Source organism: Oryctolagus cuniculus, chromosome X (genome assembly GCF_964237555.1).
Source record: "Oryctolagus cuniculus chromosome X, mOryCun1.1, whole genome shotgun sequence".
In the NCBI taxonomy this organism is placed as follows: domain Eukaryota; kingdom Metazoa; phylum Chordata; class Mammalia; order Lagomorpha; family Leporidae; genus Oryctolagus; species Oryctolagus cuniculus.
In genome coordinates this window covers 114,804,775-114,943,125 of record NC_091453.1, presented here as the reverse complement: position 1 = coordinate 114,943,125, position 138,351 = coordinate 114,804,775, and the positions used below count along the sequence as shown (strand labels likewise).

Genomic DNA, 138,351 nt, shown 5'->3' with positions numbered 1-138,351 from the left:
AGGGAGGAGGAAGAAAGGCAGGAGTATGGATGGGAGGGAGGTGGGAGGGAGAAGCATCATGTTCCCAAATCCGTACATATTAAATTCATGAAGTTGTATTCCTTAAACAAATTTTTTTATTTTTTTAACTTTTATTTAATAAATATAAATTTCCAAAGTACAACTTTTTGATTATAGTGTCTTTTTCTTCCATAACCACCCTACCACCCACAACCATCCCATCTCCTGCTCCCTCTCCCATCCCATTCACATCAAGATTCATTTTCATTTATCTTTATATACAGAAGATCAATTTAGTGTATACTAAGTAAAGATTACAACAGATTGCACCCACACATACACACAAAGTATAAAGTACTGTTTGAGTACTAGTTATACCATTAATTCACATAGTACAACACATTAAGGACAGAGATCCTACATGGGGAGTAAGTGCACAGTGACTCCTGTTGTTGATTTAACAATTGACACTCTTATTTATGGCGTCAGTAATCACCTGAGGCTCTTGTCATGAGTTGCCAAGGCTATGGAAGCCTTTGGAGTTTGCCAACTCCAATCTTATTTAGACCAGGTCATAGTCAAAGCGGAAGTTCTCTCCTCCCTTCAGAGAAAGGTACCTCCTTCCTTGATGGCCTGTTCTTTCTGCTGGGATCTCACAAACAGAGATCTTTCATTTAGGTCTCTTTTTTTTTTCAAGAATGTGGTGGCTTTCCATGCCTGAACTACTCTCATGGGCTTTTTAGCCAAATTCGAATGCCTTAAGGGCTGATTCTGAGGCCAGAGTGCTGTCCTTAAACAGAATTTTAAAAATTAAAAAAGCTAAATTTAAAAAATTGTTGGTGAATGTATTTCAATAAAATCTCTTTCTTTTATTTTTTTTTTAAAAACCACTATGCTGTAGTAGAGTATGTAAGAGTATTCTACTTAGGAAAGTATAAGTGGTGTAAAATTAGTCACAATGAATCCAGCTAGAGAACATAACTTCAAAAATAAAAATAGCCTGATATGCTAAAAAGAAAAAAAGACATCATAGGGATGCAATCAGGAAGATACAAACTGTGGGAAACTATGGAACCAATGGAGAGAAAGAGAAGAAAGTGAGTGAGTGAGTGAGAAAGAGAGAGAGAAATGGGAGAAAGTAAATCTGTAGATAAAAAGGGTAAAATACATATCAATAAATTACAACTTGTAGGCCTTATTTAGATGCTGATTCTGGCAAACTATAAAATTAAAAAATTTCTATGGCATTTAGGAAATAACTTACAATCTTAGCATTCGTTAGATTCTTTATGATATTGAAGATTTATTGTGAATAACTTCACATTATGATGATGTTATATTTATCTTTTTTAAAGGTTACTGTGTTTAATATAGAGATACTCACTGAAATAGATACATATGCAATGTTATCATATCCAAGATTTGCTTCAGAATGTTCTAGGACCGAATATTTATAACAACAACATCATTCACAATAGTCAAAAAGTAGAAACAACCCACGTGTCCATCAACTAGCTAAATAAAATGTGATGTCTCCATACAATGGAACATTATTCAACAAAAAAGGTATATAAGGAAACTTTTGGAGATGACAAATATGCTCCAAAATTGGAGCTGTCACTGTGGCATAATGGGTTAAGCCACTGTCTACAACACTAACATCCTATATGGGAGCGAGTTTGAGTTTAGGCTGCTCCACTTCAGATTAAGCTCCCTGCTAATGTCCCTGGGAAAGCAGCAGAAGATTGGCAAAGTTCTTGGGCCCCTGCACTCACATGGGAGGCATGGATGAAGTTCCTGGCTCTTGGCTTCAACCTGACACAGTCCCAGCTGTTGAGGCTATTTGGGGAATGAGCCAGCAGAGATAGAAGCTCGCTCTCTCTCTCTCTCTCTCTGCCTCTCAGATAAAATAAATCTTTCTAAAAAGTTCTAGGGGCCGGCGCTGTGGCGCAGCAGGTTAAAGTCCTGGCCTGAAGCGCCAGCATCCCATATGGGCACAGGTTCTAGTCCCGGTTGCTCCTCTTCCGATCCAGCTTTCTGCTATGGCCTGGGATAGCAGTAGAGGATGGCCCAAGTCCTTAGACCCCTGCACCCGCGTGGGAGACCCAGAAGAAGCTCTTGGCTCCTGGCTTCCGATTGGCACAGCTCTGGCCGTTGCGGCCATTTGGGGAGTGAACCAGCGGATGGAAGACCTCTCTCTCTCTCTCTCTGTCTCTACCTTTCTTTGTAACTCTTTCAAATAAATAAAATAAATCTTTTTTAAAATTAAAAAAATAAAAAGTTCTAAAACTCGACACAGTGATATTTATAAAATTCAACACAGTGATATTTGTAAAACTGTAAATTTACTAAAAAGCCATTAATTTTCACATAGAATGGGTGAATTTTATAGTATGGAAATTTTGCTTCAGTAAGGCTGTTTTGCTTTTAGTGCTCCAGAGGATGGGAGTAGAAGTGGGAATTAAATGAAACAAGATTGGCCATGAGTTAGTAATTACTTGAGCTAGGTGATGGATATATGGGGTTTGTTAAGCTAATGTCTTTAATTTTGCATGTGTCTGAAAATTTCCACAATAAAAATAAAAATGACAAAATGAAGGAAGAGGCTTGAAAGTTGAAAGTCATCAAGAATTAATGTTTCTCTCTCTCTCTCTCTCTCTCTCTCTCTCTCTAATGATGTATCCCATGTCATTTCTGCATATCTTGCTCAGTCTCCACCTCCACCATGACCAACTGATCAAGCCTCTTGGTATGTTTTTTAAGATTGATCAATTGATTGACTGATTTGAAAGACAGATTGAGAGAGAGACTGAAACAGAGATAGAGAGACCTTCCATCTGATGAATCACTCCCCAAATGCTGTAACAGCCAAGTCTGCACCAGGATGAAGCCAGGAACTCCAACCTGGTCTCCCATATGAGTGGTAGAGGGCAAGTACTTAGGCCACCTTCTGCTACCTTCCTAGGTACATTAGCAGGAAGCTGTATTGGAAGCAGTAATCCCAACACAACAATATGAGATGCCAGCATCCCAAGTGGCAATTTAACTCACTGCACCACGATGCTGGGCCCTGCCTTTTAGTATTCTCTAGTCCAAATCCCAGAGAAGGTAGTCTGGATGGCCTGCCCAGGGCAACCTTTAAACAATACCCTTGCTGGCAGCGTAGGGACAGTTCTTGGGTCTGGTCCATATACTCCACACTGAAAGCAAACAGAACTCACATATACAATACTGCGACTCCAGTACCATTAGTATTTAGTTATGAAATAGGCAGTTTGAACTGAAAATGAAACTTGTACAGAGCAGAAACTAACATGTCCAATACAGCCCCGATTCTTACCACCCAAAGAACATAAAGTGAGCTGTTTCATTTCTAATATTATCTCTACTGGACATGGCTGCAGCAGATGAATCTGGATTTCAGTGCATGACTCACGAAATGAGAACAAGCAAAAGTGATAGAGAGCACTCTTGTTAAAGAGGAAGTCAAACTTTTCTGAAGGGCCTGTGCACAGGAAATCAAGGACCTACCGACAGTTTCCTTGAGTTCACTAATTCAGCAGGTCTTCTAGCCCTCCTTAGTGCCTTCACCCTGGCAACCAAATCTCAAATTTCTCTCCCAAAAGTCTTTGACCATAAGGACACTGAGAGAGGTCTAAGAAGAAATAAAGAATGAGAAAACACTTCTGGGGAACAAAATCTGTCTCCCTACTTGTGATAGGGTAAGAAAGAAATAGTGAGTGGTTTGTTAGCAGTAGTTCACCTAACCAACCTCTGAAGCAGATGATTATAAATAGTTCCTGGGTTATTACCCCATAAATGCATCCACTACCACCCACAGAAATGGCATGTTGCCTTAGGCAGGAAAAGTGCTACATTTGAACAAAAAAAAAGCCATTCTGCCTCCAAGCCCCATTGGCTTGTCCCACTTGAATACACCACAGGAAAAGTAGGACTCTTCTCCAGTCACGGTGACACTATAGCTGCCACTCTGGCTCTATGGATGCATCAATAACAAGAATAAATTCATGGCACCAAGCAGATTTTCAAGGCTGATACAATTAACTGCAGTTAGTTGACCCCTTTTTTGTCTGCCTGTTGGTTCCAAAGGATGTTTTCTCTAATGGTACCAGACTGGTCAAAGCAATTTCACAACTGCTATATCTTATGATATTTACTCTCCAAGAGTGTTCACCATGGTGGTGTGTAGAGTCAGCATTCAACCCATTTCAGCCTTTGGAAAGGATTCTGCTTCAAAATTAACCAAGTTTGATTATATGCATGATGGATCTGCCCACACCCTACAACACCTCAGTGCCCTTTGCCCAGCTCTTTTGAATCTTTACTCTCTGGATCTCAGTATCCCTCCCACATTCTCCCACACCTTCATGATATGAACAAACAAGCTCTTCTACATGAAATCACGACATCTGCACCAAGAAATAAGACATCAGAGTGAGAGAAGCTGTCTCCAAGAACATTCGTTCTCCTCTACCATTTGCTTTTTCTTAGGCTCACTTCTTTTCTAGGCCATTGGCTTTCTAAGTCTATTCATTTCACCCACAAGTTCTTTATACTCACTAAAATAACTGCTTTGCATCTCAGCATACTTCCTCCTCAATTGAGCATTTTCCTTTATCTTTATATGTTTTTTCATAAACTTTGGCTGGTATAAAAGAAAGCAATGGAATTTTCTTCCCATTTGCTACCCTTAGAAGCAATTCCCAGCCATTCCACATCTACCAGCACCCCTCCCACCAAAGAAAGCTCCCTGACCTGAGATGCTATGAGAATGCATTCATTTGGACCTATTTCTTCCTGTTTTATTGTTGTTAAGGCCTAGCACAACTTTTCAGTTATAGAATTCTTGTCCAAGAGACAGTGGCTCCTTCCAGAAACATTTAAGGCTCTGATCAATTCTGTCAGTTTGTTAATCCCCCACTAGACTAGAATCCATGAGTCTAGAGCATAATCAAGCTGTAGAAGAAGACAGTGAGTTCATTGCAGCTCAGAAGACATCTTTTAGGGCAGGGGTTACCAATCAGGGGTCTCTAGATCCCATGCTCTTTGGATTGCTTTCATAGATCTTTGGAACACCTGCAATAGGTTCAGATTTGTGTGTGTGTGTGTGTGAATGTACATGCATACCAAGTACTTTTCCATAGCCAGGGTCCCTACCTTTTATCAAAATATCAAAGCAGTTCCTAATCCAAAAAGAAACAAAAAACTTAAAAATCACTGTTCTCAAAAAACCCTAAGCCTGGTCAACAGTACTCCCAAGCCCACTGTGGAAACTGTTAGAGAACCAGAGTACAGGAATGAACCAAGATTGGCCATGAGTTAGCAATTACTTAAGCTGGGTGATGGGTATATGGGTTTTGTTAAGCTATTGTGCATGTGATGGTGGAACTGGGGATGCTATTTCAGGATCATTTTCTCTAAGCCACACATCCCAGTCCCAGCCACCAACCCAAATCTGAATCCAGAGTCCAAGCATTAACTATTAGAGGGATACAATAATTTTCCCAAGACTAAGCCAATCTGAATCCAGCTCCTTATTTATGGATAATAATGCACATTGAAAAGGTGATGATTGAGAGCCAGCACCGTGGCTCACTAGGCTAATCCTCCGCCTTGCGGCGCCAGCACACCAGGTTCTAGTCCCGGTCGGGGCGCCGGATTCTGTCCCGGTTGCCCCTCTTCCAGGCCAGCTCTCTGCTGTGGCCAGGGAAGTGCAGTGGAGGATGGCCCAAGTCCTTGGGCCCTGCACCCCATGGGAGACCAGGATAAGCACCTGGCTCCTGCCATTGGATCGGCACAGCACGCTGGCCGCAGCGGCCATTGGAAGGTGAACCAACGGCAAAGGAAGACCTTTCTCTCTCTCTCTCTCTCTCTCTCTCTCTCTCTGTCTCTCTCTCTCACTGTCCACTCTTCCTGTCAAAAAAAAAAGAAAGAAAAGGTAATGATTGAAACTGAACAATTGGGACCACATTTGTACATCCTTGTCCTTCATGTAGGCCTGTTCCATCATTAAAATGAGGAAATTAAGTTGAGATAGGGGAAATTGCCTTATTCTTATAACACATGTTGGATGTTTGTGTTCCTCTATAATTCAGATGGTGAAATCCTAGCTTCCAACATGATGGTATTAGGAGGTGGGGCATTTGAGAGATAATTATGTCACAAGGGTAGAGCCCTCACGAATAGCATTAGGTTGCTTATAAAAGGGAGCTCAGAGAGCTCCCAATCTCTCTTTCCACCATCTGATGTTATAATGAGAAGACAGCAGTATGCAATTCAGAAGAAGCTCCTCATCAGAGCCCAGTCATGATGACATACCAATTTCACACTTCAACCTCCAAACCTGTAAGAAATACAAAGTGCCATTCAGTCTATGGCACTTTGTTATAACAGCCCAAACTAAGACAATGTCTGAGACAACCTAGAAACCAGAATCTCTGATACCACAGATGATCATGTAGCACCCATTGGCTTCTTTTAATCTTCTTCATATACCATGGATCCTATGGAAGATGGAGGTCTATTCAGTTACTTATTTACTAGATAATTGTGAATGAAACCCTCAAAAATACTGATACCACCATAACCAAGGCCAGTGGGAAAGAGAAACTCCAAGAAATTCACCACATGCATATTTACTTCATTTGAGCAAAAGGAACCCAAGCAAATGCAAATATTAGTCAAAAATAAATTGAAAGGTCTAAATAAGTCAATAACCACAAGAGACTTGTAGACAGTTTAAAACAATTTTTTTGCAAATCCAGGGTGTGCCAAGAAAATCTAAAATAACAGAAACCTTGAAATAACCATCTTTGAGCAGCTAAGTAGCTGAGTGAGAGAAGCAAGAATTGTGGTAAAGTCTCTTTCTCTGAATGGAAATGTGTCTCAAAGGGAACAAAGGCGGTCCCCATAGTAGAAGGATAGAGGCAAACTGACTATCAAGAGACACAAAGGGTCTGTGTGGGTGCAGTCTGTTGAAATCTTTACTTAGTAAACACTAAGTTGATCTTCTGCCTTAATCCAAAAGTTGAAGTTTGGAAATTTATATGTATTAAATAAAAGTTAAAAATATAAAACTACATAAGGTCAAAAAAAAAAAAAGAGACACAAAGGCAACTGCAGAGCAACTAGATGAAGCATCTGAAAGCCAAGGCCAAGAGGCTGCTGAGATATAGTCTAGAGAGCTGCCAGTAAGGCAATCAGTGGGGAAAAAATTTATCCCAGATAATCATCTAAGATAAAAGACATACTTGAGAGGACAGGGAGTGAATATACCAAACTGAATATCATTGAGTTGCCTATTCCCCAGCCCTATGGGAAGTATGGTACCACTAGACCAGATAGTGTCAAATGTCTTAGATGTCCAAGGCCTAAGGAATAGACTAAATGAGGACCCTTTACTGGGACTCAGGAGAAAATGTCCCCACAAAACTAGGCCAGAAAGTACTGCCTATCCTTACCAACAGCCCCCATGACAAAGGCTGGAATATCACCAATATGAGTCCTATTCATAAAGTAGGGTCCTACAAGACTCTAGGGAAGAGGCTAAGAAACATGATTTTTTTAATTTTTTTTTTATTTTTTGACAGGCAGAGTAGACAGTGAGAGAGAGAGACAAAGAGAAAGGTCTTCCTTTTGTCGTTGATTCACCCTCCAATGGCCGCCGCGGCCAGCGCACTGCGGCCAGCGCACTGTGCTGATCCGAAGCCAGGAGCCAGGTACTTATCCTGGTCTCCCATGGGGTGCAGGGCCCAAGGACTTGGGCCATCCTCCACTGCACTCCCTGGCCACAGCAGAGAGCTGGCCTGGAAGAGGGGCAACCGGGACAGAATCCGGCGCCCCGACCGGGACTAGAACCCGGTGTGCCGGCGCCGCAAGACAGAGGATTAGCCTAGTGAGCCGCGGCGCCAGCCAAAACATGATTTTGATAACAAAGTATGGACTTGATGACTAATTGGCCAAGAATTTGCACAAAAGGACTCTATACATAATCAATCTATTAGCAAACAAGCAATTAACTTTGGGAAGGTAAATAGAAAGCTAATCCTGACATAATTTGGGGAGACAAGTGTAGACAGTATGGCCTCCCCACAGACTGGTGGAGGAATCTGTCTTATTAGACTTATGCAAAATTTATGTGAAAAGAGACTCAGCCTAGTAAAAACTTCAGGTTTCCAGGCAACACCCAAACCTTCTTGGTAGTAATATGTTAAGTTCTTTAGATTAAACTGCAGAAAGATGCTGAGAGGCTGTGTGAGTGGGCTGAAAAGTAGCAGGTGAGCATCAGTGTAGGCAAGTGTAACATAATGCACTGAGAAAAAGAAACCGATTAACCACTCAAAATAACACACTGAGCAATCAAGCCTCCTTTGTACAAATCCTTAGGATTTCTGCATCCAGAATGAAAGGTCCAAATCTGCTATTAGACCAATGTAATACTTTAGGTCATCCAACTCACACTTCTTCTTTGAGAGATGAGGACATGTAGGCCCAAAGATGGAGCAAAGACAAGAAAACTTTATTAAGGACCACAGCCACTGGAAAAAAAAATATTAGCCTTTAAACATCATCTGCTAGATCAAAAGTCTTAAAAACAGTGTGATGTGGAGCCATTGTTGTGGCACAGTGGGTTAGGCCATCCCATGCAGCACCAGCATCCCATATCAGAGTGTCGGTTCAAGCCTCAGCTGCTCCACTTCCAATCCAGCTCCTTGATAATGCATATGGGAAGGTAGAAAAGATTATCCAGGTACTTGGGCCCCTGACACTATGTGGGAAACCAGAATGGAGTTCATGGCACCTGGCTGTTGTGGCCATTTGGGGAGTAAATCAACAGATGGAAGTGCTCTCTCTTGTTCTCTCCCTCTCTCTCTCTCTCTTTCTCTCTCTGCCTTTTAAATAAATATTTTTTAAATGTGGGATAATGAAGTGTGCATGGATTTTTGAAGCCAGACACATGCAAATCCCAATTCCATTTCTATCCAGGTACAAGTTAAGCACTAATCTTAATCTTTTTGAGTCTCAGTTGCTTCAGCTGTTAAGAGAGGAATCATGACATACACTTTACTTTGTAATGTTCTTATGAGGATTAAAGATATACACCAAGTGTTCAGTGCACTGACCTAAGTAGACATTTCTCCAAGGAAGACGTATAAAAAGCAATAAGCATATAAAAAGATGCTTAACATCATTAGTCAGTAGGGAAACATAAATAAAAATCATAATAAGATACCACTTCGCACCCACTAAGATGGCTATAATTTTAAAAAAAATGAAAGCTAACAAGGATTGGTGAGGATGTGGAGAAATCAGATCCCTCATACTTTGCAGATGGACAACTAAAATGGTACAGGTGTTGTGGAATACAATTTGGCAGATCCTCAATAAGTTAAATGGAAACACTGTATGACCCAGCAATTCTACTCTTAGGCATATATCCAAAAGAATTGGAAACAGGTGTTCAAACAAAAATTATGCAAAAGTACTCAAAAAGTTTGTGGAAAATGCAATTAAAAGTTAGGTTTATTTTGGTGCAAAATTTTTTGAAATCCATACTTTGTTTTTTTGTTTTTTGTTTTTTTTTTTGACAGGCAGAGTGGACAGTGAGAGAGAGAGACAGAGAGAAAGGTCTTCCTTTGCCGTTGGTTCACCCTCCAATGGCCGCCGCGGCCAGTGCGCTGCGGCCGGCACACCACGCTGATCCGAAGCCAGGAGCCAGGAGCCAGGTGCTTCTCCTGGTCTCCCATGGGGTGCAGGGCCCAAGCACCTGGGCCATCCTCCACTGCACTCCTGGGCCACAGCAGAGAGCTGGCCTGGAAGAGGGGCAACCGGGACAGAATCCGGCGCCCCAACCGGGACTAGAACCCGGTGTACTGGCGCCGCTAGGTAGAGGATTAGCCTAGTGAGCCACGGCGCCGGCCCACATAGTTTTTTCTTAATAGGCATTTTTCATGGGTTGTTTGAAGACCCTCTCATATATGAATGCTTATAGCAGCACTATCAACAATATCCAAAAAGTCAAACCAGATCAAATTTCAACATGTGGTGAATGGATAAGCAAAAGGAAGTATAGCCATCCAATTAAATATCATTCAATCATAAAAGGGAGTAAAGGAATGGTACATGGTCACAACATGGATAGACTTTCAGAACCCTACACTCCACAAAAGAAGCCATCCACAAAAGATCACGTGACTGTATGATTCCATTTCTGTAAAATTCCCAGAATAAGTAGATCCATAGAGATAGAAAGTAGAATAGCAATTTCCATGGGTAGGGGACATGGGGATAAAGGTAGGTATTAACTAAATGGTACCAGGTTTCTTTTTGAGGTCATAAAATCTTTTTTTTTTTTTGACAGGCAGAGTGGACAGTGAGAGAGAGAGACAGAGAGAATGAGGTCATAAAATCTTCTAAAACTGACTGTGGTGATGGTTGTGCATATCTATAAGTATATTAAAAATCAAATCAATCATACACCTTAAATAGCCAAGATGTATGCCATCGGGATTATATCTCAATAAAATGCTATCAAAAATAATGTTCTGCAGACAGTGGTGTGTTAGTAAGTGTTTTAATACCTGGATCTCAAAAACCACAAAGTCTCCAATTTGTGGTGTTTGGTGCTTTCCATGGTGAAAAGACTCACTTGACTGTTTTCAAGCAATCAGTGAGCTGCCAGTGAAGCTGAGATTAAAAAGAACTGTGTTACAGCTCACAATTGTGGAGTATTTGCACCAAACACATACAGTGGATGGAAATGACTCCAGGGTTAAGGGTAGTAATCAAATGTAAGGAAATAATTTGGAAGTGATGTGTTTTGAGCATTTATCATCTTTTTAAGGTAATTCATTGAACTATAATTTTACATAATTTAATTTTAACTGTTACTTGAAAAATTCCTGAATATTCCACAGCTCTCAAACTGGGACTGTCTGAAGAACACTCCTCTTGAAAAATTTCCCATGTGCTGATTCAAAAAAGTACTACCCTTTTTATTTTGGTGAGTAAAAAATCAGGAACACATATGATCATTGCTGTTTGTCCTAAAAAAAGTTGGTCCCCCCCCCCCAATGCTGATATCCAAGCATGGCAGAAATATTTTCTATTTCCTGTAGAATATAATTTGAGGCATTTTGGCAGCATCTCTGCAGCCAACAAGCAACACCAAAAGTTCAAGCAAAGCACCTGAACACACTTGATGAATCACTTTCTTTGGTTAAGCCCCTGGCTCCAGGGCTCTTTTCTCATTCTTAGCCATCATCAGTCATAGGGCTTATACTATTTCATGAAGTCAAACTTCCAAACATCTCAATTCAATGACGAAAATATAAATTAACCTTCAAAAACTCTGTACACCATGATATTTAAGGCAGGGATAGGGAAGGTTTAAAGTGTTTGATAATTTGAGCATTCAATATAATTAGCAATATGTCAGTTTTAACCACCCAGGCCTTCCACTCAATGAATGCATGTTCTGGAATGATGTAAGAAGTTCCAATGTTCCTGGCAGCTGATACTGCACCAAAGTCATGATCTGAACCTCTGGAGTCTTGGGGCAAGTTGACTCAAGATTAAGTGGGGTTTCAAGATGAGAGAATTTGAGACTTTCCTGCCCTGGGAGTTGACAGTAAATGAAATAGCTGTAGAGAGTGGACTCAGAAGTTATCTACATGCAATTTTGTGACCTTGCACAAATTATTCAGCTTATTTGTGCTCAATTTTCTCATATATAAAATAAATATTAACAATATCCACCTCAAAAAATGTTGAATAATTGGATGAAGCAAGTTGTATAAAGTTCCTTGCATATCAGTGACACATTTAAAGAAATTCTGAGGCTACAGAAGCAAAATAGTGTGACATTAAGCATTTAGGTTAAAGTCAATCAATCTTAAATTCAAATTTTAACCCTGCCCACTGCAAAATGACTCTAAATCATTGCTCCTTTCTGAGCTTTTGGTTCCCCATTCATAAAACAAGGCTAATGAATGCATCTATCTCACAGCAGTCATTAAATGAGCTAGGGGAGGTCAAGTGCTAAGCCATGTATAATTTCTCAGTAACTGAGGCTCTTTGCCTGCTGTAAGGTGATGGACATAATTCTACAAGCATTTGGGAAGAGCCTACATTGTGGTCCAACCACAGAGGGAACACAGAGGTAGGAGCCTGATTACTAGAATACATGGGTGGACTGATGAGTTCCAAGACAAGTTGCTGGGAGGCTTGCAGATCCCAGTAGGGAAAAGCTATTGTTGTAATACTAAGAATGGGGTGCTTGCTTCAGCAGCACACATACTAAAATTGTAACGATACTGGGAATGGGATCCTGGACATGCAAAATCTGGGGTTTTCTATTCCATGTTTACTTTTCTATATTTTTATTTAGGTAAAATATATGTCAATTAAACTGAAGAATACCATGTGATGAAATTTAATGTAGGTATTTACTCAAGAAATCATAATCACAATCAAGGTAATGGATACTTGTATCACCTTCAAATAATTCTTCATGACCCATTGCAATTCATTCCCTTCACTTCATTTCTTCCCTCATTCCAAAGCAACCTTTGATCTACTTTATGTCACTTTAGATAAGTGAATTTCTGGAATTTTTCATCAGTGGAATTATGTGACATGTACTATTTTTGTTTGATTTCTTTCATTGAGCATAACTATTTTGAGATTCATCCATGTTGTGTATATTAATAATTTATTCTTGGCCGGCGCCGTAGCTCAATAGGCTAATCCTCCGCCTGCAGCGCCGGCACACCGGGTTCTAGTCCTGGTCGGGGCGCCGGATTCTTTCCCGGTTGCCCCTCTTCCAGGCCAGCTCTCTGCTGTGGCCAGGGAGTGCAGTGGAGGATGGCCCAAGTCCTTGGGCCCTGCACCCCATGGGAGACCAGGATAAGCACCTGGCTCCTGCCATCGGATTGGCGCAGCGTGCCGGCCGCGGCGGCCATTGGAGGGTGAATCAACGACAAAAGGAAGACCTTTCTCTCTGTCTCTCTCTCTCACTGTCCACTCTGCCTGTCAAAAAATAATAATAATTTGTTCTCCTTTCCAGCTGAATAGTACTCCGGTGTGTGGATATATTATTTACCTGTTGTTAGGCATTAAGTTTGTTAAGAGTTTTTTTTAAAGATTTATTTATTTCAAATTGAGAAGCTTCTGCACTGCAAAAGAAACAATCACAAAAATGAAGAAGCAACCAATAGAATGGGAGAAAATATGTATTTGAAACGCAGAGCAACAGAGAAGTAGACACAAACACACACACACACAAGAGAGAGAGAGAGAGAGAGAGGGATCTTCCATCATCTGGTTCACTCTCCAATGACCACAGCAGCCAGGGCTGGGACAGGCTGAAGCTAGGACCAGGAACTACTTCCCAGTCTCTCAGGTGGATAGCACCGGCTCAAGTACTTGTGCTATCATAAGCTGCCTCCCAGGGTGCATCGGCAGGGAACTGAATTGGAAGAAGAGCAACCATCAGTTACGGAATGCCAGCTTCACAGGCCTTAACTTGCTGTGCCACAATGCCAGTCCCAAATTTTTCATCTATTTCAAATAAAGATGTTCTAAACATTCACCTAATCTTTATATGGGCAAATGTTTTTATTTCTCAAGGGAGTAAGACACTTGGGTGATACATAGGTGGGTGTTTACCAATTTTGAAACTGCCCAAAATGTTGTTGAATGTGCTTGTACTGTTTTCCATTCCAAAAGCAGTATATGACAGTTGTGGTTTGTGCAAACATATACCAAATATATCATGCTGATTTATGGGGAAACTATAGGTACTATGAAAGTGCATTGGATGGGGCCAGCACTGTGGCACAGTGGGTTACCACCCTGGCCTGAAGAGCCAGCATCCAATATGGGCGCCGGTTCTAGTCACGGCTGCTCCTCTTCCGATCCAGCTCTCTGCTGTGGCCTGCAATAGCAGTAGAGCATGACCCAAGTCCTTAGGCCCCTGTACCCACATGGGAGACCTGGAAGAAGTTCCTGGCTCTTGGCTTCGGATTGGCACAGCTCTGGCCATTGCAGACATCTGGGGAGTGAACCAGCAGATGAAAGACCTCTCCCTCTCTCTCTCTCTCTCTCTGCCTCTACTCTCTCTGTGTAACTCTGATTTTCAAAAAAATAAATAAATCTTTTTTAAAAAGTGCATTGGATGGTTTTTGTATTTTTTTCTTTTTTAACTTTTATTTAATAAATATAAATTTCCAAAGTACAACTTTTGGATTACCGTGGCTTCTCCCCCCCCCATAACTTCCCTCCCACCCGCAACCATCCCATCTCCCACTCCCTCTCCCATTCCATTCATATCAAGTTCATTTTCAATTATCTTTATATACAGAAGATCAATTTAGTATATATTTAGAAAAGATTTCAACAGTTTGCACCTACACACAAGCACAAAGTACAAAATACTATTTCAGTACTTGCTATAGCATTAATTTACATTGTACAACACATTAAGAACAAAGATCCTACATGGGGAGTAAGTGCACAGTGACTCCTGTTGTTGACTTAACAATTGACACTCTTGTTTATGGCATCAGTAATCACCATAGGCTCTTGTCATCAGCTGCCAAGGCTATGGAAACCTTATGAGTTCGCCGACTCCGATCTTATTTAGACCAGGTCATAGTCAAAGTGGAAGTTCTCTCCTCCCTTCAGAGAAAGGTACCTCCTTCTTTGATGGCCCGTTCTTTCTGCTGGGATCTCACTTGCAGAGATCTTTCATTTAGGTTTGTTGTTGATTTATTTTTGTTTTATTTTTGTTTTTGTTTTGCTTTGTTTTGCCAGAGTGTCTTGGCTTTCCATGCCTAAAATACTCTCATGGGCTCTTCAGTCAGATCCAAATGCCTTAAGGGCTGATTCTAAGGCCAGAGTGCTGTTTAGGACATCTACCATTCTATGAGTCTGCTGTGTATCCCGCTTCCCATGTTGGATTGTTCTCTCATTTTTAATTAATTCAGTTACTATTAGCAGACACTAGTCTTATTTATGTGATCACTTTGACTCTTAGACCTATCATTATGGTCAGATGTGGACTAAAACTGATCACTTGGACTAGTGAGATGGCATTGGTACATGCCAACACGATGGGATTGTATTGGAATCCCCTGGCACATTTCGAACTCTACCATTTGGGGAAAGTCAGATTGAGCATGTGCCAAATTGTACAACTCCTCCCTCTCTTATTCCTACTCTTATATTTAACAGGGATCATTTTTCAGTTAAATTCAAACACCTAAGAATAATTGTACCAATAGTATTAAGTAGAACAAAAAAAGCTAAAAGGCATAAAGTATTAAGTTGTTCATCGACAGTCAGGACAAGGGCTGATCAAGTCATTGTTTCTCAAAGTTTTCATTTCACTTCACCATGTTTCCTTTTTGGTGCCTGGTTAATTGTCACCGATCAGGGAGAACATATGATATTTGTCCCTTTGGACTGGCTTATTTCACTCAACGTGATGCTTTCTAGACTCCTCCATTTTATTGCAAATGACTGAATTTCATTCTACTACTACTAGAATTACATTCTACTACATTTTACTACTGTATAGTATTCTATAGAGTACATGTCCTATAATTTCTTTATTCAGTCTACTGTTGATGGGCATTTAGGTTGTGAATTGAGCTGCAATAAACATTAAGGTGCAGACAGTTTTTTGTTTGCCAATTTAATTTCCTTTGGGTAAATTCCAAGGAGAAGGATGGCTGGGTTGTATGGTATGATTATATTCAGGTTTCTGAGGAATTTCCAAACTGTCTTCCATAGTGGCTTGACCAGTTTTCATTCCCACCAGCAGTGGATTAGGATATCTTTTTCCCCACATCCTCGCCAGCATTTGTTGTTTGTTGATTTCTGTAGGTAAGCCATTCTAACCAGGGTGAGGTGAAACCTCATTGTGGTTTTGATTTGCATTTCCCTGATGGCTAGTGATCCTGAACATATTTTCATGTATCTGTTGGCCATTTGGATTTCCTCTTTTGAAAAATGTCTATTGAGGTCCTTGGCCCATCTCTTAAGTGGGTTGTTTGTTTTGATGTTGTGGAGTTTCTTGATCTCTTTGTAGATTCTGGTTATTAATCCTTTATCGGTTGCATAGTTTGCAAATATTTTTCAGTCTTTCGGTTGCCCCTTCACTTTCCTAACTGTTTCTTTTGCAGGACAGAAATTTCTCAATTTGATGCAATCCCAATTGTTAATTTTGGTTTTGACTGCCTGTACCTCCAGGGTATTTTCCAAGAAGTCTTTGCCTGTGACTATATCTTGCAGGGTTTCTCTGATGTTCTCTAATAATTTGATGGTGTCAGGTCTTAGATTTAGATCTTTAATCCATGTTGAGTGGATTTTTGTGTAAGGTGTAAGGTAGGGGTCTTGCTTCATGCTTCTGCATGTGGAAATCCAGTTTTCCCAGCACCATTTGTTGAATAGACTGTCCTTGCTCCAGGAATTGGTTTTAGGTCCTTGATCAAATATGAGTTGGCTGTAGATGTCTGGATTGATTTCTGGTGTTTCTATTCTGTTCCATTGGTCTGTCCATCTGTATCTGTACCAGTACCATGCTGTCTGCAGTCTGTCCTGAAATCTGGTATCGTAATGCCTCTGGTTTTGTTTTTCTTGTACAAGATTGCTTAAGCTATTCGAGGTCTCCTGTATCTCCATATGAATTTCAGCATCATTTTTTCCATATCTGAGAAGAATGTCTTTGGTATTTTGATTGGTATGTATGGCATTTAATCTATAAATTGTTTTTCGGGAATGGACTTTTTTATTTATTTTTTTGACAGGCAGAGTGGACAGTGAGAGAGAGAGACAGACAGAGAGAAAGGTCTTCCTTTTGCCGTTGGTTCACCCTCCAATGGCCGCCGAGGCCAGTGCGCTGCGGCCGGCGCACCGCGCTGATCCAAAGCCAGGAGCCAGGTACTTATCCTGGTCTCCCGTGGGGTGCAGGGCCCAAGTACTTGGGCCATCCTCCACTGCACTCCCTGGCCACAGCAGAGAGCTGGCCTGGAAGAGGGGCAACCGGGAAAGAATCCGGCGCCCCGACCAGGACTAGAACCTGGTGTGCCGGCGCTGCTAGGCAGAGGATTAGCCTAGTTAACCTCGGCGCCTGCAGGAATGGACATTTTGATTATACTGATTTTTCCAATCCAAGAGCATGGAAGATTTTTCCATTTTTTTTTTTTTTTGGTATCCTCTTCTATTTCTTTCGTTAAGATTTTGTAATTCTCATCGTAGAGTTCTTTAACGTTTTTGGTTAAGTTTATTCCAAGGTATTTGATTGTTTTTGTAGCTACTGTGAATGGGATTGATCTTAGAAGTTGCTTCTCAGCCGTGGCATTGGCTGTGTATACAAAGGCTGTTGATTTTTGTGAAATAGAACCCCAATAAACATGATCAAAAGAGATCCTCACAACGACATGTTGTATTCCAATGCACCACAGTGAAACAGAAAGAAAAGATCCTAAAATGTGCAAGAGAGAAACGTCAGATTACTCTCAGAGGATCTCCAATCAGACTCACAGCAGACTTCTCATCAGTAACCCTAAAGGCTAGGACGGAATGGAGGGACATAGCCCAAGTACTAAGAGAAAAAAACTGCCAGCCCAGAATGTTATATCCTGCAAAGCTCTCATTTGTGAATGAAAGTGAAATAAAGAACTTTCATAGCAAACAGAAATTGAAAGAATTTGTCACCAATTGTCCAGCCCTGCAAAAGATGCTTAAAGATGTGTTGCACACAGAAACACAGAAACACGGCCATCAATATGAAAGAAGGTAAAGAAGAAATCCTCCCAGTAAAAGATCACAGGAAGTTCAAAGCATATATTAGAAATATCTTTGGGAAAATGGCAGGGCAAAGTTACTACTTATCAATAGTCACATTGAATGTTAATGGCCTCAACTCTCCAGTTCAAAGACACAGACTGGCTGAAGGGATTAAGGTACAAAACCCATCTATTTGTTGCTTACAAAAAACACATCTTTCCAACAAAGAAGCATGCAGTCTGAAAGTGAAAGGTTAGAAAAAGATATTCCATGCCAACAGAAACCAAAAAAGAGCTGGTGTAGCCATCTTAATATCAGACAAAATAAACTTTAAAACAAAAACTATTAAGACAGACAAAGAGGGGCACTATATAATGATTAAGGGATCAATTCAACATGAAGATGTAACTATTATAAATATATATGCTCCTAATTACAGGGCACCAGTTTATGTAAAAAATATGTTAAGGGACTTAAAGGGAGACTTAGACTCCAATACAATAGTATTGGGGGACTTCAATACTCCACTCTCAGAAATACACAGATCAACCAGACAGAAGATCAGCAAGAAAACAGAAGATTTAATCGACACTACAGCCCAAATGGATCTAACAGATATCTACAGAACTTTTCATCCTGCACTTAGAGAATACACATTCTTCTCAGCAGTGCATGGAACCTTCTCTAGGATTGACCACATACTAGGCCATAAAGCAAGTCTCAGCAAATTCAAAAGAGTTAGAATCACACCATGCAGCTTCTCAGACCACAGTGGAGTGAAGCTGGAAATTAGCAATTCAGGAATCCCTAGAGCATATGCAAACACATGGAGTCTGAACAACATGCTACTGAATGAACACTGGGTCATAGAAGAAATCAAAAGAGAAATCGAAAACTTTCTGGAAGTAAATGAGGATAACAACACAACATATCAAAACTTACAGGATACAGCAAAAACATTAAGAGGAAAGTTTATAGCAATAGGTGCCTACATCAAGAAATTGGAAAGGCACCAGATAAATGAGCTTTCAATGCATCTCAAGGAACTAGAAAAACTGCAACAAACCAGACCCAAAACTCGTAGGAGAAGAGAAATAATTAAAATTAGAGAAGCAATCAACAGGATTGAATCCAAAAAGCATTACAGAAGATCAGCCAAATAAAGAGCTGTTGTTTTGAAAAAAATAAAGAAAAATTGACACACCATTGGCCCAAATAACTAAAAAAAGAAGAGAAAAGACCCAAATCAATAAAATCAGAGATGAAAAAGGAAACGTAACAACAGACACTACAGAAATAAAAAGAATCATCAGAAATTACTACAAGGACTTGTATGCCAGCAAACAGGGAAACCTATCAGAAATGGATAGATTCCTGGACACTTACAACCTACCTAAATTGAACCATGAAGACATAAAAAACATAAACAGACCCACAACTGAGACAGAAATTGAATTAGTAATAAAGGCCCTCCCAACAAAGAAAAGCCCAGGACCAGATGGATTCGCTGCTGAATTCTATCAGACATTAAAAGAACTAACTCCAATTCTTCTCAAACTACTCAGAACAATCAAAAAAGAGGGAATCCTCCCAAATTCTTTCTGTGAAGCCAGCATCACCTTGATCCCTAAGCCTGAAAAAGATGCAACATTGAAAAAAAATTACAAACCAATATTCCTAATGAACATAGACACAAAAATCCTCAATAAAATCCTGGCTAATAGAATGCAACAACATATCAGAAAGATCATCCACCCAGACCAAGTGGAATTTATCCCTGGTATGCAGGGATGGTTCAGCGTTCACAAATCACTCAATGTGATACACCACATTAACAAACTGCAGAAGAAAAACCATATGATTTTCTCAATAGATGCATGGAAAGCATTCTATAAAATTCAACATTCTTTCATGATAAAAACTCTAAGCAAATTGGGTATAGAAGGAACATTCCTCAATACAATCAAAGCAATTTGTGAAAAACCCACGGCCAGCATCCTATTGAATGGGGAAATGTTGGAAGCATCTCCACTGAGATCTGGTACCAGACAGTGATGCCCACTCTCACCACTGCTATTCAATATAGTACTGGAAGTTTTAGCCAGAGCCATTAGGCAAGAAAAATAAATTAAAGGGATACAAATTGGGAAGGAAGAAGTCAAACTATTCCTCTTTGCAGATGATATGATTCTTTATTTAGGGGATCCAAAGAACTCTACTAAGAGACTATTGGAACTCATAGAAGAGTTTGGCAAAGTAGCAGGGTATGAAATCAATGCACAAAAATCAACAGCCTTTGTATACACAGGTTTTTTGTATTTTTATGCTTGCATCTTATTGAGGTTCTTTGTTTTGTGGGTTTATAGTTTTTACTACATTTGGAAAAATTTCAACCATTATTTCTTCAGATCTTGGTTCTGAGTCCCTACTTCTTTCTGGGATGTCCATTATGCATATTTAGGCCATTAGGCATTGCCCCCGCAGCTATTACTCTACTCATTTAGTCTACCATTTTCCTGTTTCAATTTGTACATTTCCTGGTGCAGTATCTTTAAGTTCACTGATATTTTCTTCTGTAGTGTCTGGCATACTAATAATGACATCAAGTGTACTTTTTATATCTGACACTATGTTTTTTGATCTCTAAAAATAAGACTTGAGTCTTCTTTATATCTTCCATTAATTTCTTCAACATGTCTATAGTTTTGTCTACCTTCTTGAATATTGTGAAGTATGCTTTTGAAAAAGTCATTTTGATGTCCATATCTACCAATCCTATCATCTGTGTGTTTCTATTTAAGAATTTTTCTCATTACAGGTTTTATTTACCTGCTTTGCATGTCTTATAATATTTTATTGGATTTCAGACTTTGCAAACTTTATCTTATCGGATACTAGATATTTCTGGACTCATTTAAATATTGTTGAACCTCAGTGTAATTTGTAGTACAGTCACTTCAAAATAATTTGATTCTTTCAAAGCTGTCTTTCAAGCTTTGCTATATGGGACCAGAGCAAACTGACTATTGAGAAACAGGTATTCCCAACCTTGTGTAAGCTCTAGAAACCACTCCGCCTACTCCTTTTGAGTGGTTCTTTCCACCAGCTTGTATAGTTTCCTCATGTGCATACACTAATATTCATCAAAAGACTTGAATGTACTGCTTGTTTTCCAACATCTGACAAACATTATTTTATATATTTTCCCACTTTTTTGGTTGTTCAAGGTAGAAGAGTAAATCTAATCTCAGTTACTCTTTCATTGGCAGAAGCAGATTTCATATTTTGGTTTTTTAATATTTGGATCAGATTAGCTTTGGGAGTTTTAATAACACCCCAGCTAGAAAGTAGATTGAATCATCGAATCATTATATTCTTAGACTTGTATCTATGAACTACACTGAATCTGTTCATTGTATTAATATCACATTAACATAAGAATTGATGAGAATCATGTTGTAGTAATTATCATACATTTGCTATGATCCTGAGAATCTAACGTATTAATAAATTCCTTTAAAAATGTTCTCTCAAAGAATTTTTAAATGATTTTTTAATCTTTAAAAGAAAATAGATAGAATCAAAGGTAATAAACTGAGAAGATCCTTAGAAATTACCAAACACCTCACCACTACCATCCATTCATTTGGTGGATTACAGAAGTGAGATCACAAGAGAGGAAGTTACATGGTAAATTAGCCACTGAATTAAGACTAGAAATCTATACTTTATGTGTCTGTATGGGTGCAAACCATTGAAATCTTTACTTAGTAAATACTAAGTAGATCTTCTGTAAAAAAAAAAAAGACTAGAAATCAAGTCTCTGCTCTTCATTTTTAATAAATTTAATTATCTTCCATTGATTTTTCTCTTACAAATAAATTTATTTGAGTAGACATAGCTTTGAAATCCAGACCTTCTGTACTGCCCAAGCTCACAAATGAGCAATATTAGCTCACACCCAGGTCGTTCTTGGTTTAATTTGAGTTTTGCAAACACAACCCCTAAAGGTTAATCTAAAGTGAATACTACCAGAGTAACAACACTGAGAAATTTAAAACACTCCATGGGTAGGTACTCCAGAACAAAAGCACATATTTTTCCCCACTGACTTAGTATGAACTTGCTAATCAGAAAGGGGTGTGACTTAGAATTTAGAGTGGCTGATTTAGTCATTTCAGCATCTTTGAGAACTATCAGCCCTACAAAAAGAAACCATTACCATTGCAACTGTATTTGTCTTCACACAATTCAAGCAATTCCTGGGCCCTTTCATCTGAATTCAAATTTTTTTTCTGGATTGAGTATCCAAGTTCTCTTCCTTGAAGCAGCCTAGGAAATGTTCCTGTTTTGGAGCCAGTTAGAACAGGTTTAGGTTCTAACTCTCAGCTCCAACACTTACTTGCTGTATAACTACGGATAGGTTACTAACCTCTCTTTAAGGACAGGGATGGTACTGTCTTGCATCAATGGTAAAGCACATTTTTTTCTCTTATTTTAGCACATTTGAAATCAAAATGTGCATTGCTAGCAGCGATATAATGGGTAAATTTTTAGTTTTTTTTAAATGGTATATATGTTGTTTTAGATTCAAAAAGTTCGGTATTAATCTCCAGCTTTCAGAGTTTTGTCAAGGATGAACGCAATAAAATAAGCATAGTTCTTGACACATGGTAGGCACTCAAAGACTACAACCAATACCTGAATGAACATTGGGCCCTCCAACTTCCCTCATTTGGCTGTTGATGCATCAATTGGGGTAGTTGGTATGACAAGGTAAGTCAGGTTGGCACACTGTTGACTGATGTTGCAACCTGTCATTAGGTCCTAGGACACTTTCTTAACCTCGTGCCCTGGGCCGTTAATATTAGCATCACATTCTTCCTCTGCTGCTACTGAATTATGAAGGTATGGAAATGGTTTAGGGGCCTGGCACTGTGGCGTAGCAGGTAAAGTCACCACCTGCAGTGCCAGCATCCCATATGGGCACCAGTTCAAGTCCTGGCTGATCCATTTCCTATCCAGCTCTCTGCTATACTCTGGGAAAGCAATAGAAGATGGTTCAATTCTTGGGAGACCCAGAAGAGGCTCCTGGCTACTTGTTTCAGATCGACGCAGCTGTGGCCGTTACAGCCATATGGGGAGTGAACCAGCACATGGAAGACCTCTCTCTCTCTCTCTCTCTCTCCCCGCCATCCCTCCCTCCCTCCCTCCATCTGCCTCTATGTAAATCTTCATTTCAAATAAATTAATTAGTTTTTTTTAAAGTGAACTAGGTGATCTTTTGAGCCATCATCCCAAATTTTCCCTGTCTCATCCTAAAGAGCTTCCCCAAAATCTAATAAGGCTCATCAGCTGAAGGGCATTTCCAAGACCCACAGAATCAGAGCCTGCAGAGCTAGAAGAGAAATCCATATTCTCCCAAATTCTACCCCCTCCCCAATACATCCAGTCTAGCTGATACCTGGATGTTTTTGAAATTCAACAACTTCTTATCGAGCTAGTGGATCCAAAAGGCTTTCATAGAACAGGTCATCAAAGAAGGAGGTACCTTTCTCTGAAGGGAGGAGAGAACTTCCATTCTGACTACGACCTTGTCTAAATATGATCAGAGTCAGTGAACTCAAAAGGCTTCCATAGCCTTGGCAACTCATGACAAGAGCCTAGGATGATTACTGATGCCATAAACAAGAGTGTCAATTTGTTAAGTCAACAACAGGAGTCACTGTGCACTTACTCCTCATGTAGGATCTCTGTCCTTAATGTGCTGTACATTGTGATTTAATGCTATAACTAGTACTCAGACAGTATTTTTCACTTTGTGTTTCTATGTGGGTGCAAACTGTTGAAATCTTTACTAATATATGCTAAACTGATCTGTATATAAAGAGAATTGAAAATGAATCTTGATATGAATGGAAGGGGAGAGGGAGCGGGAAAGGGGAGGGTTGCGGGTGGGAGGGACGTTATGGGGGGGAAGCCATTGTAATCCATAAGCTGTACTTTGGAAATTTATATTCATTAAATAAAAGTTAAAAATTAAAAAAAAAGGCTTCCATAGCCGAGGCAGCTCTTGTCAAGAGCCTTAGGAGATTACTGATGTCATACATAAGAGTGGTAATTGTTAAATAAACAAGAGTCACTGTGCACTAACTTCCCACACAGGATCTCTGTCCCCAAAGAGTTGTACCATGAAACTTAATAGTAAAATTTGTTCTCAAGAATCACTTCCATGTAGTATATTAAAAGGAAGATATTATTATGTCTCATAAGTAATAGTTATGTCTAAGAACTCACAAAAGTTGTACCTTCCTTGGATTCTTCTTCAAAGACAAATAAGTTGCTAAAAAGAAAAAAAGGGGAACAAGGAAGGGAAAAGAGGAAAGGGGGGAAGCAAAATCACCTTCATGAAGCAATAACATAGATCAGCCCTTGTATAGACTGTTGAGAAACACTTCTCTTAGTTTTCTTTACTCCATTCATTCTTTTTCTTCTTCTTTTTCTTTCTTTCTTTTTATTTTTCTTTCTAGTATAAAACAGAAGAGGGAGCAGGAACAGGGAATGAGAACGGGTGGGAGGGTGGGTATGGTGGGAAGAATTACTATGTACATATGTTGTATTTATGAGATACATACAAAATAAAAATAAATTTTAAAAATTCAAGGACTTCAACTCTGGAGGAAGAGAGGAAACAAACTCTTGATGGTTAACCACCTTCAAACATATCCCTGTACAGAATAATGACACCAACTTACTTCCCCATGCTTCTTTGGCTTTTGTTACTGTCGCCTGCATATAGCTTGGTCTCACTTGCATGGACCTTATCTCATCCAGGCTCTTGCACTCCCCATCAACCCTCCTAGTGCCTAGGTGTACAGTTGCACTCTCCATGAGTCCAAGCCTCTGAGGCACTCACTTTTAATACATTCCCAGAGGTGTTCTCCCTGTCCTGCACTAGATCCCAGTGGTCCAAGGCACTCTGAGAACCACATTGAAAAGTCAGGAAAGACTGGCCTCTTCTAGCAACTCAACTGCCTCCCAAGTGATAGTAAAACAATCAAGTGTTAACAAAGAGCTGCTTGGAAGTACATGCCACCCAGAATTCTGCATCGTGAGCAGCATGAGGCTAGGAATTAATAATTGTGAACAATTATCACAGAAACTCTCCAGGAAAAACGATCAAGTTTTTAGCATTCAACCTTGGGAAGATAAAAATCGGACTTAGCAGAGAAAGACAAATTATCTAAGAGCTAATGCAGGACTTGAAAACCAAAGAGCATCATGAGGGTTGATTATACCATCTGCCTTGTCTCTCTATCCCAAAAAAAGGCAGTGGGGAGGGGACACCATTTCCATCCAGTCCATCAACCAAGTCAGAATCTTATGCTCATCCTAGATCTCCCCAACACCTCCTGGTCCTTATTCCTCTCCATTGTCAATTTTGCCTCCCTGTGGGTCTCTGCTCAGACTCTGTGTGACCTGTTGAGATCCTCTTTGTATGTCCTGCCAGTCACCTTTCTGCTCTTCCTCCATCCAACAACCCACCTACCCTTGTTCTAGCCCTGCTTCTAAAAATCATAAACCTCATCATATTTGCCCTACTTAAAAACTATCAATAAGCAAGAATTGCAAAATTTTTATTGTTAACCTTGGGTGATAGGAACCTGGAAGGGTATTTTATTACTCTCATTACATTTGTGCATTTTTGAAATTGCTCATAGTAAAACAAATCTTCAACAGATATACAGGGATATCAAGATACAGTATCAAGTCCCCAGACTGGCATTCAAGTCCCCTCAGGATCTGCCCCTACCCAGTTTGAAAATCTCACCTCTTTGCACTTTCTACGCTGCAGGCTCTATAGTTCCCCAACCTTGGACTCAGCTCTTTCCTGCAAACCTATCTTTGCCCATGCATCTTCTTCTTACAGAACACCCTTCTCCTGCCTTCCTGCCTAAAAATCCTTCCTCATCCCTTGGAAACCCAATGCAAATGACCTTGATCTGGTATATTTTGCTACCTTCAGAGGAGTGGAGTGCCTTATGAACAAGGCCCTCTCTGACCTCATATATAGCAAGCCCCCGATGTGTGTTTGGGAGAGACAGGAATGTCTTAGTTAATAGAACAGGTGCAATATTTACTTGAACTTGGATAAATAATCTGTCTTTGCTTTGCTTCTGCTTCTATAAAATGAAGATAATAGCAGCACTTATCTCACAAGGCTTGGGTAATGATTCTCCTGTTTTCTCTGTGTAAACAGCTTAACACAATACTTGGAAAAGAGAGAGACAGAAACAGAGGCAGAGACAGGGAGAGAGAGAGACATGTAGAGAGAGAACAGAAGCTGACTATACAGGCAGACTTCAATCAAATAACACAGAGCATAATTATGCAGCTCATTTTAGATGAAACGCTCCCAAAACCCACAGGAAAGACAGTGCTGTTAAGCTCTTCCCAGAAGTTGAAGTAATTCGTGGAAAATCGTTGATATCAAAATCACGATTCTTCTCTGGGGCCCAAGAACAGCTTATAACTTGGGATGTCTTCAGAGGTCAAGGCCTGAGTCCTGGGCCCTCCTCTTTGAAAGGATGTGCAGATATGTGTCAGAGACGTCGCTCAAAATCTAAGGCCTAAGAGGGCACGAGATGTGCACGAAAATCAGCCCTGATGCCAATCTCCAAATGTGTGAACTCCTGGCACCCGGGATGGGATGCAGGCGGAGAACATCTGAGTGGGGTTGGATGCAGCGCCCCCCGCCCACCAGCCTAGCTCCTCTGGGCGCCCGCAGCCTCGTGCGTCACCAGCGCGGGCGGGGGCAGAGGGGAGGGAGGTGCCGCAAGGTGAGGGCACCGCGCTGCCTTAAGACGCCGCGCGCCCCCGCCGCCACTCAGAGCTTGCAGCGCGGCGCGCCGGCCAGACGTGTGGGCACAGGCGTGGTGCCCCGCTCTCGCCACGTCCGCTGCCCGGTGCGAGCCCGCAGCAACCGGCACCCTGAGAGGCTGCCGGCACTAGCGCAGAGAGTCCGGAGGGACCCAGAACGCAGCACCTGCCGCGCGAGGGCTTCAGCAGCAACAGGTAAGCGACCGGGCTCTCCACCAGGAGCAGTGGTTGCCAGCGCCCAGCGGGGCCCTGACGTCCGGGTCGCCCCTTCTGCAGCTGCCCGACGGCGGCTGAGCGACTTGGCACTGGAGCCGGCGCTGAGGCCCCTTCTCGCCCTGTCCTGGCCTTCCTGTCGACCTTGTATTTTCCCTTGCACTTTGGCTCATGCTTTCTCCCCTTTCTCTTCTCTTGGGTTTTGATCATCTTACTCTTTCCTTTTCTGTCTCTATTTCTCAGGCTTGCTATTCGTTGTTTTCTGTCTCTCTCATTGTGTCTCCTCCTTCTCTTTCTGCCTCTCATTCTCTAGCACTCTCAGTCTGTCTCTCTCTCTCTCTCTCTCTCTTCCTCCCCCTCCCCCATACCCATCGCTCATTCTTTCTGTCTCTGCTTCTCAGTCTTCCTCACCATGGCCTTGTTAGACCCCACCACCACCCGGCAACCTTCTGCCGGTCTCTCTGAGCCTCCGGCTCCTGCCGCCGCTGTCAGTGGGCTGACCGGGGAACGCAGGGAGGATGTCGAGTTGCAGGCGGTTAAAAGCACGCCAGAGCATCCTCCCCGCATTCTCCGCCTGCTGCGGCGCTCCTGACAAACAGGCGTTTTATCCGCCACAGCCCGCGGTGGCCACGGCGGCAGCTGCTTTCTCTGGCAAAATAAAGTCCACAGAGAGACAGAGATCCAAAAGAGACAAGAGATCCAGCCAGAGGAAACCCGAGGTAAGGAACCCTCAGAGAAAGATGGAGAGAGGTAGAGATGCATAAACAAAGATACGGGGAGAGTTCAGCAAGGGTGTCAGGTGATAAGAATGAGACGCAGAGAAATCAAGTAGAGAGCGCTTGCACCAAAGACATGGCTTGAGAAACAGAGAGACAGAGACAGTCGGGTAGACAAGGAAGGGAAGGAGAGAAGCATGAACGGTGAAACAGACAACTTAGACACAGAAAGAACTCATGGAAAAGACAGGGAGTGACACAGAGACCAGAGAATCTGAGACACACAGAGGAAATGTGCACGTGCTGTGAGAGATGGAAGGAGACGGAGAACCCGAAGGAGACATGGAAACAAGAGCATCGGAGAGACAGAGAGACACACACAGCGAGGGACCACTGCACAGGTGTGCTAGGGACCCACTGAGATGGACTGTTGGGGAAACCGACTGAGAGAAATGAAGAGATGAGCGCACTGGGGAAAGACGGAAAAGCAAGTGACATAAACGGCGACAAGTAGAGACACAGAGAGACAAGAGCATATCAGAAAGAGATAGAGATACGGATAGGACTGCGAGAAAGATGGGAGGAGGTGGGAGGAAGGAGGGTCACACGCGCGCGCACTCACACACACACAGAGAGAAAGAGGGAGGGAGGGAGGGGGGAGAGAGAGAGAGTGTGTGCAAGGAGGAGATGCGAGTGACAGAGTCAGGAAAGAGAACGACCAGGCAGCGAGAGGCAGCGGGCACGTGCTATCGAGAGACTAAGAAACAGACATACCACAGAGACAAGGAAGAGGCGGTGTCAGCGGAAACGGTGAGACGCATGCATGTACTTTTCGAGAGAGCGAAAAAGTGCGCTCGCGACAGACTCGAAGACAGGTACAGGGGACTACCGTAAACACTCAGCGGCACACGGCGCATGCGCCAGCGCTAGCGAACGCGCGCTACCTGGAGAGACCAAAATTCTGAGACCCAGAGACAGCGTTCGAGATGCGCATAGAGGATGGGCGCGTGCCCGCGGGAGAGACAGACGAAAAGAAATTTAGAGACCAGGAGAGAGACAGACCCAGAGGGCCAGAGAATGAGCCAAAGAAATTACGCAGACTATGGGGGGCGGGCAGACGCCTAGGAACGCTCCGGACCAGGGCGGCTGGGGATTGGGGGGTGGGGGGTTGCAGCGCCTCCTCTGAGCAGGAGGCTTCTCCACTCACCCAAAGGCTAACCGCTCCCCCCCCCCCTTCCCCCGCTTGTTTCTTTCATCCCCAGAACAGGCACTCAGTGTGGTCAGTGCAGTTCTCTGCTGCCCCGCCGGTGCCCGCCCTGAGCCTGCACCCTGTCTCACGTTAGCCCGCTGTCGCCATGACATCCACCTGTACCAACAACACGGGCGAAACCAACAGCAGCCACACGTGCATGCCCCTCTCCAAAATGCCCATCAGCCTAGCTCACGGCATCATTCGCTCCAGCGTGCTGCTTATCTTCCTCACTGCCTCGTTCATCGGCAATGTAGTGCTGGCACTTGTGCTGCAGCGCAAGCCGCAGCTGCTGCAGGTGACCAACCGCTTCATCTTTAACCTCCTTGTCACTGACTTGCTGCAGATTTCTCTCGTGGCCCCCTGGGTGGTGGCTACCTCCGTGCCTCTCTTCTGGCCTCTCAATAGCCACTTCTGCACTGCCCTCGTTAGCCTCACCCACCTGTTCGCCTTTGCCAGCGTCAACACCATTGTCGTGGTGTCGGTGGATCGCTACCTGTCCATCATCCACCCTCTTTCCTACCCGTCCAAGATGACCCAGCGCCGCGGTTACATGCTTCTCTACGGAACCTGGATTGTGGCCATCCTGCAAAGCACACCCCCACTATACGGCTGGGGCCAGGCTGCCTTTGATGAGCGCAATGCTCTTTGCTCCATGATCTGGGGGGCCAGCCCCAGCTACATGATTGTCAGCGTGGTGTCCTTCATCATCGTTCCACTGATTGTCATGATTGCTTGCTACTCTGTGGTGTTTGGTGCAGCCCGGCGTCAGCATGCTCTGCTGTACAACATCAAGAGTCACAGTTTGGAGGTGCGGGTCAAGGACTGTGTGCAGAATGAGAACGAAGAAGGGGTGGAGAAGTCTGAGTTCCAGGGTGAGAGGCATTTTCACCACCAAGATGAAGGTGAGGCCAAGGCCAAGCACGGCAGCATGGAGACCGAAGAGGGTAGCATAGAAACCAAGCACTGCAGCATGAGGGCCAAGGAAGGAAACACGGAGACCAATAAGAGTAGCTTGGAGGCCAGTGAGGGCAGCATGGAGGGTCAGGAAGGTGGCAGTGAAGTTGAGGTGAGCAGCACTAAAGCAGACAAGGGCTGCACAGAGGTCAGCCAGTGCAACATTGACTTGGGTGAAGATGACATGGACTTTGGTGAAGACGGCATCAATTTTGGTGAGGCTGATGTTGAGGCAGTGAATATTCCAGAGAGCCTCCCACCCAGCCGTCGAAACAGCAACAATGACCCTCCTCTGCCCAGGTGCTACGAATGCAAAGCTGCTAAAGTGATCTTCCTCATCATTTTCTCCTACGTGCTATCCCTAGGGCCTTACTGCTTTCTAGCAGTCCTGGCTGTGTGGGTGGATGTCCAAACCCAGGTACCACAGTGGGTGATCACCATAATAATCTGGCTTTTCTTCCTGCAGTGCTGCATCCACCCTTACATCTATGGCTACATGCACAAAACCATCAAGAAGGAAATCCAAGATATGCTAAAGAAATTCTTCTGCAAGGAAGAGCCCCCAAAAGAAGACAGCCACCCAGATCTGCCTGGAACTGAAGCTGGCACAGAGGGTGGAACTGAAGGCAAGGTTGTCACTTCCCATGATTCTACTATCTTGCCTTGAGCAAACCTTGAACTGTTCACAATACAGAAAACACAAGCAGCTTTCTTTTCAATGAATTACCCACAATCCTATTAATGCCAACCCATACCATTCTAGGCAAAGATGTTGTGCACACATCGTTTTCACCAGAAGGTAGATAAGTACATGTAGGAAGTAGGAACTTGCATCTTCCCTTAAGGGTATGCCCTTGAAAACGTGGACTTGAATTTCTTACTGAAATTTTCCCCTAAAAAATTATTAGGCTCTAAATTTCTTCAAGCAACAAGGGCTAGCCATTTTGGATCTATGCTTGGTATTCTGTCTGTCTCCCCAGGGCTATATCGTGCCTGCTTTAATTCTTAGGGAAAGGGAAGATGATGTTTGTGAACTTATGGACTTTTGGGCCCTCAGGTTGGCCGCTCAAGGGCCAGGGCCACAGTTCAAGTTCAACTGAGAGAAGAGCAATGGATCAAGTCATTCGTGGAGTCCAAGAAGCAGAACCTGACAGACTGATCAATGCAGGAGCCAAATTCTAAACTGAGAAGCCCTACAATGTGATGCAGAGACTATTGTGCAAACTGAAGCAAATGAGTGTTGTGCAGTTAGAATACAAAGAAAGTTTCTTGATCCCCTAAAGGGATCCAGAATAGTAAAAGGGCATTTATGGAATGGGAAGCCAGCCCAAGGGAGAAAATACAGAAATAACATATATCCATGGGGCTAAATTGTTGATTTCTTTTTCCTATGAAGTAATGGGTTTATGCATGAGCTGGGACTCAAGTCACTCCATACAAATGGAAAAATTGCCAATTAACACTAAATTATGTTCTAGCTCCTATCTAAATAATAGTGGGACAGAAATTGTGCCACTGTTTTACAATTTCCTCTTTGTGACTGAATTGAGATGCTCTAACAATCCTCCAGATCTCTGCCAATCGCTTGTGCTTTGCTTTGTTCAAATAGGCCTTTCTGGTAAAACAGTATTTCCAGAAGAAAAAGGAATTCAACTAAGAGCAGCCAAAGCCCTACAAAATTCACACTGCCAATCAAGAGTATTGTGCCAATCAGAAATCTTTTTTGTGTCTGTGAGGATCAAGTAAGGTACCATGAGCACTTTCTGTCCTCCAGGCTCACCCACAGAGATCCTTTCCACCTCTGGCACTCTCTTAAGCTATTAAAGCTCTCTGTAGATGTGGGAGAGAAATATAAAAGAGTCAGAAATGACAGATAGGATGGTTTCACAATACCTGGAAAACATCTGATCTATTCCAAACAATTCTAAAGTCAAAGCATTCAGGTCAGACATGTCTTAATTATTGCTGTTAAAATGTATTGCTTTGAGGAAACCTTTACAATATCTAATGATCCCTAGTGTCAACACCAAGGAAGATTTTTCAAATCCCAGGACCTAAAATCACTCTAAGCAGGGATAGATCTGTGTATTCCTGGGGGCACAGGCTACATCTACAGAATGAAACAACATGGATCCAACAAACAGTCAAGTCTGTTTCTACTCCTCCTGCAATTTTCCAGTAACTGCCAGTTCATGCAGAAATCCACTGTGACTAGGGGTGGAGTGGGGGAGGGGGAGTGTTGAGTTGAAAAAATGGTTAATGAGGCCACTCTAGGTAAAGATGGTCATATTTGAAGTTTAGCCTCATTCTTGTACAATTACCAGGTCTTTGTTAGAGCTCAAATTTCATTCATATATATATACATATACATATACATATATATATGCCCAGCTCATTTCTATTTTTGTCTATCCCTCATCACAGATTCCAACATGAACTTCTCAAGGGGGAGAGATAAATAGCAATTATATTGGGTCTGTAAATAAGTCTGTATGGGAATTTGGGATAGCCATATTCAGAATTTAGGAAAGAAGAACCAAATAATATGGAGCTGACCTGCCAAATCAAGATGTCTGTGAAAACCTTTACAAGTACAACTCCATTAATTTGGAACTTGTGTTAATTCAGAAAAGGCGTGGGGGTTGAAGTTTGCTTTCACACTATTATTTTTCTATGAGAATGTACAAAGCAAATTAATTGTCCTAAATGTATTATACCGATATATTGCCAAGCTTTTATGTTGATCTGTCCTTAAAGGATATCTGGATGAAGAAATGTGATCAGTCTTTTTGTTATGAGATGGGTATTGCCTTGCAGGTTCTTCGTGGTTGAAGATTTCAAAGTAGCTACTTCATGCTGTTTGAGTAGAAGTGCTTGTCTGGGGTAGAAAACAGGATTTCAAACAGAAGTCTCTCCATACATTTTGTTGAAACTGAACTTCTTGTTTTATTTTTAAAGCTCAACCCCTTCAAAGTGTGTCAGAGAAAATTGTTTGCCAAAATCTCAAATCAGAATGGAACCAGAACCTGTACGAGTGTGGTAAGTCCATTTCACAGCACACCCAAACATTGTGCCGGGTACCAAAACTCACCAGTTTCCTTCTTAAAGTTCCTCTTTCCCTTATTTTATTTAATCATCCATTATTTTGGCAAATCTGATTCTTCAAACATTAAGACCTTTAGAAAATAGGAAAGTGGAAAAGAGGACCTTTTAATTGAGGGCATTCTGCTTTGAGGACATTTTCTCCTTAATGACTATGGCCTCTGGTTATCCTGGAGATAGCTGTTGCTTCAGATTTTGGGCTATTTTGAATACAGCACTATCGACTTAATGAGGTTTTACTGCACATACTGTTTTTGCTATTTGAAAATCTGAAAGTACTCAAAAAAATCATCAGTACCTTCACAGATTCTCATGTGCAATAGCTTTTCCTAAATGTTTTTAAAGGATGTATTATTTAGCCAAGGCCACTTCATGTGTGCAGTAAAAAATCCCATTAAAGTGCGAGGTCCAAACAAGCCAGATTTTGAAAAGGTGTTATTTTAAGTTTAACGATTTCTTTATTTAAGAATAATAGAGCATCTAGTTTGCCAAGGAGTCACAGGTGCTTTAACCAGCACACTAATTTCAATAAGCATGGGACGGCTTAATAAAGAGCAAGCCCTAGGCTTCTGTGACTTCTCTTATGCCAAGGTCCATCTTCTCTAGGATACCACAAGCGCCAGCTGCTGCGTACGAAGTCCTCTGCACTCCGAGCTCCCTGCCTACCTCTTGCCATCAGACCCACTGTCTTCCCCTGCCTCACTCCTCTTCCCACTGTTGTGTTGGCCCTTCAGGATACCCTGTGCTTACAGTTCTGTGTGCTTACCCCCTCCCCATCCATCCCTTTCAAACCTAGAGCTAATAGATTCACAGGGACCTGGGGGCAAAAGGAAACAGGGAAGGAGAGAAGTGAACCATAGAATTGATCAGCAATTAAAGGGATTTTTCTGTCTCCTTTCCAACTGCAATCAAAGATAACAGGATACCTACTTCAAATTCTACAGGCAAGGTAAAGTGCCATTTTATGATTTTGGAGGAGGTAGGCACCTCATTTCTAACCAAAAATCATCTGACAGAATACATCTTTGGGAACACATTCAATTCTGTAGATAATTTCCAATGATTTCAGAAAAAAAAAAAACACTAAAAAAACTTTCACATATGAAATTATAAGGTGCCTAATATTGCCTTATCTTATACATAATGAGCCAATGACACTAGGTTGAAGTTATTTAACAAGAAATCTTTTGTACTACCAGAAGAATAATTTACAAGCTGAAACTAGGCTTTCTTTCTTAACTACCAAAAAGCTCTTAAAAGTATCTGAAACACACCTTTTGGAAGAGAAAAATAATTATGCATCATCTGGTAATTTAAACTCTTTAAGATAAAATTCTCAGGGGGTATTGGGGTGAAACAAAAAGTATCAATTTAAACCACTGAACTGTATTTTTCTCTTATACCCACCCTCCCCCATATTTTGAGAGAGAAAAAAATCAACCTCTTAATGTCTTTTCTGTTGTATTCCTCTTTAAGACAAACCCGATGCTGTCAAGAGAGATTGCTCAAAGGAAAATGTCTTTTCCTTCTGGAGCAGATAAAAGATTAGAGGAACAGTTGGCTACTAGCCAGGTACCAGATAAGGAGAGAAAATTTGGTCAGTCATGCCTTTTAACCTTCTCCCTCCTTATCTCTGTCTCTCTCTTATTTTCTGTGATCTGGACCAGCGCTCTTGGCCTTTCAATGCCCCTCCAAGCTTAGACATGAGGAGGCAGAAGCAATGAGCTAGAAACAGTAGCCTAAAGCCCCAAAAGAAGAGAAACCCTTGTCATAAATTCTTTCTGATTATGTACAATCTCTTCCTCTATGGCAAATGCTCAGCCTGCTTACAGCAGTCTTCTGTTGTAAGTGACAAAACTGACTGGAGGAAGAAATGAGAAAGCTCAAATCCACTGAATTTGGCCTCTGTCTGCCAGGTCACTGGCAAGTTTACTGCACTTTGGTAAGTAAAGAATACTCAAAGTAAATGAAGGTTTCCAATCGGAGTCAGGTGTTTCCATCATTGCCACCCAAAGCCTCTGTATCTCAGAGAACACACACCAAATCACAAGAACTTGTACACTCACCGGAGATTTGCTTTGTCTGGGATTGTATTTCATTTGTTCTAAAATATAGACAGAAACAAGATTGCTTTTAGTTTGGTGCTTCAAACTTGAGTGGACTTTCCCCCATCTTCACCTGTGTTATAACTTTGATGTTAAAAATTTGATATTTAAGTCTTGTTTCAGTGGTGTGTTCCTTTTTGTAGTAATTTTCCTAAATGTAAGCTGTAACTGTATATAAAATATGTGTTCTTGGAGATAAGGTGCTAGATATTAGACTGTATATGTGTTCCTAGATATTATCATCCTCAAAAAGTGGTAGTCTATACATGTAAAATTAGTTTATAAAATGCATGCGAAATTTTAAGTGTGACCCACACTCCAGTCAATTTCTGAAGTAGAACATAGTACATTTGTTCTGTAAATTATATTTTTGAAGTGTATACTACAGGATCTATAAAGTGGCTTCAACATGGGGTGGCAGGAAGTGGTGCCTTTCATTCTTTAAATCCTTGGTACAATATATGGCAGGTGAGCACTTATTCTGATATAACTGATCATTAATTTGAGCTAATTCTACTGGCTGAAGTCCTGGCTGGTGGTTCTCCACAACACATTTGGCACTAGTATGCATGTTTTCCATTAACTAAACATAAAGAATGCAAAATCAAAGAAGACAATCCTGTCTCCCATTAAAAAACAAGCACCCCAGGATAGGCTGTTGGAGTCCTGTTTGCAGAATGAAATGAATACTGCTATCTCAAGACCCAACCAGTAACCAGTACTTAACCATGAACTGACAGGATTTGCATTTAGCAGATCCATATTGCAACCCTCCCTGCCCTCCTGGTGCAGTGCCAAAACCCAGAAAAATACTGCTCTGGGTGTTTTTGTCCAATTGGTTGCTTGTCTGAGGCTTAAGCTGCAGCATGAATGTGTAAATAGATAAAGAGGTAGTGGGACTCCTCTGGGGGGGTTGTAGCCAAGGTGATTAAGAAGTATAATTGTATATCAATGATATTTGCATCAGAGAAGAAAAGATGTGATTGTATTATATTTAAAGAACCAAAATATTACACTAGAAATATATAGACATATGTATGTACACCCTCATTCAGTCACTTCTAAAACTGCCTTTAATACCAAATTTTATGTACTGCTTTGAGACTGAAAGCAATAGGAAAAAATGCATTCAGTCAATAAACAGTTCTCTTTAATATTTTAAGCTTTGAATTGAAAAGTTTCCTTTTCCTTTTAAAACAGGCTTTGTAATTTAAAAGTGCCTTTTCAAAGGATTGTCAAAGAGCAATCCGGGGAGCCATGTTCCCATTGGCACAACTTACCTTCAGGTGCACAAAGGGAGTGGGTTTTATCCTCCTCCCCTCAGCAAGAAGAGAAACTCCCTCTCACCCCAGTCGAATTCATGAATCAATACTGTTACATGGGCCAACTGGCCCAGAGACTCTGCCCAAGGCATTGGTTTTATATATTGGTTGGCTTTAATGGGATCCTATCTAAAGTAGTTACAACACATTTTTTTTTTTTGGACAGGAATAACAGACTCATGCTTGGGGAACACAGAGAGATTGATGTTTGTGGTTTAACTAAATATTACTAAGTGATGTTTGTGTTTCTTTAATAGGTGCTGTTAATCTGTCCTTGATATATTCTTCTGAAATATACTAAATAAAGTCTAATTTTATGTGTGAATCTGGTCATTATGTTGATTTCCTTGAGAAAACAGTGATGGAGAAAGAAGGAAGAAAGGGAATATCATGTTCTCAGAACTGTTTCTATGTACTATATTGAACCCATGGAAGACTAAAAATATAAAATTAAAAAAAAAATTGAGGGAGACGTGATTAGGTATTCATCCCTTCTTTTGCCTGAATGGAGTAGAGAGGGGCCAAACAACTCACTGAATTACATGATAGAAGGAACTGTGCAAGCTCCAATATTTCACATACCAATATTCTAATATGAGGAATATGCAGTGAGATGGAGGGGGCAGTCATCAGCAAAGGCTAGCTGGAAGAGGAGCATTTGCTTGGTCCTCTATGAATGAAAAGGATTTCAAAGTGAGAGGGGAGTCGTCACAGAGGAAACATGAGGCCAGATAGTTTGTGGGGTTCTCAAATGCCAAGCTTCCTTCCAAAAGCAGTGGGATTTGAGCAGGAGTGTGGTGAAAATAGCCTTTGCTTTTACGAAACAGTACTGCCAAGCACCCAGGTTACCTCTACTGGGTTCCAACCTCTACTAACCCAGGATACTTCCCTCAGCACTATTCAGCCTAGCTCAACCTAGCTCCCTACAACCACCTCAGGTCAGCCCCAACTTATCAGGCTTCATAGACCAGGAGGGCAGGAGACTGGTCCCTCAAGTCCCAGTTTCTGAAAAATACTTATACCTCTAATGCAGCCATTACATATAAAACCACAGTATACAGATGAGATGAGCAAGTAAGTCTAAAACTTAAGAACTCTTAGTTCCTCTTGAACCAAAGTACTTGACCTACTAGTGGTTTCTCTTCCAATACTCTTATAGATAGTGGTGTAAGGAAGTACACGCCTCACATGCTTCCAAAGTGGTATTTCAGGGCCCACATGTAGAGACTTGGGGAGCTATTCACACCCATTTTAATCAAAATAAAGTGCTATTTTCCATTTCTCCAAAATCAACCTAAACAGACTTCTACACTATTTCAAAATGTTCAAACATGGCTGCCATGAAACCTGCATATGGTTACCTTCACATTAATATGGGAATACCATTTAGCAATGATTTTATTTCCTGCTACAGAAATAAATTTGCATTTCTAGCAAACTACTACCATCAATGCAAATAAAGGCCCTCGGGAGCTCAGATAAACGTATCATGCTGCCAACCTGGTGAAAAAAGAGTTCCCTTAAGCTCAATATACCACTATTTAGTTCAGAGTATTTAGGAGAAAATGGAATGGGTGCCAGTGAGCCTCACAAAAGCAGTTTCTCCTCTCAGGCAGAGCTAAAGACCCACCTTAGATTATAAAATCCAATGGGAAAAGGTTTAAAGGACCTGCAACTCTCAAGTCAAGTGATAACGCTGTATCTTCTGTACCATTCCCATGCTTATCACTGTGTTTTAGGCCCCGGGTACATTTGCTATCAGCCATAGTCCTGGTCCTTCCAATATAGACAAGGTGTACTAGTGGCAAATTATTATTTTCCTCTTTCATGGAGCAACTATTTAACTCCTACTCCCCTCTCTTACTCCCTCACTTAAATGTGACCCTCTGACCCATCCCTCCTCATTCCAATCTTCCCTCCAAGGGCCACACAATTTCTTGATCCCTGCACACACAATGAAGTACTCTTTAACTTTAGGATGTTTTTTAAAATGCTCATGAATGGGCCGGCGCGGCTCACTAGGCTAATCCTCCACCTAGTGGCGCCGGCACACCGGGTTCTAGTCCCGGTTGGGGCGCCAGATTCTGTCCCGGTTGCCCCTCTTCCAGGCCAGCTCTCTTCTGTGGCCAGGGAGTGCAGTGGAGGATGGCCCAAGTGCTTGGGCCCTGCACCCCATGGGAGACCAGGAAAAGCACCTGGCTCCTGGCTCCTGCCATCAGATCAGCGCGGTGCGCCGGCCGCAGCACGCTGGCCGCGGCGGCCATTGGAGGGTGAACCAAAGGCAAAGGAAGACCTTTCTCTCTGTCTCTCTCTCTCACTGTCCACTCTGCCTGTCAAAAAATAAATAAATAAATAAAATGCTCATGAATTACAGGTCATCAAAGAAGGAGGTACCTTTCTCTGAAGGGAGGAGAGAACTTCCACTCTAAATATGATCAGAGTCGGCAAACTCAGAAGGCCTCCATAGCCTTGGCAACTCATGACAAGAGCCTAGGGTGATTACTGATGCCATAAACAAGAGTGTCAATTTGTTAAGTCAACAACAGGAGTCACTGTGCACTTACTCCTCATGTAAGATCTCTGTCCTTAATATGCTGTACATCATGATTTAATGCTATAACTAGTACTCAAACAGTATTTTTCACTTTGTGTTTGTGTGTGGGTGCAAACTGTTGAAATCTTTACTTAATATATGCTAAATTGATCCTCTGTATATAAAGAGAATTGAAAATGAATCTTGATGTGAATGGAAGGGGGGAGGGAGAGGGAAAGAGGAGGGTTGTGGGTGGGAGGGAAGTTATGGTGGGGGAAGCCATTGTAATCTATAAGCTGTACTTTGGAAATTTATATTCATTAAATAAAAGTTTAAAAAAATTTTTAAAAAATGTTCATGAATTGAAGGCTATGTGTACACAGTTTTCAAATGGTTTCCTAAGTAAGGCCAATATTCATGGATCAAATTTGTCATTGAAAATATGATCTCCCTGACTTCTCCAAACTTCAAGCTTTAAGAATATTTACAGTACAAATTCCCAACATTTTGGGTGTTTTGACACCCAATTATAGTTTAGTTGAAGAAAATTCAAGAAAGTTTTTGCCAAAGATTTATTACCTACACACAATTAATTCAAATTTGAACTGCCTTAGTCTTCAATGGAAAGCAAATCGAAATATATGGCCAATAACTAGAAATCTGCAGATTTTATTGAGGAATAAAACAGCAATATCTAGTATTTTGCAAATCCTATATTCCAAGCTAATGTACATTATAAATGATCAACCAGATACAGAGGCGTAATTAGCTCATATAATCAATATCATTTATAAAATGCATATTTTACATAAGATTCTTTGACAGTTAGTTCTGAGGGAGTAATTAGATGCTTTGAACATTACAAAGAGGGGGGAGGAAAAGAAAAAAATTTCATTGGAAAAACCACTATACTCACTTCAACTTCTTAAAGAAATGTACCTCCCTTGCTCTGAGTTAAATTAAATCCCTTTGTGTTATCATTTTAGGAAACTATGACTTATAATAAATCTGTTTCCAGTTTGTTTTCTTCCACATGACCACGGATTTTATATAATACAAACTGAGGCCAGATGATTTATGCTTGCATTTATTTGAGATTGATATAATTAAGGGCACACATATATATCTCTATAGATGTTTACAGAGATACATCAATAATGGTGTTGTGCCTGGAAGTCCTGGTGGATATTCTTTAATCCACCTGCACCGCACTGTAGATTGTCGTGACAAAAAAGAAGCAGGAAAAAAATCCGATTGTTCCTGAAACAAAATGAAAGAAGATCTTTGTTAACCAGACATCATAGCAAATCAGGAGACCCTTCTCAAAAACAAAGCAAAACACAAAGCCTGTCAATTTTGAGATAGGCTACAAATTATCCAAACCTCCAGACTTATATATCATCAAATAAAGCTGTCTTGCTGAGCAAACAGGATGAGCAGCTGGGCCAGAGGTAGCCTCTTGCAAATGGGTACAAGAGACCATCTGATTGACTCATACAGGTCTCTAACTGAAGCAAAAAATAATAAATAAATAAAAAGTTTTAAAAAGTAGCTTCAGTTTTCCATTTCAAAAAGCATACCAAGGCTAGTTTCTGATACAATCGACTCCTTATAACTCACTTCAATTTAGAAAACATAAATATTATTATTGTATGTGGCAAAATGGAGACTAATCTGTTTATTTGCATATCTTGAGCCTCTATTAGTTTTCAAAATCAAAGTTTTGTATTATTAAACTTGAAAAACTTTCCTTTTCAGGGGATTTATCCTAAATAAATAACCTCATAGAAGAAAAAATATATGCATAAGGTGATCATAATACTATGATTTATAATATTGAAGAATTACAAACTAAATGCCCCCCAAAATAAACAAATAGCTTAACAATGGCCTAAGTACTCAATGAAGTGGTATAGACACCAAAAATTATAAATACAAAGAATATGTAGCAGCATGGTATTAGGCATTAAGCAAAAATACCAGAGTTCCAATGACTTGCAGGCATCACACAATGTGAATGTTACATAAACATAAACATGTGGATTAGATAGAGCACAGCACATACAAAAGAAGATACCTTTAAATTTTAGCATGATATAATTAGGGTAAATTGTTCTTTAAGGCATGATTTCATTGATTTTCAGAATATGAGAGTAATTTTTAGATGATGTTAAGGTTCAATTACTTAATCAAAGAATCTCTGATATGATTTCCAGATTCTATAGTCTAATAGGGTACCCCAAGACAATTCATCCAGGAAAAATTTTATTCAAAAAAATTCACAAAGTTTTAGGCAGGATTTGGAAACTTTTTGTTGCCACCCTCCAAACTTAAAATAACTTTCCACTCACTATATCATCATACCACCACCTTCTACCCTTCACAGTTCTTTGTCAGTAACCACTAGGGTATAGTGACTAAAACCATGAATTCAAAGTGACACAAATCTACTCTGTTGTTTACCAGATGCCTGACCTTGGGCAAATGATAATCTTGCCAAGCCTCAGTTTTCTCAGCTGAAAATGAGGATCACACCTGTCCTACTCGTAGGCATCCTTCCCTGAATCCAACAACTTCAAAGGTTCAGGAGACAAAAGATGTAAGCTAAAACATCCCTAGCTTCAATTTGTTGCCTCTTTTCCCTGTAAATCAGTGAAATGTCTATAAAGTTTCAACTTTTCAGTGTTTTACCTACAATACACAATTGCCTCCTTCCTGAAACACAAAAATCCATCAACTCTCACACTGCTCTGATAGTCAGCTGAGTTAAAGAATCTGCCCTTTGGAGTCCAGCAATCTATCTACTTTCTCTGTTCCTCAAATGTGAAAAGAAATCATAATCTTACCCCACTAATACTTTGCTGAAAGAAAAAGGATACGATGCACTAGGCTGCTTGTTGGAGTAAGCACTCAAGAGATGATCACTATCACTGATGGCCTGAGGTGTTGGTGCTTGGAATAAATGGTCACATGGGGTTTATCTGATGAGTGCAGCAGTCCTCAACATCAAGTACATGTTGGAATCTCCTGAGGAGATTTAATCAAGACTATTGCTTGGGTCACACCCCCAGAGATTGTAATCTAATTGATCTAGGATGCAGTCCAAGCAGCAAGATTTTGGAAAGCTATCAGTGAATTTTAACAAGCAGCCAGGGTTCAGAACCTCACTGGAACAGTTTGTCTCTTTCTCCTTCCTTCCCTTACTACCTTCCACCTTTCCCTTCTTTCTCCCTTCCTTTGTAAACAAAGGCAAGTAATCAATGAAGAGAGATGGGGAAATTGCTCTTCTAAGGATCACTGAAACACACAAGTTAAATGCAACTTAAAGGGTCTGGAGAAATCAAACTATTTTTTCTATAGCCCAATTGCCTATATCACAACTTGGAGATACAAAAAGTGAGAAGGGAAAAACAGGGGGGAAATTATCTCCTTGATGTCTTCAGTTACTTTTGCCTCAGGTCAGAGAAAGCACTAAATCAATACTAGAAATGCCCTAATTTCTTCCTAAGCTTCATAATCTTTTCCCATTGGGTCAGGTGATACATACTCAAAAAACAGCCCAACCACAGGACCTTGAATGAGGTAGTCCAAGACAAACAGAGAAGCCTATTTCCCTCCCTGCACCCCCATTCCTTTCCTTAGTTGCAACCCTACAATATGAAGAATTCACGCTCTGATTCTGGTACTGGCACACAATGCAATTTTTTCTAAAGCTTTCCCAATGTGGTTATATATATATATATATATATATATATATATATTCTTTTCTAATAAGAATAAACTAGCTAAATAAGGTATTTTGAAAGTCTACCACTTTCTGTTCAATATAGACAAATCTTTAAAGAGTGTTTCCACAGCCACTTGGGTACTAAATTCCAAGACACATGAATTTCAGAATTTGCAGCAGTGACTAGACATGCAGGAAAAAGATCTTCCTAAAGTTGAGATTTCAGTCATTGTGCAAAGGAATAAATGGAAAGCTTGTCTGCAGAAAAGTGTCCTGGGGACCTTCACTCCCACAAGCTCCATTTAATTCAGCATTCATTAAGCACTTTCTCTACATCTAGCACTTTCCAGATGGTGTGAGGGAGAGAAATCAGGCTCTTATAGGTAACAATTTCAATTGGTGGCTATACTACATATTACCACTTATACAGAGATCAGTCAGAAACGTAGATGTCATTCTTAACTCCTTCCTCTTTTGCACCTACAACTTGTCAGTGACCAAGTCCTATAAATTCCAATTCTTTAATAGCTTTTGAGTCCACCTCCTCCATCCATCTTTCCATCTCCACAGCCAGTTTATCCTGGCTCGTCTGCCTACTGCCAACCGTACTTTCAAATCCATTGTTTGCTCTGTCAGTGTAAATGCGATAGTTACAAAAAAAAAAAAAAACTGATTGTTATGTCCCTACTTTAAAAACTTGAGTAGCAGGGCCGGAGCTATGGCATGGGGCATAGTGGGTAAGGCCACCGCCTGCAGTGCCAGCATCCCATATGGGTGCCAGTTTGAGTCCCGGCTGCTCCACTGCTCATCCAGCTCTCTGCTATGGCCTGGGAAAGCAGAAGATGGCCCAAGTCCTTGGGCCCCTGCACCCACATGGGAGACCCGGAAGAAGCTCCTGGCTCCTGGCTTCAGATAGGCGCAGCTCCGACCGTTGCAGCCAACTGGGGAGTGAGCCAGCAGATGGAAGACCTCTCTCTTTCTCTCCCCTTCTCTCTCTGTGTAACCCTGACTTTCAAATAAATAAATAAATCTTTTAAAAATAGATCTTAGTGAGTATTTCAGGCATGGAAAGCCAAGACACTCTGGCAAAAAAAAAACCTAAATGAAAGATCTCTGTGAGTGACACCCCAGTGGAAAGAATGGGCCATCAAAGAAAGAGGTACCTTTCTCTGAAGGGAGGAGAGAACTTCCACTTTGAATATGGCATTGTCTAAATAAGATCGGAATTGGCGAACTCAAAAGGCTTCCATAGCCTTGGCAACTCATGACAAAAGCCTAGGGTGATTATTGATGCCATAAACAAGAGTGTCAATTGTTAAATCAACAACAGGAGTCACTGTGCACTCCATGTAGGCTCTCTGTCCTTAGTGTGTTGTACTATGTGAATCAATAGTATAACTAGTTATCAAACAGTACCTGACACTTTGTGTTTGTGTGTGGGTGGAAACTGTTGAAATCTTTACTTAGTATATACTAAATTGATCTTCTGTATATAAAGATAATTGAAAATGAATCTTAATGAAGAATGGGATGGGAGAGGGAGCGGGAGATGGGAGGGTTGCGAGTGGGAGGGAAGTTATTGGGGGGGGAGCCACTGTAATCCAAAAGCTGTACTTTGGAAATTTATTTTTATTAAATAAAAGTTAAAAAATAGATCTTAGTAAAAAATAAGAATGGGAATAGGAGAGGGAGGAGGAAGAGGGTGAGAGTGTGAGTAGGAGGGCAAGTACAGTGAAAAGAATCACTATATTCCTAAAGTTGTATTTGTGAAAAGCATAAAGTTTATATTCCTTAAAAAAAGTTTTCTGGGGAAAATAAAAATAATACATTAATCAATTTTAAAAATTACCTGGGTGTCAGATAATGCCAAACTAAGAAATTTTAATTTAATCATGCCAACAGCTAGAAGTGAATGAAGACAACATAAGCCAGAGAATTAGACAATCAAATTTGCACTTCATGAAGAAGATGATAGTGATGGTGACAGCTGTTATTTACTTAAACACTTGTTGTATGTCTGATTCTGGATTAAGTGCTTTACATGTTCAATGACACTAAGTTAAATTTTCTGAAGTACTTACTATTATTTTCCCCATTCTATAAGGAAACATAGGCTTGTCAGGTGAAGTGATTTACCTTACAACACAGAGCCAGTAAATGATACAGCTGGTACCCAAAGCCATTTCTGCCCTTAATTGTTCTAGGACAGACATTTCCAAAATGAGCTGAGATGATTAGGAACTGCTTTCTGCAGGAAGACATCAAAGACCAAGAAGCAGCTGGACAACAAAAGTTTGGAGCAGGGAGGCTGGGGCAGAAACCATCCTTGTATGAGATGCCAGAAAATGTAAAATACACAATTCAAGATTGTCAAAGAATGCAACCTTTGCTTCCCACTTGAGGGAATGGAATACTTTCTTTCCTTAAAAAAATTTTAGACTGATACTCAAAACCAGAAAGAAAAAAAAAAATACAAGACCAAGAGATACAGTAGGTCCATGACTAGTTGAACTGGGAAAAACAAGACCCAGAAGTTTTCCAAATCTATAAGAACAGAGACAACTGTATCTTGTTTCACTACAGAATTTAGCACTTTCTTTGGTTTATAAATGTTAGCTGAAATAAAAATGAGCTGGAATTGAAGAAGGAATGAATTATTTCAGAGATCAAACTAGCCTTGACCTCTCTATCCTAGTATACTGTAGAAAACAGGAAGGATGTGACACTTTTTTTTTTTTTAAAAGGAAGTATTGAGTGCACACGGAAGAGACTTGAGAGATTCTATTGTCATCATATGTTCCTGAAGGTGATAACGTGTTGTTTTACATGTACCCGTCTTAGTTTCCCCAGTTAAGAGTAGTTCACTTGGTCAAACAGAAAACCTTAAGGCAGGTTCTGCAGGTGTCTTTTTGTTATTGTTTTGACTCCAGCTCAAAGAAAAGTGCCTGCTTCTTAAAGAGGACATAGAGTTGTTTTTGAGAGAATGACCTTTGGGTTCAGTCCAACCTGAATTTGAATGAATAACAGCTTCACTATTTACTAGATGAGTGACTTTAAGTCATCTCTCTGGGCCTCAGTTTCCTTATCTGTGCAATGGCCATTATGAAAATTAAATGGGATAAATGTATTCAAATAGTTGGCACATAACCAACTCAATAAAAAACAAATAGTATTGTATCTAAATGTTTCTATATTCCTAATTAGTACATTACCATGCCCAAAAAAGAAGCTTAGTAAGTATTTGTTAGTTGGTTATTGATTATCATTAATAGATATTTATATCTTTTTAATCCCTTGGCCTTTAGAATTGAAAGTTTTAATAAGGCAGAACTAGCAACAACTTGTTAAAATAAAACACAAAAGACACATTATATCTTAACATTTATGTGTTAAGATAATTAGACATTCCCTTTAGTATACTGTGAAGAACATCGATTCTTTAATTTACTGATAAAATATTACACAGTAGGCTCTCAGATTAAATTGAGCTTCATTAGCTTCTTTTAATGAATAAAAATATATTCAAAACACACTTAGTGAGAAGCTAACAGAAAAGTGCTTTGTACTTAGCCGATACTTCTTCTGCCTCTTAAAAGTCTTTGTATCGGGGCTGGCACTGTGGCATAGCAAGTAAAGCCGCCACCTGCAGTACCAACATCCCATAAGGGAGCTGGTTTAAGTTCCAACTGCTCCACTTCTGATCCAACTCTCTGCTATGACCTAGGAAAGCAGTTTTGGGTCCCTGCACCAGTGTGGGAGACCTGGAAGAAGCTCCTGGCTCCTGGCTTCAGATAGGCGCAGCTCTGGCCATTGTCGCCAATTGGGGAGTGAACCAACAGACGGAAGACACCTCTCTCTCTCTCTCTCTCTCTCTCTGCACCTCTCCTTCTCCCTCTGTGTAACTCTGACTTTCAAATAAGTAAATAAATCTTAAAAAAAAAAATGCTTCACCATGCCACTTAATCAAAATGTTAGCAAAGCTTATATTATGCTATAAATTTCATCATGATAATACAAGATAACATTTTAAACTTAAAGACATCATAAGTGCTTATTGGGATCTTAATATCCACAGCATCAAGATAGATATATATTATTTCAATTAACTCTCTTAAGAATTTAACTTGTTTGTTGATATCTGAAACAAAACTTGATGCAAATAAAAACTGGCAACTGTCCTCCAATCAAGAACAACGATGTGTATCCATTAGACACCTGAATAAAAGCAATCAAATTTTAAGAGATCATAACACAATACTTGGCCAAGCACATACTTTCAAATTTTTAATGTTTATTTGTTTATTTTCATCTACTTGAAAGAGCAAGACACAGAGAGACAAAGAGAGAGGGAAAGAGAGAAAGAGAGAGAGAGAGAGATCTTCCACCAACTAGTTCACTCCCCAATGCCCACACAGCCAGGAGTCCAGAACTCCATCTAGGTCTCCAAGTGGGTAGCAGGCGGCCTAAGCACTTGGGCCACCATCTACTGCCTCCCAGTATGCGCATTAGCAGGAAGCTGGATGAGAAGCTGACTTGCCCCAAATGGTAGAGTTAAAAACATACCAGGGGATTCCAATTCAATCCCATCAAGGTGGCATGTACCAATGCCATCTCACTATTCCAAGTGATCAATTTCAGTTCACAATTGATCATAATGAAAGGACTAAGAGTCAAAGGGAGCACATAAACAAGTCTAGTACCTGCTAACACTAACCGATGGAATAAATAAAGGGGAGAGTGATCCAACATGGGAAGTGAGATACTCAGCAGACTCATAGAATGGCAGATGTCCTAAATAGCACTCTGGCCTCAGAATCAGCCCTAAAGGCATTCGGATCTGGCTGAAAAGCCCATGAGAGTATTTCAGGCATGGAAAGCCAAGACACTCTGGCAAAAGATCTCTGCGAGTGAGATCCCAGTGGAAAGAACAGGTCTTCAAAGAAGGAGATACCTTTCTCTGAAGGGAGGAGAGAACCTCCACTTTGACTATGAGCTTGTCTAAACAAGATAAGAATCAGAAAACTCAGAGGGCTTCCATAGCCTTGGAAACTCATGACTGGAGCATAGGGAGACTACTGATGCCATAGACAGGAGTGTCAATTGGTAAAGTCAACAACAGGAGTCACTGTGCACTTACTCCTCATGTAGGATCTCTGTCCTTAATGTGCTGTGTATTGAGATTTAATGCTATAACGAGTACTCAAACAATATATTTCACTTTGTGTTTCTATGGGGGTGCAAACTGTTGAAATCTTTACTTAATGTATACTAAACTGATCCTCTGTAAAAAAAAAAAAAAAAAAGAAATTATCAACTCCCAACTTGACTCTCACTGGGATTAAACATGACAATAGGTCTGATCTGATTTCATCATCATTTAAAAAAATCATCTATTATTTTTCACTTTATGTTTCTGTGTGGGAGCAAACTGTTGAAATCCTTACTTAATGTATACTAAGCTGATCTTCTGTATATTAAGATAATCGAAAATGAATCTTGATGTGAATGGAAGGGGAGAGGTTGTGGGAAAGGGGAGGGTAGTGGGTGGGAGGGATGGTATGTGGGGGAAGCCATTGTAATCTATAAATCGTACTTTGGAAATTTATATTCATTAAATAAAAGTTAAAAAAAAAGTAATTTGCTTGGGGCTTGCACTGTGGCATAGTGGGTAAAGCCGCTGCCTGCCTGCCCATATGGGTGCCGGTTTGAGATCCAGCTGTCCCAGATTCTATCCAGCTTTCTTCAATGGTCTGGGAAAGCAGTGGAAGTTGGGCCAAGTGCTTGGGTCTCTGCACCCACAGGGGAGACCTGGAAGAAGCTACTGGCTCCTGGCTTCGGATCGGCCTACCTCCATCATTGCGGCCATTTTGGGAGTGAACCAGCAGATGAAAGACCTCTCTCTCTGCCTCTGCCTCTCTGTAATTCCACCTTTCAAATAAATAAACAAATCTTTAAAAATAAATAAATAAATAAATAATAAAAGTAACCTGCTCAATGGAGTAAATAGCTATAAAAATTATAAATATGAAGGATATGTAGCAATGTGGAAAAAAATAGTGTATAAAGTGTCTTGTCTTCAGTCACAATTCTCAATATTGAAAGATGATAGTTTTGGAGTCCTACACTTTTGCTGTGATGCTATGGATGAATTCAAGCAGCAGTGGAGAATGTGTTGACTGCAAAAATGAATACTAGGGGGCTGGAGTTGTGGGTAGCGGGTTAAGCCACCTCCTGAGATGCCAGCATCCCATATGGAAGCCAGTTCAAAAATCTGGCTGCTCTGCTTCCAATCCAGATCCTTACTAATGTGCCTGGGAAAGCAGTGGAAGATGGCCCAAGTGTTTGGGACCCTTTCACCCACATGGGAGACCCAAATAAAGCTCCTGGCTCCTGGCTTTGGTCTAGCATGGCCCCAACCATTGAAGTTATTTGGGGAATAAACGAGCAGATAGGTCTCTCTCTCTCTCTCTCTCTCTCTCTCTCTCTCAGCCTTTCAAATAAATAAATGAATAAATTACCTTCAGAAACATTTGTAAGCAGTAGAAAATAGCAATTAATAACTGTCCTATTGTGTATGTTTATATTCTTTAGGATAATTATTTAATTAAGGATATCTGGAGTAAGAGTTTGACACAGCAGTTAAGATGCCACTTGGGGGGGTCGGCGCTGTAGCGTAGTGGCATAACGGGTAAAGCTGATGCCTGCAGTGCTGGCATCCCATATGGGCGCTGGTTTGAGTCTCAGCTGCTCTACTTCTGATCTAGCTCTCTGCTATGGCCTGGGAAAGCAGTAGAGGACGGCCCAAGTCCTTGGGCTCCTGCACCTGTGTGGGAGATCTGGAAGAAGCTCTTGGCTCCTGGCTTTGGATCGGCTCAGGTCCAGCCATTGAGGTCATCCGGAGAGTGAACCAGTGGATGTGAGAGCTCTCTCACTCACTCGCTCTCTCTCTTCCTCTGCCTCTGCCTCTCTATGTAAATCTGCCTTTCAAATAAATAAATCTTCTTAAAAAATGCCACTTGGAATGCCTTTTAAGAGAGTTTGAGTTTGAATTCCCACTGCATTCCTGATTCTAGCTTCCTGCTGATGTGCACCCCAGGAAGCATCAGGTGATGGCTCAAGTATTTGTGTGCCTGCCCCCAAATATGGGAAACCAAGATTGAGCTCTGGGCCCCTGGCTTCTCTGTGCAGGTATTGGGGAAGTGAACCAGCAGATGAAAGCTTCCCCCTCCTCTCTCCCTTCTCCCTCCGCCTTTCAAATAGAATTCAAAAAATGTTTAAAAAGACTTTTTCCTCACAAGTGAAGTAACATGAAAGTAGGTAATAAGTCTTCCTTCCTGCTGTGAACTTCAAAATAATAATGATAAATATAAAAAGATGTCATTTAAGAATCTGTATGAAGACAGGACTTTTTAAAATAAACATGGAAACATGACACCATGATGATACCTCCTCTCTCCATACTTTATGCAATTCAGGAAAAACTACCTGGTTAGAACTCTGAGGGATACATAGTAAGCTTAAAACGTATTCCCTGTCCTCAAAATTCTAATCTGGATAGGTAGAAATAGTCAAAAATCAGGAGGCCATAAGCCTGAACCTAATGAGAAGTTCAGTTTTGAGAGGCTTAGATCAATAAGCAAGATTACATTGGATGTATTCAGACGTTAATAGAGAAGGATTACGAGGGTACTTTGAATGGCCCGTGGAACAACAGAATTAGAAGATGAGTTTATTTTGGTGCAGAAGAATTTTGGAATCTATGCACACAAGGGATTTTCATTTTACATGTCCAAAAGAATTGAAATCACTATAAGAGATAGCTGCAATCCTATATTCACTGCAGCACTCTTCACAACAGCCAAGATATGGAATCGATTTAGGTGTCCTTTGATGGAAGAATGAATAAAGCAAGTGTGGTACATATATACAATGGAAGGCTATTCAGCCACAAAATGATGAAATTCTGTTACTTGCAACAACATGGATCAAACTGGAGGTTATTATTTTAAGTGAAATAAGCCAGGTGCAGAAGAACAAGTATCATATTATCTTCTTTGTATGTGGAAGTTAAAAAACAGTTAATTTGAACTGGGAAGGGGAGAGGGATGTCAGAAGTAACAAGTTCTAGTGTCCCACTGCACAAGGGGAAAACCACAGAACAGCATAATGCATTGTATTCTTATAAACAACTGGAGGAGATGAGTTGATAGGCTCCAAACATGAGGAAAAGATAAGGAGAAGGAAAGGCTGTTTGCCTGATTTGACTGGTTTGTGCTGTGTATGTTTGCTGAAATAATACACTGCACCCCATAAAAGTACACAAATATTACATAGTCATAAAAAATTTCAAACACTAAAGTTTAAAAATAATAAAATTTAAAATAAAGAAAGCTCTTAGAAATGCACATTATTAGAAACCATGCAGAGATTTCAAAGTGTTTTTTTTGCGCTGGGATAGTCATTGTGGTACAGAGGGATAAACTGCTGCTTGGGATGTTCACATCTCATATCAGAGTGCCTGTTCAAGTCCCAGCCCCTCCACATCCCTTACAGTTCCTGCTAATCCACAAGCAAAGGCTGAAGATGATGGTCCAAGTACTTTAGTTCCTGCCACCCATGTTGGAGACCCAGTTGGAGTTCTGAGTTCCTGGACTGAGCTTGGCCTAGGTTTGGCTGTTGTGGGCATTTAGGGAATGAACCAGTGGATGGAAGATCTCACTCTGCCATTCTCTCTCTCTCTCTCTCTCTGTGTGTGTGTCTGCCTTTCTTTTTCTTTAACAATTCTTTTTATTACTTATTTGAAATGCAGAGTGACAGACAAGACAGAGGGAAAGAGGTCACTCATCTTTTGGTTCACTCCCCAAATGGCCTCAACAGCCAGGGCTGGACTAGGCTGAAGCCAGGAGCCAGGAGCTTCTTCCAGGTCTCCCACATGGGTGGCAGGAGCCCAAGCACCTGGACCGTCCTGTGCTGCTTTCCCAGGCATATTAGCGAAGAGCTGGATCAGAAGTGGAGAGGCAGGACTCAATACAGCGCCCATAAGTATGCCGGCACTTCAGGCTGCAGCTGAACCTACTACACCACACCACCAGCCCCCAATATGCCTTTCAAATAAATAATAAATCCATAAAAACTTTCTTGCACCAAAATAAACTTTTAATTCCATTTTCCATGAACTTTCTGAAATTGTCACATGATGTTATTAAATTGTTTAATATTTAAATTGTCTTCTATAAAGAAGACTGAAATCTTTAAAAATTTTTGAATAAGAATGACATTATTACTCCCTTAAAGTTCCTCAACTTCCTGTCACTCCCACAATTAAGCATAAATTCCTTTATACAGTTTACAGGCTCATCATAATATTTGAATGTTCCTTCCATTTCTAACATCACTATTACCAACCAGTGCCATCCTCACTCTTAGCCACCCACCTCTTTTACAGAATCACTTATTTTGCAAAGTCCTTTAAACTCATACTTTTTCTTTTTACATCTCTCTCCCACTAGAAGACAAGGTCCATAGAAATAAAGAACATTATCTGTCTTCTTCACTCCTATGGCCCCAGCATCTAGCATAGTGTCTGGCACAGTGTAAGCATTCTGTAAATATGTGTCAAAATTAATCTTGGACTGAGCTACAGTATTATAATAAAAAAAAAAAAGTTCAGCTGACAGCATATAGAGTGGGTTAGAAAAGGAGAGATTAGAAGCCAGTGCTGTGACCTAGTAGGTTAAGCCCATGCCTATGGCGCCACCATCCCACATGGGCGCAGGTTTGAGTCCCGGCTACTCCACTTCCAATCCAGCTCTCTGCTACAGCCTGGTAAAGCAGTAGAAAATGGCCCAAGTCCTTGGACCCCTGCACCCATGTGGGAGATTGGGAGGAGCTCCCGCCTCCTGGCTTCAGATTTGCCTAGCTCCAGTCTGTCTCTCCCTTTCTCTCTATGTAATTCTGACTTTCAAATACATAAATAAAAAAAGAACTAGACTTTAAGAAAAGATCAATGAGAGATAAATGTTTAAAAAAATAAAAGAGCCGGCGCCGTGACTCACTAGGCTAATCCTCCCCCTGCGGCTCTGGCACCCCAGGTTCTAGTCCCAGTTGGGGCACTGGTTCTGTCCCAGTTGCTCCTCTTCCAGGCCAGCTCTCTGCTGTGGGCCGGGAGGGCAGTGGAGGATGGCCCAAGTGCTTGGGCCCTGCACCCGCATGGGAGACCAGGAGAAGCACCTGGCTCCTGGCTTCTGATTGGCGCAACGCACCGGCCATAGCGGCCACTTGAGGGGTGAACCAACGGAAAAAGGAAGACCTTTCTCTCTGTCTCTGTCTCTGTCTCTGTCTCTCTCTCACTGTCTAACTCTGCCTGTCAAAAAAAGAAATAAATAAAAAATAAAAGAAAAGGAGAGATTAGAGTCTAGCAAACCAAGTATAAGGCTACTGGAGTGATCCAGGCAAGAGGGAATAATGACCTGGATTAAAATTGTAGGCATGGACATTTTGTACAGCAGTTGAGAAACTACTTGGGATGTCCACATTTCAAATTGGGAGTGCCTCAGTTGGAGTCCTAGACCGAATTCCAATTCCAACTTCTTATTAATGTGCACCCTGGGAGGTAGCAGGTGATGGCTCAAGTACCTGGGTGCCTGCCACCCACATTGCTGACTTTGGTTCAGTTTCAGGCTCCTGACTTTAACCTGGCCCAGCTCTGGCTGTTGCTGACATTTGCAGAGTGAACCAGTAGATGAAAGATTCTCTCTCTCTCTGTCTCTCTCTCTCTGTCTCTTTCTGCCTTTCAAATAAAACAATGAAAATAAATCATTTTGTATAAAATTTTAAAGACATTTTGGTAGGAGTAAAAAGCAAAGGAATAGACAAAAAGTTTATAAGCCTAATTGGGAAAGTAGCATTTATTAGATGTAAATCACGGAAGGACTATGTTAAAAACTCTTCAAAATAGGCCAAGGTTGTAGGTTAGTGATGATAGTCAAAGACAGAAAGAAATCAACCTAAATAAATTTGGGAGAAAGGAGGTGCTAGCATCATTTTTGGGGCATGTTGAATTTGCAGCAACAATGGGACATGCAAATGTTTGGAATATGGCTGGATTGAGATTATGACTAGAGATACAGATTTAGGAGCAGTCAACATTAAGGAGATAAGCCATCAGACTGAAAGAAATCTAAAAGGGACAGTGTAGAAAGGAAGGGATGAAATGTTAAGAAAAATTCAAGTTAGAAGACAGGAAAAAGAAGGAACATAAGAAAATATACAGTGGTACACACAGAATAATGCAAATGTTGCTGAAAGAATTTCACAGAAAGGTGTTGAGTAGTGTTAACTGCGGAAACCAAAGAGGGTGAAGACCAGGGAAAGGCTATCAGATTTGACAAGAGATCACTGTCAACTTTTGAATGTCAGTATTCAGTGTGGTCTGGTGACAGAAACTAGAATGCAAGAGATGGAGCAAACCAATTAAGAAAAGATTTTTGTCAGCAACGTGATCATTCAGGATTACACCTGTTTTGAATGAAGATGTTGTAATATAAACTCCCAGAAAACAGCAACTTGAGTCAAGCGTTAGGTAATGAGAAAAACAGAGGCCTGAAATTATTGTGTTCAATACATCCAGCTGCATTTATACAAATATAAAAGTCAGTAACTCACTGGGTGGGGTGGGGCATATCTGAAAAAAAGCATAGACTACATCTACATACAAGGATATGTATGAATCTCATAAGAAACACTTAGGGAAAGAAACTAGGCACTAAAAAAACCAGATGTAGGTGTGGGCATTTGGTGCACTAGTTATGATGCCTGTTGAGATGCCAGAATTCTGTATCAGAGTACCAGCTCCACTCTTGAATCTAGCTAATGCATATTCTGGGATGGAGCAGAAGATAGCTCAAGTACTTGGATTCCTACCACCCACATGGGAGACCTAGATGGAGTGCCCAGCAACTAGCTTTAGTCTGGCCTACCCCCTGTTGCTGTTGCAAGAATTTTGAGGGTGAACCAACTGATAGGAAGAGATCTCTCTCTGTCTCTCTGTCTCTCTCCCTCCTTTCTTCACTCCCTCTCTTTGTCTCTCTGCCTGCCTGCCTGCCTTTGAAATAATAATGAAAATAAATGAAATGAATAATTATAAAAAGAAACCAGACACAGAAGAGTACATCTTGTATGTATTAAATATGAATGTATGTAATGTATATACATTCATTCACATACAAATCAAAACCAGGACAAATTAATCTATGCTGTTACAAGTCAGGACAGTGGTTGTCCTGTGGCAAGTGAGTGGAAGGAGACCCAACAGTGACTGATGATCAAGATGGGTGCTCGTTTTGAAGGTGTGCTACTATGTGAGAACTCATCAATCTGTACACTTGTGAAGTATGTGTTTTTCTGTATGTATGCTTAAAAAAAAGTTAAAAACCAACAATCAGGGGCCGGCATTGTGGTGTAGCAGATTAAGCTGTCACCTGCAACACTAGCACCCTTATGGGCACCAGTTCGAGTGCCAACTGCTTCACTTCCAATCCAGATCCCTACTAATGTGCCTGGGAAAGCAGCAGAAGATGGCCCAAGTGCTTGGGCCCCTGCACCTATGTTGGAGACCTGGAAGAAATTCCTAACTCCTGGTTTCAGCCTGGCCCGGCCCCAGCGGTTGTGGCCATTTGGGGAGTGAACCAGAAGATAGGTCTCTCTCTGTCTCACCCACACACACACACACCATAACTCTGTCTTTCAAATATATAAGTCTTCAAAAAAAAAAAAAAGCAAACATGTTGCTGTGGTCTGTATGTATTTCCCAAAAAAGCATGTGTTAAACAATCTCTAATGCAATAGTTGTCGAGGTGGAGTCTAATAAGAGGTGTTTAGATCATGAAGCCTCCACCCTAATAAATGAATTAATGTTACTTATAAAAGCACTTGAGATTCTGAGTTTGAGCTCTCCTTTCCTCATACTGTTTTGCTTTTCTCCCTTATGTCATAGAAGGACATTTCACAAAGGTCCTTGTTAGATGTGGGCCCCTTAATCTTGGACTGCCTGACTCTAGAACTGCAAGAAATAAACCTCTGTTCCTTATGGATCGCCTGGTTCCTAGTGCCACTGTCAAATGCTCAGTTTCTCAAATAATTTTTACATTTATCTGAAGTTTTTGATTTCTGACAGATCTCCATTGTTAGCTTTTATATATCTGTTGAACTTGAGAGTTAAGTCAGAGAAAATACTTGAAGTTTTCTTATCTGCCCTATACCAGCAATGTTACCTGAGCTAAAACCAGAACTTGAGGTTAGGCAGGATGAAGTGCTGCCTCACTTGTATTCAGAAGGTCTTAAAACTCCCCAACTTCATTATTTTCTCCAACTGGAGCATTTAATAAATTTCATTTTTTCTACCTGCTTTGTGCATTAATCTAGACAAAAGTTTCCACACATTTGAACCCAAAATCATCTCAAATGAGTAATCTGGATAAGTATACATCTTGTCCTGCACATATAATTGCTTATATGGTCACAAAAATTAACCTAATTTTACTAATTTAAAGGTTATTCAAGCCAGTTAATTTTTATGCTTGGAGACTATCCAAAGGTGATTACACATAACCCTTTCTGTGCTTCAGAACACATCCCTACTGTTTAAAAATATTCACAAGGGACAGACTTGTACATAAGTACATAAGGTCCCTCCAGTTCCCCAGGCTTTGCAATCTTTTATCCCGAAAGCATAAAAGTGAACATAATGACTTCGGTCCCTATTCCTTCCACTAATTGTTAATTGATGCTTATTACATTTTTGCTATCTCCAATACTCTTTAGAGAGCCTGAAATACATCCACTAATTCTGCAGTTACCTGTGAAGAGGAACAAAATCAGCACCATGATCACCGTGTACCCTAAGTACAAAACAACACTTGCAATGCCTGTGATCTGAAGTTTCGTAAAGAAGTAATGAATTGCATAGATGAAACAATAAACGGCTGTAAAACTGGTGGTCAAAAAGGACCTCCACCACCAATGATAATCCTGTAAAAAGAGAGAAAATAACTTTTCTAATAAATTTCTACATAAATGGGATGCCAATTATAGTGATTAGAAAAAAAAAAGAACACAAAGCAAACTTCCTAAGATATTGATTAAAAGAAATAAGGGGAAAGTGTTATAAGAAATTTCATAAAATATATAATGTAAGTCCTGCTTGAGGTGCCCTCATGATCGCAAATGCCTTGTTGCCAGGAATACCACATGTGCCTTCTGGGATTGGATTTCTAACATGTGTGCTCTGACTATCATAACACTGCCTTGGGGGCCGGTGCTGTGGCGTAGTAGAGGGTAAACTGCCTGCAGTGCCAGCATCCCATGTGGGCTCTTGTTCTAGTCCTGACTGCTACACTTCTGATCCAGCTCTCTGTTATGGCCTGGGAAAGCAGTAGAAAATGGCCCAAGTCCTTGGGCTCCTGCACCCACATGGGACGTGGGAGAACAAGAAGAAGCTCCTGGCTGCTGGCTTCGGATCGGCTCAGCTCTGGCCATTCTGGCCATTTGGGGAGTGAACCAGCGAATGGAAGATATCTCTCTCTCTCTTTCTCTCTCTCTCTCTCTCTCTCTCTCTCTCTCTCTCTCTCTCTGCCTCTCTGTAACTCTACCTTTCAAATAAGTAAATAAATCTTTAAAAAAATAACATTGCCTTGGCCCTGGAAAGCAATTAGCTCATATTCAACATAGTGGCCAGAATTGAGCTTGGCTATTGATGCCTCAGGCCTCATATGAAAAAAAAGGATGAAGTGGAAATTTAAAATAGGCATTGTGGTTAATAGGATTTGCTTTAACTGGCTAAAATCAGGACTCAGGGAGGGCATGATGCAGGTCAATACTGTAAGTTGTTCTCACCCTGCAAACTTCTATGGATGACTTCTAAGGATTGTAAAGACACTGCAGGCAAAGGCTCCAGGGTCAACAGAACAAAGAGTCGACATAGCAGGTCTGAGGCTGCGACTTTCACAAGGGTCTTGCTTGTAAGGTTGGTGCATGGCTGCATCTGAGGGTTTGGCACTGAATCATTCCCTGACTGGTAAAACTGGTTTGGTATACCTCAGCTGTACAAACACTGTGATTTATGATGAACACTTGATTTCCTCTTGGGAGTCTTGAATTTTTTTAGTTTCTAGGCAGAGGATGCCTATATGAGGCATTCCCAATAAAATTCTTCAATGCTGCTAAGTCTCTAACAGCCTTCCCTGAACAAAAACATTACAGATATCTCACTGCATTTTTTCACTACCAGTAAAAGGAATACATTGTGTATACTCTTGCATGGAAAGGAAACAGCATATAACACCTGTGTCTTTCCCCCCAGCTAATCCTGCTGTGTGTCTCTGCTTTGTAATAAACTCTAGCCACGTATACATTTATATCTTAGTTCTCCAAGTCCTTTCAGTGAATCACCAAATATGTTGGTGATCTTGAGAACCCACAAAGGAATAAAAATGTACCCACTATGTGCTTATTGCTATATGTTTCATTAGTGATCATAGCAGATTCTCTACGACAAAATGTACTATCATATTAATGAAGTTAAATATATACATAATTATTTTTTTACCCTTATACCTGTAATTCAAGAAGAAACATCTCTAAGACAACATGTATGTAAGAATCATTCCTTCACCCTTGTATTGCCACCTTTGAAGGATCATATTTAACTACCAAAATAAGATAGAGTTAGAGGACTTAAGAGAACAAGTGCCTTTAGCAGCAATATCAAATCCACAAGATAAAATCCTGGCCTAGTCTTCAAAGAAAATTATAATTGTTGAAATGGAAACATCATCATTAACAATAAGGGAAGCTGGGTGTGGGGTATATCAAAATTCTGTGTACTACCTCATGGTTCTTGTTTTGTAAATTTAAAACTATTCTGAAATTAAGTTTGTTTAACAAAAAGAAAACCATTGAACCAGATATTTTATATGTCCAGATATCAAATCAGTCCCCTATATCTTTCTATGTTAATATTATGTAGCAATTATAGCAACCGGGCAGAAATAAATCACTTTCTGTTTAAATTTTCCATCAGAGTAGCATTAACTTGATAGCTGCATCAAAGTCAAAATGTCTCATTAGGAAAACACAATATAAAACCAATCCCAAGTCGCAGCAACCACACAGTTAACATTTATTCCGATTCCTTTCTAAACACAGACTTGTAATTCCAATAATGTAAGTTCAGAAAGCTTAAGATGCATTTGTCTCTTATGTCTTTACCTGTGCGCGGAGATGAAAATAGCACAGCAAAACTGCAATTTCTGAACATGTAATAAAGAGAATTATAAAGATGATGAAAAAAAATCCAAACATGTAGTACATTTCATGAGTCCTGAAAACAAAAATAATAGGTTTAGAATGAATAGTAAACATTGAAAAATCAGCTCAGTTCTGCTCAATGGACTGTCACACAAGTCTCTAAATTATTTTTTAGACCTTTAACTCTTTATTGTAAACCTTCTTCTATATATCTAGTACCAAAAAAATTTCCTTCTCTATGAGTCTCAGAGTTTGGCCATCTCCTCTGCAGTCAGAACCAGTGCTGCTACTTACCCATGTTTTTCTGCTCGGAGAATTTATTTCTCATTTGCGACCCATCAATACCTCTATAATGATTTCTATACACATTTAAAAACATGCTTTCCGAACAGGTCATCAAAGAAGGAGGTACTTCTCTCTGAAGGGAGGAGAGAACTTCCACTTTGACTACAACCTTGTCTAAATATGATCAGAGTCGGTGAACTCAAAAGGCCTCCATAGCCTTGGCAACTCATGACAAGAGCCTAGGTTGATTACTGATGCCATAAACAAGAGTGTCAATTTGTTAAGTCAACAACAGGAGTCACTGTGCACTTACTCCTCATGTAGGATCTCTGTCCTTAATGTGCTGTACATTGTGATTTAATGCTATAACTAGTACTCAAACAGTATTTTTCACTTTGTGTTTCTATGTGGGTGCGAACTGTTGAAATCTTTACTAATATATGCTAAACTGATCTGTATATAAAGAGAATTGAAAATGAATCTTGATGTGAATGTAAGGGGAGAGGGAGCGGGAAAGGGGAGGGTTGCGGGTGGGAGGGAAGTAATGGGGTGGGGGGGGACATTGTAATCCATAAGCTGTACTTTGGAAATTTTTATTCATTAAATAAAAGTTAAAAAAAAAAACATGCTTTCCCTTTAGAAATGGAAGGTTGTAAATGCTATAAATACCAGCAACTATATTATACAACAGAAAATCACAGGATGAATACCAATTTGCCTTTGAAAACCTGACATTCAGCTTCTCCAAATACATCTCTACAGGGTAGTACACATGATTCTATAAATATCCTTTGAAACACACATCTTTAAAACTGTGTGTGGATTACCTTTAGGTCACACTTTTTCTTCATTATAGAGCTAGGCTAAACTGGGATGAGCAACACTTTTTTTAAGATTTATTTATTTATTTGAAAGGCAGAATTACAGGGAGAAAAAGAGAGACAGAGAGAAAGATCTTCCATCTGCTGATTCACTTCCCAAATGGTTGCAATGGCCAGAGCTTGGCCAGGCTGAAGCCAGGAGTCAGGAGCCAGGAGCTTCCTCTAGGTCTCCGGTGTGGGTGCAGGGACTCAAGGACTTGGGCCATCTTCCACTGCTTTCTGAGGCCATTAGCAGGTAGCTGGCTTGGAAGTCGAGCAGCCAGGACTCGAACTGGTGCCCATAAGGGATGCTGGCTCCCCAGGAAGTGGCTTAACCCAGTATGCCACAGTGCTGACCCCCAAAAAAAGCAACATATTTTAAACAGTCTTCTAGGCGAGATGGGTACAGTGTTGTGGTGCAGTGGCCACCGGTTCAAGTCCCAGCTGCTCCATTTCCAATACAGCTTCCTGCTAATGCACCTAGGAAACCAGCAGCAGATGATCCAAGTGCTTGGGTCCCTGCCATCCATGTGGGAGAAGCTCCTGGCTCCTGGCTCCTGGCTCCTGGCTCCTGACTTCCACCAGGCCCAGCCCTAGCCATTGCAGCCATTTGGAGAGTGAACGAGCAAATACAAAATTCTCCCTCTCTTTCTCTCTCTCTCTCTCTCTTTCAAATAAATAAAATTTTATTGTTTCTAATAAATATATTTGAAAGGCAGAGTTACAGACTGGGAGAAGGAAACATGGAGAGATATTCCATCCGGTGGTTCACTCCCCTAATGGGCTCAAGACTGGGGCTATGCCAGGCCGAAGCCAGGAGCCAGGAGCCAGGGGCCAGGAGCTTCTTCCAAGTCTCCCACATGGGTCCAGGGGCCCAAGGACTTGGGCCATCTGCTGCTGCTTTCAAAGACATATTAGCTGGGTTAGAAGGTGAGCTGGGTTAGAGGGGAGCTGGATTAGAGGGGAGGGTTGGGTTAGAAGGGAGCAGCCGGGACTTCAACAGGCACCCATATGGGATGCCAGTGGTGCAGGATATGGCCCAACATGCTGTGCCATAGCACCGGCCCCAAATAAATAAATCTTCTTAAAAAGGCTTCCGGATGACTCAGACTTTTGGATAAGAACAAGTGTGAAAGTCTTTTGCAGATAAGAAACTGATGAACCAATCAGTTCTCTATTTTAAAAGCTCACGTAATACAGGGGTTGGCAAGAATAATCTCTAAATAATAAATATATACAAAGATGTACACAAGCACTCTGCTTTTCATTGAAACTAAAATTAGTTCATCTAAAGAACCTTTTAGTTTTCACTTCAAAATTACTTTTCCATTAAAAACATCTGGAAAATATGGCTACCATAATCTATTTTGCAGTATGCTAAATATTTAGTTGCTGACAAGGTAACAGATTTTATTATTTATCTTTCAAACAAATTTGTCATAATACATTTTTCAAAGGTGAGTAATTAACATGCATTGTTAAGCCTATTTTTTGAGAACTTGCAAGTTTTGTCAGTAAGATTGTTTGAAAAAAATGTATAACAAAAACATATAGTTGGGTACTGGGTTTTACACTATGGTGCCTTTACCCATCTCCAAAAATCCTTCCACAGTAGCACCCTGATTGGCCAGTTTCTGAAACCAGAATGTAGTCAAGAATCAGCAAGTAGAAGAAAAAAAAAAGATGCAGAGCAACTGAAATAGCTGTCACAAAGCTAGGACACTAAGACACTTTCATCAGAAAGCACTAGTTGTTAATTTACATACATTGTTGTTAGAATTCTTAAACCATGGCCAGCGCCGTGGCTCACTTGGCTAATCCTCTGCCTGCAGCGCCGGTACCCCAGGTTCTAGTCCTGGTTGGGGCGCCAGGTTCTGTCCCTGGTTGCTCCTCTTCCAGGCCAGCTCTCTGCTGTGGCCCAGGAGGGCAGTGAAGGATGGCCCAAGTCCTTGGGCCCTGCACCCACATGGGAGACCAGGAGGAAGCACCCAGCTCCTGGCTTCAGATCGGCCCAGCGTGGCTGGCCGTAGCGGCCATTTGGGGGATGAACCAACGGAAGAAAGACCTTTCTCTCTGTCTCTCTCTCTCTCTCTCTCTCTCTCTCTCTCTGTGTGTGTGTGTGTGTGTGTGTGTCATTGTCTAACTCTGCCTGTCAAAAAAATAAAAGAATTCTTAAACCACAACAGATTTAAAATACCAAGTAAAAAGGAGTATGCATCCTGCCACCAGAATATTTGACAGGAAGGAAGAAGACAGAAAACCCGTACTTACAGCTCAGGACGCATGAAGACCCAAAGTCAGTGGCCTTCAAATGGTTTTTAGCAGATGAATTCTAAATGAAATCTCACATGGGAGGCCAGTATGGAAAACAGAAAAAATCAGAACTGTCCCTTCCCATCTGTAGGGACCTCCCTCCAAGTGATCCCCCACCACCAAAAAGCCTCAGCTTGAGACCACCTTCTCTAAGTCATACAGAAAGGCTTAACAAGAGGTTGCTCATTTTTTTCTTTTTTTGACATGCAGAGTGGACAGTGAGAGAGAGAGACAGAGAGAAAGGTCTTCCTTTGCCGTTGGTTCACCCTCCAATGGCCGCTGCGGCCAGCGCACCGCACTGATCCGATGGCAGGAGCCAGGTACTTCTCCTGGTCTCCCATGGAGTGTAGGGCCCAAGTACTTGGGCCATCCTCCACTGCACTCCCTGGCCACAGCAGAGAGCTGGCCTGGAAGAGGGGCTCATTTTTTAAAAGGAAATTTTGTAGACATTTCCGTCAAAAACTTGTGAATTAAGTATCAGTTCCCCAGGAAGTTCAGGTAGCAATTCAGATGCTATTTCCGGGATAAGGTGGGGGATAAATAAAGTATTATTATATCAGAATTAAACCTCCTTGAAATACAGGAAAATTAAGTTAGGAAAAAAAAGAAACTTTTGAACTTCTCTCTTCCAGTTCCTTATAAATTATATAAGAAATTGTTGTAAACTACAGTCACCCGACTGTGCTGTAGGACACTAACACTTATTCTGCCTATATAGCTGTATTAAGTATCCAATATCCAACCTCCCTGAAATGATCATTGCTAAATACAGCATACAAGTATCAGTTATCTCACTAGGCCCTATAAAGATGTACAATTCTTATATGCCACAGAAAAACTTTTTAAAAATAAAACTGCTAAGATTATGAAGCTACAATACTCACCAAATACTGTTTAGAATGTAAAAGAGTTGAGTAAAAATGCATCCAAATGGTAAAATAGCACCAACTACGATGTTAATAAGTGGTTTTGTAAAAATCTTCTGCTGAGGGATCGCACGACGCAATGGGTTTATGTGCACTGGGCATGTAAACTGCTCGAAAGGAAATGAGATGAAAATCAGAATGAAATAAAATACAGATGTAATCACAATATAGAACGCTGAATCTGAACAGAACATGAAATGTCATATGGGAAAAAGACAGACAAGCCTCATGCAATAGAAATGTAATGCAAGCCACATAGGTACTTAAAAATACTTTTAGGAACCACATTTGAAAAGTAAAAATAAATTGATAAAATCTGCCAATAACTTATTTTATTTGACTTTTTTTTTGACAGGCAGAGTTAGACATTGAGAGAGAGAGACAGAGAGAGAGTTATAGACAGTGAAAGAGACAGAGACAGAGAGACAGAGAGACAGAGAGACAGAGAGAAAGGTCTTCCTTCCGTTGGTTCACCTCGCAGATGGCCGCTACGGCCAGCGCGCTGCGCTGATCTGAAGCCAGGAGCCAGGTGCTTCCTCCTGGTCTCCCATGAGGGTACAGGGCCCAAGGACTTGAGCCATCCTCCACTGCCTTCCCGGGCCACAGCAGAGAGCTGGACTGGAAGAGGAGCAACCAGGGACAGAATCCGGCACCCCAACCAGGACTAGAACCTGGGGTGCCGGCGCCACAGGCAGAGGATTAGCCTAGTGAGCCTCGGCACCAGCCGTTATTTGACTTAACATATCCAAATACTGTCATTTAAACTTATAGTAAATATAAAAACTATTGATAAGATATTTTACATTATTTCATTGTTACTGTTTTGAGTGTTCAAACGCCAGTCTGTATTGAACAGTTACAGCAAGTCTTATTTCAGACTAGCCACATTTGGGGAGCCTAATAACCACATGTGGCTAACAGCCACCACAGTAGGAGGCACACATGCATCACAAATGCTGGTCCCAACACAGAACAGTAAGAATGTTTATCCCTCTTTATAAATTCCAGAAGAGAGATTGGACAAGATTTAGGGGTATTTCAACATGAAATAATCTGTAATGTCAAAAATTTCTAAGAATCTGTCTCTCAGAATTTGTCAAAAGTTTTCAGAAATTTCTCTATTTTCTGCTCCCTGTGGAACTCCATCTCCCTTTTAGTCTTTTTTTTTTCTGATTTCTCCTCTGCAATCTCATGCTATAATTTTATACAATTCTTTTGCAGTGTGACCTTATTTAGTTGTTTACATCCTTTCTCCTACTTGTGAATTAGCTAAACTTCAAATCTGTAAACTGAATGCCTAACTTCTTGGATATATCTTAACTTTCTTCCCCCAATATAACTATTACTTTTCTGAGTTGGCTGCTGTCAGTGCTCCTACAACATATTCTTTAAGTTCTATCCATCAGAGATAAAAGGAAACATAAACAATCTATGATGGTATTCCAAAAAGTTCATGGCAAAATGGAATTTAGAAATAAGCTGATTTTGGTGCAAAAAATTTTGAAATCCATGCAGAGTTTTGAGGTTTTTTTTGCATAAAATAAATGTCCATGAAATTGTTGAAAACGTGGAAAATACATTAAAGATTGTCTTTCAAAGTGTTACTGTTTCTTATTAACTTTGTAATATCTTTTATTCCAAAATAATTATTCTCTGTAGTTTTCTCTAGTGGTGCTTTTTGTATTCTATGTGTAGGATATGCACAGTGAAGTTTTGTTTCAGGCATCACTCAATGGTCAGGAACAGTATTTTAAAAGTTTACTGGGGACGGTGCTGTGATGCAGCAGGTTAACGCCCTGGCCTGAAGCACCAACGTCCCATATGGGCGCTGGTTCAAGTCCCAGCTACTCCATTTCCGATCCAGCTCTCTGCTATGGCCTGGGAAAGCAGTAGAAGATGGCCCAAGTCCTTGGGCCCCCGCACCCATGTGGGAGACCCGAAGGAAGCCCCTGGCTCCTGGCTTCAGATCAGCACATCTCCGGCCATTGTGGCCAATTGAGGAGTGAACCATCAGATGGAAGACCTCTCTCTCTCTCTGCCTCTCCTCTCTATGTAACTCTGACTTTCAAATAAATAAATATATCTTAAGAAAAAAAAGCTTACCGTTTCTTGACTCCCATAGTATTCTCCCAAAAGGGTGAGTGGTACCGATATGCTAAGCCACAGTACAAGTATGGCAATGAACCCACTAAAGGAGATAGTAGCTGATGACCCTTCAGTCCAAATAATCATATTCATAAAGAAGAGGTCAATAAAGACAAACCTGAGAGAAGAAAAAAATCATTAGAAAACAATATACCTTCAGGGTAACATTATAAATATACTTGATATGAGTGTCAGAGCATTCTTTTGGTCACAAGGATATAATAAATTACAAGATTAAATCCTAGAGGAATATTAACTCACTGTGTTCTGGGGCTTAAATTCAGTACCATATAACAAGATAGACTTTTATTATAGGATATTATTTCTACATCGTCATCTTTGCATCTTCATAATCTAGCAGAAAATAAATAAGGTGTGGAGAAATATACCATGGGAAAATTCAATATCTAGTATAGTGAACACAAGAAACAACATATTTGAAAAACTGATTTTTGAATCTTAGACTGACATGCTATAAGATGCCTCATGTCAGACAGATATTCACTTGAAATGAAAAATTTTCTATCATTCATTCAAATGTAGCAAGTTCACCACTAAGTCCTCTAGATACATCACCAGGAAAGCCCAATTGTTTTGCTCTTACTTGATCCAGACAAGGTTTACCAAAGCTACAGGTTGGTATGGTGTGATTATAGATATGAATGTTTCAGAGTACCTAAAAGATGAGGTTAAAAAAGTAAATAGAGGGGCTGGCGCTGTGGCGTAGTGGGTAAAGCTGCCACCTGCAGTGCCAGCATCCCATATGGGTGCCGGTTCAAGACCCGGCTGCTCCACTTCCGACCCAGCTCTCTGCTATGTCCTGGGAAATCAGTGGAGGATAGCCCAAGTCCTTGGGCCCCTGCACCCACATGGGAAACCAGGAAGAAATTCCTGGCTCCTGGCTTCGGATAGGCGCAGCTCCAGCCATTGTGGCCAACTGGGGAGTGAATCAGTGAATGGAAGGCCCACCCCACCCCCCGCCTCTCCTTCTCTCTGTGTGTAACTCTGACTTTCAAATAATAAAGAAATCTTTTTTAAAAAGGTGAATAAAGGCTCATTTTGGAAGGCCTTCACTATCAGGCTAAGGAATGCTGACTTTATCCTCTCAACATCAGAATGCACCTGAAGGGTTTTACAGCCTAAGCTGTGATTCCCAGTGAAGTGTTTCAGGAAGATGAATTTACAGCACTATGAAGGACAGAGCTAAGGGAGAAGAAGATAGAGAAAAGGAGTCTAGACATAAAGTAGTAAGGATTTGCATACAGGGTGATAGTAAAAGTGTAAATTGATGGAAATGAAATAAAAACAAAGAATTAAGAGTCTTTTGGTTAAAGATAGTAGATTAAACTCGCAACATATAGCTCTGCTCCTTCCTCAAAACTGCTGAAATTTCAGTAAGGAAATTTTAAAGGAGTATTTTTGCAAGCTTGAGAGATACAGGAGAGAAGACATTAGCAGAAAGTTTTGGAAATCAGAGAGCAAATGGACAAATAGTAACTGGTTAGTAGAACAGAGAAATCTACCTCCCAAGTCATCAATAGAGAGAGCTGAGAGGCAACTCAATTTATGCCACAGAACACCAAAAAGGCTCAGGAATTTGCCATGCGGTGTACCCCTATAAAAAGGCAGAAATCAGGAGTATGGCTTGAAAAGTCAGCTTAAGCAGCTGAGAGACCTGCAGATTCCCTCCCCAACTCTGCAGAGCCAAATAACTACCATTCCTGACCCCAGCAGAAGACTGGAGGTGTGTTCTCTTGGGAAAGGTCTCTGAAGCTCAGAAGAAAACTTTTAAAAAGAAAATATACCACTGACATCCTCAGAGAGATTGGAGGAGATATTGCAACCATAAAACAAGAAGAAATTTTAAAGACTATTGAGAAAATAAAAGAACTCCTGGGAATTAAAAATATGACAAGAGGAATTAAAACTTCAATAAATGGGTTGGCAGATAGAGCTGATAAAATGTCTTAGAGAGCAGCATTTAAACACACACACACACAAATGGAATGGAAAGCAGGCAAAAACATATAGAAAAAGTAGATGAGTAACCCAGACGTATGACAAATAAGACTTATGGAAAGAGATTTCCTTTTTAATGTCTTTTAGGAATATTAAGTACTTTGCTCAAGGTCAGACTCAGCTGTCTGATTTTTTAAGAGCAAGGCTTTTCTAGGCCACTATACTATAATAAAACCTTGATGGTGAGGCTCCTGAACCTTCTCCACGAGGCACATCTATTTTTGACGAAAGAGAAGGAAATCTCTGGTTTACCTCATTATTTGTAAGTTCTCTCTTGGGCCTGCATTGTTGCATAGTGGGTAAAGCTGCCAACTGTGATGCCAGCATCCCATATGGGCACAGGTTCATATCCTGGCTGCTCCACTTTTGATCTGGCTCCCTGCTAACGGTATTGGAAAGGCAGCAGAATATGGCCCAAGTGTTTGGGCCCTTACCACCAACATGGGTGACCTGGATGAAGTTTCTGGCTTCTGGCTCCTGGCTCCTGGCTTCTGGCTAAACCCTGGCTGTTGTGGCCTTCTGGGGAGTGAACCAGTGGATGCAGCATCTCTCTCTCTCTCTCTCTCTCTCTTTCTGACTTTCAAATAAATACATAAATATTTTTTTAAAAATAAGAAGTTCCTGGCTCCTGGTTTCAACCTGGCCCAGAACTGGCCCTTGTGCATATTTGGGAAGTAAAACAATAATTGAAGATCTCTGTCTCTGCCTTCAAAATAAATCTCTACCTGGCTCTCTCTCATTTCTCTGTTTCAAATAAAATAAACATGGTGGTGCAAGTATTTCTTTGATACAACATGTTCGTGTTTGGGGGTATATACCCAGTTGTGGGATTGCTAGATCATTTGGCAAATCTGTTTTTAGGTTTTAAAGAAATATCCATACTGTTTTCCCCAGTAGCTGCACTAATTTACATTCCCACCAACAGTGTATAAGAGCTCCCCTTTTTCCACATCCTGTCCAACATTTGTTACTCTCTGTCTTTTGGATAATATCCATTCTGACAGGGCTAAAGTGATATCTCATTGTAGTTTTCATTTCATTTCTCTGTTGGCTAGTGATGCTGGGCATTTTTTCATATATTTGTTGGTCCTTTGTATTTCTGTTTTTGAGAACTATCTGTTTATAGGCCCTTTGCCCATTTCCTAACAGGACTGGTTGTTTTGTTTGTTGTTGAATTTTTTGAGTTGCTGACATAGTCTGGATATTAATCATTTGCCAGGTAGCTTGCAAATGCTTGTTCCCATTCTGTTGGATGTCTCTTCACTCTATTTATTGTTTCCTTTGCTGTGCAGAAGCTTCTGAGTTTGATATAATCCCATTCATCTAGCTTTACTATTGTTGCCTGTCCTTTGGAGGTCTTACCTAAAAGGTCACCACCTGCACCAACGTCTTATAGTGTTTTTGCTACATTTTATTTCAGGAAATTTACAGTCTCAGTTTCTTTTTTTTTTTTTTTTTTGGAAGGCACAGTTAGACAGTGAGAGAAAGAGAAAGAAAGGTCTTCCTTCCATTGGTTCACTCACCAAATGGCCGCTACGGCCAGCGCACTGCACCAATCCAAAGCCAGGAGCCAGGTGCTTCCTCCTGGTCTCCCATGCGGGTGCAGGGCCCAAACACTTGGGCCATCCTCCACTGCACTCCCGGGCCACAGCAGAGAGCTGGACTGGAAGAAGAGCAACCGGGACAGGACCGGCGCCCCAACCGGGACTAGAACCCGGAGTGCCGGCACCACAGGCAGAGGATTAGCCAAGTGAGCTGTGGCGCCGGTCTATAGTCTTTTCTTAAATGTAGGTCTTTGATCTACCTTGAGTCGACATTTGTATATGGTGAGGGCTATGAATCTAATTTCATTCTCTCACATACATATATCTAGTTTTGTCAGCACCATTATTGAAGAGAATATCCTTTCTCCAACATATGGTTTGTGCACTTTTGTCAAAAATAAGCTGGTTGAATGTCTGTGGATTAACTTCTGGCTGTGTATTCTGTTCTGTTGATCTATGTGTTGGTTTTTATGTTGTATCAAATAAACACTTGCACCACCATGTTTATTTAAAAAATAAGCATGGTTCACAATAGCCAAATCATGGAATCAACCAAGGCGTCTATCATAAGATGAATGGGTACAGAAAATGTGTATAGATATATACAATGAAATATTAGGTATACAAAAGAATGAAATTCTACCATTTGCACTGAAATGAATGCACTTGGAGGACATCATATTGCATGAAATAAGCCAGGCAGAGAAACCCAAGCACCACATGTTCTCCATTATATGTGGGAAGTAATAAAGAAAAAAAATCAAAAAAAAAAAACCAGAAACAAAAACAAAGAAAGAAATGCCTGTGTGTGTCAATATTGCTGCAAATGTAGTTTTGGCAAACTTTGTTTTATATCTTTGACAAACCAATGGCTAAGAATGATATACTACTATAGTTTTAATAATGAAGAATGGGATGGGAGAGGGAGTGGGAGATGGGATGATTGTGGGTGGGAGGGAGGTTATGGTGGGGAAAGCCGCTATAATCCAAAAGTTGTACTTTGGAAATTTATATTTATTAAACAAAAGATGAAAAAAAAGAAAATTTATTGTATACGGGTAAAAAAACTTTATGATTTTAAAATTTACTTTACATGAGTGAAATGTTCATCATCTCATGTAATTATTGTTTATGGCCCTTGTCCATATTCCCACAGGACTAGAGTCCTTTTACTTGTTATCTGTTGAACTCTGTATTTAGTGGTACACTAAGCCTTTGACTATAACATAAATAAAAAATATTATCTCAGCTGGCACTGTGGTGTAGTAGGCTAAGCCTCCGCCTACTACTCTGCTGGCATCCCATATGGGTGCTGGTTTGAGTCCCGGCTGCTCCACTTCCGATCCAGCTCTCTGCTGTGGCCTGGAAAAGCAGTAGAAGATGGCCCGAGCCCTTGGGCCTCTGCAGCCACATGGGAGACCCGGAAGAAACTACTGGCTCCTGGCTTTGGATTAGCTCAGTTTCAGCCATTGAGGCCATTTGGGGAGTGAACCAGTGGATGGAAGACCTTTCTCTCTGTCTCTCTCTCTCTCTGTCTCTCTCTGTAACTCTACCTCTCAAATCAATAAATAATTTTTTAAAAAAAAATATATATGTTATCTTGGCCAGCGCCACGGCTCACTTGGCTAATCTTCCACCTGTGGCTCGGCACCCCGGGTTCTAATCCCGGTTGGAGCACTGGATTCTGTCCCTGTTGCTCCTCTTCCAGTCCAGCTCTCTGCTGTGGTCCAGGAAGGCACTGGAGGATGGCCCAGGTCCTTGGGGCCTGCACCTGCATGGGAGACCAGGAGGAAGCACCTGGCTCCTGGCTTCGGATCGGCACAGTGCGCCGGCCATAGCACACTGGCCATAGCGGCTATTTAGGGGGTGAACCAACGGAAAAGGAAGACCTTTCTCTCTGTCTCTCTCTCTCTCTCTCACTAACTCTGCCTGTCAAAAAATGTTATCTCATAAAGCCAAAAGGAAAGGAAGGAAGGGAGGGAGGGAAGGAGGGAGGAAGAAAAATGGAAGTATCATATTCTTGGGATTGTGTCTGTGAACTACATTGAATCTGTTCTCTACGTAGTAACATCACATTAACATGAAAATTGATGAAAACTATGTTGGTAGTAATTATCCTGCATTTGCTGTGACCCTGAGAATGTAATGTAAAAATAAATTCCTTTAAAATGCTAAAAAATGTAATAATAAAGCAAAAAATAAACAAATAAATAAAAGACTTTTTAAAGTCTAAGATATTCTAGTACTACCTTCATATTTGCCATATCTTCTCAATTTATTATTTAGAATCATTGTTTTTGATGCTTTCTTAGCTCTTACAATAAGTGATTTGGTCTTTACTAAACCAACTGAGTCATTTGTTCTTCCATTTTACTGTTTTCTATTTCATCTTTCACTGTTGTGTTTATTATCTTTTCTGTTAACATCTTTTATATTTGGAATATCTACTCTGCTGTCTCTGCTCCTGTTGCAAATATAGCTTCAATTCTTTTCAGACAACAGATACAACAACAACAACCAAAACCCTTCACCTTATGTTTCAAAAATTTCTGGCATCTTAATAAGGAAACCTGGTTTTCCATGATTTAACCACACTTCTCAAAATGTTTTTAATACCTTTCTGCTCTAATGAATTTGTTTAGCTACAATATTCCTCTGCCAAATTTTCTAGATTTTGAGAGATTCATTTCAGCTGCTATCATTCCTTAGCCAGGAAAATTACTTCTCACTTGATAAATCATAACCTCCTGTCTTATACATAAGCTCAATTAAGCCATCTCAATATGTTCCCTTTACAAAGTACACTCTGGAATGTTAAAATGTGTTTAACACATCTGTAACTGTCTTTCAACTTCAGGCTTTTATATTCTAAATGGTTCTTCTTATGTCAGTCTCTAATTATTTCCAGACCTTCTCATAGAATATTAAACAGCAAAACTAGAAGGAAATTTATGAGGTTACCTGGGTCCAACTTCTACCTGAAACATTTATTCACACATTCATCAAATATTAAATACCTATGTGTTATGCCCTGCTGTTCAAAGATAAATAAGACAAAAATCCTTGTTCTGAAAAAGCTTGATCTAGTGGGAGACAGGCATAAACAAGTAAATTACTCTACAACAGGCGAAATGCTATAGCAGAATGACGAAAACAGAGCAGTAAGAACCCAGAAGAAAATAATGACCAAAAATGATTCATAGCTCACAAAACAATTCCACAATCCATTAGATCATTTATTTCTCTAAACAGCTCTGTGACACAGGCATTATAGACAAGGAAATGGACAATCAGAAAGGTTATAGGACTTACCCAAAATCATTCACCTAATACTTAGTGATGGATGAAATTCAAACCATCTTCCAATTTTAAAATGTGGGTGCTTGCCAATCAAACTACACTGCTTCTTCCATTCCCTGCCTGCCACTTTTGGAGCTACATCCAGGGAAAGTATACTGTTTACTATCTTCAGATTCCTTTTTGGGACATATAAGAGTGCACTTCAAAAAGTTATTGGAAAATTTTGAATTAAAAGATATGGTTATTTTGGTGCGAAAAATTGAAATTCATGGATAGTTTTTTGCATTATGTATTTCCATTAACTTTTTGGAGACCTTCATGTGTTTTTTAGTCTAAGTGCTTCTCCATTTAAATACAAACCTATTTATATAATGTGAGGTACTGAAATTCTCTGTAAATCTACCAAATTTTGAGAATTAAGACTCTCAATACTTTATGATTCTCTCTCCCATCTACACAGATAGCCTATAAACCATTTAAAGGAAATATGTCCTTTGTATCACACCTGGTTTATTGCTTTAAAATTGCATTCAATTCTACTAATAGAACTAGGAAAATAAATCTTTGTCATTTTAAAATTATTTACATTATTCAATCACAAAATAATCATTTTCTAGGTAATTACTCCATGTATAAGGCACTGAGTTACACACTATGAAAGATATAGAGATGAAGAAAACATAGTACACATCTCATGAGTTTCAAAATATAGAATGAGAACTATGTTGTTCACATATCATAAACAACCACAACCTAAGCAAGACTGTAATAAATGTTGTAATAAGGGTAATAGACATTGTACAATTTGAGAGCATGGAAGTGGTGGGACTTACAGAATTAGTGGAAATCGGCACAGGGAAATTGGGAAAAAGGCATTAAAATGGAGCAGCATGAGTAAAGGCAAGATTGTGAAAGAAAATGGTAGCTACCACAGCTACAATTTATTGAGCACTTGTTCCATGCTAGGCACTTATAGGAACCATCGGAAAATAAATTATAACAGTATTTCCAGAATGAATATGAAAACATATAAGCTTAGAGATTTCGAGAACTTGGGGCCTGCACTGTGGGTTAACGCCCTGAAGCGCTGGCATCCCATATAGGTGCCGGTTCGAGACCCGGCTGCTCCACTTCTGATCCAGCTCTCTGCTACGACCTGGGAAACAGTAGAATACGGCCCAAGTCCTTGGGCCCCTGCACCCATGTGGAAGACGGGCAAGAAGCTCCTGGCTCCTGGCTTCAGATTGGCACAGCTCCGTCCGTGGCAGCCAATTGGGGAGTGAACCAGCAGATGGAAGACCTCTCTCTCTCTCTGCTTCTCCTCACTTTGTGTAACTCTGACTTTCAAAAAAATAAATAAATCTTAAAAAAAAAAAGAAATTTAAAGAACTTGCCCACAATCTCACGTTGAACAATTAGTTTAAAATTTCTTTTCTGCCTGTTTAATTTAAACGACAACTCATAATTAAATCATTATAAATTTGTGTTGATGGGCATACAAAGTATAAAGATATAATTAGTTGATAAAATAGCATGAAGGAGGGAAAGGCAAAGGTTTATATAATATTGAAATTAAGTTGTTATTAATCTAAACTAAATTGTTATATAAACTAAGATACTAATTGTGATCCATAAAGCAAACACTAAAAACAAGCTCAAAAAATAGTAAAAGGAATGACAGAGGGGAAATGGTACACTAAAAAATATCTACTTACAGAAGGCAGTAACAGAGGGAAAAAAGCACAAAAGAAATAAACAAAAAGGACAAAAGAAATAGCAAAATGACGAATGTAAATCCTACATTATTAATAATTACTCTAAATACAAATGAATTAAATTTATTCTAATGAAGAGGCAGAAATTAATGAAATGGGAGAAAAAGCATGATCCAAATATACAATGCCTACAACAGGCATAATTTTGACATAAAAACACAATAGTTTAAAATAAAAAGAGAAATGTGCATGTGTGTGTGTGTGGTAAATAATAACCGAAAGAGAGCTGGAGTGATTACACTTCCTTCAGAACAAATATACTTTTTTTTTTGACAGGCAGAGTGGACAGTGAGAGAGAGAGACAGAGAGAAAGGTCTTCCTTTGCTGCTGGTTCACCCTCCAATGGCCGCCGCGGCCGGCGCACCGCGCTGATCCGAAGCCAGGAGCCAGGTACTTATCCTGGTCTCCCATGCGGGTGCAGGGCCCAAGCACTTGGGCCATCCTCCACTGCACTCCCTGGCCACAGCAGAGCTGGCCTGGAAGAGGGGCAACCGGGACAGAATCCGGCGCCCCAACCGGGACTAGAACCCAGTGTGCCGGCGCCACAAGGCGGAGGATTAGCCTAGTGAGCCACGGCGCCAGCCCAAATATACTTTCATACAAAAAGTTTTATGAGAAACAAATATGGAAATTTTATAACATTAAAAGTAAATGATAATTATAAACATAGATGTATCTGACAGCAGATTTCTCAATATATATGAATCAAAAACTGAAAGAAAATTGAAGGCTGAAGTACACAATTCAATAACAGTTGATGACTTATTAAATGCCTCACTTTCACGAATGGATAGAACAACTATACAGAAGGTGAAAAATGAAATAGAATACTTTAACAATACAATAAGCCTACTAGACCTAACAGTCATATACAAAACAATCTACCCAACAAGAGCAGAATATATATTTTCTCAAGTGTATATGGAAAATTCTCCAGGACAGGCCATAGATTAAACCATAAAACAAGTTTCAATAAAATCGGAAAGAACTGAAATTATACAAAATGTAATGTAAAGTAATTAAAGAAATTGCATAAATGGAAAGACAACTCTGTCCATAAGTTAGAAAACAAAGGTCATATGTTATCCTTCCATTTATATTAGATACCTAGAATGGACAAGTCCATAGAAACAGAGGACTTAAGGAAAGAACATGAAAAAGTAAAAGGAAGAGAAAGAGGGGGAAGTAGGGGTGAAGGAAGGGGAGGGGGGAGAAGAACCAAGAGGTAAGAATATAACTAAGAGGAAAGTTTGCATGTGGTAGTCTAAAGAATGAAAGAAGGAAATTAAGAAAAGGGAGCACATCGTAGAAGAACTAGTACAATGACAGGAACAATGAGAGATAAAAGCATTTCAGAAGGATGAGTATGGCTAATAGAAGGGAATGTTCCCAACCTGGCAAATGCATATATGAAATATCCATAGCTACCATTGTACTTAATGGTAAAAGGCAGATTCTTTCACTTTGAAGTAGGAAACATGGTAAAGATATCCACTCTCATTACTCTTCAACATCATATTGGAAGTAGACTTCCAATATGTACTGTACATGTACTGTAAAGCAGCAAAAAGATATAAAATGTCCAGACTGGAAAGGCAGAAATACAACTATGTCTAATCACAGTTAACATGACTATCTACAAAAAAAAAAAAAAAAAGACTCTACAAAAAAGGCTTCTAGAATTAATGAATGAGTTTAACAAGACGACAGGATATACAGGAAATATTTAGAAATCAATTTTATTTCTGTAAGCCTGCAATGAAAAATTGAAATTCACTTTCTTTTTTTTCTTTTTCTTTTTTTTATTTTTTATTTAGTAAATATAAATTTCCAAAGTACAATTAATGGATTACAATGGCTTCCCCCCCCCATAATTTCCCTCCCACTCACACTTAAAACACCATCAACAGCACCCTCTCAAAAAAAGAATTATGTAGGTATAAATCAAACAAGGTAGAGGCTGGCACTGCAGAGTAACAGGTTAAGCCACCATCTGCAGTGCCAGCATCCCATATCGGTATGGGTTCAAGTCCCAGCTACACCACTTCAGATCCCGCTCCCTGCTAATGTGCCTGGGAAAGAATCAGAAGATGGCCCAAGTGCTTGGGCCCCTGCACCCATGTGGGAGACACAGATGAAGTTCCTGGCTGACGGTTTCAGACTGGCCCAGCCCCGGCCATTACAGCCATCTAGTAGTCTATAGGAGAGAACCAGCAGATGGAAGATCGCTCGCTCGCTCGCTCGCTCGCTCTGTGTGTGTGTGTGTGTGTGTGTGTAACCCTGCCTTTCAAATAAAGTAAATCTTTAAAAATATCTAACAAGGTATGTGATGGATATGTATGCAGAAAACTACAAAACATGTATAAAAAATCAGAGGATTTTAAATAAATGGAGGCAAATACCAGATTCATGGATCAGAAGGCTCTATACTATGAAGCTGTCAGTGATCCACAAATTGATCTATGGTTCAATGTAATTAAAATCAAACCCAAGCAGGATTTTTTGTACATATTGACAGGCTGTTACTAAAATTTGTATGACAAGGAAAGGAACTAGAATGACTAAAACAATCTTAAAGAAGAAAAAACAAAATTGGAAGATTCACATCACTTGATTTCAAATTTTTATTAAAAGTTTAGTAATCAAGACAATGGGGTATTGGGAAATAATAGACATATAGATAAGTGGAACAGGCAGTCCAGAAACTGGCACATACCAAAGTGGGTAGCTGACTTCAAAAAGTGTCAAAGTAATTCAAGATTGTATTAGTACTAGAACCACAGAACATCCAAAGGGGGGGGGGGGGATTTTGATCCACAAATCACATCATACACAAAAATTAAATCAAAATTTATCTTGTACTTAAATACAAAATGCAAAACTATACCTTTTCTATTAGAAAACAAAAATTATTTTTGATCTTGGGTTAGGGAGAGTTCTTACATACAATGGGTTAAGCAAAGAATTATTACATACAACACTTTTTGTGTTGTATGCGTAAAAGAAAAAATTGTATAAATATGAATCATCCAAATTAGAATATTTTGCTTTTCAGAAGACATTGTTAAGAGCTTAAAATGCAAAGCACTGAGAAAAATATTTGCAAACCATATATCTGACAAAGTGCTTGTATCCAGAATATACTTAAAAAAAACCTCTCCAAACTCAACAATAAGAAAACTACCCAATAAAAAATGAGCAAAAGATTTGACCACACACTTCACCAAAGAAGAGATATGGATGGCAAGTAAGAACATGCAAAGATGCTCAACATCATTAGTCTTTACAAAATTACAAATTCAAAACACAGTGAAATACCACCACAGGCCTATTTGAATGAAAAATAAAATTGACAATACCAAGTGTTGAAAAGAATGTTCAGAAATAATTTCTTGTAGGAATGCAAAATGGTGCAATCACTTTGAAAAACAATTGGGTAGTTTCTTTTTTTATATTTTTGTATTTATCAGATAACCCAATAATTCCAATCCTAAGTATTTACCAAAGCAAAATAAAAACTTATGTTCCCATCAGGTTTTGATGTTTATAGACTTTATGGTATTGTTTATTTATAATCATCCAAAACTGAAAGTAAACTGAACACTTGTTACCTAGTAAACACATAAACTATGGCACAATCATGCAACAGAAAATTGTTGAGAAATAAAAAGAAACAAGTTAGACAAGCCAGATCCAAAAGATTCTGTCTGATTTTCTGTAAGGTTGACTTATAAGACATTCTGGAAAAGACAAAAATCTAGGGGTCGAGAACAAATCAAAGGTGGGGATGGGGAAAAGGGTTGACCACAATGGTGTAGCACGAGGGAATTTTAGAGGGTGGACACATTCTGTATCTTGATTGTGATAGTGGTTATATGATTATGAATTTTTCAAAACTCAATGTACTGTACACCAAAAAAATTAAATCCACTGTACATAATTTTTGAAATAAATAAATATTTTAAATATTATGTCTGTGGTTTTCACATTTTTGCAAATATTATCACAAAAATAAAATATATAATCTTTTGTTAAATTCTTAAGACTTTTTGAAAAACAAATGTAAGTGGTAGGTCTGGGGAGTAGAAAGGAAAGATCTGAATATATTTCTGAGCAGAAAAGAAGCCTCAGTGGAGAGATAAAATAGAAACACACAAGAGAGAGAAGTTAACTAACTGAGCAAGCTGTATTAAATTTTAAGTACCTTTCAAATCATGGATTAATCATCACTTTCTCAAAGCCTTTCAGGCGCCCCAAACTGGGAATTCCCCTTTCCTCATCTGAACCCGCATACTCTATACCCCCTCTTGTTACTCCTAGTACTTACTGCCAGATAGAACTGTTAATATTTCACATCTCTTATCATCCCCTCCACCTGTTCCAACAACCCATTACATTATAAATTATTTGAAGGCAGAGTTTCAGGGGAAATTTATATTCATTTCATACGCAGTGCCTAGCATAATCCCTCAAATGTGGTAAAAACAAAACAAAACAAAAGCCACAGTAAGAATACTGAATGAGTTACTACATAATGCAGAAAATAGTAGATGGATTATTGACTGGTTCTTGCATACGATATCCCTTGTATTACAATCCTGTATAAATGACTATCACACAATAGCACTTTGTTGTCAAATGTATTCCACTCCAGATTCAGCTCAGTCTTGACCTCAAAGCAACAAATAGCTGAAAAACTGTCAAGGAATCACTTTCTGACAAAAATGTATTATTAAAGCATTCACCTCAGGAAAGACCACCCAATTCTAGTTCCCTTGAAAAGAGTTATAGAAAAAACAGATGGTCCTATTCAAGGTGGTGAGAGGGAGGGGGTTCACTTTGCCTATTCGAAAGAAATCAAAAATTCTGAGATACACATATTTGACGTGCAAATTTTCAATGTTCAACCCTTTCAGTGATCTCAGCTTTTTCCCCTAGGGTTTAGGGGAAACAAATCACATGTAGATAAAAATATTATCTGAATACGGAATATATCACTGCACTGTATCCTTTATGGCATTATACTCCGTCACAGAGCATTATTAAAGCATCTTTTCTCATGAATCAGTCTAATGTCCATGTCACTGAATTTGCACTGTTAAACTTTCAGTGTAGGTCCTCTTCCCTGATTATGGTACACCTCTAGCATCAAGGACACAGGAATTTCATTACAAACAGAATTTAAGTATCATGAGAGTGAAAATAGAATCCATTACTATTTTCTTACAATTGAAAGTAAAGACTGTCCTTCAGAACATATCGAGAGAATATTTTTTCCCAGATATATATGAATAAAAGATGCTATGGACTGAATTGTGCCCCTCCCCCAAATTCATATGTGATGAACTTAGAGATGAACCCTTTAGGACCTAATTAGGTTTAGATGTCATATAAGTAAGGTCTCCATGACAAGATTAGTGTCCATTTAAAAAGAGACATCACATGGGACTTCAATCCCACTAAAATTGGTGGTAAAAATGCCATCATAGGGCCGGCACTGTGGCATAGCAGGTAGAGCCATCGCCTGCAGTTCCGGCATCCCATGTGGGTGCCAGTTCGAGTCCCAGCTGCTCCATAGAGTTTCTGATTCAGCTCTTTGCTGTGGCCTGGGAAGGTAGTGGAAGATGGCCCAAGTCCTTGAGTCTCTGCATTCAGAGGAAGCTCCTGGCTCCTGGTTTGGGATCAGCACAGCCCCGGGAGTTACAGCCAATTAGGGAGTGAACCAGCGGATGGAAGACCTCTCTCTCTCTCTCTCTCTCTCTCTCTCTCCACCTCTCTCTCTGCCTCTGCCTCTCTGTAACTCTGCCTTTCAAATAAATAAATAAATCTTTTTTTTAAAAATACCATCTTAATTGTTAATGTGATCATATTAAGTGTTAAAGTGAACATATAGAGAGGATTAAGTGTAAAAGAGATCATATAAATAATATCAAGTGCCTGGTAATAATAATAGACAGAATTAAAAAGGAAGGAAAGTCCAATATGGGAAGCAGTCCACACAGCAGACTCCTAGAATGACATTCACTGTAAACAACACTCTGACCTCAGAATCAACCCTTGAGGCTTCCTGGTCTGGCTGAAAGCCCTGTGAGAGCATTTCAGGCATGGAAAGCCAAGACTCTGGCAAAAAATATCCTACATGAAGGATCTCTGTGTGTGAGATCCCAGTGGAAAAAGGGGCCATCAAAGAAGGATGTACTTTTCTCCGAAGGGAGGAGAGAACTTCCACTTTGCTTACTGCCTTGTCTAAATACTGATGGTGTTTGTGGTCACAAAAGGCTACTATAGTCTTTAGCAGCTCATGGCAAGAGCCTCGGGTGATCACTGATGTCATAAATAAAAGTGTCATAGAATGGCGGATGTCTTAAACAGCACTCTGGCCTCAGAATCAGCCCTAAAGGCATGCGGATCCAGCTGAAAAGCCCATGAGAGTATTTCAGGCATGGAAAGCCAAGACACTCTGGCAAAAAAAAAAAAAAAAAAAAAAAAAAAAAAAAAAAAAAAAACAACACCTAAATGAAAGATCTCCGTGAGTGAGATCCCAGTGGAAAGAACAGATCATCAAAGAAGGAGGTACCTTTCTCTGAAGGGAGGAGAGAACTTCCACTTTGACTATGACCTTGTCTAAATATGATCAGAGTCGGTGAACTCAAAAGGCTTCCAGAGCCTTGGCAACTCATGACATGAGCCTAGGGTGATTACTGATGCCATAAACAAGAGTGTCAATTTGTTAAGTCAACAACAGGAGTCACTGTGCACTTACTCCTCATGTAGGATCTCTGTCCTTAATGTGCTGTACATTGAGATTTAATGCTATAACTAGTACTCAAACATTATTTTTCACTTTGTGTGTCTATGTGGGTGCAAACTTTTGAAAGCTTTACTTAATATATGCTAAATCGATCTTCTGTATATAAAGAGAATTGAAAATGAATCTTTTTTTTTTTTGACAGGCAGAGTGGACAGTGAGAGAGAGAGAGAGACAGAGAGAAAGGTCTTCCTTTTGCCGTTGGTTCACCCTCTAATGGCTGCCACAGCCAGCGCGCTGTGGCCGGCGCACCATGCTGATCCGATGGCAGGAGCCAGGTACTTATCCTGGTCTCCCATGGGGTGCAGGGCCCAAGGACTTGGGCCATCCTCCACTGCACTCCCTGGCCTGATGTGAATGGAAAGGGAGAGGGAACGGGAGAGGGGAGGGTTGCGGGTGGGAGGGAAGTTATGGGGGGAGAAAAAGCCATTGTAATCCATAAGCTGTACTTTGGGAATTTATATTCATTAAAAATAAATAAATAAATAAATAAATAAAAGTGTCAATTGTTAAATGGACAACAGAAGTCACTGTGCACTTACTCCCCATGTAGGACCTCTGTCCTTAATGAGTTGTACTATGAGAATTAACTGCAAAATTTGTCCTCAAATTGTACTTTATATGTTGTGTGGGGGTGGGTGCAAACTGTTGAAATCTATACTTAGCATAGAGTTGGTCCTCTTTATATAAAGTTAAACTAAAAATGAACCATAATGAAGAATGGGATGGGAGAGGGAGTAGGAGGTGGGACAGGAGTAGGTGTGGGAGTGTGGGTATGGGGGATAGAACCACTATATTCCTAAAGTTGTACCTATTAAATTTGCATTCATTAAATAAAAGCTTTAAAAAATAAAAACAGACACCAGGGAGTTTCTCTCTCTCTCTCTCTCTCTCTCTCTCTCTCTCTCTCTTCCTGTGCCACATGAGGACACAAGGAGAATACAATCATCCCCAAGCCAGGAAGAGGGCCCTCACTAGAACTCAACTATGCTGGCATACTGATTGGGCTTCCTAGCCTCCAGAGCTGTGAGAAAATAAATTTCCATTGTTTAAGCCTCCCATCTACTCTATTTTGTCATAGTAGTCCAAGCTAACTAAGACAAAAACATACCAAGGAATTTGGTGGTAAAAGCCTAAACCTTGCAACACTTTTATTCATGAAGTAGTTGACCTTGAACAAGTTGCTCTACAGTCTGGCCAAAGATCCTGCATCTGTATAATCAGGGAACTGGATGAGCAACTCTCACAGGCACTGCACAGAATCCCTGACCCCCACTTTGACTATGAGTGTACCTTGGAATTGCAGTCACTAATGATGCTGCGATAACTACGCGAGACAGGAAGAAACAATCACAGAAGGCAGCAAAGAGGAGAATAACAAAAACTCATGCATAAATTGCCACTCTAGCATACTCTGCAGTGCAAAATATAAAGCTAAGATAAGCATTTATGAAATCTGCTTCAAAAACAAAATCAAAATCCCATGCAACATTGCCACTTCTTTGTACTAGAGGTTAAGATGTACAAAAAGATGAAAACAATGCAGATAAAACAGGGAGTACTACAGCTAGAGAAAACATCATGATTTTCATCTCCTTCCTACTCTTCTTTGTGGTGTATGCTTATTTTTTCCGAGCTGAAGTATAAGGAATACTATAATTGCATAAAGAAAAGAAAATGTAGGATACTCACCCAGGACATAACAGTGCTGTCATGAAAAAGTGAGTCTTCCATTTCATACCTTTAAATGCTGTGGATGTAGAAAAACAGAACAGTTACTGTAGCAACTTGATTTAGTTCACTTTATAATATTTAAAAGCAAGGTACAATTACATTTTCATAGGTTGGCTAAAATTGCCCATACATTGTTTTAAATTTTTTTCTACATTTAACATAACAAATTACTGAAATAACAATAGTTGTAATACTCACTCTTATACATTTTAGCAGACACATATCCAGCTGGGGTTCCCAGAAGTACCCACAGAACAACAGCACATGTCATTAAACCACCTCGATTGGCAGGGGATAAAAATCCAAGACAGGCCACAACTAAAGACACACAAAGGAAAGAGGAAATCAGTGACAATAATAGTCTCAAGAACACACAGGGTTTTATAATAAATTTTAAACAAATTAAGAACATCACCAAGACATATTATTACATAATATATGAAACAACATACAAGGAAATGCTCTTAATGGGACTGCTCAAGTGATGCTGCCAACAAATGTTATTCCATTAGCTAATTCTTTGGCAATCTTCTTCTTAACAAAAAGGTCTGATTTTGAATTAAAAAGGAGGGAATGCCCAACATGAGAAGCAGTCCACACAGCACACTCCTAAAATGACAATCTCTGACCTCAGAATCAACCCTTAAACATTTCTGGTCTGGCTGAAAGGCCTGTGAGAGCATTTCAGATGTAGAAAGCCAAGACACTGTAGCAAAAATATCCTACATGGAGGATCTCTGTGAGTGAGATCTCGGTGGAAAGAAGGGGCCATCAAAGAAGGAGGTACTTTTCTCTGAAGGAAGGAGAGAATTTACACTTTTTATGGCCTTGTCTAAATACTGACAGAGGGGCCGGCACTGTGGCGCAGCAGGTTAACACCCTGGCCTGAAGCACCGGCATCCCATATGGGCACCGGTTCGAGACCCGGCTGCTCCTCTTCCAATCCAGCTCTCTGTTGTGGCCTAGGAAAGCAGTGGAAGATGGCCCAAGTCCTTGGGCCCCTGCACCCACGTGGGAGACTGGGAAGAAGCTCCTGGCTCCTGGCTTCGGATCGGAGCAGCTCCAGCCATTGCGGCCATCTGGGGAGTGAACCAGCAGATGGAAGACCTTTCTCTCTGTCTCTACCTCTCTCTGTAACTCTGTCTTTCAAATAAAAAAATCTTTAAAAAAGTAATAAATAAATAAATACTGATGGAGTTTGTGGTCACAAAAGGCTTCCATAGCCTAGGCAGCTCATGACAAGAGCCTCGGATGATCACTGATGTCATAAATAAGAGTGTCAATTGTTAAATGGACAACAGAAGTCACTGTGCACTTACTCCCCATGTAGGACCTCTGTCCTTAATGAGTTGTACTATGAAAATTAACTGCAAAATTTGTCCTCAAATTGTACTTTATATGTTGTGTGGGGGTGGGTGCAAACTGTTGAAATCTGTACTTAGTATAGAGTTGGTCCTCTTTATATAAAGTTAAACTAAAAATGAACCATAATGAAGAATGGGATGGGAGAGGAAGTAGGAGGTAGGGCAGGAGTGGGTGTGGGAGGGTGGGTATGGGGGAAAAAACCACTATATTCCTAAAGTTGTACCTATTAAATTTGCATTCATTAAATAAAAGCTTTTATAAAAGGTCTGATTTTCAATCCAAGACAAATGGAACTAGGTTTTCAAGCTGATTTAGTCCTTAATTAATTAATTGTCTATGTCAAAATTAAATAAATATCTCCTCTTTCCTTACTCCAGTAGTCACTCCAAAAACAGCGAATCATTTTTTGCCACAAAAAAAAAATCCTTCTGTTCCCTTTGACTCAAAGTGAAGAATTAAAAAGAAATCAAAGTAAAATTTGATCTCAGAAAAAAAAATCTTAAGAGCTGAATTTTGAAAATATCATTGACATGTGAAACATCTAAAAAGACACTTTTTACAGCAACTTTGTTTACAAAAATGACTGCCTATCAAAAACTGACAAACTCCATTTTTAGTTTATTAATGAAAGCAGCTAGGGTTCATCAGCCATTGTGAGACTACTAAAGGTGCCATTCTGTTCATACACTTAAAGAGAAGTTTTTAGGCTTCCCATAGCATTTAAAAACACTAGCTTTGAATAATGAACTCCCTTAGCCTACTGAAAATATGATTTTACTCATGTACTGATTTTCTAGAATGCACCTATTTTGCAAAGTAAGGAATGTGTGTATTGGAGTTCACAATAAATTTTTCAGAACTGAAGAAGACACGGAAGATCCTTGATATAGGAACATATTCAGACTCATCCTTAATTCCAAATAATATAAAAGTAAGTACTATATTGTGGCTGGCACTGTGGCATAGTGGGTAAAGCCGCTGCCTGCAGTGCTGGCATCCCACATGGGCGCCGGTTCAAGTCCCGGCTGCTCCACTTCCAATGCAGCTCTCTGCTGTGGCCTGGGAAAGCAGTGGAAGATGGCCCAAGTCCTTGGGCCCCAGCACCCATGTGAGAGACCCTGAAGAAGCTCCTGGCTCCTGGCTTTGGACCGGCACAGTTCCAGCTGCTGCAGCCAACTGGGGAGTAAAGCAGCAAATGAAAGACCTCTCTCTCTCTCTCTCTCTCTCTCTCTATCTCTCTCTCTCTCTGCTTCTCCCCTCTGTAACTCTGACTTCCAAATAAATAAATAAATAAATATTTTTTTAAAAAAAGTAAGTACTATAGAACACTGGGATGGGTATTTGGCACAGCAGTTAAGACACCACTTGGAATGCCTGCATCTCATATCAGAATGCCTGGGTTCAAGTCCATCTCTGCTTCCAATCCAGCTTCCTGCTAATGCACACCTTGGGAGGCATCAAGTGATGACTCAAGAACTTGGGTCCCTGCCACTCACACGGGAGACCCAGATTGGATTCCAGGTTCCTGGCTTTGGTCCGGCCCAACCCTGAGTGCTGCAGACATTTGGGAGAATGTACAAACTAGTGGATGGACAATCTCCATTTTTCTGTCTCCAACTGTCTCTGTCTCTCTGCCTTTCAAATAAATTTTACTTTTTTTAATTTTTTTAAAAGCACACCTTTCCTTTCCTTAAACTTCAGGGTATAATTTTCAAAGTCCTTTTGTATACATGGATCAAATATAAAATATGTTAGCAGTTCACTGAGAATGTTTAAGGTATATCTAAGCTTACTCACATAAAGTAATCAATGACATCATCAAAATTTGTACTCCTTGACCTAAAAAGACCGACAGCAATAGTCCATTCTCTGGTGGTCTGAACACATCCCCACTAAGCAGCTTCCAACCAAAATCCTGCCGGACAGTACCCTGTGTATGAGAAATTCTTTAATAAACACACAAGTGACTCTAACAGAAAGTTACAAGAGTTATGAAAGATTAAACAGAATTTTCCTTGAAACTAGTAGGGGGCCAGTGCCGTGGCGTAGCGAGTAAAGCTACCACGTGCAGTGTCGGCATTCCATTTGGGCACTGGTTCAAGTTCCAGCTGCTCCATTTCTGATCCAGCTCTCTGCTATGGCCTGGGACAGCAGTAGAATATGGCCCAAGTCCTTGAGCCCCTTATACACATGAGGGAGACCTGGAAGAAGCTCCTGGCTCCTAACTTCAGATCGGCACAGCCCCAGCCATTGCAGCCACTTGAGGAGTGAACCAGTGGATGGAAGACCTCTCTCTCTCTCTCTCTCTCTCTCTCTCTCTCTGCCTCTCCCCTCTCTGTGTAACTCTGACTTTCAAATAAGTAAATAAATAAATCTCTAAAAAAAAGAAACTAGTAGTTCATTACGGTTTTAGAAGGTCTCTGGAAGATGATCTAGCAACATAAATGAGTCAGTCTCTTATTCTAGGTTTTGCATTAGAAGGATATGTTAATTATATGAACCATAAAACTGGCTGGTTTTTCATTAAGAAAGCAAAATGACTTAACCTACATAAAGAATTCAACCAATTTCATAGAAATTTAAAATTCATAAATACAGAAGTGATTGCAAGAGTCAAAACAGTATAACCTAAATTACAGCACTCTGCAAAATTTGGTATACTTATTGCATACTTCAAATCAGCAAAAAGTTTTAAGAATGCTATTTTTTGAGTGCTCAGAAATATATAAAAAAATATAATCAAACAGTTGATAACAAACCACCCTCTAATATAATTACCTATACATTTAAAAAATCTACACAACTCTGTGTTCCTGATTTGGCATAATAGATAAAATTACTAGGCATAGAAAATGTGTTACATTCAAGGTGCTGTATGCTAAGTAGAAAAATGACATTAAAATTGTACAGAGTAGACATTGAATTATTTATTCAATCAAATATGTGCATTTTTACTTACAGAAGAACGTTTCTGATTATATCTTGTAATATCTCTATGGAGAGCCTGTACTATGACTACAGCCACCATGCCAGATAAGAAAAGAACAACAACAAAGGAATTGGTAATGCTAGAAAATTCAAGAAAGAGAAAAAGGATAAAAGTTAAATCTCAAATTCCTTAATTGAGCACTCAAACAAAAAAGAATGTATATATAAAAGAAAGGCATTCAAATTATCATTAAGTCATTCAGTTTTCTAAGGCTGAACTTTGATCAAAGACTAAATGCATCAATATATTTAATGAACTTAAAGTTATATCACAAAAAATATAACAAATAAAGCAATAGAAGTAGCACTATTCTTAAAGCTATCTAAGAATTTCTTAAAGGTATATTTCCAGGGGCCAACTCTGCAGCATAGTGGGTTATGCCTCTGCCTGTGGTGCCAGCATCCCATACGGGTGCTGGTAAGAGACCAGGCTGCTCCACTTCCAATCCAGCTCCCTGCTAATGCACCTGGGAAAGCAGCAGAAAATGTGGTGCTTGGGCCCCTGCACCTACATGAGAGACGTGGAGGAAGCTGCTGGCTCCTGGCTTCAATCTAGCCCAGCCCTGGCCATCGCAACCATATGGGAAGTGAACCAGCAGTTGGATGACCTCTCTCTCTCTCTCTCTCTCTCTCTCTGTTTCTCCCTTTCTTTGTCTGCAACTCTGCCTCTCAGATAAATAAATCTTTAAAAATAAGAGTATATTTCTAAAGGGAAACAAGGAGAAGTGAATAATATCAGGAACACAAAGTTAGTTCTACATATGGAACTGAGAATCCAAGTTCAAGAGTCAAAGGTTGAACTGATGTCTATTATTAACAAATATACAATCCCATAGTCTATTTTACTTGATCACTCCCTGACCAATTATCTACCAACTCTTGCTTACTATTTCTAAAATGAAAACTTGAAAACTATCCCCAAATCAGAACCAATGCCTTTTACCCTCCCACCCTCGAGCCAAATCTGTACATATCTAAAAATTTTCACAAGAATTGGCACTATTTTAGTGAAATACCAATAGGATGAATTATGTCTAAAATGTCTGTTAAATGTTATAAGCAAATTAACTTACACCAGAAACTAAAGCAGATTCATTGTTACATTATAAATGTTAATACAGCTAGACATTTAGCCCCCCCCCTCTCCAATCTATCTGGAGGCTCCTCACTTTAAGAACCCCTCTGGAGAAACTATTTAAATAAATTTAATGAGGGGCTGGCACTTTGGCATAACAGGTAAAGCTGCCGCCTGCAACACCGGCATCCCATACAGGTGCTAATTCAAGTCCCAGCTGCTCCACTTTCAATCTAGCTCCCTGCTACTGTGCCTGAGGAAGCCACAGAAGATGGCCCAAGTGCTTGGGCCCCTGCATCCACATGGGTGATTGGGAGGAAGCGCCTAGCTCCTGGCTTCTGATCAGCCCAGCTCCGGCTACTGCAGTCATTTGGGAGTGAACCAGCGGATGGAAGATCTTTGTGTCTGTCTCTCCCTCTCTGTGTAACTTTGCCTTCAAAACAAATAAATAAATCTTTAAAAATTAAATTGTATCTGAGACTTCTGGGGGAGGGGTAACAAAAGAAGACCTGGACTATCGTCCAAACAGAAAACTCTGGAAATGTTATAGTAAGGAGGAGGTGGTGGTGAAAAACAAGGATAAGAATAGGAATAGGACAAGCAGTAGGAGGAGAGGAGGCACTTTTAATTTTTAAGGCAGTGACAGTAAGAGTATCATAACTTTGGAAGACCATATTCATAGTATCACACCTCTCTTTACTTTCATTTTTACTTTTAGTCTTCCTCCACCAGAAATTTCTTTATGACAGGATATGAGGCTAACAAGGAAAAAACCACTATATATACACATCTATTTCTTTTCAGCTTCTCTGATGAGTCTCCTAAGCTTCAACTTAGATGCTACTCCCACTTACAGCACTTTACCAAACCCACAGTCATTATGTTGTCAATTGGTCTACTCCTTGATTCTGTGTTAAAACTACTGCTTCCAGTCATAGAGTCAGAACTCTGTGGTTTGATCCTGATCAAAATTCTGAGGAATCAACACCTTGCACTCTGAATCCACTGGAATGCGACCTTGATGAAAGCAGAATCCTTGTCCGTCGAATTCCCTACTGGATCTCAGAGCCCAACATCATAGTCTGCATCATAACAGGGACAAAAAAGAACCCTGCAAAATGGTTCTTCACTGATGCACATTCTCTGCACACAATCGCTTCCCCTCTCTGACCTGCCTTGAGAAAGCCGTCACTTGAAAGTTGTTGGTTTGGCATATGTAGTCTTTCACCTAGCTCTTGTCCTCTTCCCAGTTTTTTGAGACATCCTTATCTTGCTCTACTCTCAGTTACTGTTTCTCCTTACCCTCCAGTTTGCTCAAAGTTGCTCTACTTACAAACAAGAGTTTCCATTCTATGTGCATACTGTCCACTTCCACAGTCGCCTCCTGCCTTCTCCCCACCAAGAATTCCTTGTATGCAGGCAGACCATCCCCATGGCCTCCCAGGTTTCTCTTTCCCCTTCATCATAAACACTAGTGTATTTAAAACACATTTTCCTTCTTTTATTTGTGTTGTGTCTGAGGGGAGGTAAGGAAAGGAGAGGAGAGGGGACACTAGCCTAGAGAAGACAAAATAATGTCACCCAAGAATATCTGCAGTGACAAAAAGCCTTAATTTTTAAATATATATTTACATTTCCCAGCCCAAATCTATTCTTTATTTCATAAAATGCTCACCTGAACCACTGAATGTTTGTATTGGTCATAGATTCCAAAACATAATCCCACCTGGAAGACCACTTCACATCCTTGTTTTCCTATACAAAAATATACAATCACATGATGAAACTTTAACAGAACTTTTTCTGATTACAGTCTTGAAACAGACAGAATATCCATCCCACAAGTGCTTTCTTCAATGATTTCTAATTTTATGGGAAAATGAGATTTACCTTGAAATTTTTGTCTTATTTTTATTTATTTATATTCTACCTCCTTTCAAAAGGATATTGGGAAGAAAATTTTAGCTTACTACTATTCAACAGAAATAGCATCTTTTTGCTACTTTTCTATGATGTCTAATCCATCCCATTCTCCATTTCCTTTTGTCCAAACCATATTTCCATCTTCATTGTAACAGTATATCATAAGGTATATAGGTATATACTCAATAAGAATCCCTGTAGCTCTGTTCATAAATTTAAAAACCCAGAACTAAGCAAAAATGCCATCAGAGGGGCTGCCGCTGTGATACAGTGGGTTAAGCCATGGCCTGCAATGCCAGCATCCCATATGGGCACAAGTTCGAGTCCCCCTGCTCCACTTATGATCCAACTCCATATTAATGTGCCTGGGAAAGAATCAAAAGATTGCCCAAGTCCTTGGGTTCCTGTAACCCACGTGGGAGACCCAGCAGAAGAAGCTCCTGACTCCTGGCTTCAGCCTGGCCTAGCCTTGGCCATTGAAACCATTTGGGGAGTAAACCAGGAGATGGGACATCTCTCTCTCTGCTTCCTCCTCCCCTTCTTTCTCTGTACCTCTGCCTTTTAAATAAATAAATAAATGCTTTTTAAAATACTAAAAAAAAGAAGTTCCTGGCTCCTGGGTTCTCTCTGACACAGCTCCAGCCCTTGTAGCTACCTGGGAAATGAACCAGTGGATGGAAGATATTTCTCTCTCTCTCTCTCTCTTTCTCTCTCTCAGTCTCTCTCTCTCTCTCTCTCTCTCTCTCTCTGCCGCTCCTTCTCTATAACTCTTTCAAATAAATAAATAATCTTAAAAAATAAGTCCTACTTTTCTTTTCTTTATTTATTTGAAAGGGAGAGTAAGAACCAGGGCAGGGGGAACCTCCCAATTTCTAGTATACTCCCCAAATGCCAGCAGAAAGCAGGACTGGGCCAGGACAAAGACAGGAACTGGGAATTTAATTTGGGTTTCCCACATGGTTGGCAGGGACTAAGTATTAGATAATGCTGCCTCCCAGTGTGCTCATTTGCAGGAAGCTAAAATCGGAAATGGAGCTCGGATTCGAACTCAGGCACTCCAGTATTGCATGTAGTGTCCCAAGCAGCATGCTAACCACTGCACCAAATGCCTACCCCATGCTGAAGATTTCTTTTTAAATACTGTATTGAATAAAACAGAAGAAAACACAATTATGAATCAGGTTTCTGCTGATGTGTGATCCAATTCAACTTGTCAATAGCTTTAAAACAGTCCCAGTAGGTAAATATATTAAATGGTAATCTTTGATAAACACTTAAACTATCAATACAATGTTATTACCCATCAAATTAAGTACATGATTTTAGCAAAAGAAAAACACTGGCAATGACTGACTAAGATATGCTTGAAATAACTTATTATTTAAAATTGAGTATCTACAGCTATTAAGTTTGGCAGCTGAGTTACAGAGAGGCAGAGGCAGAGCGAGAGCGAGAGCGAGAGAGAGAGAGAGAGAAAGAGAGAGATGTCTTCCATCCACTGGTTCACTCCCCAATTGGCCACAACGGCTGGAGCTGTGTCAATTCAAAGCCAGAAGACAGGAGCTTCTTCCAGGTCTCCCACAGGGGTGCGTGGGCCCAAGGACTTGGGCCATATTCTACTGCTTTCCAAGGCCATAACAAAGAGCTGGATCAGAAGTGGAGCAGCCCGACTGAAACCAGTGCCATTATGGGGTGCCAGCACTGCAGGCACCGGCTTTATTTGCTATGCCACAGCACCGGCCCCAACTAAAATGGGTTTTAATCCAACAATGGATTTCAGCTAAAATCTGATGACCATGTGACCATGGTTACCAGTGACAAAACAAGTTAACATCATATGCCTCCTAATGTGAGGTATCACTTCTGTGGTATGCCTACAAAGAATGCCCGGCCTGAATCTGGTCATGAAGAAGCATTAGAGAGACTCAGGTTCATGGTCAGCCTATAAATGTCAAGGATTTTCTTTATATACAGAAGATCAGTTTAGTATACATGAAAATGAATCTTGATAAGAATGGAAGGGGAGAGAGAGCGGGAAAGGGGAGGGTTGCGGGTGGGAGGGCAGTCATGGGGGGGGGGAGTCAATGTAATCCATAAGCTGTACTTTGGATATCTATATTCATTAAATAAAAGTTAAAAAAAAGTCAAGGATTAAAAAGACTAATGAAACTATTCCAGATTAGAGGAGACAAAAAAAATGAATGTGACACATAATCCCAGATAGGATTATCAACCAGAAAGGGACAGGGTGACATTGTTGGATAGTTGGTGAAAATGGAGTAGATGGATATGTATTGTATGGTAATATACCAGTATTGATTCCTGCTAGTTTTGCACAGTTATCTTGCATTGGAGAAAAACTCTCTGGGCTGTTTATAAGTGGTTGGACAACATCTAGCTCTCAAAATATTCATAGAAAAACTAATGATAATGGCTATACATACAGAAGAATAAACAATGTAACAAATGAGGTAAGATGTTAACAATTGGAGAACATGGTTAAATAGACTAGAGGAGTTCTTTGTGCTGTTATGGCAATTCTTCTGTAAATCTGAAACTGTTTAAAAATGAACTATTTTGGGGCCGGTGCTGTGGCATAGTGGGTAAAGCTGGTGCCTACCGTGCTGGCATACCATGTAGGCACCGGTTCAAGTCTCAGTTGCTCCACTTACAATCCAGCTCTCTGCTGTGGCCTAGAAGAGTTGTACAAGATGATCCAGTGCTTGGGCCCCTTTACCCCTGTGGGGAATCCAGAGGAGGCTCCTGGCTCCCAGCTTGGGATAGGCCCAGCTCAAGCCACTGGGGACAACTGGGGAGTGGGCCAGCAATGAAAGACCTCTCTCTCTGCCTCTGCCATCCGTTAGAGTATCGCTCCAACAGTAAATTGTGTTAAAATCTAATATAATGTGTCTCTTAACCAACCTATCCATTGCAGTGAGTTAACTTATATCAAGTCTTTTAAAAAGAAGGTACTTTAAAATATGCCCTACACATGGAAAGCCAAGACACTCTGGCCAAAAAAAAAAAAAAAGGACCTAAATGAAAGATTGTGAGTGAGAGCCCAGTGGAAAAAAACAGGTCTTCAAAGAAGGAGGTACCTTTCTCTGAAGGGAGGAGAGAACCTCCACTTTGACTATGACCTTGTCTAAATATGATCAGAGTTGGTGAACTCAAAAGGCTTCCATAGCCTTGGAAACTCATGACTGGAGCATAGGGAGATTACTGATGCCATAAACAGGAGTGTCAATTTGTAAAGTCAACAACAGGAGTCACTGTGCACTTACTCCTCATGTAGGATCTCTGTCCTTAATGTGCTGTACATTGAGATTTAATGCTATAACGAGTACTCAAACAATATTTTTCACTTTGTGTGTCTATGTGGGTGCAAACTGTTGAAATCTTTACTTAATGTATACTAAACTGATCTTCTGTATATATAGAAAATTGAAAATGAATCTTGATATGAATGGAAGGGGAGAGAGAGCGGGAAAGGGGAGGGTTGCGGGTGGGAGGGAAGTCATCTGGGGGGGGGGGCAATGTAATCCATAAGCTGTACTTTGGAAATCTATATTCATTAAATAAAAGTTTAAAAAAATATGCCCTACAAAGATTAGATTTGCAATACAGGCCGGCGCCGTGGCTCAATAGGCTAATCCTCCACCTAGCGGTGCCGGCACACCGGGTTCTAGTCCCGGTCGGGGCGCCGGATTCTGTCCCGGTTGCCCCTCTTCCAGGCCAGCTCTCTGCTGTGGCCAGGGAGTGCAGTGGAGGATGGCCCAAGCCCTTGGGCTCTGCACCCCATGGGAGACCAGGAGAAGCACCTGGCTCCTGCCTTCGGATCAGCGCAGTGCGCCAGCTGCGGCGGCCATTGGAGGGTGAACCAACGGCAAAAGGAAGACCTTTCTCTCTGTCTCTCTCTCTCTCACTGTCCACTCTGCCTGTCAAAAAAAAAAAAAAAAAAGATTTGCAATACAAAGAGAGCCTAGACAATCTGCAGTTGTGATGCCAAGTCATTTCGGTACCAAATACTGCCACCTGCTGGAAATAATAAACTATAGCACATATTATTCTTTAAGAAATTGTTTAAAACTCCCAAAGCACACTTGAGAACAAAATGACAAACGCAAAAAGATAACTAATTGATGGGAGCCATTTTAAATATATTTAAAATTAACTCCCAAATTTAGGTCCTGGAGATTCAAAATCTTTCTTTTAAAGATTTATTTATTTGAAAGGCAGAATTACATAGGAAGAGAAAGAGAGAATCTTCTATGCACTGGTTCACCCTTCAAAAAGGACCACAACAGCCAGGGTATGCCAGACCAAAGCCAGGAGACTGGAACTCCATCTAGATCTCCCAAATGGGTGGCAGGTTCCCAAGCTCTTGAGCCATCTTCTGCTGCTTTCCCAGGTGCATTAACAGGGAGCTGGAGCAGAAGTGAAGTAGCCAAGACTTGGACCATAGCTCATATGTGATGCCAGCATCACAGCAGCAGGAGCTTAACCCACGGCACCACAATCCTGGCCCCTCAAAATCTTTTTTATAAGACATAGCAATTTTCATAAAATCATAAGAGATAAAAATGCCTTTAATGTTAGCAACAACAGAGGAATATGAAGCAAAGGTAGAAACAAAGACAGGATTTCCTGATCCATAGCACAGTATCCCATTATGGACTTCATTTGGACATTACACAATGTATACAAGTATAGGAACATCATACGGATACGGTACCCCCAAAATACGTAAAATTTTAATGTCTTTATTAATTTTTTTTATTTTTTAAATAAAAATACATTTATCTATTTATGAGAGACAGACAGAGTGCAAACTCCCATCTGCTAGTTTACTCCCCAAATGCCCACAATGGCTGAGGCTGGGCCAGTGCAATGGTCAAAACATGGAACCAGGAACCAAATCCAGGTCTTCCACATGAGAGACAGGAACCCAATTACTTGAGCCATCCCTGCAGGGATCACTCCCAGGGGCACATGGAAGCTGGAGTCAGGAGCCAAAGTCAAGTATTGAACTGAGATATTCCTACACGAGATGTAACCTGCATTTTAGCCACTAGGCTAAACCTCTGCCCCTAAAAATTAAATGTTAAAATTCATTAAAAAAATTCACGGGGAGGCCGGCGCCGCGGCTCACTAGGCTAATCCTCCGCCTAGCGGCGCCGGCACACCGGGTTCTAGTCCCGGTCGGGGCGCCGGATTCTGTCCCGGTTGCCCCTCTTCCAGGCCAGCTCTCTGCTGTGGCCAGGGAGTGCAGTGGAGGATGGCCCAGGTGTTTGGGCCCTGCACCCCGTGGGAGACCAGGAAAAGCACCTGGCTCCTGGCTCCTGCCATCGGATCAGTGCGGTGCGCCGGCCGCAGCGCGCCGGCCGCAGCGGCCATTGGAGGGTGAACCAACGGCAAAAGGAAGACCTTTCTCTCTGTCTCTCTCTCTCACTGTCCACTCTGCCTGTCAAAAAAAAAAAAAATTCACGGGGAAGGGAGCATTGAGGTGTAATGGATTAAGCTGCCACCTGTGACGCCACCACCTCATATGGATACTGGTTTGAGTCCTGGCCTCAGAAAGCAGTGGAAGATGGCACAAGTGCTTGGGCCCCTGTACCCATGTGGGAGATCCAGAAGAAGCTCCTGGCTCCTGGCTTCAGATTAACTCAGCTCTGGCCATTGCAGCCATTTGGGAAGTTAACCAGTGAATGGAAGGCGTCTCTGTCTCTCCCTCTCTCTGTCCCTAACTCTGTCTCTCAAATAAATAAATAAATATTTGTTTAAAAAAAGAAAATCATGGTCGGCGCCACGGCTCAATAGGCTAATCCTCTGCCTTGCGGCGCCAGCACACCGGGTTCTAGTCCCGGTCGGGGCGCCGGATTCTGTCCCGGTTGCCCCTCTTCCAGGCCAGCTCTCTGCTGTGGCCAGGGAGTGCAGTGGAGGATGGCCCAAGTGCTTCGGCCCTGCACCCCATGGGAGACCAGGAGAAGCACCTGGCTCCTGTCTTCGGATCAGCGTGGTGTGCCGGCCGTAGCACGCCAGCCATGACGGCCATTGGAGGGTGGACCAACGGCAAAAAGGAAGACCTTTCTCTCTGTCTCTCTCTCTCTCTCTCTCTCACTATCCACTCTGCCTGTCAAAAAAAAAAAAGAAAGAAAGAAAGAAAATCATGGCATTATTTGGGAAAATGTGGTAACTGAGTCACCAATGTATAATATTTTGCATCAGTTGTCATTTTTAATAATTATCATATACATGACTGCAACCATTTGATAATGACTGAAATATATGCTTAAATACTTATTATTTTATCTTATGAAAAGTTACTTGCCTTTCATTTCTCCTTTATATTATACTTAGTATGCTGATGTTTATTGAAAGTATCTTGAGACAAATTTCATTGTCTATTGTGTACTAGTATCTATTTAAAATACTAAAAGGGAAGTTATAAAACATTTGTTATTAACTACAGGTATCAATTTGACAGGGTTGAGAACCACTGACACAGTTCAACTCCTTTCTTCTAGTATGGGGTAACTCAGACTTAGAGGGAAAAAATGAACATGCTCAGGATCATAGTATGGGGGCCAACACTGTGGCGTAGCGGGTAAAGCCACCGCCTGCAGTGCCAGCATCCCATATGGGTGCCTGTTCGAGTCCCAGCTGCTCCACTTCTGATCTAGCTCTCTGCTGTGGCGTGGGAAAACAGTAGAAGACAGCCCCAGTCCTTGGACCCCTGCATCCATGTAGGAGACCCAGAAGAAACTCCTGGCTCCTGGCTTCAGATCAGCGTAGCTCCAGCCATTGAGGTCGATTGGAGAGTGAACCAGCAGATGGAAGACCTCTCTCTCTCTGCCTCTCCTTCTCTGTGTAACTCTGACTTTCAAATAAATAAATAAAATTAAAGATCATGGTATGAGTTTGAGCCAAAACAGCACCAAAGTTTTCTGATTCTCGATTCAGTTATTGATCTATGATCTCCAAAAGAAATTGGGGCTGGTATTGTGGCGTAGCAGGTAAAGCCACTTCCAGCATCCCATATGGGAACTGGTTCGAGTCCTGGCTGCTCCACTTCTGATCCAGCTCCCTGCTAATGTTCCTGGGAAAAGCAGCTGATATGACCCAAGTGCTTGGGCCCCCGCACCCACCCTGGAGACCCAGAAGAAGCTTCTGGCTCCTGGCTTCAGCCTGGCCCAGCCCTAGCGGCTACAGCCATTTGGGGAGTGAGGCAGTGTACGGAAGCACTCTCTCTCTCACTCGCTCTCGCTCTCGCTCTCTCTGTATCTCCCTCTCTCTCTATGTAACTCTTTCTTTCAAATAAATAAAAAATAAATATTAAAAAAAGAAAATCAGAAGGTAATTTTCCAATAAAAACAATGTTATAAATATAGCTAGAGTCCCAGGCAAGCCCCAAAATAAAGCTTGTATAAGGAAAATATACTTGTATAGCTCTAACTAATGTGATTAGAATGAGACCAAAAAGCCTTTAGTTAGTAACATAAAAACAAATAAGACCAAGTGTCTGGTAATAATAATAGAATTAAAAAGAAGAGGCTGGCGCCGCAGCCCACTAGGCTAATCCTCCACCTGCAGCACCGGCACCCCGGGTTCTAGTCCGGGTTGGGGCGCCGGTTCTGTCCCGGTTGCTCCTCTTCCAGTCCAGCTCTCTGCTGTGGCCCGGGAAGGCAGTGGAGGATGGCAGTGGAGGTGCTTGGGCCCTGCACCTGCATGGGAGACCAGGAGGAAGCACCTGGCTCCTGGCTTTGGATCAGCGCGGCACACCAGTCGCAACACGCCAGCCGTAGCGGCCACTTTGGGGGTGAACCAACGGAAAAAGGAAGACCTTTCTCTCTGTCTCTCTCTCTCTCACACTGTCTACCTCTGACTGTCAAAAATAAAAAAATAAAATAAAATAAAATAAAATAAAATAAAATAAATAATTAAAAAGAAGAGAATGATCCAACATGGGAAGCAGTCCACACAGCAGACTCACAGAATGACAAATGCCCTAAACAGCACTCTGACCTCAGAATTGGTACTTAAGGCATTCGGAGCTGGCTGAAAAGCCCACGAGAGCATTTCAGGCATGGAAAGCAAATACACTGTGTCAAAAAATGTCCTACATGAAGAATCTCTGTGAGTGAGACCCCAGTGGAAAGAAGGGGCCATCAAAGAAGGATGTACTTTTCTCTGAAGAGAGGAGAGAACTTCCCCTTTGCTTATGGCCTTTCTAAATACTGACAGAGTTTGTGGACTCAAAAGGCTTCCATAGCCTTGGCAGCTCATGTCTGGAGCCTCAGGTGATCACTGACATCAAAAATAAGAGTGTTAATTGTTAAATCAACAACAGGAGTCACTATGCACTTATACTCCCCATGTAGGACCTCTGTCCTTAATGAGCTGTATTATGAGAATTAATGGTAAAACTAGTCTTCAAACAGTACTTTATACTTTGTGTGTCTGTGTGGGTGCAAACTGTGGAAATTTTACTTAGTATAGAGTTGATCTTCTGTATATAAAGATAATTAAAAATGAATCTTAATGAAGAATGGGATGGGAAAGGGAGTAGGAGGTGGGATGGGAGTGGGGGTGGGAGGGCAGGTATGGGGTGAAGAACCACTATATTCCTAAAGCTGTACCTATGAAATTTATATTTATTAAATAAAAGCCTTCTTTAAAAAATTAAATAAAAATGCTGAGAATACACTTTACCCTTGGGCAGGCATTGTGGTACAGCAGGTTAAAGTCGACACTTAGCATGACTGCATCCCACATCACAGTGCCTAATTCAAGTCCTGCCTCTCCTTCCAATCCAGCTTCTTGCTAATGCACCTGGGAGGCAGTAGATGATGGCCCAAGTGCTTGGGTTCTGCCACCCACATGGAAAACCAGATGGAGTTCCTAGCTTCTGGCTTCTGCCTGGTCCAACCCTGGCTGTCGGGGCCATTTGGGGAGTAAACTGGCATATGGAAAATCTCTCTGTCTCTCCGTGCCTCTCTGTCACTCTGCCTTTCAAATTAATAAATAAGTAAAACTTTAATCACTAGGCTAATCCTCCGCCTTGCGGCGCCGGCACACCGGGTTCTAGTCCCGGTTGGGGCGCCGGATTCTGTCCCAGTTGCCCCTCTTCCAGGCCAGCTCTCTGCTGTGGCCAGGGAGTGCAGTGGAGGATGGCCCAAGTGCTTGGGCCCTGCACCCCATGGGAGACCAGGAGAAGCACCTGGCTCCTGGCTTCGGATCAGCGTGGTGCGCCGGTCGAGGCGGCCATTGGAGGGTGAACCAACGGAAAAAGGAAGACCTTTCTCTCTGTCTCTCTCTCTCTCTCACTGTCCACTCTGCCTGTCAAAAAAAAAAAGTAAAACTTTAAAAAAAACCTTAGCCTGGCATCCAGTAATTTATAATAGGCACTCAGTTCATTATAGGCTCTCAAGAAATATTTTTCTTGTAAGTGGATAAACAGAAGCTCTTACTCAAATGTTAGATTTTGTGAGTCATCTGTCCTTCTGAACAAATTTATTATAAACTCCAACTTTCATGCCCATTTGGAAACATAGCATTTTATGAGACCATTATAGTGCAAGATCCTTGACTGCTAAACTTAAAAGCTAAATAACGGGCCAGCGCCGTGGCTCACTAGGCTAATCCTCCGCCTGTGGCTCTGGCACCCCGGATTCTAGTCCCTGTTGGGGCGCCGGATTCTATCCCGGTTGCTCCTCTTCCAGTCCAGCTCTCTGCTGTGGCCAGGGAGTGCAGTGGAGGATGGCCCAGGTCCTTGGGCCCTGCACCCACATGAGAGACCAGGAGGAAGCACCTGGCTCCTGGCTTCAGATCAGTGCAGCGCGCCGGCCGCAACGCACCAGCCGTAGCAGCCACTTGGGGGGGGTGAACCAAAGGAAAGAGGAAGACCTTTCTCTCTCTCTCTCTCTCTCTCTCTCTCTGTCTAACTCTGCCTGTCAAAGAAAAGAAAGAAAGAAAGAAAAAAGCTAAATAACAAAACTTTCTTAAAACTAAAAATCATTATATAGCCTCTGGACTTTTTCATGGTCAGTATCTGCCTGATCAAGGACTCAGGCCCATAAGTACAATCAGGATTAGGTCTGACTGTTGACGAACAAGCACTTGAGACTTCACCCCAGATAGAGTGATTCCTCAAATTCCTCCATTTTTTAGGTGACATCTTTACCTTCCATTTTATCTCTCTTGATGATGGTGACAGTTGCTTCCTGATGAGTGAGACAGAGAGAGAGAGAGAAACTAACAAAATACCATGTATGCTCCAGATCTGAGTCAGTACTTCAATTTAGAAGTATTTCCTTTGGTGTTACTGTAAACTTAAGAGTTCTTACATGAAAAAATTATAATACCTAATTGGTAACTGATTAAAATGTCTAAGAGCTGGGGCTGGCACTGTGGCACAGTAGGTTAACCCTCCGCCTGCAGCACCGGCATCCCATATGGGCGCTGGTTCGAGTCCTGGCTGCTCCTCTTCCAATCCAGCTCTCTGTTATGGCCTGGCAAAGCAGTAGAAGATGGCCCAAGTCGTTGGGACCCTGCACCCATATCAGAGAACCGGAAGAAGCTCCTAGCTCCTGCCTTCGGATTGGCGCAGCTCCAGCTGTTGCGGCCATCTGGGGAGTGAACTAGCGGATGGAAGACCTCTCTCTCTCTCTCTCTCTCTCTCTCTCTCTGCCTCTCCTCTCTCTGTGTAACTTTGACTTTCAAATAAATAAATAAATCTTTTTAAAAAATGAGATTAGCAAGAATCATGTTGTAATGGCTGTCAGACCATCCACAGAAATGACACAAACCAAGCACAAGTTGTAAATGAAAAATTTGAAACTTAGCCCCAAATAAAGTGATTATAGTTTGGCCTCTGGGAAGAAGATCTGCAGCCATAAAAAATGAGTCTTAAATGAAATCAAGTATAGTCAAAGATGAATCAAAAATATGATATAGGATCTGAAAAAGACTAAAAGTGGAAATACATAGATCTACATAGTGAAGGTTTTCCCTCTAAAACAAAGTCCCAAATTCAACCTTTTGGTAAACTACTTCTAACACTATATACAATTAAGAATGTCTGACCTATTAACACAAATATTCGGTGCATTAGTAAGTTATGGCATTAGAATGTCATAAATATAATCTTTTTAATACCTTAATTCCCTTTGCTCTGCAATCCCATGCCTACTAAGAAACTTTCTATTTGTTGTATTCTGGTTATATTTGCTTTTATATTAAGAATATGATATTTATATACTTGACTTGGGAAAAATAAGATGATGGCACAGAATACTTACCTCAAATTTTACAGAATATGTATAGATCACATTTAAATTATCTGCGTATTCACCAGCTATTTCCATTGGGGGTCCATTACAAGTTAGGTTGTTTTCATCTGAATGTTTATAACTAATAAAAGAAAAAAAAGAAAGGGAAGGGAATTTTTATATGAAATTCACATTGTAAAAATTCCAATTCATAGCTAGTCAGGCATATAACAGCAGGAGGAAAAAAAATTAGCCTTCCCATGACATTATGCATTTAAAATTATTTATGATTGAAAGTACTTTTGTTTCTAAATGTCCCCAACAGTCAAATGAGACTCAATATATTACTCAAAACTCAATACTTAAGAGCATTCTCCTTGCCTGTGGATAGAAGTAATAACAACAACAACAACAAAAAAGGTGTCACCAAATGGCTTTTGCATTGTTCATCTCTTCACTTTGGTATAGTAAGTAAGCTATTTTGTAACCTTAGCTGTGGGGCCAGAGAATTAAATAGATGAAGCAGAAATCATGTTCATAAGGACCCAGGGATTTGAAGGCCTTGGGCCCCTGCACCTGCATGGGAGACCCAGAAGAAGCTCCTGACTCCTGGCTTTTGGATGGGTACAGCTCCAGCCACTGTGGCCAGTTGGGGAGTGAACCAGTGGATGGAAGACCTTTCTCTCTCTCTGCCTCTCCTTTTCTCTGTGTAACTCTAACTTTCAAATAAATAAATAAATCTTTAAAAATACGCTTATAGAATGAATGCATTCTATTTAGAGCCAGAATACATCTTAAAACAGCTAGAAATTGAATAACAATCGTTAAGGGCACAAATCAAAAACAATTCTAAAGGGAAAAATTAAATTATTGCATATACAAGTTTATTGTGGGTGGGCATTGTGTCCCAGTGTGTTAAGCTGGCACTTGGGATGGCCTGCATCCTGTATTGGAGTGCCTGGTTTGAGTTCCAGCTTCTCTGCTGCTGATCCAGCTTTCTGCAAATGTGTCTGGAAAGACAGCAGATGGTGGATCAAGTACTCTGTTCCCCAGTCCCCATGTAGAAGAACTGGAGGAAGTTCCAGGCTTCTAGCTTTACCCTGGTCCAGTGCTCACTGTTGCAGACATTTGGGGAGTGAATCAGTAGACTTAAGATGTCTCTCTCTCTCTCCCTCCCTCCCTCCCTCCCTCTCTCTCTCCTCCCTTTCTTTCCTTCACTGCCTTTCAAATAAATAAATGAATCTTTTGAAGTTTTATTGTGTTAGTACAGACCTTGAATCTAGTACAGAAAATATATGCATTCCACACAGGAGAGGCTATGTATCAAAAATTGTATTAACAGCTCTAACCAAAGTGCAATCCCTAATTTTTTTTGTTATTTATTTACTTGAGAGGGAGAGGGGAAGAGAGAGGGGAGAGGGAGAGGGAGAGGGAGAGAGAGAGAGAGATGTGTATGTTTCACATCCACTAGTTCACCCTCCAAATGCCCACGGCAGCCAGGACCAGATTGAGGTTGAAACCAGAAGCTACAAATGCAAGCCAGGCCTCTCTTGTTATCAGGGACTCAATTACTTCAGCCATCACCACTGCTTTCCAGGGTCTGTATTAGCAGGAAGCTGAAATTAGGAGCTGAAGGTGGGAATCCAACCAGGTACTCTGAGATGGGAAGCAGGTATCTTGACTGCTAAGCTAAATGCCCACTCCAGAATCTCGTTTTAAACCATTGGCCTTATACATGGGCTGCATAAAGCCTTACAGGCCACTTTCAGAACTCAGGGTGATGAGAACTCAATGGAAGATTCTGAGCAGAAAACTGATACAACTGACATTTCAAAAGGAACAGTCAGAATGCTGTATTAAAAACAAGTTGCTAGGAGTCAGTGCTGTGGCATAGCAGGTTAAGCTGCCACCTGCAGCACCAGAATCCCATATGAACAGTGGTTCAATTCCCAGATGCTCCACTTCCAATCCAGCTCCCAGCTAATGCACCTAAGAAAGCAGTGGACGATGGCCCAAGTATTTGGGCCCCTGCCACCTGTGTGGAAGACCCAGATGAGACTCCTGGCCAGAGGCTGGCCCATGGAGTAAAGATCTCTCTCTCTCTCTCATCTCATCTCTCTCTCTCTCTTTTTTTTTTTTTTTTTTTGACAGGCAGAGTTAGACAGTGAGAGAGAGAGACAGAAAGGTCTTCCTTCTGTTGGTTCACCCCCCAAATGGCCGCTACAGCTGGCATGGTGCGCCAATCCAAAGCCAGGAGCCAGGAGCCAGGAACCAGGTGCTTCCTCCTGATCTCCCATGCAGGTGCAAGGCCCAAGCACTTGGGCCATCCTCCACTGCCTTCCCGGGCCACAGCAGAAAGCTGGACTGGAAGAGGAGCAACAGGGACAGAATCCTGCGCCCAAAACGGGACTAGAACCCGGGGTACTGGCACCACAGGCAGAGGATTAGCCAAGTGATCCGAGGTGCCGGCCCTATCTCTATCTCTATCTCTATCTCTATCTCTATCTCTATCTCTATCTGTCTCTATCTCTATCTCTTCCTCTCACCATGTAACTCTGCCTTTCAAATAAATAAATAAATCTTAAAAAAAAAAAAAAAGAACAAGCTGCTAAAAGACAAGGGTGGCAGCAGGAAGACTAGCTAGTGTTTTGTAATAATCTAGGTGAGGTAAAATGATGTATTGGGCCAGGTGATAATACTGAAAATGATGAGAAGTGGTAGATTCTGGCTATACTTTGAATGCAGAACTCAAGGTCTGCCAAGGGATTAGGCTGGATATGGGACATGAGTGAAAAGTGATAGAAAGGACAGAAGCAACTGGAAGGATGTAATTGCCACTCAGTAAGATGGGGATGACTGTGGGGAGCAACTCGGACTAGACTAAGTTACTGGAATTAAGACTTATTCTATGCATCTGCTCTCCCACAATATGGCGCTGGGAGAGGAGTAAACAGCTTCTACGCAGCTGCCTCCAGTTCAACCAATAACCTGCAGGAGCTGATCCTGCTCCTGATTGGAGGAGAGCAGCGTACTCGGCGTGTGGGTAGCAGAGTTGGGATTGGTGGAAGAGGACTATAAAGGAGGAGAGAGACAACATGCACCAGGAATATCTGGAGGGAACATCCGGATAACATCTGAGCAGCCCCCGAGAGAGAGCCAGCCGGCGGTGTGCCGCTCCCCCGCGGAAGTGGGGAAAGTGGCAGGGGGAGCCGCCCTTCCACGGAGGTGGAAGGGTCGGCAGCCAACCCGGGAAGGACCAGTAGCAAACCCGGGAAGGGCCAAGCAGACAAAAGAACAGCGCAGGGTTTAGTGTCGTTCCTCCGTGAAGAGGGGGAGCGACAGATGACAACAGGAGAAGCACACCCAAGTGGACATGTCAAGTAGACAGTCACATATCTAAGAGTCATCATGGCAATACCATGAGTAGTAGGCAACATCACCAATGCATTAGTATAAATAAAAAGCAGAGACTGAGTCCAAGGGCCCTCAAATACTAAAGGTTGGGGCAACGAGGAGGACACTGAGAAGTGACCAGTGAGATAGGAGAAAATCACAAAACCATGGTCACCGAAAAACCAGATGAGGTATGCATTTAAAGGAAAAAGAGATGATCAATCACGGTACCAGCCAGAGAAATTAGCCAGGCACAACACCTAAAAGACAGCACAATTCAAACAAACAAAAAAGAAATCGTTTTAAAAACGAGGTGGGGTTGGAGTAATCGCACAGTGGATTACACCCACCTGCAACACGGGCATCCCATATGAGCACCAAATCAAATCCTGGCTGCTCTACTTCCAATCCAGCTCCCTGCTAATGTGCCAAGGAAAGCAGCAGCAGATGACCTAAGTCCTTGAGCCCCTGCACCCACATGGGAGACCCCAGAAGAAGCTCCAGGCTCTTGGCTTCAAATAGGCCCAGCTGCAACTGTTGCAGTCATTTGGGGAGTAACTAAGTAGATGGAAGATTCTCTCTCTCTCTCTCTCTCTCCTTCGCTGTCTCTAACTCTGCCTTTCAAATAAATGCAAAATAACCCTTTTTTAAAATAAAATATAAGGGGGCTGGCTCTGTGGTATAGCAGGTAAAGCTGCTGCCTGCAGTGCCAGCATCTCATATGGGCACTGATTCAAGTCCCAGCTACTCCACTTCCAATCCAGCTCTCTGCTATGTCCTGGGAAAGCAATAGAAGATGGCCCAAGTCCTTGGGCCCCTGCACCCATGTGGGAGACCCAGAAGAAGATCCTGCATCCTGGCTTCAGATTGCTGCAGTTCCAGCTATTGCAGCCAATTGGGGAGTGAACCAGTGGATTGAAGAGTCTCTCCCTCTCTCTCCCTCTCTCCCTCTCTCTCCCTCTCCCTCTCCTACCCCCTTTCCTCTCCCTTTCTTTCTCTCTGTGTAACTCTGACTTTCAAGTAAATAAATAAATCATTAAAAAATAAATAAAATAAAACATAAGACTGTAGACCTAGAAAGCAATTAGGTCTAGTTCACTTCTATGATCTTGAGCAGATTGTCTAAATTCTGCAAAAGATAAATTATAACAGTCCTGTCCTCCAGGAGTTCCATAAATGACCTTAATAGTGATTAGATAAAATTGTTATTGGATGCACACAGAGCTATTACTATGGGCACTGTGGCATAAATACAACTCTAAAAAAATATTTACTTGACTTTTTCCCCTCAATCTGAGTCTCAGAATATGCGATATGACCATGAAGTATTTTTAACTTTATATAGGTGGTGACATTAGCTTCCTATAAAAACACACTTTGTATGTTTACTGTCTTTCTAATCAAATCATTTCAGACATGAATAGCGATCTTTAGTCAGACCTCACAGTACATGATCCTGAAGTTCTGTTTTCAGATATCAGAAGTGACACACACACAAAAGCATAGACGATCACCCATAACAATCGTAAGGAATTTCCTGACTTCTCTCGGTAGCATGTTAACTCCTATTATTCATAAATGTTCCCTTATTAACTCCCATTTATTTCCTCTTTGCAACAGCTTGTGAAAATACATAAGAATCAAAAATTTTAATTCTTCTCGGATCTGGAAAAAAAGGTGCATATGGAGACACAGGAGACCTCGAATAGCTAAAGCAATCTTGTACAACAAAAACAAAGCCAGAGGCATCACAATACCAGATTTCAGGACATACTACAGGGCAGTTGTAATCAAAACAGCATGGTACTGGTACAGAAGCAGATGGACAGACCAATGGAACAGAATAGAAACACCAGAAATCAATCCAGACATCTACAGCCAACTTATATTTGATCAAGGATCTAAAACCAATTCCTGGAGTAAGGACAGTCTATTCAAGAAAAGGTGCTGGGAAAACTGGATTTCCACATGCAGAAGCATGAAACAAGACCCCTACCTTACACCTTACACAAAAATCCACTCAACATGGATTAAAGATCTAAATCTACGACCAGACACCATCAAATTATTGGAGAACATTGGAGAAACCCTGCATGATATAGGCACCGGCAAAGACTTCTTGGAAGACCCCGGAAGCACAGGCAGTCAAAGCCAAAATTAACAATTGGGATTGCATCAAATTGAGAAATTTCTGTACAGCAAAACAGTCAGGAAAGTGAAGAGGGACACTAACCCACTGTTGGTGGGAATGCAAACTGGTTAAGCCACCATGGAAGTCAGTCTGGAGATTCCTCAGAAGCCTGAATATAACCCTACCATACAACCCAGCCATACCACTCCTTGGAATTTACCCAAAGGAAATTAAGTTGGCAAACAAAAAAGCTGTCTGCACCTCAATGTTTATTGCAGCTCAATTCACAATAGCTAAGACCTGGAATCAATCTAAATGCCCATCAACAGTAGACTGGATAAAGAAATTATGGGACATGTACTCTATAGAGTACTATACAGCAGTAAAAAAACAATGAAATCCGGTCATTTACAACAAAATGGAGGAATCTGGAACACATCATACTGAGTGAAATAAGCCAGTCGCAAAGGGACAAATATCATATGTTCACCGTGATCGGTGACAACTGACTGAACACCAAAAAGGAAACCTGTTGAAGTGAAATGGACACTATCAGAAACAGTAACTTGATCAGCCCTTGTCCTGACTGTTGATGAACAACTTAATACTTTATACCTTTTAGTATTTTTTTTTTTAGTTCTACTTAATACTATTGGTTGAACTCTGCAAATAACACACAATTATTCTTAGGTGTTTAAATTTCACTGAAAAGTGATCCCTGTTAAATATAAGAGTGGGAATAAGAGAGGGAGGAGATGTACAATTTGGGACATGCTCAATCGGACTTGCCCCAAACGGTAGAGTTAGAATCATGCCAGGGGATTCCAATTCAGTCCCATCAAGGTGGCATGTACCAATGCCATCTCACTAGTCCAAGTGATCAATTTCAGTTCACAATTGATCATAATGATAGGTCTAAGAGTCAAAGAGATCACATAAACAAGACTAGTGTCTGCTAATACTAACTGATAGAATTAAGAAGGAGAGAATGATCCAACATGGGAAGCGGGATACAAAGCAGACTCATAGAAGGGCAGATGTCCTAAACAGCACTCTGGCCTCAAAATCAGCCCTTAAGGCATTCGGATCTGGCTGAAGAGCCCATGAGAGTATTTTAGGCATGGAAAGCCAAGACACTCTGTCAGCCACTAATTTTAAAAGGATATCCTTTCACTAATATAAAACAGAATTGGAAATCTGCAATTATCAGTGAAATGCCGATCAAAATCACAATGAGATATCCCTCACACCTGTCAAGATGGTTATTTCTAAAAACACAGAAGATAACAAGTGTTGGGGAAAGTACGGAGTAAAAGAAATGCTTGTTCACTTGGTGGAAATGTAAATTTGGTACAATCATAATGGAAAACAGCATGGAGGATCCTGAAAAAATTAAAAAGAGAGCTAGCATATGATCTAGAAATCTCACTACTGGGTATATAAGTATATCCAAAGGAGGTGAAATCAGTATGTCTAAGAGCTATCCATACTCCCATGTTTACAGCAGCACTATCTACAGTAGCCAAGATATGGAATCCACCTAAGTGCCCTTCCCAAAAGAAGAATAGGTAAAGAAAATGTGGTGTGTATATACACTGGAATGCTATTCAACCTTTATAAAGGAGATATTGCCATTAGCAACAATAGGATAAACCTACATGACATTATGCTATCTGAAATAAGCTAGGAATAGAAAGCAAAACACTGCATGACTCACTTTTATTTGGAATCTAAGTCAAATACACAGAAACAGAGTAGAATGGGGTAGAGAGGGAGAGGAAACAGGGAGATACAGTTCAAAGGGAGCAAACTTGCTGTTATGATTATTGAATAACTCTAGAAATCTAATGTACAGCACAATGACCATAGTTAATACAGTGATACTGCACACTGAAAATTTGCTAAGGGAGTAGATTTTAGGTACTCTTCTAACAAAAACAAAGTAGTTATGTGAAGTAAATATATATGCTAACTGCCTTGGCTGTAATAATCATTTCATTATGTATAATGGTGCCAAAACACCATATTGTACATCTTAAATGTATACTTGTTTTTCAGTTTTACTGGAGAGTCTGGGGTTTGGCCTACTGGTTAAGATGCTACTTAGGACTCCTTCATGCCTGAGTTTTCATCATTGCTCTACTCCTGATTCCAGCTTCCTGGTAATGCAGATATTTGGAGTCAGCAGGTGATGACTCAAGTAGTTAGGTTCCTGTCATGCTCATAGGCAACCTGGATTGAGTTCATGGCATTAGTTTCAGCCCAAGTCAGTGGGCTTTATCGACATTTGGTGAGTGAACTAGCAGATGAGTGCTTTCTCCATCTCTGTGTATGTGTGTGTGAGGGTTGTGTGTGTGTGCTTTGCAAATAATTTTTAAAAAATTTCAAACTTTTAGGGAAAAAAACAACAAAATTATGACATCAAGCAAAAGTTGGGAGTACCAGTGTTCTTAACCACTTGGGGTCTGTTTATCTAATGAAATACACATTTTCCCCCAGAAAAGTACACATGAATAAGCATTTCCTGGGGTTGTTGCATCAGGCTCCACATTAAAAACTCTTAATTCAGCCGTCTCATTTTATAAACAATGAAATTAATTCTACCAGAGACAAAGTTAACTTACCCATGCTCAAAAGATTGGCGTAATACTCATTAATTCTCTATTACTTGCCTTTGTCCATCAGCTGCTACAAATGGTAGAACCTTAACTAAAATGCACAGGATAGTAAGGCTACAAACCATGAATTTAAATTTATTTCTATGAACTCAGGGTTAACTTCAAAAATGGAACCAGCAAAGATGACATTAAAATCCAAGTCTCCTAATTCCTTCTTTGGTGTCCAGAAAAGTCCACTATACCTGCCTCCTTTAATATATGTCACTGAATTTTCAAGGGATAATTTCCTCCATCCTAGTGTTTCAGGTTTCATAATATTTTGCCACAATGTATCATGACTTTATAATTATGTGATAACTTCTACTCTTTATCTATCTTAATTAAAGAGTATTAACTGTATCCTTTAGTTTAAAGGATGCTAGAATTGGAAAATTAAAGCTCATCATCCAATCTCCTACTCAATGCAAAATTATTCTTTACAACTCATTGGGCATTTTATTTACTAAGTACTGGGTGCTATAGGGTGCCTAATTGTGCAATATCTAAGAACTGAGTCATCCAGGCTCTTTCTACCTATGTCCAGGAATGAAGAATTCCCTAATACTTGAGGCTACTTATTCAACTGTTACAGGTCTCTAATCATTAGAAGATTCTTTCTTCTACTCAGCTGATACCTTCCTAGTAGATTCTATTAGTGCTACACCTGTCTTCCGAAGTAACACACACCTAAATCGAACTCCTTTATCACATGGCAGCAAGTAAATGAAGAGCTGACACCCTCATTTTTAAACTGTATTCTCTTTCAGACTTCTCACTTATTCCTCACTTAACATGGTATCCAGATGCTTACTCTAGGTCGGAGGGTGAAAATTTACACACTTAGCTTTATGTCTAAGGGTATATTCACATAAGAATCCTAAAAGTAGAAATTCTGGTTGAGAATTTCCATATTTTGGAGTAATTTTTAAATCACTGGAGTTAGTTAAAATGAAATTCTATAATTACCTTTTTGGTTCAATTTTAGCAGCAATCAATCTGGCAATATGTAAATCTGTTTCATTTTCCCTGTGATATATAACAGTAATATCAACATGATTGAAGATATAGAAAGTATTTGTTTTGTTGAATTCAGGCTGCAAAAAGACAAAGACGTTTTAAAGTTTGAACTTTCCACATACACTAAAAACTATACAATCTGATCATATAATAAAGCTTGAAAGATCAGTTCTAAGAAAATTGAGCTATGAATTAAGCATACTGAGGAGAAAATGTAGGCATAAGCATTTGGCCTTAAATTAAAGCATTAGCTAATCCAAAATTTTAAATAATTCTAAAGGAATAATAGTGAAAAACTGTAAAATTTATAAATTCATGTATTTTTCTGAGTTTCAACCACATGTAAACTTTAAAATAATACAAATTAACTTTAAAATATTATCAATATGTAAATTTTAAACAAATCAAGATTTTGGCCTTTACCTATGGTAAAAGTAATGAAGCAAGAAAAATAAAATGTAGATATTGCCTCCAGGTGATGAGATTATAGTTGATAATTTTTCTGCTGTTCCTCTATATTTTCTATACTCTTCAAAGTTTATGCAATGAGATCACTTTACATTTATAATTAGAAGCATCATCAAACAAAAAATTAATTTCTGTGCCTACCAGCCAAAGTTTGTCAGTTCCTTTCCTAGTAGCCACAACTCTCAAGATAATTATCCAGATTTACTACATCAATGCTTCTTAAACTTGAGAAGTTCACAGTCACCCATGGATCTTGTTAAAATGCAGATTATGATGCACTAGATCTAGGGCAGGGCCTGAGGTTCTGCATCCTAACAAGTTCCCAGGAGATTCCAATGTTCCTGGTCCTGACCACACTTGGAGAAACACTACTCTAGTCCAAAAGAAATAGCACTCTTTTTAAAAAAAGATTTACTTTGTTTATTTGAAAGGCAGAGATACAGAGAGAGGAAGAGACAAAGAGACAGAGGAACCATTCAGCCATTGGTTCACTTCCCAAATCATCAAAACGGCTGGGCCTGTGCCAGGCCAAAGCCAGAAGCTTGATCTTGGAACTTCATCCTGGTCTCCCACATGGGTGGCAGGGACCCATGCTCTTAAGCTATCTTCCACTTTCCCAGGCACATTAGCCAGGGAGCTGGATCGGAAATGGAGCAACTGGGAGTCGACCTGCTGCTCATATGGGATGGCAGCAATGCAGGCAGTGGCTTAACCCACTGTGCCACAATGCAGGCCCTGAAATAACACTCTTGACTACTCTTTTTTGATGGGAATGGTTAAGAGAGAATGAACAGCTATTTTTTCCATAGCTATTTCAGGGCAGTTTTGCAATAAAGGCTGTTATAGTTTAGAATGTATTCCCTAAAAAGATACGTTCAGGTTCTAAACCCCAGAACTCATAAGTATGACCTTATTTGGAAATAGAGTCTCTGCAATATAATTAAGGTGAGATCACCATGATGGGCCTTAAACCAATATGACTGATGGCTTTGTAAGAAGAAAAGCTCGGGGCCAGCGCTATGTTACAGTGGGTTAACGCCCTAGCCTGAAGCGCCAGCATCCCATATGGGCGCCAGTTCTAGTCCCAGCTACTCCTCTTCCGATCCAGCTCTCTGTTGTGGCCTGGGAAAGCAGTAGAAGATGGCCCAAGTCCTTGGGCCCCTGTACCTGCATGGGAGACCCAGAAGAAGTTCCTGGCTCCTGGCTTCGGATCAGCGCAGCTTCGCTGTTGCGGCCAATTGGGGAGTGAACCATCGGATGGAAAACTCTCTCTCTCTCTCTCTGCCTTTCCTCTCTCTCTGTAACTCTTTCAAATAAATAAATAAATCTTTTAAAAAAAGAAGAAGAAGAAGAAAAGCTCACAGGAGACAGAGACACCCAGGGAGATTAACATTTGATGACAGAGGCAGATGGGAACGAGATGCAGCAGCAAGCCAAGGAGGAACAAGGATTGTGAGCCATCCCTAGCAGCTAGGAGTGAGGCATGCAATAGAGTGTCCCTCAGAGTCCTCAGCAGGAAGCAACCCTATCAATGCCTGACCTCAGACTTCTAGCTACCAGAAGCATGGAACAGTAAACTTCTGTTGTTTGGAGCCACCCAATTTGTGGTACTTTATCACAGCCCTACCAAATTAATACAAGAGTTAAGAATATAGCAAACTTTGGGACTGACGTTGTGGCATAGTGGGTTAAGCACTGCCTGTGACTCTGGCGTCCCAAACGGGTGCCAGTTTGCAGCCCAGCTGCTCCACTTCCAATCCAGCTCCCTGCTAATGCACCTGGGAAATCCAAGGAAGACAGCCCAAGTCCTTGGATCCCTGTTATCCATGTGAGAGACCCAGATGAAGCTCCTGACTCCTGGCTTTGGCCTGGCAAAACCCCAACTGCTGTAACCATCTGGGGAGTGAACCAGCAGATGGAAGCTATTTCTCTCTCTCTCTCTCTCTCTCTCTCTCTCTCCCTCCCTCCCTCTTGGTAACCCTGCCTTTCAAATAAATAAATAAATGAAAAAGAACATGAACTTTGCAATCAGATAGCCCTTTGCTAGCTGTGTGACTGCAGACAAGGCATTTAACTACTTCAAGTCTCAGTGTTCTCATTTGACAAAGGAGAATAATAGGATTGCTAAGAGGATTAAATACAATAATGTATGTAAATTATAGTAAGGGCTTAACATAGGAAGCCTTCAATAAATGTTAGCTAATAAGTCATCCAGGCCTTCAATTGTCAGAAAATGAGTATATGGGGCTGGCACTCTGGCACAGCGGGTTAAGCTGCAACGCCATCATCCCTTATGGGCAACAGTTCAGATCCCAGCTGTTCCTCTTCTGATTTAGCTCCCTGCTACTGGCCTGGGAAAGCGGCAGAGGATGACCAGAGTGCTTGTGCCCCTGCACCCACATAGGAGACCTGGAAGAAGTTCCTGGCTCCTGGCTTCACCCTGGTGCAGCCCCAAGCATTGTGGCCATTTGGGGTGTGAGCTGGCAGTTGGAAGACCTCTCTCTCTTTTTCTCTCTCTCTACTCTCTCTCCCTCCCTCCTACCTTCCCTCCCCCTCCCTCTCCTGTTCCCTCTCCTTCTCTCCCTCTCTCAGTAACTCTGCATTTCAAATAAATAATATTTAAAAAGACAAAAATATGAGTACATATGAGCCTTGTCATTGACCATATTGAGTAATCTACAGCACGTAGAACCCTGACTAAGATTAAGAATTATGGCTCTGCAAATCTCAGAATTGAAGTTGATGACCCTGCAGGAATTTAGAGATCATTTAGTCCAGGGATGATAAACAAGAGGGTCAGAGTGGTCTTGTAGGGGAGTATCAGAATCAGCTTGGGATGGGGAGTAAAAACTGCTCACAGAAGCACACTTCACAATTGCAAAAAAACTAGAAATAACAAAAAAAAATCCATCCACTTAATAGATTATGGCATAACAACAGAGGGAAATAAAGTGCAGCTAGATTTTCCTGTGTTTGGTATGAAAGAGGCCCATGCTATATGCTGCTAGAGAGGAAAAGCTCAGTATAGTGGTTAAGGATATGAACTCCACAGTCAAACTGACTAGGTTTGAAGCTCAAGTATGTTCTGTACTAGCTTGTGTGGCCTTGGCCACATTGTAACCTCTCAACTTCTTATTTTCTGTTCCTATAGAAATCGCAGCAATAAATATCTACTGGTTAATACTGTGAGCATGAATTATTTCAAGTACTGTTTGTATAAAGTAAGTACACAATATTATAGACAAAGTGAGGACAAAGCCTTTCGGGATCTGGAGCCTGTGTATCTCTCCAGACTCATCTTCTGCTTGCAATCTGCTACATTACTGAAGAAGGACAGGGGCCTAGCCTAGTGCTTCAGATGCCCACATCAGAGTACCTGGGTTCAATTCCCAGCTCCAGCCTCTGGCTCGAGCTTCCCTCCAATATAGTCGCAGGGAGGCAGCAGTGATGATTCAAGTAACTGTGTTTTATCACCCACATGGCAGACCTGAATTGAGTTCCCAGCACCTAGCTTTGGTCCTGACCTAGGAATGTTGCAGGTATTTGGGGAGTGAACTAGTAGATGAGCACTCTCTCCTCAAATAAATACAAATTTTAAAAGCATTAAGCATTTTTTAAAAATACTAATGAGAATTCTTTATTCTAGTTCTCAAAACACTCCACTCAGATCTCTATTGTCAGTTACTTAAAACTGGAGTTCATATATTTACATATATTTACATGTTTACATCCCATGGGTTCCCTAGTAAATCACAAGACTGGAAAATTTGTTTGGTTCCTTTATTAACTCACTCATTCACTCACCAATTCATCAAGTTTTTTAAATACCTACTATGTTCCAGGCACTTAACTATAGCCTCAGAGCTGAGACCCTGTAGGTAATCAAAAATTACAAGACACGGTTTGGTATACTAAAAAGAAAATGGAATTTGAATAAAAATATCATTGGGCTACAAATGAGAATTTGCCACATAGAATCTTTTGTATGTTAATTCATGTTTCAGAGCCTTAGTTTCCTAGCTGTGTAATATGCAAAGATGTAACACAGCATCTGGCACAGAATAAGCAGATCACTAGTTAGTTTCCTTCTTGCTAGATGCTAAAATTATGCTTTAACATTTTAACTAAATTTCCAATTCCAACCTTACTGGGGCCAAATCTGCTGCTGCTGAAAACTATAAATGCTAAATAAAGTAAAATACATGACTCGTTAAAAAACAGCAGGAACTGATAACAGTGGAAAAACTATGGTACCAAATTCTAAGGGCAATCAGGAAACAACTGAGGTAAGTTAGTTCAGTAGGAAGCGTTGATGTTACTTTTGTCCTCAGGACACATGTAGGTCAGGGCAAACTTGGACTTCAGTTTACACAGGCTGCCTCATGGGATAAGGAGGCAAGAACTCAGGGCCTAGGGCCCTGCTAGGTGAAAAGGTTATCAGATCCTTTGCACAGGAAGACAAGACCACTTACCACTCCCAAGAGGCAATACCCTCAGGGTAAAGTTGAGCCAGAAGTAAACATGTTCCACACCTCCAGTGGATTATGAGAGGACTCCGATGCTAAACAGAACAAGGGAAAAAAGAAAAATAAACCTGTCCTTGAAAAGCGGTGGCTACAGATCAGCCCAAATAGAGATTTCCAGGCTGGATTCCCATTATCTCAGTAGTCCTGGGAATTTTAAGATGTGAAATTCCTTTAAAGTGATCTCAGACTGGTATTTCCCAAAGACACCTTGTAGAAGTTACTGAAAATCCTCTCTGGAGCAAAGTACTTTGATTCTAAGATTCAAAGAAATCCCACAAACAATTTTCAAAGGCAATGAGGAGGTAGACAAAATAATGAAGCACACAAGGAAAAATGATGTCATGAACAAGAACCAGCAGAAATAAATCTGCAAAGATTTCCAATACAGGAATTATCAGAGGTATATTTTAAATTAAATAAATTTAACATTTAAAGAAGTAAAAGCAAAGCCTGAAAGCATATGCATGCAACAAGAAGCTATAAAAACTGACCTAGCAGATTTGAAAAAAAAACTTGTAGAAATGAGAAAGATGTTTATTGAAATTAAAAATGCAATGTAAAAATGCAATGTATATGTTTAAGGCAAGAAAAAGTGAGGATAGAATGTATACACCAGAATTTACAGATACGTAAGAAAAACCTAGCACAAATGAAAATATAGAAGAGGGATTAAGAGACAGGAGGAAATAAGAGCATTTAACATAGCTTCAATTAGTGTCTGAAAAGTAAAGAATAAAACGTCAGACAATGGCTGATAACTCTAGAACTGATAGATAGAAGACAATAGTGCAGAGAATCCAAGGAACTACACACAAGATTAAAAACTAAAACAAATCCATAGCTGACCACATAATGTTGAACCTGACTAAGATAATTTAAATAAAAAGGTGACTAAGATATATGAATGAATGAAAGGACTATAACAAAAATGTATTAGAAAAATTACAACAGTAAAAATACAGACCACATAGAGACTTTTCTAATTTATGAAATATAAGATACCATCATTTGTAAAACATTGTTGTGTTTTGAACTTATAAGAAAAACATTGCCACTTAAACTTTGACATGCTATCAAGTACAAGACACATCCTGGTATTATAAGTGTTAAGATATGGAGAAACATGAAGCTTAAAATCAATGTGATGAGAAATACAAAAATAATAAAACATAAAGGTGTGCATATTTGACACAGTAGTTGAGACACCCCATGGGACTCTCATCCCAGGTTGGAGTGCCTGGTTTGAGTTCTGACTCTTCCACTTCCAATCCAGCTTCCTGCTGGTAGGCAACTGGTGATGGCTCAAATGCTTGGGTCCCCACCACACACACAGGAGACACAGATAGAGTTCCAGGCTCCTGGCTTTAATTTGGCTCAGTCCTGGCTTTTGCAAGCTTTTGGGGAGTGTTGTACAGAATACACACATATAGCTGCTGGAGCAGGTGCTGTAGTGTAGAAGGCTAAGTCTCCTCTTGCAGTGCTGGCATCCCACATGGGCACTGGTTTGAGTCCCAGCTGCCCCAGTTCTGATCCAGCTCCCTGCTAATACACCTGGGAAAGCAGTAGAAGATGGTCCAAGTTCTTGAGCCCCTGCACCCAAGTGGCAGACCTGGAAGAAGCTCCTGGTTCCTGGCTTCAGATAGGCACAAATCCGGCTGTTACAGCCATTTTGGGGAATATACCAGCAGATGGAAAACCTCTCCCTCGCTCTCTCTGTCTCTCCCTTTCTCTGTTTGTAACTCTGTCTCTCAAATAAATAAATAAATCTTTAAAAAAAAAAAAGTTGCTAAGATGCCACTTGGGATGCCCACATACCCCATCAGAATGCCTAGGTACAAGTCCTGGCTCTACTTCCAATTCCAGCTTCCTGCTAACGTGTAACCTGGGAGGCAGCAACTGATAGCTTAAGTACTTGGAAAAGGCACAAATAGGGTGAGCTCTACTACTGTCTCCAGCTTACTTTCCAGGTAGAATTTCAGGCTTTGACACAGGGAAAGGGTACTCAGGAAGAGACTCAGGAAGAATTTCTCTGAATTGAGGAGACAAAGTTCAAATCCACAAAAGTCAAAGAGGTTAGAATTTGTGGGGTTCAAGCCTAGAGTAAAGACAGGTGCACCGAGACAGACTTCTGGACGTACAGAGAAGATTCTACTTATGTTATTAACACATCTGTGGGCCGGCGCCGTGGCTCACTTGGTTAATCCTCCACCTGCGGTGCCGGCATCCCATATGGGCGCTGGGTTCTAGCCCCGGTTGCTCCTCTTCCAGTCCAGCTCTCTGCTGTGGCCCGGGATAGCAGTGGAGGATGGCCCAAGTGCTTGGGCCCCTGCACCAGCATGGAAGACCAGGAAGAGGCACTTGGCTCCTGGCTTCGGATCGGCATAGTGCCGGCCATAGCAGCCAATTTGGGAGTGAACCAATGAAAGGAAGACCTTTCCCTCTGTCTCTCTCTGTCTATAACTCTACCTGTCAAATAAAAAAAAAAAAACACATCTGTGTAAGGTGTTCCCTTTATTGACCTATTGCCTCTCATCTCTAAATCCATGTGTTTTTAAAGAATTTATTTTATAAATTTTTTTTAATTTTTTAAATTTATTTGACAGGTAGAGTTATAGACAGAGAGAAAGGTCTTCCTTCCGTTGGTTCACTCCCCAAATGGACGCCACGGCTGGTTCACTCTCCAAACATGCTGCACCGATCCGAAGCCGGGAACTTCTTCCTGGTCTCCCATGCGGGTGCAGGGGCCCAAGCACCTGGGCCATCCTGAATTGCCCTCCTGGGCCACACCAGAGAGCTGGACTGGAAGAGGAGCAACCGGGACTAGAACCCGGGGCCCTTATGGGATTCTGGCACCGCAGGTGAAGGATTAACCAAGTGAGCCACGAGGCCGGCCCCTAAATCCATGGTTTTTGCTTGCTCTGTATGAAACTAGATTGGGTCCTTTAATAATTTTTTTTTCTCTACAAACTGGCATGGATTGAAGCTTTGTCAGCAGAGGGCGCTAGACAAACATTGCAAATGAAAGGGTTTGGTTTCTGGATTAATGTGTGTTCACAACACCTGGCTTCTTTTTCTCCAGTGTGCTGCAACCCATAATGGATTAATGGATCCAAGTATCACAGCCTAGAGGCAAAAGACATCATATGTTTTCTGATCAAACAACATCTTATCTTGTCAAATAAACCAAACTTGAATCTGGTCAAGTCACTGAAACCAGCTAACAATTTGCAGGAACTACAGGACAGAAGTATTCACAGTGGACTGGATTAAATGATACAGGGATGGACAGATAGATAAGTGATAAATCAAACACAGCAAAAAGTTAATTGTAGAACTAGGTGTTGGGTATGTGAGCATCCACTATAAAATTCTTTCAACTTTTCTGTGCCTTTGAAATGCTCATAATGAATATTCTCAATAGGCCCATTTAAAAAGGTCAAGTCTAAACTGTAGGAAGGATATTTGGGTGATAAAATTACAAAAGAAATTCAAGGAACTGACTACTATAAAAGTTAGAATAGTGATTACCTTGGGGGAAAGAGGGTGTTATAAATGGGCAGAAATGCGTGAAAACTTTCTGGGGTGGCTGGCCAAATTTTATTTGGTAGCCTGGTCAGGTTTCACAAAGGTATTTCCCTTATAATCTTTTATTAGAAGTTGCAATTGTTTTGTGTGGTTTTCTGTATCTGCATTTTACAGCAAGAAATTGTTTTTTAGGTCCCTATCCTTTGACCCAGCAATCAGATATAAATGAATTTATCCAAAAGTAATAGACAATAGTCACAGATGGTTGTACAATAAAGATTTATTGAATGCTTACTATGTATTAAACACTACACCATGCACTTTACAAGTATTGCCTTATGTGTCTTTATATCAATCTTAAGTAATATATACTACTCTTAATCCCACTTTAAAGAGGTAAAAGAATATTTACTACAGTATCATCAATAACAAGTATGCATAAGTAGAGATCATATTGGGCTATATATGTATTATATGTTACATAAATGAAATTAATGGAAATGCATATTATAAAAAAGTTGTGCATGGATTTCAAAAATTTTGCACTGAAATAAATGTATCTTCCTTTAAATATGCATATTTTAATTATACTTTTCATGAACTTTGTTTCATTTGAGGAGAGAAAGATATCTTCCATCCACTGGTTCTCTTCCCAAATGCTCACAATAGCCAAGGCGGGGCTAGGCTGAAACCAAAAGCCTGAAACCCAATCAAGTTCTTAAAGATGGGTGACAGGGACTCAATTACTTGAGCCATCACTGCTCCCTCCCAAGGTTATCATTATCAGGAAGATGGAAGTGGAAGAATAGCCAGGACTTGAACACAAGTAGTCTCATATAGGATGCCAGTGTCCCAAGAGGCATATTAATTGCATGCCCAATGCCCACTCCTAAACTTATATTTTAATGCTATCTTTCACAAATTTTTAAGTACCCTCATATGTTAAAGTGGTACCCAATCAATATAGAGAATCCAGCAGATTTCGCCTACTGATATGTATTGTCTGACACATGCTGCCCTATTAACACATCACAGTTCCCTACAGTTCACAGTGGATCCTCCACTAACAAAGCCTAGCCATGAGCTCTCTCATCTAAACACATTCATGGGATGTGCATTATGGCAATCCCTTGTTTACCTGCAGTATGAATTCCTAGTAAGGTTACAAGATCAAATGAAATGCATTGTTTTAATTTTGTTATTACATTATTATGTGTTATTTTATAAATTTTGCATATTATTGTGTATTACATGTCTATTTAATTTTGCTAGCTATGGCCAAGTGTCTTCCAAGCAGACAGTATCAAGTTACTGTTTTTTTTTTTTTTTAAAGATTTATTTTACTTATTTGAAAGACAGAGTTACAGAGCTAGGTAGAGCCAGAGAGAGAAATAGGTCTTCCATCCACTGGTTCACTCCCCAAATGACCACAATGGCCAGAGCTGAGCTGATCCGAAGCCAGGAGCCAGGAGCTTCTCTCAGGTCTCCCACGTGGGTGTAGGGGCCCAAGGATTTGGGCCATCTTCTACTGCTTTCCCAGGCCATAGCAAAGATCTGGATTGGAAGTGGAGCAGCCAGGACTCGAACCAACGCCCATATGGAATGCTGGCGCTGCAAGCCGCAGGTTTAACCTGCGGCGCCACAGCCCCAGCCCCTCATTTTACTGTTACACAGTGTGTTTCCCTGCAGTTTAGCCAGCACTAGTTTAACAAGTTTGTGGATCTGAAAGATGAACAATATTATTTCTCAAACTTGTCTCTTTAATTATAACTGGTTGAGGATTGGTTCGTGTTTCTTGGCCATTTAAATTCATTTTTCCACAAAACAGACTGCTGGTTTTGCCTATTTTTCTATTGAGCTGTTTGCTCTTTTCTGATTTGTATGAGGGATCTATGGATAAAAGAAAACAAAAATATCATCCCTTCCTCATCTAGATCACAAATAGTGTTTCTGGGTGGTATCAGTTATGTTTGGACTTTGCTATTTAGTTTACTTGCTGTATAGAAGGTTTTTGTTTTACAATCATTTCCTCCATACTTTCTAGAGCTTGTGTCTTCCTTCTTAATTACATGTTTTCTTCTACTATCTTAATTTTTTTTTAGTATCTACTTTTTTAAAAGATTTTTGTTTATTTATTTGAGAGGCAGTTACAGATAGAGAGAGATATTTTGTCTGCTGGTTCATACCTCAAATTGCTGCAACAGCCGGAGCTGGGCTGACTCGAAGCCAGGAGATTCTTCCGGGTCTCCTACGTGGGTGCAAGGGCCCAAGTACTTTGGCCATCTTACACTGTTTTCCCAGACCACTACCAAGGATGCTGGATCAGAAATGGAGCAGCCAGAACTTTAACCATCGCCCGCATGGGTTGCCGGCACCGCAGGCTGTCTTCCATGCCACAGCACCAGCCCCCATCTTAATGTTTGAAGTGTTAAATCACATGTAGTTCATTTGAGCATAAGGATTAAGGCGAGGACTCACCTCTTTTTCCCCCAGAAACAGTTGTTTATACCAACATCATTAACTGAAGTCTTTGCTGATACGAAATGCCACCTTTGTGATACACTGAAATTTCCAAAAATATTTAGATCCTTTTCTATATTCTCTACTCTAGTCCTCTGCTCTACTCTTCTATTCTTTTTTCTAGTAGTTCTTCAAAGAAATTATGAAAACTTTGACTTCTAACTTGTTAGACAAAGGAAATGAATTACTTTTAAATTGTGATTCCCTCTGTACAGTAAGTTTTATTAGAATCAAATCATGTTCACAATGGTGAGCAGGTTCAATTAATTTAAAAAAAAAGTCCTCTTTTTTTTAGTCAGACAGCCACATTTACCACTTTTATTCTAAGTATCTAACTTAGCAATTCTCAAATGTCTTAGTCTCAGGACCCTCACCCTTAAAAAAGAGTAAGGACCACAAACAGCTTTTGTTTATTGGTTATAGCTCTCTATATCTACTGCATTAGCATTTAAAATGAGATATTTTTAAAACAAGAATACAGAAGCATACATTCCATTAGCCTTCAGAGTGATATCATCACATTTCATGTAGCCTCTGGAAAATTCCACTGTGCACATGAAAGTGAGAGTAAAGAAGGCAAATGACAGCTCCGTACTATTATGAAAATAGTTTTGACCTTGCAGGCTCCCTCAAATATTCTCAGAGACCCCCTCCCCAGACCTTTGAAAATGGCTGGTCTAATTATTCCCACCAATATGAACAATAACACTACAAACACTATCGACAGCTATTCTGAGACTTGCCTGAAGCTCTAATTTTGCTATTAAAAGGAACATTATGTGTGTGGGGGCTGGAGGGAGAGGACATCAACATCCATCTAAAATAAATACCCTTAAAAGAAAAATAAAATTCATAAGAATACCTCTATTTATAAAAAGCATAACAATAAAAGACAACTACTAGTTTTATTTAAGCTTCTACTTAACATCAGTAATTTTAGATTGGCAATGTACACAGGTTAATGAAGTTAGTGCTACTCTCGCCAGCTAGGGCCCATTCATCCTATTGGTCTCTTTGTTATTCACAGACCTGATCTTCAAAAATGCAGTTCTTAAATGTTCCCAAACAACCCACTTTCACATATGTTCTTGAACACAGACTATATTAATGAGAATTTCTCCTTTTTATTCACTCTTCTCTTCTGCCAGTTTACCCTTGCTTTGAAAGAACCATCAGTTAAGCAGTTGTTTGCCGCTTCTCCTCCCATATTCCCTATCTCACTGTTTCCATTGTGATGACTGCATACCACTGGGGATATATGAGGTGATATTAGGCAGGAGATGGGAAAATAATTTTCACTTTACTAAGTTTACTTGAAATTAAATGAATAAAAAACGTGAGTAGTACTTTCAACCTTTAATTTGTGGGATATAATAGTTTTCTTTCCAAATAAAACTAAATTAAATAATGTATTTTTTAAGACAGATGAATAACAATACAGGTATTTCACATACAGCAGAAATTACCACAGTGGTACATCACTGAAATTTAAGAAAAACTGCCCTTTTCTCTGGAAAGAAACAATGAAGAGTACTAAGACTACCATTAGGTAGACAACCAGCCCAGAACCTAGGAGTCATCCTGTACCCTCCCTCATCCTTCCTTAACAGCCCCATTGTGAAGCATGTGAAATCCCCACATAGAAAATAAATGAAAATTCCAGCTGTCCTGGTTAGGCTCTTCCATGTCCATTCAGTCCTTCTACCCTCTGCTCCAGCCCTAAGACTGTAAACTCTGAGACTATTTCAGGCAGCCCTCAAGGGCAAAACTATTTTCATAATAGTACTAAGTTGTAATTTCCCTTCTTTAGTCTCTGTAACCCTAGCAAGAGAGCCATTCTGAAGATTAGATCAGTCACTACATGTGGAGTGATATAGCATTGCTCCTGGCACACAGCAGGAATTCAATCCTCTTTTCCCTAGCACCTGGCTTCTACTGACCTCATGTGTAGCTTCATCTCTAGCTGAACCCCCTAAACCTATGCCATAGACATAATCTACCACTTGCAGTTCCCCAATGACAGTACACTGTTTCAGGTATTCAACCTCTTGATAAAACTAATTTCTCTTCTAAAAATAATCACCCACCTATTTGCCTGACAAATAATTTTCCCCTATCATTGGATCCTCTTCATTCCATAGTCTTCTATCATAATATAGTTTATCGTGTTGATTTATTTACATTTCTATCTTCCTACTTAGGACTGTAGATTTCTAGAAGACAGGGACAATAGTTCCTTCTCTTTGTGTCTCCAACTTGTACCACAAAACTCAAAAGATGGTAGGGGTCTGTTAATGTTTGTTGAACAACTACAATAGAAAGTGAATTGTGGGGCTGGCACTGTGGCATAGTAGGCTAAGCTTCCACTTGCAGCAATGGCATCCCATTTGGGCGCTGGTTTGTGTTCCAACTGCTCCTCTTCTGACCCAGCTCACTGCTAATGGTTTGGGAAAGCAGTGGAAGATGGCCCAAATGCTGGGGCTCCTGAACCCACATGGGAGACCTGGAAGAAGCTCCTGGCTCCTGGCTTTGGATCAGTCCAGCTCAAGCTGTTGTGGCCGTTTGGGGAGTGAACCAACAGATGGAAGACCTCTCTGTCTGTCTCTCCCTCTCTTTGTCTGTAATTATGCCTCTCAAATAAATAATGAATCTTTTAAAAATAAATAAATAAAAATAAAGAAAGTGAATTGTGAGGCAACATTATTGTATTTCTATAGTAAGTTCTCAACACTTACCCTGTTAATGCAATCATCATTTGCTTTGCCACTTCTGGTAATGAAACAACCAATGGGAAATCCTCTTGTACAGTGTTTTCTTCCATCTTTTGTATCACGACACCATGTTACTGGCATACTATCAATAATCCTAGGTATAAATATTTTTAAAATAGAAGATTTAAGAGGCATTTCATGTCAAACAATACAAACATCATCTTATTTAGATTTAAGTTCATATTTTAATCAAATTCAAGTCACATAAAATATAGAAATATCAATTAGCGAAGCACTTCTGAAAGGAACCGAAAGATTAAGTTGTGTTATTTCAAAGCCAAACGTACCAATGATGTTGATAATTCAGGCGTATTCCGTTCCTCAAGAAATTCAGGTGTTTCTTTTGTTCTTTATTTATTGCATTGTAAGTTTTTACACAAACACTCACACATGTTTCTGTTTTATTAAAAGATAACTGTTAAGAAAAAATTTAAAATAATAAGATATTAGTTTACACTTTATAAATCAAGTGTTACAAAATGACCAATTTATCTTTAATATAAAACTGTCTTCAAAGATTTCAGTATGCCATCATTCTCAACATTGTCTCCTCCAAGCTTCAATCCATAACTGAAATGATTACTCTAGACACATGCATGCACACGTGAGGGTGATGCTTTCATCTACTGAACAGAAGAGTTTGTCTTCTTCCATAATATACAAGGTGAAATATACAATCCACTGTAGCTTCATAAAAACTACCCTGACATAAAACTCTTCACTTTTTAGGGGCTGGTGCTGTGGCATAATGGGTAAAGCTGCCACCTGCAGTGCCAGCATCCCATATGGGCGCCGGTTCAAGTCTGGTAGCTCCACTTCCAATCCAGCTCTCTGCTATGGCCTGGGAAAGCAGTAGAAGATGGCCCAAATCCTTGGGCCCCTGCACCCACTTGGGAGACCTAGAAGAAGCTCCTGGCTCCTGGCTCCTGGCTTCACATTGGCACAGCTCCAGCCATTGCGGCCAACTAGGGAGTGAACCATCGGATGGAAGACCTCTCTCTCTCTCTCTCTCTCTGCCTCTCTTTCTCTCTGGGTAACTCTGACTTTCAAATAAATAAATAAATATTTTAAAAAGTGATAATAAAATTGATTGTAGTGATGTTTGCACAACTCTATGAATATATACTAAAAAGTATTGAATTAGAAACTTTAAGTGGGTAAATTATATGGTATGTAATTTGTCTCTCAATAATTATGCTACCAAAAATGGGATTATAAAGTATTCAGTACTTTTTAATATGAAATATCTTATGTATAAAGTATAGTTATGAGCATTAAGAATGTAAAGTGTCAGTGTTATTAATCAGGAAATTATGAGCAAGAATTAACAATGAAAAAAAAAAGCATGAATAGCACTTCATGTCTTAAAATCATACAAATATTAACCCAAAAAAATCTTTGTTGGCAGCTAAGTTGAACAACACTGTCAGGTTTCTTCAGTCCAAGACAAAGACTTTCTTAATAAAGTCCACTTTCCTGTGAGAACAATACTCTATAAAGCTATTGTGTGCAACTCTTATCATCAAAAAAAAAGCTAATGTCAGACACATAAATCAATGTAACAGATCAAGAGGAATTTGGAAATAGACCCTTACAACTATACCCAAGTCATTTTTCACAAAGGTGTAAAAGTAATTCATGGAAGAAGGATAGTCTTTTGAACAAAGAGTGCTGAAGCAATTAGCCATCTATAGGCAAAATGATAATAATAATAATAATCTCGACCTAAACTTCACATCTTATACTTAAAAATAAAACGAAAAATTATAAAACAAAGAAGAAAGTATAGTGCTCATTTTGGCAGCACATATGCTAAAATTAGAATGACACAGAGAAGATTAGCATGGCCCTTGCACAAGGATGACACAAAAGTTCATGAAGCATTCCATATTTTTATGGAATCAACCCAAATGTCAGTCAACTGAAGACTAGATAAAGAAATTATGATATGGACACCATGAAATCCTGTCATTTGCAACAAAATGGATGAAACTGAAAAACATCATACTTAGTGAAATAAGCCAGTCCTAAAAGGACAAATACCATATGTTCTCCCTGATCTGTGATAATAGAGAACCTAAAAGGAAATCTATAGAAGTGAAATTAACACTTTGAGATGTGATGACTTTGAACAGCCCTTGTCTTGACTGTAGAAGAACAGGTTTTTTTTCCATACTATTTGTTGAACTCTTTACTTAGAGTTAATCTAATGTCTATAAAGTAAAAATGAAAATAGATCTTAGTAAAAAATAAGAATGGGAATAGAAGAAGGAGGAGGAAACAGGGTGGTAGGGTAGATACGGTGGGAAGAATCACTATGTTCCCAAAGTTGCATTTATGAAATGCATGAAGTTTGTGTATACCTTAAATAAATGATTTCTGGGGGGGAAAGAGAAGAATAATAAGAAAAACTTTAGTATCTAAAGTTATGTGAAATGTTTAACTTAATACCAAAAGCAGTCCTTAAAAGGAAAAGTTGGGGCTGGCACTGTGGCGCAGTGGGTTAACACCCTGGCCTGAAGTGCCAGCATCCTATATGGGCGCCAGTTTGAGACCCAGCTGTTCCACTTCCGATCCAGCATTGTGGTATGGCCTGGGAAAGTAGAAGATGGCCCAAGCCCTTGGGCCCCTGAACCCTCATGGAAGACCCCGAAGAAACTCCTGGCTCCTGGCTTCAGATCGGCGCAGTTCTGGTCATTGTGGCCAATTGGGAAGTGAACCATCGGATGGAAGGGATGGAAGACCTCTCTCTCCACTCTCTCTCTCTCTCTCTCCGCCTCTCCTCTCTCTGTGTAACCCTGACTTTTAAATAAATAAATCAATCTTTTAAAAAAAGGAAAAGTTAATCATTGAACCTTATCAAAATTTAAAACTGGCTTTGTGAAGATATTGCTAAGATGTTAAAAATATTCCCTTTATATAAATAAAATTAAAAATAAAATAAATGAGTGTCAAAAAAGGATGAAGATGTAATCTACATGTTGAGTGAAACTATTGGCAAACTGCTGTTGCAAAAATAGACTCACATTGAGAATGTACTAAAAAGTTTGAAAACCACAAAAGAACAAATAGTATAATATGCACAAAAAGGGAGAATTTTCACTGATGAAGATATACAGATGGAAATTTAGCACATGAAAATATGTTCATCATCATTAACCATTAGGAAAATGCAAATTAAAATTACAATGAGATATCACTATGCATCTATCAGCTTGGTTAAAATTAAAATAGTGACATCAAGTGCTGACAAGGATATAGAGAAACTGGACTACAAGTACTGTTGCTAGTGGGAATGTAAAATGATACAGTAACTTTGGAAAACAGTTTAGCAGCTTCCAAAACTAAACATACAAATATTATTTGATCCAGTCATCACACTCATATACTTATCCAGAAAAATGGAAATCAATCTTCACAAAAAACCTCCACATGAATGATCATAGCAGCTTTATTTAAAATAGCCAAAAGTTGTAAAGGATCCAAATGTCTGTCTTAAATTGAAATAAATAGTTAAACTTGTCCATCTGTATGATGGAATTCTACTCAGGAACAAAAAAGAATGAACTATTGATACACACAATAACACAGATGGATCTCAACAAAATTTGAAAAAAAAGTTCATAGCTCTTCAATTAGACTTCAATACAACTGGGAACAAACAAGAGTAAAGGTAAAAGTTTTCATAATCATAATCATTTATGAAAGCATCTTTATTCTGTCCCCATATCTATTAAGATATTGAAGGCAACATCAAGAGACACTGAGAGTTCAATTTCATGTTTATATCATTCTACCAAATTATGTGCAGGAGAATTAATTTACTTTTATTCTTTATAAACCAAATAAAACTTGAAAGTTAGCAACTTTAGGCAGAATTACTAAGTAGTACAGATAGCTTAAAGTGCATGCTTTAATGGATTCTTCTGGCAATACCAGTTTCTACATGTTTCTTCTCTTATGTCTCTGAAAATAAAGAGTCTTTGCTACAGTTTTAAGTCATTTTAAAAAGATTCATTTTTAAATTAGATTTAATAATATCAGCTGAATAACCTTATAAGGAGATGATATTATTTGTTCTCCAAATAGGGCTTGTCCAATATTTTCCGAAGGTCTCTTCATTGCAGCATCTTGACAGAAGTCAAAGCTAAAAAATGAGATTCAAATAAGATAAAAATATCAGCAAAAAAGTCAATCTGTGTAATTAATTTAGTCTCCACTGCTAATGGTATTGCTTCTAAAACTATGACCCAGAATATATCTGAATATGATTTATAGACACCATAATATATTTCTCTTTATATTGTTTAACATCTGGAAAACTAGGCATTATGCTTGTGTTACTGCTCTTCATTTTTTGAATATAAGTAAATCATAATCTTAAAATATAAAATAATAATACTTTCAGGGTTAAGCTTCAAATTACATAAGAATCTGGTGTGGGTATTTAGCCTAGCAATTAAGATGCCACATCCCCATTATAGTGCCTGGGTCCGTGTCCTGGTTTCACTTCTGATTCCAGCTTTCTGCTAAATGTGCACCCTGGGAGGCAGCAGGTAATGGCTCAAGTACTTGGGTCCCTGCTGCCCATGTGGGAAACCTTGACTGAGCTCCTGTCTCCAGGCTTTGGCCAAACACAGTCCTGGCTTTTTTGTGCATTTGGAAAGTGAATCAGCAGATGGGAGCACTTGCTCTCCCTCTCTCTTTCTCTGTGTGTTTCTCTCTCCATCTCAAAAAAAAATCATATTAAAGTAAGCAAACAACTGTTCAAAGCCTATTCTAATTGTAACTTAGACATTTCAAAACTAATTGTCAGTTCTGATCAAAGAGAAACAAAGAACAAAGTCCCCCCAGACATGTTCCCACACACTCACAAAAGGTTACTAGGTGAAAAAATTACAACTATCAGTAAATTTGAGTATAAAATGGCTTAAATGGAAAATAAATAGTAGTCCTGTGATTTATTTTTAAAATTCATACTAACACCTATATTTATGCCTGATACTTTAATGGAAATCAGTCCTGAATTTATTTCTACTTAATTAGAGGAAATAAGTAACACCAAAGAGAATCATAATCGTTGTCTTCTGAAAAGAATGTTCTTTATTTTTATTATAAAATAATGGGTCATTCATAATCTTGATCATATAACAACCACACACTACTAAACTAAGCATGATCATCCATTAAAACTTTAGTATAAACCTATTTAGTCCATGTTTTAAAAATAAGCTACAACTTTGCAAAGATATTTTTAACAGTCCAAAGTGTAGTAAATTTATAATTTATCTTTCTGATAAAAAAAATCAAGTATAGGGCCGGCGCCACGATTCAATAAGCTAATCCTCCATCTAGCGGTGCTGGCACACCCGGTTCTAGTCCCGGTCGGAGCGCCAGATTCTTTCCCGGTTGCCCCTCTTCCAGGCCAGCTCTCTGCTGTGGCCCAGGAAGGCAGTGGAGGATGGCCCAAGTGCTTGGGCCCTGCACCCCATGAGAGACCAAGAGAAGCACCTGGCTCCTGCCATCGGATCAGCTCGGTGCGCCGGCTGCAGCGCGCCAGCTGTGGCGGCCATTGGAGGGTGAACCAACGGCAAAAGAAAGACCTTTCTTTCTGTCTCTCTCTCTCACTATCCACTCTGCCTGTCAAAAAAAAAAAAATCAAGTATAACAGCTTCCTAATTTTTTTAAACATTTGTCTCACATTGAAAGCTTTTTATTTTAATCATTTTTCTTGTTATCTTCACTATAAAATTATCATGACTTTGCTTAATATATCCAGGGCTTTCATTCATTGTGTTAAAAAACTTGAGGGGCCTATAAAGCCGCCACCTGCAGCACCAGCATCCCAAATAGGCACTGGTTTGAGATCCGGCTGCTCCATTTCTGATCCAGCTCTCTGCTAAGGCCTGGGAAAGCAGTAGATGGTCCAACTGCTTGGGCCCCTGCACCCATGTGGGAGATTTGGAAAAAGCTGTGGCTCCTAGCTTCAGATCAGCTCAGCTCCAGCTGTTGCCGCCATTTGGGGAGTGAACCAGCAGATAGAAGTTCTCTCTCCATGTCTCTGCCTCTGCCCCTCTGTAGCTCTGCCTTTCAAATAAGTAAATGTTTAAAAAAAACCTTGAGACACATCATAACACAATTATGTCATGCCACACTTACGTATCATATTCATAAGGTAACACAGATTCCACTGAGTCCAATCTGTTTACATATACTTCCACTAATGACTAAAAGAAAAAAGAACATTCATTAATAACACATAATAAAAGAAGTTAGCACTTGAAAAATACATAATGAAGCAACTGAAAGGTAACTGGGCTTATTGCTACTATTAATTTATAATTGTTATAAATTAATAACTTGGAACAGTTATAAATTTTTAACACAGTATAGCAATAAATTCTTAGCATTTCATTTATCTAGTATCATTAGTTTCTCTAGATACATAAATTTTTCAGATACCTCAGCCATCCTTAATTTTTTAATTATAGAATCCTTTGAGAATATGACAAGAGCTATGGACCCTCTCCCCAGAAAAACACATATATTCAGCAAATTACTGAGGTATAAGAGGCTTCATGCAGCCCCTGGAATCCATAAAACTCAGCTGAGAATTGAAGGTGATTAAAGATATCTACACAAAATGCTTTTCTTGTGTTATTTCAATCATTTTCACAAGAATCATTTTAAATCATTCTTTCCTATCTGAAAGAGAATATAAGGCTCAGAATTTACCTTCCTTGATGAATCAGGGTCATTTTGGAAATCAGTCATTGCACCTGCATGGATTCTCTGACATTCACACGGATCAAGAATGGTGAGAAGAGATATATATCCAAAAACTAAATGGTAGCAGATGACTACCCACATCATTATTATATGAATACCTGCACCCCCATCAAAGAAATTAACCTTGTTTGTAAAGTTTTTACATCTCTTTCATTTGTGCTGCCCGTTGTCATTATGTCTCCTCTTCCTTTTTCTCTTTCCTCTTCCTTTGCCCCAATCTGCTGTAGAGTAGGCCTTCCATTTGTAGAGCAAATAACCAGATATGCCAAAACTAAATGTAAAAGAGTATCTAAGAGCAAGAGAGTACATGAACATTATGACATCTATTCTGGCTTTTCAATGGGACATTTTTGCTTACTTCCATGGATCTCAGCTATATTCCTGATAGTTTACCAGGTTGGAATTCTTAAACCACTAAAAATGTGTAACTTGCGTAGTTACTTTATCTTTTTCCAAAATCTCATAAGCTGCATTTAAAAATATACATCTGCGGCCGGCGCCGTGGCTCACTAGGCTAATCCTCCGCCTTGCGGCGCTGGCACACCAGGTTCTAGTCCCGGTCGGGGCGCCGGATTCTGTCCCAGTTGCCCCTCTTCCAGGCCAGCTCTCTGCTGTGGCCAGGGAGTGCAGTGGAGGATGGCCCAAGTCCTTGGGCCCTGCACCCCATGGGAGACCAGGATAAGTACCTGGCTCTTGCCATCAGATCAGCGCGGTGCGCCGGCCGCAGCGCGCCAGCTGTGGCGGCCATTGGAGGGTGAACCAACGGCAAAGGAAGACCTTTCTCTGTCTCTCTCTCTCACTGTCCACTCTGCCTGTCTATATATATATATATATATATATATACATATATATATACATCTGCTATCATATTTATCAGAGGTTACATTAAAAAAAGGATACAATGTTAGCACATTTGGGAACAAACATGAATAACCTTAATATGGCTCTGTAAAACAAGAGAACTGCATCTGCATTTAATACAATTTAATCAGAAATTCAGTAACTGCAACAAAAATCAGTTTTAGCCTTACAAATGTGAATAGGCAAAAGTTTCTAAAAAGAAATTTCTCAGCACTGTGGTATTGCAGGTAAAGCCATCACCTGCAGTGCAGATACAGATGAAGTTCCTGGCTCCTGTTTCAGTTTGGCCCAGCTCTGGTCATTGCAGCCATCTGGGGAGTGAACCAGTGGATCCAAAATGTCTCTCCTCTCTGTCTCTCGCTATATCTCTGACTTTAAAATAAATAAACAAATCTTGAAAAAAAATAATGTGCAAGGACGCAAGTAGATGGAAGATTCTTCTCTGGGAATTTCTCATCCTCCTGGATCCTATCTTCACACATCACACTTCCATGAAGGGCACCAATAGTATCAGTTTTTCTTTTTTTTTTTTTAAGATTTATTTATTTGAAAGTCAGAATTATAGAGGCGGGAGGAGAGACAGAGAGAGAGAGAGGAAGATCTTTCATCCACTGGTTAACCCCCCAATGGCCGCAATATTTGGAGTTGGGCCAATCTGTAGCCAGGAGCCAGGAGCTTCTCCCAGATTTCTCATGTGAGTGCAGAGGCCCAAGCATCTGGGCCATCTTCTACTGTTTTCCCAGGCCATAGCAGAGAGCTGGATCGGAAGTGAAGTTCAATTACCATCTCCTCCAATTGAAATCTAGCTCCCTGATGTGTCTGGGAATGCAATAGATCATGGCCCAAATACTTGTGTTCCTGCCCCCCATATGGGAGACCCAGATGGAGTTCCTGGTTTCGGACTTCTGCCTGGCCCAATCTTGGCTGTTTCAGGCATTTGAGAAGTGAACAAGTATATGGAAGATCTCTTTCTCTTTTTCTTTCTCTCTTCTCTCTCTCTCTTTTCCCTCTCTCCCTCTCTCTCTCTCTTTCAAATAAAAAGATTTATTTTATTTTATTTGAAAATCAGAGTTAACACAGAGAGATGGAGAGACAGAGATCTTCCATCCTCTGGTTCACTCCCCAAATGGCTGCAATAGCCAGGACTGGGCCAGGCCAAAGCCAGGAGCCAGGAGCTTCTTCCAAGTCTCTCACATTGGTGCAGGACCCAAGTACTTGGATCATCTTCTGCTGCTTTCCCAGGTCATTAGCAGAGAGCTGGAATTGAAATGGAGCAGCTGAAATATGAACCAGTGCCCATATGGGATGCTGACATTGCACACAGTGGTTTTATCCACAACACCATAATGCCAGCCTCAATAAATATTTTTAAAGAATATATATAAGAATATATATATATATATATATATATATAAGAATATAAGATGTGGGGCCAGCACTGTGGCATAGCAGGTAGAGCCACCGCCTTCAGTGCCGGCATCCCATATGGGCACCAGTTCAAGTCCTGGCTGCTATGTGCTATAGCCTGGGAAAGCAGTGGAAGATGGCCCAAGTCCTTGGGACCCTGCACCTCTATGGGAGACCCAGAAGAAGCTCCTGGCTCCTGGCTCCTGGCTTTGGATCAGCACAGCACTGGCTGTTTGCAGCCATCTAGGGAGTGAACCAGCAGGTAGATGACCTCTCTCTCTCTCTCTCTCTCTCTCTCTCTCTGCCTCTGCCTCTCTGTAACTCTGCCTTTCAAATAAATCTTTAAAACTTTTTTAAAAAAGAATATAAGATGCAATTTGTGGTTCTAGACTGGATTCTAATTTGGATATTCTGAGGAAAACTAAAGAAATCTGACTATGAACTATATAATAGACAAGATGTGTTGGAGTTATTAACAGTAAAATGGAGGTTACAAAGACATGTATATTAGTAGTACGATTTTATTTTGGTTCAAAAGAATGGACTGTCATTCACTGCCCTTGGGAATGCAAAATAATACATCCTCTTTGGAAGATAGCTGAGCATTTCCTTACAAAACTAAATATATATACATCATACAATCTAGCCATTGTGCTCCTTGGTATTTATCCAAAAGAGCTGAAAACTCATGTCCACACAACGTTTATGGAAGGTTTATTTATAATTGCAAAACTTGAAAGCAACCCAGATGTCCTGCAGTAGGTGAATGGATAAGTAAATTGTGGTACATCCAGACAACAGAATATTATTCAGTACTAAAAAGAAATGAATCATCAAGCCATAAAAAGGCATGGAGCAAATTTAAATGCCTATTAACGAGTGAGGTGGATGGGGCAGCCAACAAGGAGAAGAAAGGGAAGAGCTGAGAGGGAGTCCAGAGTTGATGGAACACACAGAGGTGATGAGGTAAGACACTGGGAGGGGGATGGGAGGTCCAGCCAATGAGAGGATGGGGCGGGGCCAATGTGAGGAGGGGCGGGGCCAATGTGAGGAGGGGTGGGGCCAATGTGGGAGGGCATGACCTATGAGAGGGGCGGGGCAAATCTGAGAGGGCATGGTCTGTGAGGGGCGTGGTCTGTGGGGGTGGTCTGTGAGGGGCGGGGCCAGTGAGAGGAGGGGCGGCTTCTATGGGGGCGGAGCCTAGAGGGGTGTGGCTTAGAGAGGGGAGGAAAATTAGTTGGTGGGGGAGGGAACAGAGAATAGAGGATTTGTGAGAGAGGAGAATATGCTGAGAGGAAAGTAGAGGAACCGGTTAGGAAATAAAGAAAATCAGGGGGAAAAATATCCAGATCTACCAAGTGGGGAGTCAGAAAGACCGTCAGATGCACACCAAGAGTGGCTTTGGCATTCCAGTCTCAGGCGTTGAACCCCCAACCCTGGCCTGCCCCCGTCTGCCCCCATAACCTTACCCGAACCTTTCTCATTCTCATCTCTCTCCCTCCCTCTGGTGCTCACCTTGCAGGAGGTGTTTTCTAGGTTCAACTCGCAATAATCTTCTGGGCTTGTCCCAGGCAGATCGAAAGCGGTACCGCAGGCTGCCTGAAGCCCCAAAAAGAGCCCCAACCCTAGTAGCCATCCCAGGCCACAAAGGGTGGGCCAGAGGCTCCAGAAATTGGTTTCCAAACGGAAACCGCGAGTATTCATTGTGGGAACCCGCTCAAATGAGCGGATACGCACAACGGAAATCAGTAGAAGGGAGAAGTGGACAGGACGACGGACAGCTGGGGACTGAGATCAGCCCAGACCGGCTGCTGGGACTGGAATACCGCGAAAGAATACTTAGCCGGGTAGACAGTGGCTCTGACCCCGGTTGCTAGGACACGTGGCAGCGGGCGGGGCTTTAAACAAGTGGAGTGCGCATGCGTCTGGGGCCCCGCCCACCTGTCCCGCTCCTCTGGCTCCGCCCCTCGCCAACCATGGCCACGCCCACCCTCCCGGTGGGGGGGCCTCCGCCCCGCCCCGCACTTGCCTGCTTCTCTGAGGCTGCCTGGCACTCTGCCTATCTTGCAGCCAGCCTGGGCCCCCGTGGTGGGCGGAGGTGTGAGGTGAGGTTATCTGAAAGACCTTAACAACACAGGGTCTTGCCTCCTCCTGGGGTTGCCTTTCGGTTCCAAACTAGTACTATTCCCTCCTTTGCCATTTTCTTTGCTGGCTTCAAGGATTAGGGTGGAGATTCCGGACCCATGGGGTGCAATGCGGTGGCTATTAGGCCCTTGAAATGCAACTACTCGGAATTTGATGTTGTGTAAGTGTAAAGTGAGCACGAGGTTTCCAGCACAAGAAGAATGTAAAACATCTCAATTTTTTTTGTATGGATGACGTATTGATGTGATGTTTAGGGTCTATTGTGTTAAATAAGTTATGCAAACTAATTTTGCTTGTTCATTTTGTTGAATGTAGCTGGCGAAAAAAAAATAATAAAATAAAAAAGCCTTTAAATCGCGTATGTGGCTCTGCTGGACCGCGCTGATCTGGAGGAGGAAGGAAAGGAAAAATACTGAAGAAAAAGGAGGAATGAGTCTGCTCCACATTATTGGAAGGAAATCTCTTAGCGATGGGGGTCCTATTTTGCGACTTGTGTAAGAATCCTTGTCGCCCTTACCTTCTGCTCCTTGCGATGTATAATAATGCAAAGTGCTGGCATTTGGACCAAGAGTGTATTGTTGGTAACATAAGGCAAAGATAGTAGAAGAGCTTAATTATTTTCTTCCCTGTATCTCAAGAGCTTTGGAGAACAAGAGGTCATTTGTTTATGCAGAGATGTGTGCGCCTTGCCAAGTGCCTTTCTGTCCATGTTCCCTTTCTCCAAGAGGTCTGCTTCTTTTGGTGATTGACAGGAGCCGATTCAAGACAGAACAAAGGCAGCGAGGTGGCAGTTAGCCGAGGCGTGTAGCAATTCAGCAAATTAGTCCTTGTATTAGAGACATGGACAAAGTTCTGTGGTAGAAATGAAAGCAAATGCACGAACGATCAGAAACAGGGGAGCTGTGACAGTGAAAAAACTGAACTTGACCACGAGAATTGCAGCAGCGCCTGTAAAGGTTTGGAGGACAGAACAGCATGAATGGAAGGGCATTGCCTTTGTGAATAGGCATGGGAAAAGGGAAACTAGGAAGCTTGAAAGCCGTCACGCTTGAAAGTAACTGTGCTTGAATAAAAACCTTGTGTCCCACCGCTGCATTACCATTGCCATCTGGTCTGCCTCTGAATAAAAAAGTATATATTTTAAAATAAGCAGGAGGTTGCACCAGCCTCCCACACTCTCAGATAGTGGTGCCAAGGGAGCCAATCACAGGGAGATGTGGGGGCATGCTCGCAGGGAAGAGGGTGACCCCACATCTCCGCATGCCTCTACCTCTAAGATACCAGCTTCACCCCTAAGTCCAGGCAAGAGGAAGACTTCAACGGTGCTATTTAAGTAGTCCATTAAGGCTTCCTGGGGAAGGGGAGGCTTCTTTGCCTTCAACCTCAAGAAGTGAAGCATCACCAAAGACTACAAGATACAGCTCCCTTGATGCCCCAAGTGTGTGATTGTCACCAGCTCAGCCACTTACTAGACACCAAGCTGGGCCCTGAGATGGAGTGGGCATGTGCACCATCCACATGAATGTCATGTCCAACAGGCTGCTCAGCTGATATAAGCAACAAAAAGCCCATTCTGGCATATTCTGTATGCTGTGCCAGCTCTGAGAGCACATCACTTGGTGCATCCCAACTATGTTAATCTTATCACCTCACCCCTCATCAAGATGCATAAGATCCAGGGCAGCCTTACAGGAGTCATCTATAGGCAAATCTTGCTTTCCTCAACATCCAGGCCTGTGAAACTGATACTGAGCAGATACAGGCCTCCCTGCCTGCCACCTCCAGCCAGCCCTGAATACCTTCTCAAGTTGTATACAAATAGGGATACTTCTAGTTCCTTTTGAATCTTGAATGCCTTTTGTTTCTTTTCTTGCCTTGTTGCACTGGCTAGGATTTCCAACACAATGTTGAATAGAAATGGCCAGAATAGACTTCCAAACTGCCTTCCTCCCCACAGTCTTGAAGAAAGCATTCTGTCTAATCTATAGGCTTTTGTAGGTGCTTTCTTTATGTTAGGGAAGTTCCTTCTCCTCCTAGTTTGCTAAGAGTTTTTAACATGAGTGAATATTTTACAACTAGAGACCATGATGCTTAGAGAAATAAGCCAGTCTTGAAAAGACAAATACTACATGTTTTCTCAGATATACGGCATTTAATTTTTTTTTAGAATTTTTTTTATTTATTTGAAAGTCGGAATTACACAGAGAGAAGAGAGGCAGAGAGAGAGAGGTCTTCCATGCACTGGTTCACTCCCCAGATGGCCACAACAGCTGGAGCTGTGCCAATCTGAAGCCAGGAGCCAGGAGCTTCTTCCAGGTCTCCCAAGTGGGTGCAGGGGCCCAAGGACTTGGGCTATCTTCCACTGCTTTCCCAGGCCACAGCAGAGAGCTGGATTGGAAGTGGAGCAGCCGGGACTTGAACTGGCGCCCTTATGGGATGCAAGTACTGCAGGCGGCGGCTTTACTAGATACACCACAGTGCCGGCCCCGATATGTGGCATTTAATATGGAATACCAAAAAATGTATAGGAATGAAACAGACAATTTTGTCATACTGTTGTTGTCTTTAGCTCTTGTTTGTACTCCTAAGCAACCGTGTCTTCCTACTTTTTACTTGTTGAATATTATGGTTAGTGGTGAATTAAGCCTGTGATTGAAAAGTGAATTGAAAGCACATCTTGGGCTGGCACTGTGGTGTAGTGCACTAAGCCTGTGCCTGCAGCACCAGAATCCCATATGGGTGTCGGTTCTAGTCCTGGCTGCTCCACTTCTGATCCAGCTCTCTGCTATGGCCTGGGAAAGCAGTAGAAGATGGCCCAAGTCCTTGGGCCCCTGCACCCCCATAGGAGACCCAGAAAAAGCTCCTGGCTTTGGATCGGCGCAGCTCCA

General features: G+C 40.7%; 2 protein-coding genes and 1 non-coding gene across 4 annotated transcripts; 2 read left to right on the top strand and 1 right to left on the bottom strand.

The window, feature by feature from the left end:
• Window positions 1-26,689: 26,689 nt before the first annotated feature.
• GPR101 (G protein-coupled receptor 101) lies at window positions 26,690-36,675 on the top strand. The gene is made up of 2 exons (XM_070066509.1): window positions 26,690-26,889; window positions 28,886-36,675. Exon 2 carries the CDS (start codon window positions 28,979-28,981, stop codon window positions 30,494-30,496), a length of 1,518 nt encoding a protein of 505 aa, XP_069922610.1. The 5' UTR covers window positions 26,690-26,889; window positions 28,886-28,978; the 3' UTR covers window positions 30,497-36,675.
• Window positions 36,676-39,962: 3,287 nt separating this feature from the next.
• On the bottom strand, window positions 39,963-135,208 carry LOC100353059 (transmembrane 9 superfamily member 2). Of its 2 annotated transcripts, none has more exons than XM_070066948.1 (17): window positions 134,834-135,208; window positions 130,421-130,488; window positions 128,315-128,408; window positions 124,549-124,676; window positions 124,226-124,355; window positions 115,392-115,480; window positions 101,284-101,395; window positions 89,736-89,815; window positions 86,957-87,065; window positions 85,795-85,927; window positions 82,831-82,950; window positions 82,591-82,648; window positions 65,411-65,570; window positions 63,266-63,414; window positions 58,885-58,996; window positions 56,475-56,646; window positions 39,963-40,151 (listed from the first exon to the last, which is right to left on the bottom strand). In XM_070066948.1, the coding sequence occupies exons 1-17, from the start codon at window positions 135,020-135,022 to the stop codon at window positions 40,084-40,086; spliced, it is 1,971 nt and encodes a 656-aa protein (XP_069923049.1). In that variant the 5' UTR covers window positions 135,023-135,208; the 3' UTR covers window positions 39,963-40,083. The 2 variants fall into 2 exon arrangements, with proteins under 2 accessions (XP_069923049.1, XP_069923048.1); XM_070066947.1 differs by lacking the exon at window positions 115,392-115,480 and adding an exon at window positions 110,401-110,528.
• On the top strand, window positions 126,050-126,156 carry LOC127485109 (U6 spliceosomal RNA). Its single transcript, XR_007912283.1, has one exon. It is a non-coding gene; the product is annotated as a U6 spliceosomal RNA (small nuclear RNA).
• Window positions 135,209-138,351: the final 3,143 nt, after the last annotated feature.

Bases quoted from the DNA above. Each gene is read 5' to 3' on its own strand.
- LOC100353059 (XM_070066947.1), bottom strand. From the start codon at position 135,022: ATGAATACTCGCGGTTTCCGTTTGGAAACCAATTTCTGGAGCCTCTGG. The intron at 128,409-130,420 runs GTAAGTGTGGCA...CTCATTTTTTAG, and splicing joins TTACCTTATGAATATGATAC to CTTTGACTTCTGTCAAGATG. The intron at 124,677-128,314 runs GTTATTCAGCTG...TTTTCTTAACAG, and splicing joins TAATATCATCTCCTTATAAG to TTATCTTTTAATAAAACAGA.
- GPR101 (XM_070066509.1), top strand. From the start codon at position 28,979: ATGACATCCACCTGTACCAACAACACGGGCGAAACCAACAGCAGCCAC.